The sequence below is a fragment of the Rhineura floridana genome, chromosome 2 (genome assembly GCF_030035675.1).
Source record: "Rhineura floridana isolate rRhiFlo1 chromosome 2, rRhiFlo1.hap2, whole genome shotgun sequence".
Lineage (NCBI taxonomy): Eukaryota > Metazoa > Chordata > Lepidosauria > Squamata > Rhineuridae > Rhineura > Rhineura floridana.
Genome location: NC_084481.1, coordinates 159037966 through 159182144, shown reverse-complemented (window position 1 = coordinate 159182144; position 144179 = coordinate 159037966). Strand labels below are relative to the sequence as shown.

At 41.9% G+C, this 144179-nt stretch overlaps 1 long non-coding RNA gene across 1 annotated transcript; it reads right to left on the bottom strand.

Annotated features, from left to right (window-relative positions):
• Positions 1–27889: 27889 nt before the first annotated feature.
• Positions 27890–112356, bottom strand: LOC133378348 (uncharacterized). The gene is made up of 3 exons (XR_009760971.1): positions 112266–112356; positions 33611–33677; positions 27890–28770 (listed from the first exon to the last, which is right to left on the bottom strand). It is a non-coding gene; the product is annotated as an uncharacterized LOC133378348 (long non-coding RNA).
• Between the last annotated feature and the right edge of the window lie 31823 nt (positions 112357–144179).

The window sequence follows — 144179 nt, the reverse complement described above, 5'->3', positions numbered from 1 at the left end:
GTATCGTCTGCATATCTTAAATTATCGATATTTCTCCCACCAATTTTCACACCTCCTTCATCTTGGTCCAATCCTGCTTTCCGTATGATCTGCGTACAGATTAAACAAATAGGGTGATAAAATACACCCCTGTGTCTCACACCCTTTCCGATGGGGAACCAATCGGTTTCTCCATATTCTGTCCTTACAGTAGCCTCTTGTGCAGAGTATAGGTTGCGCATCAGGACAATCAGATGCTGTGGCACCCCCATTTCTTTTAAAGTATTCCATAGTTGTTCATGATCTACACAGTCAAAGGCTTTGCTGTAATCTATAAAGCACAGGGTGATTTTCTTCTGAAATTCCTTGCTCCGTTCCATTATCCAACGTATGTTTGCCATATGATCTCTGGTACCTCTTCCCTTTCTAAATCCAGCTTGGACGTCTGGCATTTCTCACTCCATATATGGTAAGAGCCTTTGTTGTAGAATCTTGAGCATTACTTTATTTGCACGGGATATTAAGGCAATAGTTTGGTCATTACTGCATTCCCTGGGATCCCCTTTCTTTGGAATTGGGATGCATATGTGGGCCATTGTTTTCTTTTCCATATTTCTTGACAGATTTATGTCAAAATTTGGACAGATTCAGTCTCAGTAGCTTGTAGCAACTCTATTGGTATGCCATCTATTCCTGGTGATTTGTTTCTTCCAAGTATTTTAAGAGCAGCTTTCACCTGGCATTCTAAAATTTCTGGTTCTTCATCATGTGGTTCCTCCATGAATGAATCTGTCATCCTGGCATCTCTTTTATAGAGTTCTTCGGTGTATTGCTTCCATCTTCCTTTTATTTCATCTCGGTCAGTCAGTGTGTTGCCCTGTTGATTATTCAACATCCCTACTCTTGGTTTAAATTTCCCTTTCATTTCTCTAATCTTTTGGAACAGGGCTCTTGTTCTACCCTTTTTGTTGTCCTCTTCTATTTCTATACAGTAACTATTGTAATAGTTCTCTTTGTCCCTACGTACTAGTTGCTGTATTGTTGCATTTAGGGTTCTGTGTTTCTATCTCCTTTTGCTTTTGCTTTCCTTCTCTCTTTAACCATTTGAAGAGCTTCTTCAGTCATCCATTGAGGTCTTTCTTTTTAACTAGACGTATTGTCTTTTTGCATTCTTCCCTGATAATGTCTATGACTTCAATCCATAGTTATGGTTCTCTGTCAACTAAGTTTAAAGCCTCAAATCTGTTCTTTATTTGATCTTTATATTCTTCTGGGAGAAATAATGAAATAATAAGCAAGAAATAATAGCAGCAGTGTTTCCTCCATTCTGCATTCAAGATATTCTGAACTTAAGCTAGGGAAGGGTCTTGTTGAAACCAGATCCACAAACCTTTTCTGCAAATACTCAGGAAAGTACTTTGGGGTTGCAGGTGGCCCAAATCATCCTCCCCATCTCACTCAGGAGCTGCTGCAGCTTTCAGTGAGTGAATGCAGGGAAATGGTTATTATAGCGTTTGTTACAACACATTCACAAGCCATTCACTATTTCTCCTCCCAGTTTCCCAAGTCACAAAAATAAAAGCAAAACAATTAAGTAAAAATAGATATAAATTATAGAAAGAGATTCATACTGTGTCCACTGTTGCTTGCTTGGTTGCTCTTTCTCTCTAACAAGGTCCAAAACAAATACTAAAGAAAACAATCAAACAAAAAATCTCAAAGTAGGAAACACTGTCTGTTGCTTCTCTGGTTACCAGAACATGCTAAAATTTGTAAAGAGATGTGGCCTTCAAGGAAATATCTCTGAGCATGCTCAGAACAGATGTGTGGTTCTGCTTTACCAGCAGTCAACCCTAGGATGATCATGTGGCTGGATTGCCTTCATAACAACAGGAGGTAGTGGGAAACTGTACAGCAGGGGCTGAATAGCCAGCAGTCCTCCTGATATTCAAATTTCACATGGATTTTATGCCCAGAGACATACTTCTGGATTAGGATTGGCTGAGTAGTGCAGAGAACTAATTTACCAGACAACAGGAGAATGATAGATGTGTCTCTAGGAGCTTCTCTCACTTCAAGTGGAAGTATAAAATGTGGTGGAGGAGGGGAGGAAAGAATGTGTGGCTTTGAATTTTGGGAGATTTTTAAAAAATAATTGTTGAAATTCTCCTTGAGAGGGCTGTCTTGACCGCACCCTGTTTCTTGCTTTCACTTCTTCTGCAAACCCCTTCAGAACAGAATAGTACACAACCTTTATGCACACAATATCAATTGTTATTATAGGGTCACAATTGTGCCTCTATGTTAAAGATGAGTTGGCTGGATTGCAATCCACTATTATTATACAGCCATGAGAGTGGCTGTATACTATAGCCAGCAGGGATTTTTCACATTCCTCAATGTTACATTGAAAATACCCCCCATGCCATTCTGACGCTTCCCATAAGCTCATTTCAAAACAAAACCTTACAAAACTTATAGTCCTGAACTCAGAAATGCTTGCTTAACAACCCTCTCAATTTTCATGGTGATACACAAAACAGTCAGAGAGAATAGACAGTTCAAAGTGTAAAAAGAGGGGGGGAAACCCAGAGCCCTTTTGGACTTTTTTCTCTGAGAGTTCAAATAATCTGTTGAAATTCATTAAAAATCAGCCATGTTCACAGAGTACCTGTAATCCTAATACTGACCTTGCCCCATACTTTGACCTTCATCATCTGCAGTTTAAAATTTTTAAAAAATGCCTGGCTGATTTTTAATTAATTTAATAAATTTTGGCTGGAACCCTATGATAACATCGGGCATGCTCAGTAAGAACCAACTGTCAGAGTTCTAAAAGCCAGACTCACAGCTGCTGGGCTTGCCTGATCAGGGGGGCACACCCACACCTGACCTTGATTTCACTTGAGACAGTCATGGCTTCCCTCAGAGAATCCTGGGAAGTGTAGTTTGTGAAGGGTGTTGAGAGGAGACTCCTGTTCCACTGAGAGAGCTTCAGTGGCCAGACTGGTTTAACAGTCAGCCACTCTGATTGAAGTCTGTAAGGGGAACAGGGTGTCTCCTAGCAACTCTCAGGACACTTCACTAACTACACTTCTGAGGATTCTTTGAGAGAAGGCATGACTGTCCAAAGAGAAATAAAGGCCTGGTGTGGATGTGGCCAGGGACAGCTTTGGTTTAAATTTGGGTGGGAGGCTACATGTGCCATGGGAATAAAAAGGTGGGGGAAAGGCTGAAAAGCAATTATACTGTTCACAATGTTTTCCTTTTGGAAAGGAAAGGGGCTTTGCTTCAGCCCAGTGCCCACCCACCCAAATCTCCTTCCCTCCCTGCCCCTCCCCTGGGTAAGTGTTGGACTATGACCTGGGAGACCAGGATTTGAATCCCCACATAGCCATGAAGCACACTGGGTGACCTTGGGCCAGTCACTGCCTCTCAGCCTCAGAGGAAGGCAATGGTAAAACTACCTCTGAATACCGTTTACCATGAAAACCCTATTCATAGGGTCAATACAAGTCTTGTAGGCAGTCCATTTCCATTTTCAAACATGATTGCACAGAAATAAATCCCATTGAACTCAAAAAGGATGCAAATAATCAAACCCACCCTCCCTTCTCCTTCCTCCTATCCCTCCTTGCCCTTTCCCTCCCCCTTCCTTTGCCCCTCCCTACCCATCCCCATCCCCTTCCAACCCCCTCCTTCCTCTTCCCTTTCCCTCTCCTCCTGCTCCCCTTCCTCATCCCCATGGTCAATTTTACCTTTCTTAAGCATGATTGCACGGAAGTAAGTGCCATTGAACTCAATAATCATACAAATGATCAGACCTGCTTTTCCCCTCCTTCCCCTCTCCTCTCCCTTCCTCCTCCCCTCCCCTCTTTCTCCTCCCTCCTCCCTCCTCCCTCCTCCCTCCTCCCTCCTCCCTCCACCCCGGTCACTTTTACCTATCCTAAGCATGATTGCACAGGAGTAAATCACACTGAGTTCTTGCACTCGGGTCCTGCTTGCGGGCTTCCCCCAGGCACCTGGTTGGCCACTGTGAGAACAGGATGCTGGACTAGATGAGCCACTGGCCTGATCCTGCAGGCTCTTCTTATGTTCTTATGTTCTTACTGAATTCAATAAACATGTAAATGATCAAACCTGTCCTCCTCCTCCCTTCCCCCTCCTGCCTGCTCCCATCCCAGTCCTCCCCTCTGCATTTCCTCTCCTCCCTCCTCCTCCTCCCCCTCCCCTCCCCATCCCCTGTGGTCAGTTTCACCTATCCTAAGCATGATTGCAGGGGAGTAAATCCCACTGAATTCAATAAGCATGCAAATGATCAATCCACTCTCAGCAAACTTGCACAGGATCCCATTTCTTACCTCCCAGATTAAAGAGCAGGGAAATTCACTAATAGGCAAAAAACCTTGCAGTTTAAGAACACACCTATAGCCAAGAGGTATTTCTATCAAACTTTAAAAAGCAGGGAAATTGGGCAGCTATAGTGAATACACCAGGGGAGCAGGAAACCTGACCGCCTCTCTGAGATATTGGACTGCCCTACAAATTTGTCAAAATGCAAACACAATTTGGGTTGGTCTTTCACAGTCCAGTCCACTTGCTGTGTAGCTTGGAAAAATCTGCCTCCAAGAGGCCTCCAAGAGGTCTTCTGTATCTTTAAAAGTTGTGCAGGGGGAAGGGAGAATTCCATTTTGTGGTTTTTCCAGTTATAGTGTTGTAAGAACACCTGCACTTGGCTGACTTTCTCTTCTTCTAAAGAATCAGGATCAGTCTCAGGCCCTGAAACTGGCAACCCTATTCTGAAAGGTTTAGATGCACAAAGGCTTTTCAAGAGGCAACAGCTCACCTGGGTCCAACTGACTTGAAGAGTTTACACTGTGATGCCAAACCAACCACCACCACCACAGTGGGGTACTTATGGGAGCATGCAACAACAATAAAAACAACACACACACACAAACAAACACATAAACTTTTGTTTTAAAAGCTGACAAATTTGAAAGGGGCACAGAAACCTTTTGGTATCACAGTGGAGGGCCTATGGGAGCAGTCAGCAATAAATTAAAATAAAATGTTTATGCAACTGAAGCTATAATGGAAATTGAAGCTATCATTCCATGTTACAAGTAACCAAGATTCCTGATTCAGCAACAGGAGCTGTATTATTATAATTATTACTATTAATATTTATTACCTGCCCTTCACCTAAAGGTCCCAGGGTGGGTTACAACCATTTTAAAACACACCATTAAGAACAATTGAAAATAATCTAAAATCACAAAATATGGCGGGTCCTAAATATATATTCAGGTGTCAAAGGTCAGGGTAAAGAAGTGTATCTTCAGCATTTGCCTAAAACTGTACAGTGAAGTTGCCAGATGCACCTCAGTGGGGAGGAAGTTCCACAGCTTAGGAGCCAACACAGAGAATGCCCTCTCCCAGGCCACTACTTCCTTGCTCTTCTGAGGGTGGTGGAACTGCCAAAAGGGCCCCCTCTGCTGATCTCCACACCTGAGAGGGTCTGTAGGGAAGGAGGCAGTCTTTCCAATATTTGGGATCTAAGTTGTTTAGGACTTTAAACACTAACCTTGAACTGGGCCTGGAAACAAACTGGCAACCAATGTAGCTGTTTCAAAACAGGGTTTATATGCTATCTGAAGGAAACTCCAATCAGTAATCTGGCTGCTGCATTTTGGACCAGTTGAAGTTTCCAAGTCATCTTCAAGGGCAGCCCCACATACAGCAATTGTGATAATCCAATCTAGAAGTTACCAGAGCACGGAGTACTCTGGCCAAGCCATCTCTGTCCCAAAGGGACTGAAGCTGGTGAACCAGCTGGAGCTGGAAAAAGGCACTGAGGCCACCTGAACCTCCAACGACTTTGTTGGATCCAAGAGTACCCCCAAGCTGTGGACCTGCTCCTTCAGAGGGAGTGCAACGCCATCCAGAACAGGCCATCTCCCCTCCTGGACATAACTCTGGACACATAACACCTCTCTCTTTTCAGGATTTAGCCTCAATTTATTGGTCCACATCCAGCCCATCACTGCCTCCAAGTACCTCAATTGCCTCTCCTGATTTAGATAGGACAGAGAGATAGATTTGGGTGTCATCTGCATATTGATGACACCTCATTCCCAATCTTCTGATGACAGCTCCAGCAGCTTCATATAGGTGTTAAATAGCATGGGGGTGTTTTGCCAAAGGGCATAAGATTACAAGGTTTGTAATTTCGAGGCAATAAGAGACCCAGGAAAAAAAGCGCTACAATGCTTTTAATAAGAACATAAGAAGAGCCTGCTGGATCAGGCCAGTGGCCCATCTAGTCCAGCATCCTGTTCTCACAGTGGCCAACCAGGTGCCTGGGGGAAGCCCGCAAGCAGGACCCGAGTGCAAGAACACTCTCCCCTCCTGAGGCTTCTGGCAACTGGTTTTCAGAAGCATGTTGCCTCTGACTAGGGTGGCAGAGCGCAGCCATCATGGCTAGTAGCCATTGATAGCCCTGTCCTCCATGAATTTGTCTAATCTTCTTTTAAAGCCATCCAAGCTGGTGGCCATTGTGGGAGCAAATTCCATAATGACAGCAATTTATGTTTACAGAAGTAGGCAAGCAGTTAAAAGCAATTCTTATCTCACACCCTCTCCTTCTGAGTTTACCGGGAGTGCTGATGTCAGTGGTGAGGAGAAAGCCCAGCTGTTCAATACCCTTGTGTAGACTGATGTCAAAGAAACTCCCCAAAGCAGGACTTGGGGACCTCTATTTATACCAGAAGAAAGCCCCCAGACCTGGGTGCAGTTTTGCACCTTGTGACTTTAGTTCTACCTGTGAGATGCTTATCTTTCCTTGGATCTCACACCTCTGTATTTTGTTTATTCCTTATGTTGGAACAGTGTTTTGGAATTTTTCTGCAGCTTAGCTGGGAATATAGTTTTTGAGGCTGAGTTCCCATCATATGTGAAAACATCCTCCCTGTCTGTTTTGGCTAATTAGGAACCTTTCTTACCTCATCTGTGTTATATTCTCACACTTCTGTACTGTATGAGAAAGTCTGCCTTGAGCAAGCCTGCACAACAAGCCCACCTAGCCTATATGCAGGGTGGTGGTGGTATGGGACAGGAGCATGGGACAAGGGAATGGAGCATGCTACACTAAACCTCCTCGGCCCTCACATTGAGATGTCTTGCAGTCAGTTGGCAATTCATGGGGAAAAGATGGACCCCTGCAGAACACCACAGGACAGCTCCCATGGTGCCAAACAGTAGCTCCCATAAATACCTTTTGGAAGTTGCCCTGGATGTATGAGCAAAACCATTGAAGCATAGTGCCCCCCCACACTTCCCCAAGACATTCCAAAAGGATACTGTGGTCAATAGTATCAAAAACCACCAAGAGATCAAGGAGAATGAGCAGGGTCACACTCCCCCTATCTCTCTTCTGACAGACGTCATCAACCAGGGCAACCAAGGCAGTTTCAGTGCCATGGCCAGGCCTGAAGTCAGATTGGAATGGATCAAAATAATTAGTTTCCTCCAAGCTAGAACCCCCACCACCTTCTTGAGAATCTTTCCCAAGAAGGGGATATAAACTGTACCCATACATGCATTTATCCTCAATGCAATATTGTTGGCAGTTGGACAGTTATTTATGGGTTTTGCTCCTTGAGCTGTGCAACTGGTATTATACCACTGCCTTCTTCCTGTATATCAAGGGCTGGAAAATGTCTGAATCTTGTAATATATAAACAGCCTTAGATCCCCTGATTGTTGATATTTATTTATTTATTTATTATTTTATTTATACCCAGCCCTTCCTTCCAGCAGGAGCCCAGGGCGGCAAACAGAAACATGAAAAACACTTTAAAACATCATAAAAATACCTTAAAATACAATTAAAACAAAACAACGTCAAAAACATTTTTAAAAACTTTAAAAACATCTTTAAAAAAAGGTTAAAGATATTAAAAGACATATTAAAAGCAATTCTAACACAGACGCAGACTGGGATAGGTCTCAACTTAAAAGGCTTGTTGGAAGAAGAAAGTCTTCAAAAGGCGCTGAAAAGATAGCAGAGATGTGCAAAGGCATGCAAGAAAGGAAATAAAGACGAGGTTTTCTGCCCTGCCCTTTAAAAAAATATTATTCAATTCAAATCTTGTGTAATCACATTCAAGGTAAACTACATGGGCACAGCTGTTCAGAATATGTTTATTTTCTGGTTCATGTTGAATTGCTCCAGTTGGTCCTGTTGGATGCCAAATTGTAGCTGCTGTCTTAACACCATAATTTGAGTCTAAAGTCATTCAGTGTGACCCGCATCAGATAAAGAATATGGGCTTGACATATTAAAAGACACAATGAAAAGTGAAGGGAACTAGAGTCACCAGGTAGTGAACTTTTTAAAAAGTCACAGTTCAATCTTATACATGATTACTCAAAGATAAACACGCTAAGTAAAATGGGGCTTACTCTCAAGTAAGTGTGCATAGGATTATAGCTAAAAGTCATTTCTTAATTCTTTAAATATATATATATATATATAAAATTAAAACCCCTTACATTTGTACATACAGTATTAAGCATTTAGAAATGGACGAGGTACTTTTAGAGCAAAGGCAGAAGTGAAAGGGTAAAGATTTATTTATTTATTTATTTTATTTAAAATATTTCTATCCCGCCCTTCTACCCTACAATAGGGCACTCAGGGCGGCTACAATAAAATTGCACACATATATAATAAAATACACAATAAAACATTAAAAATTACAGAAAATTAAAATGTATAAAATACTATTAAAATACATAAAATGCATTATACACATACATAAAATGCATTATGCATATACATACAAACATAAAACATGTATATATGTGCATACACATATAAGGTGAGAATAAAATAACTTAAAAGATAAAAATAAAAGATAAAAAACTTAAAACAGTGTCAGGCTGACCCGTCAGTCCCAACCAAAGGCTCTCCAGAACAAAATAGTTTTTACAAGTTTCCGGAAGACCATCAGGGAGGGAGCAAAGCGGGCTTCTTGGGGCAGGGAATTCCAAAGTCTGGGAGCCACAATTGAAAAGGCTCTCTTCTGTGTGCCTGACAATCTAACTTTTTCATTCCAGGTATGCAGAGGAGACGAGGTAGATGATCTTAAATCCAGGCTAGGAACATATGGGCGTAAGCGGTCCCTTAAGTACACTGGTCCAAGGCCATTTAGGGCTTTAAAGGTCAAAACCAGCACTTTGAATTGGGCTCGGAAACAAATTGGGAGCCAGTGGAGTCGATAAAGCACTGGGGTGATATGCTCCCTGCGCCGTGCTTCAGTTAACATTTTGGCTGCTGCATGTTGGACCAACTGTAGTTTCCAAATCGTTTTCAAAGGCAGCCCCACGTAGAGTGCGTTACAATAATCGAGCCTCGATGTCACCAATGCATGTGTCACCGTGGCCAAGTCAGCTGCTTCTAGGAACAGACGCAGCTGGTAGACCATTTTGAGATGGCCAAAAGCACTCCTGGCTACCGCAGCCACCTGATATTCCAGCAGCAGGGCAGGATCCAGAAGAACTCCCAGACTGCGGACCTGCTCTTTCAAGGGGAGTGCAACCCTATCCAGAACAGGTTGCAACCCCATCCCTGGGGCAGCTTTTCCCTTGGCCAGCAACACTTCTGTCTTGTCTGGATTAAGTTTCAGTTTGTTCGCTCACATCTAGCCCTTCACAGCCTCCAGGCACCGGTTTAGGATGAGCAGTCCCACCTTGCCATCAGATGGAAGGGAGAGACAGTGTTGAGTGTCATCAGCATATTGATGAAATTGCACTCCAAATCTCCGGATGACTTCTCCCAGTGGTTTCATATGAATGTTAAAGAGCATGGGAGATAGAATGGAACCCTGAGGTACCCCGTAGGCCAATGGCCAGGTCAACAGCTACAGATGACAGCTAAAATGATACAGCTGGGAAAGTCCTTAATGCACTCTTGCAAATAAGTCCATAAAACTTACTAGCTCACACAATTAAAAACCATCCTGTCATGCCTAACCCAGGCATGAGCCAGGACTCCTTCTCCAATGAAGACTCTGATGATGTGAAGTCTGAAGATCTTATGGGGCCTCCTGACTCTAGCATTACCAAACTCCAGCATTTCTGGAGAAGGAATTGCAGGCCCGCCTGTAGCAGAGGATTCAAAGGGACCCATGGATGAGATTCGTGTGGTAGCTCCTTCACCTGCAGAATTGGAGGGGAAGGTCAAACGACCTCCCAGCTGCAGGGAACTCAGACATTTGAAGCTGTAAACACAGGCAACCACCCATCAATGGTGTGTGTACCTCAACACTCAGAAGAACCAGGCTCCTTAAGAGAAGGGAGGCTCCTCAGGAGTAAGGAAACCATGAAGCTGGGCTTCAGTTGCAGTTGGGTTTGGGTGACAAGGCTACATAAACTCTCAGTTGCAGACTGTTAGTTGCTGGAATACTCTGTGCAGCCCAGCATCTTGTTTCTGCTTCCTACCTTGACTGTGTGCCACTAACCCCTGCTAATACAGTAGGGTCCGCTTTTCAGTGTTCTGCTTCTTGGCGTTCCGCTAATACGGCAGTTTTCAATTATAGTAGGGCCCCACTCATACGGTGCTTGTTCCACTTTTTTGGAGTTTTTCGGCATGACGCGCTCCGAGAAGGGCATCAGGCACCATTTTATTGTCGGTGTTCCACTTTTTGGTAATTTTCACTTTGCGGTGGGGGTCTGGAACCTAACCCGCCATATTAAGTGGGGCCCTACTGTACCTTGCTCTTGAATACAGCAACTGAAGGATATAACTTGTTCAAATAGAACAAAAGGAATAAAAAGAGAGGTGGAGTCATGCTATATGTTAAAAATATATATCCCTGCACAGAAATTCAGGAAGATGAGCTTGGTAGCTCCACCGAGAGTATCTGGATTAAAATTAATGGGGCAAATAATAAAAGGAATGTGGTGCTTGGAGTCTACTACTGACCACCCAATCAAGGAGAAGACGAGATTGTAACTTTTGAAAAGCAAATTGCCAGTGTTTTGAGGAGGTATGATGTAGTAGTAATGGGGAACTTCAATTATCCCGATATCTGTTGGGAGACAAATTCTACCCCTCCAAGAAATTTCTGACTTGTGTTGGAGATAATGTTCTCCTACAGAAAGTGGAGGAAGCAACCAGAGGATCAGTTATCCTGGAGTTGATTCTAACCAATAGAGATGATTTGGTGGATGAAATGGCAGTTATGGGAACTCTGGGGGAAAGTGACCACACCATACTTGAATTCTTGATTTTAACAGAAGCAAAAGCTGAGAGTAGCCACATGCGCACCCTGGACTTTAGGAAAGCTGATTTTAATAAACTCAGAACAATTGTAAGTAAGGTTCCATGGCAAGCGACCCTAATGAGAAAAGGAGTCCAAGATGGGTGGGAGTTTCTAAAAAAGGAAATTCTAGAAGCGCAATGGCAAGCAATTCCAACAAGGAAAAAGGGGGGAAACAGCAGAAGAAGCCAGTGTGGATTCACAAAAAGCTCTGACTTTTATACTGTGTTTATGTATATGTTTATGTATATGGATATTATTTATGTATTTTGCTTTGTAAATTAATTTGATATGTTTTTATTGTACCTTGTGTATTCTATTGTAAACCGCTTTGAGATCTTTTAGATAGTAAGTTGTCTATAAATTGAAATAATAATAATAATAATAATAATAATAATAATAATAATAATAATAATAATAATAATAATAATAATAATAATAATAAATCTCGACTTCACCAAAGCTTTTGACAAAGTGCCCCATGATATTCTGATTAGCAAGCTAGCTAAATGTGGGCTGGATGGAACAACTCTCAGGTGGATCCACAGTTGGCTCCAGAATTGTACTCAAAGAGTGCTTATCAATGGCTCCTTCTCAAACTGGGTGGAAGTAATGAGTGGAGTACCACAGGGCTCGGTCCTGGGCCCAGTGCTCTTCAACATTTTGATTAACGACTTGGATGAAGAGGTATAGAGCATGCTCATCAAATTTGCAGATGATACAAAATTGGGGGGCACAGCTAATACTGTGGAAGACAGAAACAAAATTCAAAGGGACCTTGATAGCCTGGAGCATTGGGGTGAAAACAACAGAGTGAAATTCAACAGGGATAAATGCAAAGTTCTACACTTAGGAAAAAGAAACCAAATGCACAGTTATATGATGCGGGATACTTGGCTCAGCAATACGACATGTGAGAAGGATCTTGGAATTGTCAGACACACACTGAATATAAGCCAACTGTGTTATGTGGCTGCAAAAAAGGCACATACTATTTTAGGCTGCATTAACAGAAGTATAGTTTCCAAATCATGTGAAGTATTAGTTCCCCTCAGTTCAGCACTGGTTAAGCCTCATCTAGAGTACTGCATCCAGTTCTGGTCTCTGCACTTCAAGAAGGATGCAGACAAACTGGAACAGGTTCAGAGGAGGGCAACAAGGATGATCAGGGTACTGGAAACAAAGCCCTATGAGGAGAGACTGAAAGAACTGGGCATGTTTAGTCTGGAGAAGAGAAGACGGAGGGGAGATATTATAGCACTCTTCAAGTACATGAAAGGTTGTCACATAGAGGAGGGCCAGGATCTCTTCTCGATCGTCCCAGAGTGCAGGACATGGAATAATGGGCTCAAGTTGCAGGAAGCCAAATTTTGACTGGACATCAGAAAAACTTCCTGTTAGAGGCATATTACAATGGAACCAATTACCCAGAGAGGTAGTGGGATCTCCGACACTGGAGGCATTCAAGAGGCAGCTGGACAGCCATCTGTCGGGAATGCTTTGATTTGGATTCCTACATTGAGGAGGGTGTTGGACTTGATGGCCTTATAGGCCCCTTCCAGGTCTACTATTCTATGATTCCTGCCTACCTTTGGATTGCTCTGCTGTGGTTGATTTTGGACATGCCTCACAACCCTGTTATTGTACCATGCCCACTACTGGACTCCCTCCCTGTGCTTTGCCTCAGCTTCTCCTGAATACCCAGTGTATCTGGATTGTCCTGATAGTCAGCTGCTGCCAGATCAAAGCACGACACACCTATACAAACCTTCACCAGACTAGCATGCCACATGGACAACCTGAAATAAACTGAGGACTAACTCTTCCAATTTATCAAAAGGTTCTCTGAGTGGTTTCCTGGAGGCAATACTTACTAGCCATTTGAGTAGTGATGTACAATCTGCCTTAATGATCGACTAACATATCCTTTCTGTTCTCAGGATTATTTTCACATATATCTTTGAAACAGAGGAGTCTTGGCAGTGTTCTAAGGAACGTTCCCAGCAAACACATGGTGCCGGCAAGATATGTAGGTTCCAACCCATGACCTGTGTAAATTGAGAGTGCCCCCTAGAATGCTCAGCCTTCCTCTGTAGCTGCGCATAAGAGAAGAACGGCAAAGCCACCCAAGGTATCTTGAGCAGCTTGTCTGCCATTATGAATTTTCTTGTCATGGAAACATTAATAAACTTCCTTGGAAACACAGATTTATACAAAACAGTTTGAAAACCAAAGATCTAATACAATACTGTAGTGGTACAATTAGCTAGTTTTTAAATCCTCTATAACATATGATCAAATCAGCTGCCTCTTCAAAAATCTTTGATGAAAATATCACAATCTCCTAGTGTTTTCCAAACAGTTCTTGGAAATAGCATCTGCCACTATTATTGGCCATTATTAGTTACACTGTTAAAACCTCCTACTTACGCTACCTCTTGAAGTTGCTAGTTTACATGGTAACAGAAACTCAAAAGATTTAGCCAGTTAAAATGAAAACCTTCAGTTATTTTGAAACAAGTTTCTGGATGTATGTATTTTATTTTGGCATGAAATCAATCTGCTTCAACATAACAGTTTTAAGATTTATATCCTACCTTTTTGCAGAAACATTAAGGGAGTAACACCAAGAAGGGTTTAATCCCATCCCTGAGATGTTTCAGCTAAGTGGCCCTTAGAAATGGCAAGATTGGTACTCTGCAGGAAGAGAGATAACTATGGCAGCAGGACAAGATGACCACAACTGGAACCTTTCTGCCTTCCCCCCAGAAGGTGCCACTATCTGGAAGCTCCACTGACCACAGCGGACCAGAGGAGCACTTCTATCCTGACTCCTAACCCCACTCATTGGATAGGCATGCCCATGAACATGGAGGGAATCCCCTTCCATAGACTCAGGCAGGAGGGAATGGAATAAAATGAAGATGGGTCTTCCTACCACACTCTTTCTGTTTTTCTCCTTCCCTCCCAAGCCGGGGGTGTTCAGATGCTGCATTGCTACCATTAACGGACCTAGGATGGAATTCAAAGCTGGAGGATTCCTGACCTTAGTATTGCTTGGATCATATACAGATAAAGACAAATGAAAACAGCAGATACAAACAAAATAAGAACAGCCAAGAAGATAATTCAGGTGATATTAAGAAAATATAAAAGAAACTGGATGCCATTAAAAGCTTGAGAGAATAGAGCAGACTTTGCCAGGTTCAAGGTAAAAAGGTACCGGGCAAACATAACTCAGGAGGGAGTTCCACAGCCTGGGTTCCACCACCACAGAAAAGCTCTTCCTCTGGTAACTCCTCACTGAATCTCAGATGTTGGTGGCACCTGGAGAAGATCCACCAAACGAGTTCTTAAAAACCAGAACTAGGTGGTTCATTTCAGTTTCTTGAAACAGATCTGATCTTCTGGCTTAACCCTTGGACTGTTCTGACATGTTGTGTCTCATCTTTCTCACCTGCTTCTGCCTCAGACACTGGCTACTCTGTTATGCCACCCACAGCCCTATGTGAAAACAGTATTGTCTTTATTTTTTAATAAGGCAAAGTCATTTAGAAATCTGAAATTATGAGTGCACTCTAGACATTAGGGAGGCTGATAAATTTCCTTACCAAAATAACTGCTGATGCAACAAGAGCTTTTATCTTCTTACAGCACCCTTTAATGGTATGCTTACGAGTGACTCATTAAACAGCAAGCAGCCATGCAGGGTTATGCCAAGGATTAAAGGAGTCTTATGTAAGGACACTGGTGGCTTTTCATGCTACCATTAGACTGACAGTTTTCTCAAGCACTGTGGGAAGCCACTGACAAGTCAGCAATAGCAGCAGCAAATTATACAAGGGTTTGGCAGAATAGGGCCTTATTTGAAAACAAGACTGCTTCAGTAACACCAACAAGTGTAATTTTGGAAGCTTCTCAGCTGAATACAGACTACAGTGGTGATGAGAGCTAATGCTGAGTTATAGATATGCTTATTGCTATAATCTCTTTTAGCCTAATACCAATGACAAGGCAAAATAAGACAATGTAATAGTCTCATGACTAAAGTAGTAAATAAATAAATAAACTGGTATTTTGTAGAATTGCTTTGCTCACTAAGCAGTGGTTCTTAACCTTTTCCACTGCCAGCACCTCTTGGATTTCCAAAATATGCTCTTGCACTCCATGAAAAAATACAGTTCATTTTTTATTTTATTTTATTTTATTTTATTTTATTTTAATGTGTGTTTTAGCCTAACTTAGCTAAGATAAATGACAGTTTTCCAAAATCGTTTGATTGGGCCTCACACCCCTAGAAAAGTGTCTCACACCCCGGTGTGTGCACCCCAGGTTAAGAACCACTGCTAATGAATAGGGTTGCCAGGTCTCCGGTTTTTGCCCGGAGACCCTGGATTTTTGGGGTGGTCTCTGGGTCTCTGGGTGAGTCCTCTTAATCTCCGGACACTCAGCTTTCATTAAAAAAATAAGTTTCTAGGTGGCCTGGTTCTCGAGATATACACCAAAATGTCAGCTGCCCCCCCTGCAACTTCAGTTAAATGAGCTTGTAGCAGGTTGCTATAATCCTGCCTTTTCAGGTTTGTAGCCAATAAGTGAAGTCAGGGTCATGATTCACAAGACAGTAACTAGACCTCTTTGCAAGTCAGAAAGCTTGTTTTTTCCTGCTTTTCTGAAAATCTCAGAAATTGAGTAAGTATATAGCTTTCAGTCTTTTTCTATGCAGGAGTCAAACAAGATTAAATTTTCCTGGGCTGTTGAAGAGGGTAGTATTTTGAAAAACTTCCCAATATGAAGATTTAATCCAGTACTTGCTTTTCTGGGAGTAAATGCTGATCCCACATACCCAGAGTAAAACCCATTGAATTCAATAGGATTTAATTTTGAGTAGACATGGTTAAGATTGTGCTGTAAATTAATGGGACTTTTGAGAGAACATAGCAAAGAATTGTGTTTGTGTTGTAAATCTTTCTCTCCCCCTCCAACCCTATTTTTAAAGCAATTAGGCAGGGCTTACTTAGGTATCACTGCTTTTATTATGTTGGAAACAAATACTGATTTTTTTTAAAGTTCTGCAATAACCAGCTGGTTTTGACAATAAACTATTATATGGGGTGTATGTATTTTTACATCGCCAGTGCGTGTGTATGTATGGAGTCTTTCCAACAACCCTGTGAGGTAGGGTTGCCGACTGGAAACCAAGGCAGCTCACAATAAGAAACAAATCCCTTTAAAATCCAATAACCATAAAAACAAGTATAAACAGTTGCAAAACAGCTTAAAGGTATTATTCTGAATTTTGGTTTGGGTGAGTGAAGTTCCTTATCACTTGAGGTTGCAGTTCTGTGCATGCTTCCCTGTTTGAGTAAGCCCCATTGAATACATTGGGACTTGCTTCTGAGTAATCATACATAGGATTGCACTTTAAATATCTTTACAGGTTGTGTAAATAATAAACATATTTGATAGTCATGCTTATATAAATATTTCTTCATACAATGTTCCGATAAATATCTGATTTCACGCTATGGTTGTACATGATTATTTCCTCTACATTTTAAGTGTGCCCTTCTTCCTTGGGGTGGTCATAGTTCCCCTCTGTTGTTTTCATCCTGAGGGGCAGATTAGGCTGAGAGATGGTGAGTAGCCAGTGGTCACCCAGTAAACTTTATAGCTCATTTCCATTTAAAAAAAATAATTAAAATGATTTACATGCGGGCAAAGCTGTAGTCCTGCTTTTGTGCTTTCCTCTTTAACTTTCATCAGCACTTGTGTCAAATCATTATTGGTTTCTGCTAGTAGTATGGTATCGTCTGCACTACTATTGTTAACCCATATAGCATTCAGAATGAGGTTGGGCTTCTGCTTATCAAACTTTGTACAAAGCCCTATATTCAACATATGGATGTTTTGCAGACTTGGAATGAAGAGTGCACTTTGTAAGTGTGGTGTGATTTCACACTTGAATTGTCTGCAGCCTCTATCTAAATACATGGAGCCTTGCCTGAACCAACCCTAAGGCTTCCTGTGATGAGCCAGTGACATTTTTTAGGCAACTCAGTCATTGTACATCATAAAATTTAATTTAGAAAACAGATGTGTTTAGGATACTCAGGTGTTACAGCAGGAATGGGGCTATTCTTCAAGCTCTACTCCCAACATCGTGTACCAGCCACAGAGGGATGGGTAGAAATTCAAATCAATTCACATTTAAAAATGAACTTAATTCTACCTAATTCACACTTTCTGAAATGACACACAAACCAAAACATAGCCATTGTTTGAAATTCACACTTCTACAAATTTGGCAATGCACTTCTCTCCACAAAAACGCATATATTAGTGAAACAACATACATAACTGCATGATATTAGGGAAATTGCTTTGCAAGTGTGTATATTAAAGAAAGCTGCATACATAATTGTGTATATTAGAAATTCACACTAAAAAGCTGATTAATTTTCATGAGACCCTTGTTTAATTTTTTTTTTTTTTTGGCAAACTTACATGGAAATCTAGAGAACTGAGCTTGAGACTGGGAAAATGAGATACCAAGAGAAACCAAAACTAACAGCTTCTCCCATGCCTACTATCACCATGCCACCCTGACCTTCCCATGTTGAGTGTGGAGGTCTGAACATGAATGTTTCATGCAAGCAGCTGCTCATATGTAAGAGTTCCACACATGCCAAGCCTTTATGTGTGAGCTGCTGCTCATGCAAAAGATTCCTTTGTCAGACCTCTGCACTCAACATGGGAAGGTCTGAGGGATGCAATGTTGGGGACGAAGCTACATGTATGGGTCTGCTCCTGCTGCTACATGTGAGTGCTCTACACATAAGTAAGACTGTAAGCAGGGCTTTATTAATATCCCAAAGAGGAAATATGTGTAGTCATAGCTGTTTGTAAAAAAGTTTAGTTTCAGATTCTGCTCATAAGAGATGTGATCTGTTCTAATCACAGATGGCTTCTTCTTCTTCCTAGTATTATATTTTTTTAAAAGGGATACTTTAAATCAGCAACAGCCTAATAAAACTGGGTAATGAAGAGATGGGAGTGATGACTGCTCACAATTTTGGCTTCCTTTCATGCCAAGAGAAGACTTTTTCCACCATGCTTAATGTTTAATTCTCTTTGATGCAAGAATGTTCTTGCAATGTGTGTGTAATAAGAGAGAAACCTGTCAAATGACCCCAAACTGAACTCCATGTGAGAGGAAAGAAGAAATCTGTTACATGCCAAAAAAAGGTACTCTGCACCTTGAGAGATTCAGCTGTGTATTCTATATTGATTCCATTTGGTTGGTCAGGAAAGGTAAGGAAGGGGTGTTATGAAAGAGAAATCTTTCTGTTCAGTCTGCTCACTCAGATGTAGAGTCAATAGAGTCATCTCCAGACACTTCACACCACCCTTGGCATACAGACTCACCCAATGCTTGCTTTGGATCCATCTCTCTTTGGCTCTGTGTTGCTTGGAATAATTTGTGCAATGGAGAACTCAAAGGTTATCTCAAGAATGTTTTTTACCCTTAATTCAAAAATAGTCACATACAGTATAAGAAATTCCAGGGTGTTACACACCCTCACTGATAATATTTGGTCAACACTGTGTCACTAGGCCTTGATTCAGTGGAGATTCCCACTTCTTGAAAGGTGGTGATGGGGAAAATATTTGTGGAATCTCCCCCCCCCAACTCCCATCTCACCTCCTACACTGTTCTGCAGAATCTCCTGGCCTTCTGGAGCTGATTTTCAGTGGGATATGGGACTCTAGGGGTTAAGGGAGATCAGTGAAAATATCCTCCCCGTCCCACTCCTTTCTACCAATGGAAGCTTTCTGTGGGCAGAGTTCTATTCACACACTTTCAGGAGCCAAGCAATTTTTAAGATGGTGCGAGGAGTTATAATAATCTCATTCACACATTGCACTGCTTCTCAGTGGTGGCTCTGGATCTGGAACATCCTCCCTGTAGAGGTCAATCTGTCTCCTCCCTGCCTTCTTTTTCTTTTTTTAAACAGGCTTCTAACGCTCTAAGAAGTTTCACTGCTGCTGACTGTGACTTATTTTTTATATTTCTCTTTTTAGTACACTTATGGAAGCATTTTCAATGTGCTTGCATTTTCTGTCTCTATTTTTTTTCCTTTGGCATTTCTTACATTGTGAAGTTGCTCTGAGTGTCCTACAGGCAAAAGATAAAGGTCTAAATAATAAATAGACTGCCTGATCAATATCAAGAAATCAAAGCAGTAGAGCCATCAGCAATAAAATTGCTAGTACAGTAATAGAAAAACCTTGCTTATACTGTACTTCGAAAGTCCTGGGCAAATTAATAAAGTTTTGACCTGTTGCCCAAAATTAATCAGAGGAGGTTCCAAGCAAGCCACCCTGGGGACAGTATTCCAGAGCTGGGATACTCCTATTGCTACTAGACAGAAGGTCCCATCTCAGTAACTATTTTCCTAGTCTCTCAAAGGAGAGGAACCTGAAGAAGGGTCTCTGAAGGTTTTCTTTGTGACCTAGTAGCTGGAGCCAGTGGTTCTTTAAATATCCCACCTATACATTGCCATACTTGGACAAAGATCACCTAATTAATTTCTGTTTTGTTATGGAGCTGTTAAATGCGCTGAAGCCCTCAAAAAAATAAAACAAGAAGTTGGTAAGGTTATGCTAATTGTAGGTCAACCCAAAAAGCATTAGAAGGAGCATGGAATTTTTAGTGGAGCTACTGTGAAGAATTTTGGGTCCCTGTGAGTTACAGACCCTTTACCAAAATAGTGTGGTGTAATGTTTACAGTTCACAAAATGAGCTATATTCTCCTCTGGGCCTAGGGCTTGAGGCTGCCGTTCTCGTGATGACTCTAGATGTATGTTCATTCCTGCTTCTGATGTAATGGGCAAAATTGGGACTCATAGATCCTCCCCACAATGAAATCTGAAAGGTTCTACTTTGTGTATTACATTGTAAGTGGAGCTCATACTGGTATACAACACATTTCTAGAAACTCCTCTAGAGCTATATTCTCCTCTGGGCCTAGGGCTTGAGGCTGCCGTTCTCGTGATGACTCTAGATGTATGTTCATTCCTGCTTCTGATGTAATGGGCAAAATTGGGACTCATAGATCCTCCCCACAATGAAATCTGAAAGGTTCTACTTTGTGTATTACATTGTAAGTGGAGCTCATACTGGTATACAACACATTTCTAGAAACTCCTCTTCATGTAATGTGCATTGGTGTAATGTGTTAACAGTGCACCAGTGCTCCATGATGTTCAGATTCTTTCTTAATCTATGCTTCAATGTTGTGAAGCACTGGATTTATTATTAGTGAGCAGTAGTCACAACTCTGTGTGTCAAATATGTCATGTTTTCCTTTGTTTTAGCTTTCACTAATGGATTTTTAAAAAATTATTTTGCTTTAGATCACTACAAATTTACATCTGGACCAGTCTAGGAAAAAATGCAGTTTGAATTGTGCAGTATCAAACACAGTGTATAGGCTACAAAAATACAATTGTTTCCTATTTATGCTTACATATTCCACAAATTCTGTAAGAGTTACAGTATGCCTTAGTATGCATTCATTTGTCCATGCTATGTTGCATCTTGAAATAATGTTATACAACCCGATATCCAGCCCAGAACAATTTCAAAAGAATCAACATAACATATCCATGTCATGTTTTCCCACAAGCTTGCTAATAAGGGATGAAAATGACATAAAGGTAAGCTCCTGCAGAGGGCAGCAGTTCTTTAAATTTCAACAATAGTCCACAAAGCTAGTTTAAAAATAGAGTGCTCACTGTGGCTGTTACAGTGTACAGTATATACTGTGAATACTGAAGATGTTTAAAAGGGTGACATGCTTCGCTAGTAGTCACAGAATCAGATAGCCTCACCTTTCATGCTACCACACCTTTGCATCAAAATGAAAAATACCACTTCTAAGTTTAAACCTATGTGCTTCCTAGACCCTGCCATTTCATACTTCTAAAACATATAAAATCCCACACTGTCTTCAAAATGCCTCTCTATCTTCCTGTTCAGCTCATTTTTACATGTAGCACACAATCAAATGCATATATATACAGTACAGAGGTCAGTCTGCAGCAGGCAGCCAGGCTCGAGGGGCCCTGTGGCTCAGAAGGGCCCTTGGGAGGGTGGACTCCCACTCCGTGATAGCTTTGGCTCATGGGCTGTAATAGCAGCACACATCAACCCCTTACCCCAGGCCGCAAATCACGCTCTGTGTCCTGATATTGGCATGGATTGCAGAGCTCCAGTCTCCCAGACAACCACCTCAATGCTGTCAGTGCAGGTTTAAATGGGCCCAGCCAACCTGCCTCTCATGTTGCTGTGGCAGCATGTGCGAAGGTGTGCACACACAGTATGCTAGCACACTGACATGACAACTTGGGAGGTGGGGTGGCCAAGCCTATTTAAGCCCACTACTGCTGCATCGGGAGGGGGTTGGTGCCCAAGGGCCCCCTCATGCCTGGTGCTGGCCCTGTCAGTGGGGCTTACACTTGAAATAGCTTTGCCATTTTATTACCCACATATATATGTCCCATACAGGGGATTAGGGTATCTTTTCTGCATGATTTGTTGATGCAACCCTACAATTCTTTCCCTTTTCCTGACATGCAGAGTTGCAGCGAGCACCCTCCCTAGTGGGTAGCTAATTTGACTCATAGGGTCCTTTTTATTGTGCTCTTTCTTATGGTGCAATAACAGCGTTGCAGCAGCACAAACAGATGCAAAACAAATGCATTTCAGCCTACACACCAGTTCAGTGTAAAAATAAGTGCTTACACACAGACACACATCTGTTGCATATCTTTTGGGACAAAAGATCTCCAAATGTGTTGTGATTTGGGAATAGAAAGTGAGAGAGCACACTGAATTTGACCTAGTTGGGAGCACCCTGTTTACTGAATACATCAGTGGAAAATCCTTGGTGACATCTGCTGTTTTGATAACAGGCTGAAGAGAATACTGTGCCTCTGACAAGCTGGTTACCCCCTAATGGCTGAATAGAAAAGGAGAAGAAATATGAGAAGCAAATCTGCTGAAAATAACTCCATACATCATCACAAAAAGTGCATCTGATTATTTCCTGTTATATGTCTGTTTTCCCTATAGCACCTTCCCTTGCTTTGCCTTTGATAGTGGTGGGAACTGGCCTTGGCTGTCATGTGGATTCCCAAGTGGCTAATTCTTCCAAGGAGGCTAAAATAAAGCACAGCCCAGTAAACTGGAAGAAAAGCTCCAAGGAGGGTAAGCAGGGGGAAGCACAGGATGCCAAAGGTAGTCATTTGTTCCTAGGGATGGGTGAGAATCAGTTCACATTTCAAGCAGAATTTATCAAATTTGCACTTTCTGAATCACTTTCTGAAACAATATGAGAACCAAAACACAAACATCCTTCAAAATGTGCATTTATTAGAATTTTGGGATGCAGTTCGCCAACTAAATGATATTTATAAAAATGCACATATAAAGTGTGCATAAAAATGAATATATGAGTGAAAATAACATGCAAAAAGGCATGATGTGATGAGAAATGGCTTGCAAAAATGTGTACTTTTGTCAAAACTGCCTACAAAAATGTGTTTATTTGGAGAAATTCACACTGAAATGGTGGAGAATTTTCATGAGGATTTTTTTTTTAAAAATTGCAGATTTCTGCAGAAATGTAGAGAACCAAATGTAACATTAGAAAAGTGAGAAAACGAGAGAACCAAAATTGACAGATCTTTCCATCCCTATTTGTTCCTGAACTTCTGTTGTATACACTGGGATGCTAATGAAAACAATATGACATAAGGTGGCTAGGATGTTTTCAGTCTTATATAAGAGACCTGATGAAGACTTTTGGATATAGCAACATTCCTGTCCTCTGAAAGATGAGAATGGAAAAACACAATAATGGAAAAGATACATGTGATTTTCTTGATCTGCAGTAGTTTCTACTACAGCTTTTGATCTATGACATTCCAAAGCAAGCCTGTAGAACTAGATAAATTAAACTCTGCAACAGGTCGTATATGAAATCCATCCCCAGAACTATTGGTGAAATGTTGCTCTACATTTTATTCTTTTTGGTGGTAAAATATTAACTGTTACAAATGATCTGAAATGCTAAGATGTCTAAGTGTCATCTTGGGAAAGGAAGGTATGATGCTTTAAGACCTACGTGAGAGTACTGCATGCCAATCATTGCTGGTGTTGGCTTCACTTTCTTCTAAACCATGCTAATTACATTTCCCAAAAATCTTCCAAGAGCAGCAACTACTTGAAGCTCTGTCAGTGTCCCGTCCAGAGTCGAACCCAAGAGGCTGAGACGTTGGTGCAAGTAAATCTTGTTTTATTAGAGTAATGGAAACATCAAAAGCAGTGTGCTTCATAGGATTCCTACAATAACTCACTGTAATTCCCTAACAACACTTTAGACCTGCTCTGCAACGTAAAGGAGAGTTGACGCAACACCCCCCTCCCAACTCAGCAAGCTTATATACGGGAAGTTTTGGAGCGCAATCTCTCACTCCTTCATACCCCTGTCCAGTGGGCTTTTCCCGCTGTCGAGAGCGGGGTGAAGGGGGGCGAACTTCCAAGGGCTCGTCTGACAAAACAGGGTCCTTATCAACAGACAGGGAAGTAGAAGGCAGGGAAGCCTCAGACATCTCTAAGTTACGGGTGGACAAAGGGGGAGTTACGACTCTTTCACCGCTTGGCAAAGGAGGAGTTACTGCTCTTTCGGAATCCTCCCCTAACGGCTCCGAGAGGGCTTTGGCGGCTGAGCACTATCCTGAACGGGGGAGGGTTCACCCGTGGGAATTGACGGAACATCTAACTCGCTCCCTTCCCCCAAGGCTGGAAAAGACACAACAACAGCTGGACCTTCCGCGCCTTCTGGCCGTGGAGGCGCCTGCAATTCATGCCTTCCCCTTCCCTGCTCGTCAAGAGAGAGCGGAGGCTCGACAGTCAGGTATACTATCTTAGCCTTACCCAGATAATAAAGAGTCTCTCTAGTCACATGCTGTGAACTGGAGACCCTTCTAAGTCCCATGTCTGGCTCTAGACCTTAAATAACAACAGTGCGATATGGACATTGCTAATGGCTTTGATAAGCTATTATTAAATGCAGAGTGTGGAGCCATCCAGTGGGCTTTAGTATAGATTACAAGTATATTCATAAAGCATGCTGTCTTCAGAATTGTAATTCAAATACACTGTTAAACACAGAAGCCCATATTCCACATACAGCCATATGTTTTGACAGAGATTAATCCTGTATGTGGTTACTCAGAAGTAAACCCCACTGAGTTCAATGGGACTTATTCCCAGATAGGTTTGTATAGGATTGCCTCCTAAATCACCAAACTTGGCAGGTTAAAACTAATAAACTTTAATATTGAGGAAACTAAGCAAAGGCAGTGTCATTGCAAAGCGAAGGGCAGACTGTGCAAAGGACTGTCAGATGTGAAGCACACAACACCTTCCAGTTGAGAGCAGAAAATGAAGAGAAAGCCCCATTCATGTATTAAAGTAGCTCTTGATTCTCCCCTATATTATTTCAGGTAATATATAATAATACTAATATAGCATTTCTGAGCTGTCAAAGATATCAGATACAAGAATGCACAAGCTACAAGGAGTCACAATCTGAGGTAAATGAAAATTGCTTTTCACTGAAACATACCTTTGTCCCACTGAGAAATTGATTAGTGGGCGGACAAAGACCAATATATACTCAAAAAAGGCATACTGAAGAGAAATTACAGAGTGTTCCATACCTTATTTAAATGTGTCTCATGAATGATGACATATTGTGTGATTAGGTTTTAAGAAGTGTGCTATGTTTTGTGAGTCAATGGCCTGAAGCATTGGTTCATATAACCCCTTCTGTCCACAAGGCCTTGCATAATATTATTTCCTTTACTTCCAGCCCCTCCTCAACTTATGATGCATCTCATATTCAACATGATATAGTTTTTCTACCACTTCTAGAGTTCTGAAATGTTTCAAGTTGGTGAATGCTTTCTATGTTGGGCTATCCCCCAAAAACGTTGTCAAAAGGCAAACGCCTTGGAAACTATAAAGGAAAGAGAAGGAGAAAAGCTTCTAGAAGGGATGTGCAGAATGTTTTCTCAGGAATTTTCTTGATTTTATCAAAACTCTTTTCTTCCTTCCTTCTTTCTTCTGTTGCTGCCTGTGCAATTCCTCAGCTGTTTTGCCCAGGTATCAACCTCCAAATTTACTCGAAATTTCACTTAAACCAAAACTGATTAAAAATTTCAGGATGGGTAGAATTCCCCCAAGAAATGTTATTAGATTTAATGGAAACTTTATTTTTTCTTCACTTGAAATTATTCAGATGTTTTGCACAAACACAAAAATTCACATTCACCTTGAAGTTTCACTTTTGGTGAAATTTAATTGTAGTCCTAGCAGCTAGTGTACAGTTCCCCAACCTGATGCCCTACAGATGTTTTGCACTAGAACTCCCATCAGCCCCAGACAGATTTTATATATTTTTGAATATTCAAAAATAATCTTTTAAATGAGGGCTATTAGTTAGATAATCAAAAGAAGGAAAGGTTTTTTAAGGAAAGGTCAGGTACAGGTATAGCCAATGTGGTGGCATTTAGATGTTCAACAACTACAGCTCCCATCAGCCCCAGCCTACATGGCCTTTAATCAGGGATGTTGGAAGTTGCAGTCCAACAACTTCTGAAAGACACCACATTGACTACTCCTGATGTAGGTCATTAGGTTCCTAGGAGTGTCATGCTGTTATGGCTTGTTTTCTGTTCATTCCTAACTCTGTTAGATAAGCAAGAACAGAGAGATTAAGTGGATTTAAAGGATTATGAAAACATTTTAAAAATATTAGCAGATGGTATACTTACGGCACTACTTTCCTGAGCTTCCAGCATCATAAATGACCCTGGTAAGACCTTATCTCTGGCTGATTTGAGAGCAAGTTTATGTATCTGTACACAAAAGGATGGGATGTGTCTAAAACTGCAATGACCCCAGAGTAATGTCATACATTACTCTTCAGGAACCTATATCCAAATCCAAAATAAATGTGATCAGTGCCATTTATGAATGGCTTTCACACACATAAATCACAGCTGTTACTCGCAAAGTATATGTGAAAGGAGGCCCAGTTAAGGATAGTAACTTCCAAGGCAGGGAAAACATTTTGACAGCTGTGCTGAATATGAATCAGCCCAAAAAGTCCTTGTAGTGGCAGCAGATTGTTAGAACTGTTATCATGCTAAAACTTTCTGAGTCGTACCAGCTTCATTTTGCAGTCTTATGCCATGAGTATAGCCACATTTAACAGACGTTGCATTGCTTTCAGTGGCACTTACTTTCATAGGCATACCTACAACCCCTGCCTTCAGTCTTCAAATACCAGCATTCTTGACATCTGAAGGGCACCATGTAGCTACCACTGGTATAACCAGTGACTTGTGCAGCTGCAGCTAAAGGCGATCCAAACAATACCCGCTGCTGTGGAAATGCTTTCCAGGCAACCTGCTCTCCCTTCCAGTTCAGTTGCTATATGTCTCAGTGATGAGCAAGAAGATGGGAGAACTCTGATTACTCCTATCTAGCCTGAACATCTTTTCTGCCAGTGCTCTCTCAGAGAGAAAGAGACAGACAGTCAGTCACAAGGGATGGGTGAGAAATTCCATAAAGGTGAACTGTACGTTGGAGTATGCTGCAGTTTGCATATTCACTGTCTTTGCAGACTGATGTTATTTCCTATGAATTTTTGCAGTTTTCCCAATACTGGACTAAAAAATACCCACTGCCAAATATAGCGACATTGTTATCAATGATGCTTTGATTTGGATTCCTGCATTGAGCAGGGGGTTGGACTTGATGGCCTTATAGGCCCCTTCCAACTCTACTATTCTATGATTCTATGTCTTAGATATGAACTGCTGAAATGTGTATTCCTGCTGACCTCTGTATTATTGAGGTGATGATGGTAGCCATTAACATTCTTTTTTTATTTTTAACCTGTATCCCCCTTGTATTTTTCCTTTTTTAAAATCTCCGTGACTTTAGCCAAATGTACAGTTTTTTATTCCTCTGTTGCTTCAGGCAGGAAAAAGTATCTTCCCACCAGCACATTGAAAAACTGAGCAAAATGTGGGTGTGGGGGAAGAGGAAGGAAAACCAGTTGCTTAACTTCAAACAGGCTAACTGTAAGGTCAAGAACTCAGCAGACAGCAACACTTAATGCTTGAAAATAAACTGGATTCAGTTTTCAACTTTCACAATTACATCACATAGCTGAATTTGCCGGAAAACACCCAGCTGCACAAGCCTGTTTTAATTGCTGTAGGGGGGCTTTTGTCTCTTCTCCTTGGACAGACAATAACCCTGAGGCAAGATGCCAATTGATGGGCAGTTTCCTGGCTCATTTACTTTTGAAAAAAATGACAGGCCATTGTTAGAAAAAAGGAAAAACAATAGCTTTATTTTTCAGCAATGGAAAAAGTCAAAACAGGAAAAGCAGACGATAATGAAGTGCTATCTGCTACAGACCATAAACAGCTGCCAGTTTGTCAAAATGACAACCAAACCAGCACCAAACTGCGAATTACATCCCTATGTGATGCTGGTAGGCAATACCCAGGAGATTGGAGTAATTGCCAGCACTAGTAACTATGGGTGCTGCTGTGCCCATGTTGGGAATGAATCCTGTGCCTTCTCACCAAACCTCTTAAGCCTGTTTGCTTAGTGGCTATACAGGGTAGCTAGTTTTTCTTGTACAAAACACATTGGGAAATTTTGTTTCTTCTGGTTTTTGCATCAGCTTTTGATTTCTGACTTTACGCCAGGAAATACTAGTGTTTTGTCACTGGCATGAAAGACCTCAGTTGTTCCTGATGGCTGATAGCCTTTCCGTTAATTAAAATGTTTCACTGTATAATAATAGATGCTGAGGTGAAGTCTTGGCCAAAGATGCTTCCTTTCTCTGCCGACATACTTATTTTCACTGACAGGTTCTTGGAAAATTTGAGAAAAGCTAATTACGTGTCTCATCTCTCATTTTCAGGGATGAAGCAGACAGAAACATTTGCTTTCCCTTTCCTCTTTTGTTGAGAGGTACCATAGAGCTATCACGGCTTGGGCGGCTGTCTGAAGAATTTATTTCAGGTTGTACGAGCAAGCCAGCAGAGTCTTGGACAAGAATCTGTTTCTGGAGACCACCACCAATCCTGGATTTATAAACAGCTTCATCCTTTATTGCAGAATCTTCTATTAAATAAGACTCCTGGTGATCCAAGATAAAATATTTCCTTCTCTCTTGTTCAATCTTCTCCTCTAAATGGAATCAAACTGAATTACCTCATGGATAAGAGACCTCTGTCAGCTGGCAGAAGGGATGATGGTGATTCAGTAGACTATCCTTTCTTATGAGTCAGTGGTGTTGCAACACTGCAGTGATAAGACAAATGCACTGATAATGGTGGAACTCAGTTACTCAGATGAAGAATAAAACAAAGGTTCTGATACACCATGTTATACACTGAGCAATAATGGGGGCATTATTCTTTTAATTTCATGGCTTAATGCTTCTTCTCAAGGTAAGATGTGGAGTAACCAGTACAGTGAATATGTCTTCCATCCTGTACTTACTTCTGTACTTAACTTCCCTACTGACATGCATAGCCCTCCTTGCTTGTGCCTTTTGGAAACTGCATCAATAGAACTGTATAAAGGCTGGCAGAAACTCTGGTGATATTTTTCTGTTAAGGGGCTGGAGGTGGGGGTGCCTGGGGAGAAGGAAGAGGGAATATTACCCAGGGCTGAAGGTACTGATGTGCTTTGGTGTATCTCTCTACCTATAATTGGAAGCACATTCAGGCAGCTAGTTTCTTTCATCCGCGTCTCCATGAAAGACATAGCCTAGGACATGCAGTTAACATGCCTAGGCCTGAGCGTGATGACAGATAAAATTTTATCCTAGGAAAAGTATCCGACATCTGTGGCATTGGCATCTTTCCTGAGTAAGAACCCAAGATGAACTGGTCAGGGCTGGAAGTAGGAGACACATGGCTAGTTTGGATGACCAAATAGTGTAGTCCAGTGATAAGTCATACTCTGCTCAAAATGTGGTGAAACACCAGTGCTAGATTCATCAACTCATATGCCACCTTCCTCATGCACATAACCTAATAAACAGACTTATGCAAATTCTCTCTCACATGCTCAAACTCTTCAATAGATAGGCATAAATTCCATACATGAGATCCACAGTGAGAGATCCCTCATGTTCTAACTAAATATGGATAGAATGGGACTTCAAACATAAGAACATGAGAAGAGCCTGCTGGATAAGGCCAATGGCCAATCTAATCCAGCATCCTGTTCTCACAGTGGCCAACCAGATGCCTGTGGAAAGCCCACCAGAGGACCTGAGCACAAGGGCACTCTCTTCTTTCCAGCATTTGCTATTCAGAAGCATGTACCATCTGGCCGTGGAGTCAGAGCATAACCTTTATGGCTAGTAGCCACTGAATGGCTTATCCTCCACGTATTTGTCTAATCCTCTTTTAAAGCCATTCAAGTTGATGGCCATCACTGCCTCCTGTGGGAGAGAATTCCATTGTATAACTATACGCTCAGTGAAGACGTATTTTCTTTTGTCTGTCCTGAATCTTCCAACATTCAGTTTCATTGGATGTCCACATGTTATGAGAGAGAGAAACTTTTCCATTTCTGGACTGGGATAGCCTGACCACTGTTGTCCACGCACTGGCAACCTCTAGACTCGATTACTGTAATGCGCTCTATGTGGGGCTGCCCTTGAGGTTGGTCTGGAAGCTGCAGCTGGTGCAAAATGCGGTGGCAAGACTGCTCACTGGGGCAGGGTATCGCCAACATGTCACCCCGCTACTGAAAGAATTGCACTGGCAGCCCATTTGCTACTGGGCCAAGGTCAAGGTTCTTGTTTTGGTGTACAAAGCCCTATACAGCTTGGGACCAGGATACCTGAAAGACCGTCTTATCCCTTATATACTCAATCAATCACTGCACTGTACAGGTGAGGGCCTCCTGCAGATACCATCTTATCAGGAGGTCCATTCTGCACAACATAGGGAATGGACCTTTAGTGTGGTGGCACCTACCCTGTGGAATTCCCTCCCCTTAAATATTAGACAGGCAACATCTCTGTTATCTTTTCAGCACCTATTGAAGACCTTCCTCTTTCAACAAGCCTTTTAAGTAGAGACCTTATCCCAGTCTGCGTCTGTGTTGGAATTGCTTTTTAATATGTTTTAAAACCTTTTAAAAATGTTTTAACCTTTTTTAAAGATGTCTTGAAATCTTTTTAAAAATGTTTTTAAAGATGTTTTGTTTTAATGTATTTTAAAGTCTGTTTTTATGATGTTTTAAAGTGCTGTTAGTGCTTTTGTTTGCCACCCTGGGCTCTTGCTGGGAAGAAGGGTGGGATATAAATCAAATAATAAGTAAATAAATAGACCAGCAATGCGGAGCACTGTTCTATGATGATGCTCCAAGGCCATCTTTTTCTGTGTCTTTCCTCTCTCTATTGTGTGTGTGTGAGAGAGTGGGGGCTCATCTACACAGGGGTTTACTGTGTGTCTGGTGCTACTTGCATCCCCTTTTAATTCGCAGGGTTCACATGACATTACTGGCAAACAGAAGCTATCACAGTTTCCCCATGTAAATCCATACATACTCCAAAAAGGGCAGGAAAAAACATCTTCACTCTGTATCTCTTGGGCTTGCAGACACTTTGCTCTGATGTTTTTAGGTGGGTGTGTCAGTCGTTCCCCTCTCCATACCCATTCCTTCCTTCACCCTTCTTTCATTTCATTTCCTGTGGGCTGAAGAGAAACTTCCGCTTCTCTCTCCTGTTCTGCAAGCCTTTTTTCTGTTGCTGCAAACGGTGCCTTTATTTTCTCCCCCCCCGAACTTGTGCACAAAAGCATAACTGCTCAAACAAAGATTTATATTTCAGCTGTATTGTACCAGTGAAAATACAAATAATCACACTTCCGGGTTGTTGTTTTTTAAATGAAACTTACTGGTAGAACAAACTGAGCATGCTCTGTTGCCAGGTAACCAGAGGGAGTGGAAATGTTAAATTAGAGGACATGGTCTTTAGGAAACTGCATGATTGATGCTTCCCCTCAAGTGTGAATAGAAAACACTGTGTTTGCAGCTGGCATTGAGCCCTTACTGTGGACGGTGCAAACAGAAAATGGAGGTAAAAACAGTGTCTTTAGCACAAAATTATGCTCCCATGTGGATAATCCCAGAGAGAGAAGCAAGACTGATATTGCTGTCAGGTTATTATCGGCAGACACACAGGATACAAAATTTGGCTCTACAGATCCATATAGTGGCATATTTTGCTTGATGGCACTGCCTGGTTTGCTTTGGCTTGTTTAGAACCCATTAGAATCCATTCAGCTGCAAAATATTTCCCCTCTATTTCTATTTCCTCAGGCTCAATTACCCCCAATGAAATAGAAGTAATGTCTAACTAGAATGTGAAAGTAGCTCACTTGAGGCACACAATGCAAATTTCAGCTCAATGAAGTCATTGTACAAGGAAACAATTGGCCCAGAAGTTTAAGGTAGTTAATCAATATTCTCTCATGCGAAAGAGCTTGCCATCAACGTATGCTGCTATTGCAAGCCCCATTGATTGCCTAGGAAACCAAGTGGAAGGGCGCCAAGCTACTAGCCTAACCCTAACTGGAAGTTGGAAAGAGCACTCAGATCATGTTAAAGTTAAAAATAACCACAAACACATGAATGCATTCAACCATAGGCAAGGAGATACTTAGTGACCCTCAAACAATGCGATAAGAAACTGTGATTGGGATGGCTGGGGTGGCCTCTATCCATGCTTCTCAAGGGAAGTATTCCATGTCAGAATTGGATGCGCAGCACTGCTCATTGACAGCTACAAAAGTTGAGTACTATGCAATTTCCTACAGCACTGGTGAATTCAATAATGTACATTGTACATAGAAAACTTGTGTCCTTTAAATCTCCTTCCATGTCGTGGCCCTGACCTGCTGGCTGCCTCTCACCTCACAGCAGTGAGCTTGAGCAGCTTGTCGCTTCCTGCCCCCACAGCTACAGAAGGAAGAGGATAACTGCTTCTGTTTCCCACTTGGGCTGGACCTGCTCTCCTTTCACCTCCCAACCCATCAGGTGTCTCCTTCTTTAAACCTTCGACTGCACAGTGTCATGCACCTTTCTGTGCTGATTCTCCAGCCTGGATGCATCCTCAAGTGACATCAGCTTAGGGCACCTTGGGAAGCAGATGTGCCCACTGGCCCTAGTACTGATAAGCCAGGCAGGATGCAAGGAAAGCTGCTACACCCACTGCCCATATGTATGTATATATAAAACCTTTTAAACCACTGTCCTTCCTCAAAAGGAATGGATTAATATTGCACTCCAGGCTTCAAGATAGAAAACACAGTACTATCAGCCAGGCACCATTTGTCAAAGCCTCCTTTGAATCTAGAACAAATGACCTTAAAAACACTTTTCACTTTAAGCAAAAACAACTATATTGATGTTAAGGGAGTGTTTCCCACAGGCCCCAGCAAGCATATAAAGTGTGAATGACATATTCACACTGTGTTTGTATATAATAGGTACGTATCCTTAAACGTACCCATGTGTATATCTTGGGCCAGGTAGCTGCAGCCAAAACAGGTGCATGTGCATTGGTGCTTAATTAATGCCTCTGTCTTTCACACTTTACATGCTTGCTGTGAGAAACACCAGCTGTAGTGTCAGTGTACTTGCAGAAAATACAGTTGCCATGGAAAGTGTGAAGCTTCTCTTGTGGCATTTCAATTCTTTTCATGTATGAGTTGTTGAAGGCCTTGAAGGAGTAGAGACTGCCCGAGCAGGGACCTTGGTGTTGAAAAAACTCTGATGATAGTTGGACTAGATCCTAAGTCTATAAGATGCAGTAGATTTGTGGGGAAAGCTGAGGATCTCTTTAGCTTCTCACCACTGTCTCCAAACCCATCTCCATGAGCTGAGTGAATTCTCCAGCACTGAGAAGAAAATGTGGGTCCTGGATTACTCCTTGGACTCCTAATCTGTGTCTTTTGATGTTCCTTATTTAGACTCAGTGTTTGAAGACTGCAGATGGAGCTCTTGATTCAGGTTCAGGACTTCTGATCCAGGTGTGGATAAAAGCAAGAACAGAGCAATCTATGACAAATTCTGCACACTTTCTTGGGAATAAGCCTCAGTGAACAGTGGCACTTACTTGGAAATTGGCATATATAGGCTCATGTTGCACAAATCCTTGCCTTCTGCCCCAGGAAGCAGTTGAACTGAAAACACAGGGTAAAGAGAAAGGGGAAAGGCTTTAACATACAGTAGTTATTGCAAGGATGATGGATTCATTCATGGAGGAACCATATGATGAAAAACCAGAAATTTTAGAATGTGAGGTGAAAGCTGCTCTTAAAATATTTGGAAGAAAGAAATCACAAGGAACAGATGGCATACCAATAGAGTTGCTACAAGCTACTGAGATGGAATCTGTCCAAATTTTGACAAAAATCTGTCAACAAATATGGAAAAGAAAACAATGGCCCACAGACTGAAAAGGTTCAATATATATCCCAATTCCAAAGAAAGGGAATCCCAGGGAATGCAGTAATTATTGAACTATTGCCTTAATATCCCATGCAAGTAAAGTAATGCTCAAGATTCTACAACAAAGGCTCTTACCATATATGGAGTGAGAAATGCCAGACGTCCAAACTGGATTTAGAAAGGAAAAAGACACCAGAGATCATATTGCAAACATTTGCTGGATAATGGAAAGGACCAAGAAATTTCAGAAGAAAATCACTCTGTGCTTCATAGATTACAGTAAAGCCTTTGACTGTGTAGATCATTAAAAACTATGGAATGCATTAAAAGAAATGGGGGTGCCACAGCATCTGATTGTCCTGATGCACAACCTATACTGTGGACAAGAGGCTACTGAAAGGACAGAATATGGAAAAACTGATTGGTTCCCCATTGGAAAGGGTGTGAGACAGGGGTGTATTTTATCACCCTGTTTGTTTAATCTATATGCAGAACATATACGGAAAGCGGGATTGGACCAAGATGAAGGAGGTGTGAATACTGGTGGGAGAAATATCAATAATTTAAGATAAGCGGACGATACCACACTACTAGCAGAAACCAGTAATGATTTGAAATGAATGTTGATGAAAGTTAAAGAGGAAAGCACAAAAGCAGGACTACAGCTGAACGTCAAGAAGACTAAAGTAATGACAACAGAAGATTTATGTAACTTTAAAGTTGACAACAAGGACATTGAACTTGTCAAGGATTATAAATATCTTGGCACAATCTTTAACCAAAATGGAGACAATAGTCAAGAAATCAGAAGAAGGCTAGGACTGGGGAGGGCAGCTATGAGAGAACTAGAAAAAGTTCTCAAATGCAAAGATGTATCATTGAACACTAAAGTCGGGATCATACAGACCATGGTATTCCCAATGTCTATGTATGGATGTGAAAGTTGAACAGTGAAAAAAGCAGATAAGAGAAAAATCAACTCATTTGAAATGTGGTGTTGGAGGAGAGTTTTGCAGATACCATGAACTGCGAAAAAGACAAATAATTGAGTCATAGAACAAATTAAACCAGAACTATCATTAGAAGCTAAAATGATGAAACTGAGGTTGTCATACTTTGGACACATAATGAGAAGACATGATTCACTAGAAAAGACAATAATGGTGGGGAAAACAGATGGGAGTAGAAAAAGAGGAAGACCAAAGAAGAGATGGATTGATTTTATAAAGGAAGCCACAGACCTGAACTTAACAAGATCTGAACAGGGTGGTTCATGACAGATGCTCTTGCAGGTCACTGATTCATAGGGTCACCATAAGTCGTAATCGACTTGAAGGCACTTAACAACAACAAAGTTATTGCTAGGCTTTCTGGATTGGTTTTGTGTGTGCATTGAGTTGTCATTGAGATGTACACTGAGTAGTGTCAAGACACTGCAGTTCAGGGCTCTGCTACAGATTCTCAATAAAATTGCATCAATATGCAGAAGGGGTTCAGTTTTAACTCTGAAGCTTTCTATCTGGCAGTTGTATTGTAAGAAAATATGGAAGTCTTCAAAGAGCAAACAAACCAGAAGGACACTTTATAATGCAACAAATCTTAAACCTTGATGCTATAAATCTATTTTACATATGCCTTATGGTTGTCCATCTGCTTAGCCAGAAAAGTATACATGCTACTGTTAGAGGCATGTTTTAAGTCTATACAGTGTTTTAGCAGCTTAGTTTAAGTTGGATGTGACTTTCTCTTCAAGAAGAAACATCAGGGGAGGGCACAGATCTAAAAATCATTACTTCTTTGTACAAAGGCCTAGCTTCTATCAGTCCCCAACTGAAAAGAAGACAGTAAGTGGTATACAGAAGACCGTTGATCATGCTGAAAACATTGTTGGTGAAGAATCACATCCCCCCACCCTTCTTGGTGGGAATGACCAGTAGCACAAAAATTCTGGGATTATACACTGTACCTGCCATTTGTAGTAGACTGCACAGTACCCTGTTGAGAGTGATCCTAAATAGCTTTTGTTGCAAAGGTATTATGCTTTGTCTTAAGTATGGAGGAGAAATTTATTTGTTTACATTTAAAGGCAAATTTACCTAATATGCACTTTCTGAAAATACAGCCATCCTTTGAAATCCACACATCTCTGAAATTCTCAAAGCAGTTTTCCAGCTGTTACAGAAATAGGTATATTAGGGTAAATTGTGCATAAAAATGCATATATTGTGATTGCAAACAAAAATATATATGAGAGAAATTTGCACTAAAATGGGGATGAATTTTCATGAGGACTTTTAAAACATATTGCAACTTGATGTAGAAATGTGGAGAACTGAACTTCAGACTGGAAACATGAGAAACAGAAATGGATAGATATGCCCATCCCTTGTCATCGTACAAAGGCATCCTTTTTTGCTTTTGGCAGTAGAGGTTATCTGGGCAAGTAAGTGGAGACGCCATGCTCCTTAATCTTGCAGAGCCTTGAGAGACAACATATGGGAAATAATTTTTATACACTAATTGATCTGTCTAGTCTGGAAGGCCAGTTTTCAGAGGACACAGTGATTTTTTTTTTTTAATAATTGGTTCTCCTTTCTCTCTCAGGTCAAGTCTCTAGATGAGAGAGAAAATGACAATTGACAATATAAATAAATACATACTATATATTGAAGACAGCTTTTGAGGGGTTCAATATGTTAGTTGAATGCTTTATTATTAAGGTTATTCTGTGTCTAAAAGTTTATGACATCAAAACTTACACAGTGTGTCATCTTTTTCATTTATTTTGTGTCAATATGGGGTGCTTGTTCTTACTAACGGTTTTCTAAAATGCCTGACTGTTTGTCAACTGTCATTCCCTGGTCCCAAATACACTGCAGCATGAGTAACCTTTTAAGGAGAGAGGAAGCAGGAAGTTTATTTATTTATTTATTTATTTATTAGATTTATTAGTTGCCCATCTGGCTGGTTGTCCAGTCACTCTGGGCGACGTACAGAGTAAAAACATACAAATACATTAAAACATTAAAATCTCAACAATATAAAAAACCTAACCCACCCCAAAAGCCTGTCTGAAGAGCCAGGTCTTCAAGGCCCGGCGGAAGCTCATCATAGCGGGGGCGTGACGGAGATCGTTTGGGAGCGAATTCCACAGAGTGGGAGCCACAATAGAAAAAGCCCTTATAAGTTGCCTTATACTGAGTCAGCCCATTGGTCCATTCACTCAGTATTTACTTTTTAAAGCACAGTCAGTTGTGGATGAATACAGGGAGAAAAACCCAAAGAATTCCCATTCCAATATGTTTGCTCTCCCTGGTTCCATCTGAAACACTGCAACCAGTGCCAGGTAGATGGGGCAAATCCTATACAGATAGGGAGAGACGCTTGATTTCCAGATCTGTCATAGTCCTGTCACCCAAGTGGCTGCTTTCAAATGGGAACAGGAAGTGAAGGTGGTATGTCTTTCTAACCTCTTCTGAACACTGTGGAGCAAAGTGCACGGGCCCGCAATACGTCTCTCCCAATATGAACCTACCCATACACTGCGCTCAACATCGAAGGCCCTCCTCTGGGTGCCTACTCACAGAGATGCCCGGAAGGTGACTACAAGAAAGAGGGCCTTCTCGGTGGTGGCCCCCGAACTATGGAACACCCTTCCTGACGAGGTTCGCCTGGCGCCTACATTACTATCCTTTCGGCGCCAGGTGAAAACCTTCCTCTTTGCCCAGGCATTTTAATGTTTTAATGTTTAATATTTTTAACACTCAATATATTAATATTTTAGTATTTGTATTTGACGTTTTAACAGACAGTGATATGATACATCCTTTTGTAACTTGATGACCAGTTGGTTTTTAAATTATATGTGAAGTGTTTTTATTTGATGTACACCACCCAGAGAGCTTTGGTATGGGCGGTATAAAAGTCGAATTAAATAAATAAATAAATAAAGAGGAAATGAAGGCTCTAGCCCTGTGCCCACTTACCTGGGTGAACTTAATGGGGGTGAACTTAATGGGGCTTACTTCTGAGGAGACACAGGATTGTACTGTTTCTAGTCAAAAGAAATTAGTTCACAGGTTTTGGTGATTGTTATACCCAAAGTAATGCTGATAAAGCACAAAGAATGAACCCTGGTAAAAACAGGAAGGGATGCCTCTTCCGATTTGGGCAGGAGAGGAAGAAAATCTTGCATTGCTATTAAATGGTTGTGCATTTGGAGGACAGACTCCTGTGGGAATGGGTGGGACTAATAGGAAGGGGTGGGAAAACACTAGCAATGTGAAGAAAATAAGAAATATCACCCCCTGCAGCTCTTTCATGCTCCAAATATCACACTCCAGAGATCATAGAATCATATAATAGTAGAGTTGGAAGGAGCCTACAAGGCCATCGAGTCCAACCCCCTGCTCCATGCAGGAATCCAAACCAAACATTCCCGACAGATGGCTGTTCAGCTGCCTCTTGAATGCCTCCAGTGTCGGAGAGCCCACTACCTCTCTAGGTAATTGGTTCCATTGTTGTATGGCTCTAACAGTTAGGAAGATTTTCCTGATGTCCAGTCGAAATCTGGCTTCCTGCAACTTGAGCCCATTATTCCATGTCCTGCACTCTGGGACGATCAAGAAGAGATCCCGGCTCTCCTCTGTGTGACAACCTTTCATGTACTTGAAGAATGCTATCATATCTCCCCTCAGTCTTCTCTTCTCCAGGCTAAACATGCCCAGTCCTTTCAGTCTCTCCTCATAGGGCTTGGTTTCCAGTCCCCTGATCATCTTTGTTGCCCTCTTCTGAACCCGTTCCAGTTTGTCTGCATCCTTCTTGAAGTGCGGTGACCAGAACTGGACGCAGTATTCAAGATGAGGCCTAACCAGTGCTGAATAGAGGGGATCTAGTACTTCACGCAATTTGGAAACTACACTTCTGTTAATGCAGCCTAATATAGCATTTGCCTTTTTTGCAGCCACATCACATTGTTGGCTCATATTCAGCTTGTGATCAACGACAATTCCAGGATCCTTCTCACATGTCGTGCTGCTGAGCCAAGTATCCTCCATCTTATAACTGTGCATTTGGTTTCTTTTTCCTAAGTGTAGAACTTTGCATTTATCCCCGTTGAATTTCATTCTGTTGTTTTCAGTCCAATGCTCCAGCCTATCAAGGTCCCTTCGAATTTTATCTCTGTCTTCCACAGTATTAGCTGTGCCCCCCAATTTTGTATCATTTGCAAATTTGATAAGCATACTTTGTACTTCCTCATCCAAGTCGTTAATAAAAATGTTAAAGAGCACTGGGCCCAGGACTGAGCCCTGTGGTACCCCACTCGTTACTTCCGCCCAGTTTGAGAAGGAACCATTGATAAGCACTTGTTGAGTATGATTCTGGAGCCAACTGTGGATCCATGTAGTAGTTACTCCATCCAGCCTACATTTAGCTAGCTTGCTCATTAGAATATCATGGGGCACTTTGTCAAAAGCTTTGCTGAACTCGAGATATATTATGTCCACAGCATTCCCACAGTCTACAAGGGAGGTTACCCAATCAAAAAATGAGATAAGATTAGTTTGGCAGGATAAGTTCTTCATAGATCCATGTTGGCTCCTAGTAATCACTGCATTGCTTTCAAGGTGCTTACAAGTTGACTGCTTTATAATCTGCTCCAGAGTTTTTCCAGGGATTGATGCTAGGTTGACTGGTCTGTAGTTCCTCAGTTCCTCCTTCTTGCCCTTTTTGAAGATAGGGACAACATTAGCTCTCCTCCAGTCATCCGGCACTTCACCGGTCCTCCATGATTTCGCAAAGATAATAGAGAGTGGTTCTGAGAGTTCTTCAGCCAGTTCCTTCAATACTCTAGGATGCAGTTTATTGGGCCCTGCCAATTTGAACTCATTCAAAGTGACTAGGCACTCCTTGACCATTTGTCTATCAATCTCAAGGTCCAATCCTGACCCAATCCTGAGTGTTCCATTGATTTGAATAGATGGGAGGGCACCAACAGAATTTATTTGCTAGTTGGCTGGTCTGGTGTCCTGTTCAGAGTGGGATCCACGAGGCTGAGACGCAGATGTAATTAATTCTTGTTTTATTAGAGTAATAGATACATCAAAAGCAGTACATTTCATAGAGAGCACTAAACTAACTCACTAGAATTCCCTAGCTGCACTCTAGACATGCTCTGTAACGTATAAAGAAAGTTGACTCTGCAGCTCCTCCCCTGGAGCCGCAGGTTTAAGTAGAGAAAGTCCTTGATCTTAATCTCTGACTCCTTCTCAAGTCCTGCCTCTGACCCGTCTGTTTCTCGTGATGACGAGCGCGGGGTGCCGAGGGGTGGGCATCCAATGGCTTGTCCGAAAGGGCCTTGACAACAGGCTCGATGTCAGGGGGAGGTTGCTCTCCTGGTACCTCCCGAGAACTGCTAGGCAGAGGGGGAGGGAGCGCGCCCTCCTGAGCAACTTCCAATGGCTCCTCGCCTTGGTCTGGGGGTGGAGCACACTCTTCTTCAAAGAGCGCGCCATCCATGGGAACTGACCCTGGCTCCAACTCACTCCCACATCCCCTATCCTGCGGAGACTTAACAACTCCTGGATCTACCGCTCCTTCTGACAGCTGGGGACCCTGAAACTCTTTCCTTCTCCCTTCCTGGCCCCCGCGGAGGAGCTGAGGCCCAACATCATCCCCCCCTCCATGCATTAACCCTTCCCACCCCCGAGGTTGGGGCTTCTCTGGATACGCTTCATGGAAGTCTCTCACCAAATCCGGGGCGTGCACTTTTTCTGCTGTTTCCCACGAACGTTCCGATGGATCATAGCCTTTCCAATGGATCAGATACTGGAGGCGCCCACGGCGCTTTCTGGAATCCAAAACCTGTTCTGCTTCATATTCCTCCTCTCTGTCCACTAGAAGAGGAGGCGCGGGCTTGACCCGTGGCCGATGTGGGTCAGGAGGAGAGTCCTTCGTCAGCAGCGACAGGTGGAACACTGGGTGCATCTTGAAAGTGGGGGGCAGAGAGAGTCTGTATGCCACTGGGTTAATCTGCACTTCCACCTGAAAAGGCCCTACTCGTCGGTCCTGTAGCTTTGGACACCAGCCCAGCATAGGTAAATAGCGCGTGGACACCCACACCTTGTCTCCCACTTGTATGGAGGGGCCCCTCTTGTCTATGCTGATCTGCCTTTCACTTGTAATGTGCCTTAGCTTGTTCCAGCTGTTCCTGGAGCAGCTGCTGCATAGCGTGAAGTTCTTGCATGAAGTTCTTGCCGCTGGGATGGAGAGGTTGTTCTGAGGAGCAGGGAAAGCACGGGGATGGTAGCCGAAGTTGGCGAAGAAAGGGGTCTGTTGCGTATGTGAGTGCAAAGAGCGCACCATCCATGGGAACTGACCCTGGCTCCAACTCACTCCCACATCCCCTATCCTGCGGAGACTCAACAACTCCTGGATCTACCGCTCCTTCTGACAGCTGGGGATCCTGAAACTCTTGCCTTCCCCCTTCCTGGCCCCTGCGGAGGAGCTGAGGCCCAACATCTGGATGCTTAAGAATCTTAAGGACACAGTAGAAGGATGTGTGAACTATAAGTCACTGGGACCAAAGCCTCTTATTTCTTCCTTCTCCATTTGCAAGCTCCAGGCGTTTTTTTAGACCAAGGCCTCTTGTTGAGGTGAACTGGGAGAAACAACAAGGAGTGGGTGGAGGCAAGAGGGCTCCTTGCAGACATAGGCCCTGGTGCAAATGCTCTAGGGTTGCCAGGTTTAATCCCTGACACTGATCCTGTATCTTCCTATACTTGTAAATTTCATCCACCTTGGCCAAAAGGAGGGAAAGATAACAGCTGTTTTTAGATTCCCCATTATAATAAAGGGATCACAGAGCTTTGTTTTAGAGTAGCTTGCAAACATAGATTGAAGTAAAGTGAGCACAGAGTGACTCAGAAACGTGCCGGTTTTTTAAAAAATGCATGGATAGAGTTATGAGGCAAATCTTGGGGCCTGTAGAGACCACTACCATTTATTTATTTCACCATTGGTACCCCACCTTTGTATGATTTCTACTCTATGGCCTTATAGGCCTGTTCCAACTATGATTCTATAATAAAATGAAACAGTTTGGGGTAGAAATAATCAATAGGAACTGGTATAGGGTTGACAGGTTCAATCCCTGAGACTGATCCTGTATCTTTAGGAGAAGAGAAAGTCAGCCAAGTGCAGGTGTTCTTGCAACCCAGTAATGGGAAAAACCACAAGGTGGAATTCTCCCTCCCCCCTCCACAACTTTTAAAGATACAAAAGACCTCTTGGAGGCTGGGCCTGGCAACCAAGAGGACTTCTGTATCTTTAAAAGTTGTGCAGGGGGAAGGGAGAATTCCAGCTTGTGGTTTTTCCCATTACAGGGTTGCAAGAACACCTGCACTTGGCTGACTTTCTCTTCTCCTAAAGATACAGGATCAGTCTCAGGGATTGAACCTGGCAACCCTAAATTGCTCTGGTTTGCACCATTGGTAATCTGGCCTTGTCTGTGGTGCTACTACAGCTGATGTAGTGTAACAGTTAGGAAAATAAATTATGAGCCTGGAACAACCTGTTGAATTCTTAGGTCTGCATAACCTTTGGCAACCCAGCCTTTCTCAGCCTCAACCTCTTCCTCCCTTACATAATAATGATTGTGATATCAGGAAGGCTGAGATAATATATGTGAAGTCTGTAGGGCAGTGATGGGGAACCTGTGGCCTCCAGCTGTTGCTGGACTACAATCCAGTTATCCCTGACCATTGGCTATGCTGGCTGGGCACTGGAGTCCAGCAATATCTGGAGAGCCACAGGTTCCTCATCCCTGCTTTAGGGGAAGGTTCCATATAAATGGCAAGTATTATTACTGCTGTGTCTGTAGAGGCTCTGAAAGCCTAAGCCTATGTACCAATTTTAATGCATAACAGTGCACTCAGTTTTAAAGTAATGGGTTTTTTCCTGAGAGGAAAGAACCTTAACTATAACTGTGATCCATCTTCTAAAACAAGGTTAACTTAACGTTTCATAGTTCCTGCTTTCTGTGCTGAGTGTTCTGATTTTCCTGCTAATGAAAATTCATATATTTTGTGCTCAACTTTTGACTATAGCAGTTTGTATATATGCATCTTTTGTATTTTCTAGGCTATTTTCCTGTCATGAAAATGACCATGGACCACCTAGTGAACCTGCAGTTTTAAAAAGTGTTTGGCTCCGCCAACTTTTCTCTAAAGTTAGACAGTTCCAGTAGTAGCCTTTTAGAAGGGAAGAGAGGACTGCAGACCTACAGTGCCTTTTGTAACAAACTATCCCTTTATAAAGGTGTGGATTAAGCAGAGAGGAAGCAGACACCAGTAACAACAGTCTGGTTCTTGCCAGCCAACTGAAAGTAGTAGTAAACTTGAGCTGCGTGTCCCTACCCCCACCCTACTTTGGCACATTTTCTTCTAGGTAGCATACTCCCTCCCCCCAGCAAATTCATAAGAGCAAGCTACACTGAGCTAAAAATAACACAAGACACTGGAGAAAAGTATGCCCACAACTCTGACAACAATAGAAGAAAGATGACACATTTCAAGGAAACCCCCAGTCTCTGAAATCAAGATATCTAGTACAGTTGATACAATATCTGCTTATAGGACCTTAGATTTAAGAACCCAATTTTCCTTTCATTCCATAGCCCGCAGTTTCAAGCCCTCCAGAGCTGGACTTACGTGTAGAGTATCTTAGCTGATTAGCCCTTTCTTGCCTTAATTCTTTCTCCTCTGCTCCTTTCTACACACCTCAGTCCCCAACCTACTTTTCTTTCACATTCTGTTCTCATGGCATCGCCATGGGACACTCAAATATTTTCAAAATATGTGAATCCTCTCTAGGATCAGTCATTGTACCATGATCCAAATCTCTCAGAAGACATCTGCTGTGAGTCTGAAGTACTCTAAGGTAGTTACTAGTAGTTGAATTGCACAGATAAACAGACCAATCAAATACAAAAGGGATTACAGTGAAAATTATTGCAGCCATAGTAGGCAGAAAATCCTTTTTGCATGTTCCTATCTCTTTATTGCTGTTGCTAAAATGTCACATGCACAATCTGAATTTACAAGCTTACTAAATAATTAACATCCACCATATACACAAAGAGCAACTGTGAGTAGGATTGCCCTCTACAGCACATGAAAAAAGGATATCTAAAAAATTAGGTCATTTCAACCTGACTGGTTTGAGAGTCTTCAGTGTGACATTTCAGCAATGACTAGTTAGTTCCCCAAGCATGAAGGAAAGACCTTTCACTAAGGGTTTTACAAAAAAGCAATGAAATATCCCTTGGTGTGCCTTCTGACAGAGAATACAATGTACAAAAAACCTGATTGTGGAAAGCTATGTAATGTACATGCATTGTGGTTGATATCATCTGTGATTGATTGGTCCAAGTGCGCAGATGTCCAGGTTACAAGTCCTCTTACCCAACAATATGGCAATCTCTGATACTTCTGCTTAAGAGGGAAAAAACCTAATATTTTAGGTGGGGTTTGTTGGAATAACAGCTGGTATAGCACAGTGGGGAGGATCATCCTCCCCACGCTGGATTGTCACCTTGTAGTGGTGAGTGGGCTTGTGTGTTCCAATGAACCCTATGAGCGATGCCATCGGGAGTCATGTACTCCCAGCAGGGTCACCCATGCGGTAAGGTCAAGGGAGAGGAACCAGACAAAGAACAATCCAAGAATGTCCTCAATGGCAGAACAGGCAGAGGATAACAATGTGTATGTTACAACGGCTGTGAAGGCGGATGAAGGCTGCAGCAGATAAAAGACTTCCAGTCGTCGTGGTATCTATGCCATTGGATCAAAGCCTTTTTCTGTCAAGATTGTGTGTTGATCGTCGTGTACTGATCTCCCCACATAAAACAAATTCACGCACAGGCGTCTTCCAACCAAACCAAACCAAAATAAAAGCCTCATGGCGATCGGTGAATCTGGAAGCCCCTAGTCATGGACCGGCACATGGGCGGTGGATACAGACTCAGTCATCCTGGCTCAAGGACAGAGGCAATTGAGTAGTTCAGCAGCTATATCCACGACTGAGCAGTCCTATTCAGGATCCACTCTGCTCACCCCATATGTGGAGGGGGCTAGAAAAGGTGCCCTAAACGTAGTCTGCCTCATATCTCTCCCTGACTGGATTACCGCGTCCAGTGGGGTCACCACTTAGCAGTCACAAAAGACAATTCAATTTTGGAACAAGGAATATATGGACATTGTTGGACAATACAGATAGTGAACATCCTGAACGCAGGACTGCCATCATCATGAGGGAGTTGAGATGTTTTAATATTGACATAGCAGCACTCCAAGAAACTCGAAGAGCAGAAGATGGACAACTGAAGGAAGAAAAAGTAGGTTACACCTTCTTCTGGAAAGGACTGCCTGAACAAGAACGACGAATACATGGAGTAGGCTTTGCTATTAAAAATGATCTCGTGAAGCTCTTGTCAGAAGTTCCTACTGGCATTAATGAACGACTCTCAACTCTTCGATTAAAACTTGCCAAAAACCAGCAGGCAACTATTGTAAGTGTTTATGCACCAACACTAGATGCTGACGAAGACATCAAGGAAAATTTTTATACCCAGCTGGACACCATCTTATCAGAGATACCTAAGGAGGATAAAATTATCCTCCTGGGCAATTTCAATTCAAGAGCTGGGCATGATTTTGATTCATGGCCAGAAACCATTAGGAAAGAAGGAGTAGGCAATAGCAACCTGAATGGCATTCTACTTCTGACTAAATGTGCAGAGCATAATCTTGTTATTACAAACACACTCTTTCACCAGAAAGATAAATTTAAAACATCATGGAGGCACCCTTGGTCGAAGCACTGACATCTCCTGGATTACATAATTATCCATGCCAGAGATCGTCATGATGTACTCCTCACTAGGGCCATGACGAGTGCTGATGACTGTTGGACAGATCACCGATTAATTCGATCCACTATGGTCATTAATATTGTTCCTCTACGTAGGCTCCAAGAAAGAAAACCAAGGCATAAAATAAACATCCACGCCCTTCAAGATCCTATTAAGCGAGCTTGCTTTCAAACAACTCTCAAGAAACTTCTACCTACGGAACTCCCTGAAAACGTTGAGGAACACTGGAGTAAACTGAAGACTTCCGTTATTGCAGCAGGTGAACAAACTATTGGATACCAAACTAAGAAACATCAGGATTGGTTTGATGAGAATGATAGTGAGATTGAACATATCATTGACAAGAAAAGGCAAGCCTTCCAGATATGGCAAAAAGACATTAACTGTGCTGCTAAGAAAAAAATCTATGCCAGTGCAAAGGCTGAGGTCCAAAGAAGAACTAGAGAATTTAAGAACGCCTGGTGGATAAAGAAAGCTCAAGAAATCCAGCATTTTGCAGATGCTCATGATATATGGGGCTTTTTTAATGCCACAAAGGCCGTCTACGGACCAACAAATTATGGTACAAATCCCTTACGCTCAATAGGTGGTTCCAAACTTCTAAAGGACAAAGAGTCTATTGCACTGCGTTGGAAAGAGTCTTACCACGACCTCCTTAATCGTAACTCTTATGTGGCTGGTGAGGTCTTCTCACAAATCCCACAAAAACAAATTAGAGATGAGCTTGCAGTATCCCCTAATTTGGATGAAGTCAGTAAAGCCATTAATCAAATGAAGAATAACAAAGCTAGTGGTCCTGATGGGATTCCTGCTGAAGTGTTTAAAGAAGGTGGGCCTGAACTTACACAACAACTTCATAAGCTCATTGAAAAAACCTGGATGAGGGAGGAGATCCCGGAAGACTTTAGGGATGCCATTAATTATCACTCTTTTCAAGAAGGGTGATAGAACAGATTGTGGGAACTACAGAGGCATCTCTCTTCTAGGTACTGTAGGTAAAATCCTTGCAAGGATCCTCGCAAATCGCCTCCTACCTATCTCAGAAGACATCCTCCCTGAATCCCAAAATGGTTTCCTCCCTTCCAGGGGGACAGTGGACATGATCTTCACTGCATGACAGCTTCAAGAAAAATGCAGGGAGCAAAACCGACCTCTGTATATGGCATTTATTGATCTGACTAAGGCCTTTGATACTGTAAATCAAACTGCTCTCTGAAAATTGGATGCTCTGATAAATTTGTGAATATTTTGCAACTTCTCCATGACAACATGATGGCAAAAATTTTGGATAACAATGGTTCTCAAAGTGATCCATTCAAAGTGGGATCAGGCATCAAACAGGGATGCGTCATTGCTCCAACCTTATTTGCTATTTTCATTGCCATGATTCTACACCTTGTTGAGGGGAAACTTCCCACTAGTGTGGAAATCACATATCGAAATTAAAGCTTTTTAGTCTCAGTAGGCTGAAAGAAAAAACTAAGGTAACTACAACCTCCGTCGTAGAACTTCAATATGCTGATGATAATGTAGTCTCCACACATTCAGAGGAAGATCTTCAAACTATCCTAAGTGTCTTCGCAGAAGGATATGAAAAGCTTGGACTCTCGCTTAATATAAAAACCCAAAGTGCTTCATCAGCAAGTGCGAACCAACTCCTCTGTAGCATCATCAATCCAGCTTAATGGTGCGAAGCTGGAGAATGTCGATCACTTTTCTTATCTTGGCAGCCAGCTCTCTGTAAAAGCTGACATCGATGCTGAAATTCAGCATTGTCTGAGCTCTGCGAGTGCCACATTCTCCTGAATGAAGTGTAGAGTGTTTAAGGATCGGGATATTCGCAGGGAGACCAAAATGCTTATTTACAAAGCCATTGTACTACTGATCTTACTGTACGCCTGTGAAACATGGACCATCTATAAATGCCACTCCCAACTTCTTGAAAGATTCCACCAACGCTGCCTCCGGAAAATTCTGCAAATTACTTGGGAAGATAGGCGGACTAATGTTAGCGTATTGGAAGAAGCAAAGACCACCAGTGTTGAAACAATGATCCTCCAACATCAGCTTCACTGGACCAGCCATGTTGTTTGAATGCCTGATCACCGTCTCCCAAAGCAGCTACTTTACTCCAAACTTAAGGATGGAAAACGGAATATCGGTGGACAGCAAAAGAGGTTTAAAGATGTTCTCAAAGCGAATCTAAAAAAATGTAACATGAGCATCGAGAACTGGGAAGCCTTGGCCCATGAGCGTCCCAACTGGAGGTTGGCCATTATCAAAGGTGCTATGGGCTTTGAAGAAGCATGAGTACAGGGTGAAAGGGACAAATGAGCTAAGTGGAAGGCACGTCAAGCAACTCCTCATTCAATCAATCGTGACCATCTTCCATCTGGAAACCTATGCCCTCACTGTGGAAGGCTGTGTGGATCCAGAATTGGCCTCCACAGTCACTTAATGACCCACTGTTAAAGACCTTACCCTGGAAGACAATCTTACTCGGCCACGAGTGATCGCCAATGAATGATAGCACAGTGGGGAGGAGACCCTGGCTGGGAGTCCAGAGTCTGTGAGTTCAAATCCCCGCTCATGTCTCCTAGGTGTCAAGGGCCAGCTAAAGATCACCCCCACAGTGAGTGGCTCAGGGGTTACATGCCCTGCCACCTGTACAGCCGTGGGCAAGCTGCATAGTCCCAAGGAGCCCAGTTGACCCCCAGCTGGCAGTTGCAGATAAAGAGAAAGGGCCTGGCTTGTGCAGCTGTGGGAAGCTGAGCAGGCCTTAGCCAGCTGGGGAGGACTAGCCTCAGAGGGAGGCAATGGTAAACCCCCTCTGAATACCGCTTACCATGAAATCTCTATTCATAGGTTCGCCATAAGTTGGGATCGACTTGAAGGCAGTCCATATTTTGGAATGGGAGGCAACAATGCTTGTAGTTAATTACCTGTACCATTAGGAGGTGCTAAACAGAAAGTAATGTTTGTGTTCCTCTCATTGACTCTCTTGTAACTATGTTTTTTTAGCCTTTCTTCCTCCTCCTTCTCAGACCACATCCATCCTTTGCTCTCCATCCATGTTGTGAAGACGTGCCATCCTGAGCTCTCACTCAGAGAGGTGGCTAGGTATACTAGAAGTAAATAAATCTTAACTTTTCTTTCTCATCTTTACCAGTTGGGGTTATGTCCCACTTTGTGGTGAGGCAACACCCAGGATGGATACAGAACAGTGCTCAAATTGTACTCTAGGAACACAAAGCTGCAATGTTCCTTTACTGGATGGAACCTCTGGTCTTTCTAGGTCATCTCTAGTGGAGTCCTCTGAGTCTGACAATGGCAGTGCCAAATCCTTGGGCTAGAGGGGCACTGGCTCTGCCGGCTTGTCCAGAAGCAGTACTTCTGGGGCTGGCCCTGCATGCCCTTCTGGTATGGGTCTTTGACTCCATCGCCTGAAGAACAGAAATATGACTTGGTCCCTGACAGGCTAGTAGTTCTAGTGGGCTATAAATAAGTGTGGTATTCTGAACTAGTGTCCTTTCTGATTTTAGGAGGTTTTAGTTCTTCCTATTGCCTCATGCTGCAAGGTAGTGTTAATGCTAGAGTGCCTGACAGTGAAGGCAGAAATGGCTCTTTTTGCATGTCCTTGCTTATTGGCTTTTAAATTGTTCTGATCTTATGGCTTTGTGCTTAATGGTGGGTGTTTTTTTTCTGCTGAATATTTATGCAATCATAACTGTATTTCATACCATTTGTGCTAAGCATGATTTGTCAGAGCACTTTTTGAGAATGCAGAATGCTAATCTTTCATAGGCGACATCATACTACCTCCCACCTGTTCCATTAGTTTGAGATGTCTCCATAAATCCCTCACTATTAGATAGTAACTACCTTGCAAATCCCAAGCCAATAATCAATTGGCTAACACCCACTTTATGGTAATTGCTCTGTAATTAAACCATTAGCACTTAGAATAGGGCTAACGTTAAAGTTCTTCATCAAATATTTCCTGCAGGCTTTCTGTCAATAAAAAAGGCCTGATGATACACATTGCTTGAACCATGTAATTAAACAATCTAAGCTATATCATCATACTTTCTTATGTCTCTTTAATTGCTCAAACATTTTAATGTCACCTTACTATTATTTAAAAAATTCGGCCACACCAAGGAAGAGAAGAAAACTGCCCCAGTTACATCTAACATAAATGAAATGATACAAACCAATTCCTCCACAATGAAAGCCTAATTACTCACTCTGTCACACAGATAAAGTGTTTCCGTTTCCTAGTAACTGACAAAGTGCAGTTCCTATTTACACCTGAATCTTAAGATAACCCTCATTAAAAGAAAATGCCTTTCTACTTTGTTTTTGTCCTTGAGTGAGTTCAGGTTTATTCAGGAAGACACAATCAATGTGTACTCTCTAAACTGCTGCCTTATCAAGCAGATGTACCCTTCTGTGCTGTGGTCTTTTGAGAGCAAAAGCCATATTGGACTTTTAAGTGAAATCTTCAAACATAATATACACATTGGCTGTGTTCACAAACGATGTTAAACTAGAGGTGGGGAACCTTTTTCTGCCTGAAGGCCACATTCTCTCATGGACAACCATCTGAGGGCCACATGCTAGTGGCAAGTGGGGCCAGAGGCAAAAGTGGACAGAACAATGGGTATGATTCTTGCTTTTGTACAGAAAGCTACATCCCAGCCATGCAAATGTCAGATATGTGTCAGCTGGTCCAGAGGATATATAAGTGAGCCTAGAGCAAGTGAATATGGACAGAGAACAGGAGTTTGGCAGAGGAAGTATAGGGAGGAAGAGACAAAGACAAAGAAGGCTCTGAAGCCATGTCATCTGAAGGGCTCCACAGCAGCTTGATTGGAAGGGGTGTGGCTTGATAGCTGCTTAGTGCAACTAGGAGTAGTTGTATGTGCTGGGAGTTTTGGGAGTTTTCATTCTGTTTCCTGACTCCTAACTGAGCAGCACAGAGGGAGCTGTATTAGCTGGTCCACAGGCCTAACCACAAGTGCCAAAGACACTTGAAGAGAGACACTGCTTACAAGTGCCTGTACGCTAATGCTAGGAGCCTCCGAACCAAGATGGGAGAACTGGAGTGCTTGGTCTTAGAGAAGAGCATTGATATAGTGAGCATAACAGAGACCTGATGGAATGGAGAAAACCAGTGGGATACGGTTATCCCTGGATATAAACTATATCGGAAGGACAGGGAAGGACGTATTGGTGGCGGAGTCGCTCTATACGTGAAAGAAGGCATTGAATCCAGCAAGCTCGAAACCCCAAAAGAGGCAGACTCCTCCACAGAATCGTTGTGGGTGGTGATACCGTGCCCCAGGAGGGACTTAATACTGGGAACGATCTATCGTCCCCCTGATCAAAATGCTCAGGGAGACCTTGAGATGAGATATGAAATTGAGGAAGCATCCAAACTAGGAAATGTGGTAGTAATGGGTGACTTCAACTACCCGGACGTAGACTGGCTGCATATGTGTTCCAGTCATGACAAAGAAGCAAAGTTTCTAGATATTCTAAATGACTATTCCCTAGATCAGTTGGTCATGGAACCGACCAGAGGGACGGCAACCCTGGACTTAATCCTCAGTGGGGACCGGGACCTGGTGCCAGATGTAAGTGTTGTTGAACCGATTGTTGTTGAACCGAAGGCTCGGCGAAAACCCATCAGGGAGGAGGCATGTCGAAGGTCAAAAGGAAGCAAGTTCCAGAGGGTGGGGGCCACGATCGAAAATGCCCTCTCTCTGGTCCGCACCAGCCTAGCTGTTTTAACCGGTGGGACCGAGAGAAGGTCTTGTGAGGCTGATCTTGTTTGGCTGCATAATTGGTGATAATGAAGGCGTTCCTTCAGATAAACTGGGCCGAAACCGTATAGGGTTTTAAAGGTCAATACCAACACCTTGAATTGGGCCCGGTAAACAACTGGTAACCAGTGTAGATCTACCAACACTGGGGTGATATGATCCCGGTGATGGCTCTGCTTTATCAAGCGTGCCGCCGCATTCTGTACCAGCTGCAATCTCCGGACCGTTTTCAAGGGTAACCCCACGTAGAGCGCATTACAGTAGTCTAAGCGAGAGGAGACCAGGGCATGTATCACTCGTGGGAGCTGATGTACAGGAAGGTAGGGTCGCAGCCTCTGTATCAGATGTAATTGATACCAAGCTGCCTGGCTCACTGCCGAAACCTGAGCCTCCATGGACAGCTGGGAGTCAAGAATGACCCCTAGGCTGCGGACTTGCTCCTTCAGGGGTAATCTCACCCCATTAAGCACCAAGTCTAAATCTCCCAACCTTCTCCTATCACCCACAAGCAATACCTCGGTCTTGTCAGGGTTTAGCCTCAGCCTATTCTCTCCCATCCATCCACTTACGGACTCCAGGCATTTGGACAAGGTATTCACAGCCAACTCTGGTGAGGACTTAAAGGAGAGATAGAGCTGAGTGTCATCCGCATATTGGTGACACTGCAGCCCAAAACTCCTGATGATGGCTCCCAGCGGTTTTACATAGATGTTGAATAGCATGGGGGAGAGGATAGAACCCTGTGGCACTCCACAATTGAGAGGCCAAGTGCAACAAGTGCAAGCCGGTGGCACTGTTGGTAGAAAAAGTGAGCGGCTTGGAATGGCGGGTGGCCACACTGAAGAGTATAAGAGAAGACCAAGAGTTCTTAGATAGAATGCTGGAACAACGACAACAAAGAGAAACACAGGAGGTGGAAGAACAACAGCATGTTAAAGCAGAAGAAAAGATTATTGTGGAGAGCAACAAAGTGGAGGAAACTCCATGGAAAAGGGTGACAGGAGCAGAAGAGCAAGAAGACATCCTTCATCAGTGGAACTATGGAACCACTTGCAGGCACTAAAGGATGAGACTAGATGACAGCTTGCAGGGAAAGAATTACAGGAGACACTGCAGGACAGCAAGCAAGAGACTGAAGCTCAGTCAAGCAGAGGCAATGAAACCACGCCCCAGGACAAGAAGAAGAGTTGGAGACTTCCTCCTGCATTGGATTGGAACTGAAGTATGGCAAGAAGATCCATGGACTTGCCACGTATGCTGTCTTCCTGGAGGACAGAATAGAGATGTTACAGAAGGGTTTCCATCACTCATAAAGCCCACTGACAGATATCCCTTTCTTTTCATCCATGTGGGAACGAATGATACTGCCAAGCAGAGCTACGAAGAAATCATATCAGACTTTGAAGCTTTGGGAATGAGACTCTTGGATGTTGGGGCCCAGATAGTTTTCTCATCCAAACTTCCAATGCTTAGAATGCAAAGGGAAAGAAAAATACTGCAGGTGAACGACTGGCTATGAAGGTGGTGCTGATGCAAGAAATTTGGATTCTGGGACCAAGGGCTATGCTTACTGGAAGATGGACTGCTGACAAGTGATGGGTTGCACCTCACAAGGACTGGGAAGAATGTGTTTGGCCACAGCATGGAGAACTTCATCAGGAGAGCTTTAAAATGATTCATGGGGGGAGGAAGATGTAAACTTGGCGGTAACGAGTAACAAAGGCTTGTGCACAGTAAGAGGAACTGAGAGAATGGTTCTAATGTGGCCCAGTAATAGTCTTCATAAAAACATAGGAAGGAAGCCAGGCCGCAAATCTCATGGTCTTCGGCGTCTGTATACTAATACCCAGAGTATGGGAAACAAGCAGGATGAACCTTGAACTCTTAATACAGGAGAGTAAATACGACCTCATAGGTATAACTGAAACTTGGTGGGATGACTCCCATGACTGGAATATGGCAATTGAAGGATATAACTTGTTCAAAAAGAACAGAAGGAATAGAAAGGTAGAGTTGCACTATATGTTAAATATATATATATCCCTGCACAGAATACAGGAGGATGAGATTGGTAGCTCCACCGAGAGTATCTGGATTAAAATTAATGGGGCAAGGAATAAAAGGAACATGGTGGTTGGCGTCTATTACCAACCACCCAATCAAGGAGAAGATAAAGATGAAACTTTTGCAAAGCAAATTGCCAATGTTTCAAGGAGGCATGATGTCATAGTAATGGGAGACTTCAATTATCCCGATATCTGTTGGGAGAAAATTCCTGACTTGTTTTGGAGATAACTTTCTCCTACAGAAAGTGGATGAGATCCAGTGTGGTGTAGTGGTTAAGGTGTTGGACTACGACCTGAGAGACCAGGGTTCGAATCTCCACATAGCCATGAAGCTCACTGGGTGACCTTGGGCCAGTCACTGCCTCTCAGCCTCATGAAAACCCTGTTCATCGGGTTGCCATAAGTCGGAATTGACTTGAAGGCAGTACATTTACATTTACAGAAAGTGGAGGAAGCAACAAGAGGATAAGCTATCCTTGACTTGATTCTAACCAATAGAGATGACTTGGTGGATGAAGTGGCAGTTCCTGGTTTTAAAGGAAGCAAAAGCTGAGAGTAGCCATACATGCATCCTGGACTTCAGGAAAGCCAATTTTAATAAACTCAGAACAATGGTAAGTAATGTTCCATGGCAAGCACCCCAGTTTTCACAATCAGGGCTAAACTGCATTTAGATGATCATATCTCAGCTTATTAAATGTAATATGTACTAGCCTTTTGCCCACTATGTAGCCCTTTTGCCCCTTCAACCAATATTGATGGGCATTTCCAAAAAAGGAAATTCTAAATGAACAATGGCAAACAATTCCATCAAGGAAAAATGGGGAAGACAGCAGTAGAAGCTAATGTGGCTTCACAAAAAGCCACATTGATGACCAGAAAACAAAAAAGGACACATACAGGAAGTGGAAGGAAGGCCAGGCCAAAAAAGAAGAGTACAGATGGGAAGCATGGAATTGTAGGGATGGCATCAGGAAGGCTAAAACTGAGGTTAGCGAGATATGCCAAAAGCAACAAAAAAGGTACATCCATAGTAAAAGACAAAGAAAAGTAATGGCAGTACAGCTACTCAATGAGGATGGCAAAATGACTTTGGCTCAGTCTTCTCAGTCTATGACCCTCCTGGGAAATGTGAAGTTGAAGGGGCAGGATTGCAGCTTGAAATAGATACACAAATGGTGTATACCTAATCACTTGGACAAGTTCAAATCTCCAGGGCCCAATAAACTGCATCCTAGAGTATTGAAGGAACTGGCTGAAGAACTCTTACAACCACTGCCTATTATCTTTGCAAAATTGTAGAGGATGGGTGAAGTGCCGGATGACTGGAGGAGGACTAATATTGTCCCTATCTTCAAAAAGGACAAAAAGGAGGAATTTGGGAACTACAGATCAGTCAACCTGACATCGATCCCTGGGAAAATTCTGGAACAGCTTATAAAGTGGTTAGTCTGTAAGCACCTTGAAAACAATGCAGTGATGACTAGATGCCAACACAGATTTATCAAGATTAGTCTAGCTGGATTTGTTCTTTTCTCCTCCCTTGTAGACTATGGGAATGCTGTGGACATAATATATCTTGACTTCAGCAAAGCTTTTGACAAAGTGCCCCATAATATTATGATGAGCAAGCTAGCTAAATGTGGGCTGGATGGAACAGCTATCAGGTGGATCCACTGTTGGCTACAGAACTGTACTCAAAGAGTGCTTATCAATGAGTGCTTCTCAAAGTGGGGGGAGGTACTGCAGGGCTCCGTCTTGGGCTCAGTACTCTTCAACATTTTTATTAACGATTTGGATGAGGAGATACAGGTAATGCTTATCAAATTTGCAGATGGTGCAAAATTGGGAGAGATAGCTACAACCCTGGAAGATGGAAACAAAATTCAAAGTGAACTTGACAGGTTGGAGCATTGGGCTGAAAGCAACAGAATGAAATTTAACAGGGATAAGTGCAAAGTTCTACACCTAGGAAAAAGAAACCAATGCACAGTTATAAGAGGGGGGTGCTTGGCTCAGCAGTGTGACATGTGAGAAGGCTCTTGGGATTGTTGTTGATCACAAGCTGAATATGAGCCAACAGGGTGATGTGGTTGCAAAAAAGACAAATGCTACTTTAGGTTGCATTAACAGAAGTATAGTTTCCAAATCATGTGAAGTATTAGTTCCCCTCTATTCAGCACTGATAGGCCCTATCTTGAGTACTGTGTCCAGTACTGGACAGCGCACTTTAAGGATGCAGACAAATTGGAACAGGTACAGAGGAGGGCAACAGGATGATCAGGGGACTGGAAACAAAGCCCTATGAGGAGAGACTGAAAGAACTGGGCATGTGTAGCCTTGAGAAGAGAAGACTGAGGGAAGTTGTGATAGCACTCTTCAAGTACTTGAAAGGGTGCCCCACAGAGGAGGGCCAGGATCTCTTCTCAGTCATCCCAGAGTGCAGGACACGGAATAATGGGCTTAAGTTGCAGGAAGCCAGATTTCGACTGAACATCAGGAAAAAAATAACTATTAGAGTGGTATGATAATGGAACCAAAGACCTAGGGAGGTGGTCTGCTCTCCAACACTGGAGGCCTTCAAGCGGCAGCTGGTCAGTCACCTGTCAGGTATGTTTTAATCTGGATTCCTCCATTGAGGAGGGAGTTGGACTCAATGGCCTTATAGGCCCCTTCCAACTCTATGATATCTCTACACAAACACACACAGAGAGACACTTCTGTCCTTCCACGCAAGCAAGAGTAGGGTTGCCATATTGCCCGGTTAGCCGGGTTTTACCCGGATGCTATGCATGCCACCCGGTGCCCGGCTAGCCCATTAGGTGGCCCGGATTCTCAGCTTTAATTTTAAAAAAATTAAGTTTCTAGGTGGTCCGGTTCTCAAGATATGCATAAAAACGTCAGCCGCCCCCGACTGTTAAATCTTTCTTTAAACAGTACTGTATACAGTACTACAGCACTTCCTAGCTTTAACCCCGCCCGTTCAGGATTGCAGCCAATCAGGGATTGTGTTTCAGTTTCATTGACCTGAGGCAGTGTCTAGAAAACAAAATGGTGGTTTCACCCCCTGTTTATCTGAAAATCTCATAAATTGGGTAAGTATATACATTTCAGTTTTTTTTCCTCTTGTGTGCAGGAGTCAGATCTTGGGCAGTGTTTTGAAAACCTTCCCAATGCTTGCTTTTTGTAAAAGCAATGCTAATCCCATATGCCCAGAGTAAATCCCATTGAATTCAATAGGATTTACTTTTGAGTAGACATGGTTATGAATGTGCTGAAAATCAATGGGACTTTGGAGTGAACGTAAAAAAGAATTGTGTTTGTGTTCTAACTCTTTCTGCCCCCTTCTGCAGTCCTATTTTAAAGCAAGTAGGCAGGGCTTACTTAGGTATTACAGTTTTTATTCTGTAGGAAAGTAATACTGATTTTTTTAAAACTAATACTGATTTTTCTGCAATGACCAACTGGTTTGACAATAAACTATTATATGGGCTGTATGTATTTATACATCTGCAGTGTGTGTGTGTATGGAGTCTTTCCAACACCCCTGTGAGGTAGGGTTGGAAACCAAGGCAGCTCACAACAAGAAATAAAGCCATTTAAAATCCAATAACCATAAAAACAAGTATAGACAGTTGCAAAACAGTGTAAAGTGGCATGATTCGGAATTTTGGGTTGTGTGAATGAAGTTGCTTATCACTTGAGGTTGCATTTCTGTCCCTGTTTGAGTAAGCCCCACTGAATACACTGGGACTTGCTTATGAATAAATAAACCTAGGATTGCACTATAAATATCTTTACAGTTTGTGTAAATAATAAATATATTTCATAGTCATGCTTATATAAATATTTCTTCATTTATCATATTTTTGGTTTTTGTTTAGGAATCCTGACTGGTTGTGAGATGCTTAGTTTTTTGCCTTACTCGTAGGAATCTTGTTGTGGTTGGTATGGTATTCATTTAGGAAAGTGTTACTGCCTTCTGTGTTTTTTTTTCCTATTTGCATTTCACTTATCTTTAACCTCACTCCGTTACAGCCATAGAAGCAACAGCAGCATATGCAAGATAATTAACTCCCATTAGTGATAAGAACAAGAATTTATAATTATTATTTCAATTAAAACAAGAGGCTTATCAATACTTTGAAGAGGACCAGATATTTATTTTCTTTCTGAGCCCAGGACTGGGTCTTTCATGATGCCCAGGGGAGGAGGGGAGCAGGAGAGTAGTCGATAAGACAGACATCCTGGCATTGATAATCTAATTAGCAAGGTATGTGTGGGGCTGTTGCACACTTCCAGGCCCAGTTTCATTTTGAGTATGGAGGTAGAACCTGTGTAGATGTAGTTGATCAAAGGGAGAAGAAATTTTGAGTTAAGCAAAGCTCTGCTTTTATAAAACCTAAGAAACATACAGATACTTTGAATGTCTGAGTGCCTGCACTAGTGGAATACTGGAGGAACTTGTAAAACTTGCTGCTACAGTATTTAGAACTGAGCATGTGGTGTGAAAGACTCCTTTTCCTAACATTTTGGCTTCTTGTTTTTCTCCACCCACCACATCTTTGAAATATATCGTATATGGTTAACCGTACTGCTGCCCTGACTTACTTTATGTTTGTTGCTATTTTGTGTTTTTATTATGTTTTTATATTGATTGTGCATTTTTATTGTTTTTATTATATTTGTAAGCTGTGCTGAGCTCTGTTTTTAACAGCAAAAGGGCAGGATATAAATTCTCTTAATCAATCAATAAATACTCCATAGTGTTGGAAACTAGAGTCTAGGCATTTAAGCCTGAAAATGTTGCTTTTAAAAAAAAGATTTCTCACATCTTTCCCCAGCTTTTGGTGGTAATTCCTAGGCACAAAAACAAAACAACTGAACAATCCAAATATTAATATGCAAACATTTGCATAGTATGCAAATAATATGCAAATAATTTGCATAATATGCAAATTAACCTGCCCAGATTTTTGGAACTGGAATATGGCAACCCTAAGCAACAGGCATTATCACAGCTGAAGGACGCAAAGCACTCAGTGAGGATAGGGAGCAAGCCTAGTGTGGGGTGCAGCCTGGGAAGAGTTCTGGAGGCTAGAGAAAGAGGCCTAGAGGCCTATACTCGACCTTCAGGCCTGAGATTCTCCACCCTGCATTAAAACACAGTATCATTTAACTGTGGTTTAATGTGACTGAGCTGGTTCACTCCTCCCAAAGTTCACCAATTCCAGGTACAGATTTACCTGAAGGAGCTTCAAGGGAAGATGCTTCTTTTGTTATTTTTCTCAGCCCCAAGTTCTTCTAGACTGTAAACTCCTTAAGGCACAGACCTTGTTTATTTATTTATTTGATTTTTATTTACCTTTCAAAGTATCTTATTTATTATTATTTATTCAATTTATATCCTGCTCTTCCTCCTAGAAGGAGCCCAGGGCAGGAGAAGGAAAAGAACATCTACTTCCTCCCCAAGTTTTATTTATTTATTTATTTATTGCATTTATATACTGCCCCGTAGCCAAAGCTCTCTGGGTGGTTTATAACAATTAAAAACATTAAAAACAAATATACAAATTTAAAAAAATTTTTTTTAAAAAGCAATTTAAAAACACATGCTAAAATGACTGGGAGAAGAGGAAAGTCTTCACCTGGCGCCGAAAAGATAACAGTGTTAGCGCCAGGCCATATTATAATTAATATAAATACAATATAATAGAGTTGCAAAAACAAAACAACATTAAAATAATAGCAGGAAATAAAACAGTAATTAAAAACAGTACCATGAAATCACCCAAATGTCTTTTTAGGAGTTGCCTAACCGAGGCTGCCAGTACAACTATTGGATTAAATGTGCACCAATAAATCTTGGGGCTTGAAGAAATTGGGGACTTTTTTTTAGCTACATGCACAACTGATACGTGCTTTTGTTTCTGGTAACGAGCTTTGATTTTCCCTGGCAGAAGGAGAGAAGAACTCAAATTCAATTTATCCAGATCTTCTAAAATGAGAAGCTACATTTTTTGATGAAATAAATTGGAAAGAAGTTGGATCCTTAATCATTATTATGTCCAAAGTTCAAAACAGAGCTCATTATATCTGTACATAGAGCAATGAAATGGAGTAAATGTTAAAGCTGGCATATATCTGAGTTATATGTTGCATTGTATCCGAAATGAACTTTAAAAGGTACTTTTAAAAAAAGCAGTCGTAATCTATAATATTAGCAGAATGATTCCCTCATCACTTATTTTGGCCACAAGTGAATAAGCTATCTTTTTTTTTTTTTTAAAGTTAATTTTTCATTTTGGGAAAACCTGAAAGATTTTGCTAGCAAATGTGGATGTCTTGTTTCAATTATATTATTCTTTCTCTCTTAGTATAATAAAAATGATATCTAGGAAAAATGAAGAAAGAGGGATATTCAGTATAGACTTTCAACTGAATCCTATTGCATGGCACTGCTGTTTTCCTTTTGTAACCTGAAAGGGATCAATATTTTGCTTTGGGTTCCACTTGTTCATTTAAGCACTAAGAGGTGGTAGGGGGTGTTGATGTGAAATACCAATAGCTGCGATTCACAAGTGAGGAGAGTGCTGTTGCATTCAAGTTCTGCTTCCGGGTTTCCTCTAGGCATCTGTGCTGGAATTGTTTTAGATGTTTTAATTTTTGTTCGTTTGTGTGTTTGCCATCCTGGGCTCCCTTGGGAAGAAGGGCAGGATATAGATACAACCAACCAATCAATCAACCATTTGGTCATCGTGTGAACAGAATGCTGAACTAGATGGGACTTTGGTCAGGTCAAGTAGGGCTCTTTTTATCATCTTATGTTTTTGATGACTGGACAGGTACCTTGACGTAAATGTAGGCTGCTGGCACGTGCAGAGATGATTATCCAATGAGGAGTAGTGCCTCCATTACTTCTCCTGCTGCTTAAGGGTGTTTGTAGAAATAAATTGCCCCCATTTCTTAACCATTATACAGTTCCTGACAGTTTTGCCCAATTAACCATCCCACTGGCTCCTGCAGTTTGGTGACCCCTTTCTTGAAGGTACTCTCCCATGGACAAGGCAGAAAAGGCCATGGTTCTTGTACCTGCCTTCTAAGCCACAGGAATGCAATAACATCTGTGCCTATGTAGCATGCAATTGTCTCTAGTCAAGACCCCACTGTGAACTGGGGACACCTGTGTAAGATACAGATTTGTGTGTATTAGACACATGAACAGATCTGGAGAAAGATGGAAATATTTCTGGGGAAATGTAAATTTAGACAATCTAATTATCAGTGGAAGATACTTGCTGGAGAATGTCCTAAGGCTACTTCCCTAGAGTTAATTAATACATGAATAAGGTAACAGTATTGGATACTTGTATTAGTTGCACAGCTGATGTACTGGGACTGCTTGAGCTTGTTGCTGCTCCTAGATATACTTTATCTTAACCTAGTTTTCCCCAAGCATTGGGACCCCAGATGTTGCTGGACTAAAATTTCCATCATTCCTGACCATTGGCTATGCTGGCTGGGACTGATCAGACTTGTAGTCCAATGACATCTGGGGACCCAAAGGTTGAGAAAGGCTGTATTAAACCATAGACACTTTCCCTGACTCACTACAATGGCACCACACTCATTGTTCAGAGCAAAGCTAAAATACAGATGTAGTCCTGGCTCACATACAGAATTCCAGTTGAACAACTGGGAGATGTGAATCAAGCAATCCTTGGTTCAAATCTCATCTCTGTTACGAATTCATTAGGTGGCTTTAGACACGCCTCAATCTCTTGGTCTCTTCTGTTCACCTGGAATAGTGTTTAATGATATTAACAGTCCTCAGAGGCTTGTTGTAAACAACAAGATTGTGTCTGTGAAACACTCTGAACACTTGAAAGAGTTTTACTGCTATTATTTATTCGTCTTCCTATCCGGATTGAATTGTAATTTATGATATTATAATTTATTTGCTGTTCCACAGTTTTAGACTTACGGCTTTTTCACATATTATGTGATTGGCTAAATGGCTCCCATATAATTTTACTGTATGTTTTCAGAAATATGGTTGTCCAACAAATATTATAGAAACTATGTGGCCCACCATGGAGGTATGTGAACCTGTATTTTGCTCTCTCTGTGTGTGGTATAGCCCTTGCAAAAAGCATCCTGGTTCAAATTGAGGTACTGTAAAGATCAGAGACTTCCAGTTCTGCCAAACTTGAATTTCTAGAAGGCTATTTAATATTTCTGCTTTCTGCTATACTTACATGCTCAGTTTTTCTCTACTCACACTAACAGTAAAAAGCCATCCTGATTGCTTTTTGGAAAGTATGGAGACAACCATCTGTGATCCCTCCTCCCTATCTATATTTCCAATGTCTCATCATGGCAAAATCTTTTGCTTTGTACAGCTGAGCCGTGCAGGGGGTGAAAAAGAAAGCAGTGCAGTGGCACCGGTGACATCACATTTTCTTGCATCTTTTATATGTCCCTGTTCACCAGCACTGGGGCTCTGAAGTTAGCTCATGTCAGCCATCCCCTAGCTGCATCTGTCATGCAGCAAGAAATATCTTCTGTTCACAACCTTCTTTTTTTGATGTAGTTACTTTTACAGAGTTCACTTTGCACTAAAGTTAACTTGAGAGAAATCGTGAAAAGGACTTGGGACTTAGCTTTTAAGCCTTAAAGTGCCATTAATGCTCAGCATATGCTTTTGGGACAGCCAGAGCCCCCTTCCATCACTAGCTGCATTGTCCCTCTCACCTCTTTGTGCTGAGGTTGTAATCTGGATTGAATCCTACTTGGTTTTAATTTTAAAAACCAAACCCTACATTGCTGCAAATGACACATTTAAAATAATGTGTAGTTACTGTAGGTCCTTGGCTTCCCAAAGTCTGGGCTTCACCTGAGATCAGCAGTATGTACACTAAGGGTAGTTTTAGGCTTGCCCATGGACTTATCATCTAGTTTTATTATTGCAGCGCACAGCTTTCTAAAGGTCTCAATTTTATTCTTGACAGCATGGATGTTCCAGCTGCATAAGAAGGGATAACTGGCTTAATTATACAAGTAAAAATAAAGATGTACTCTATGAAAAGAAGCTGCATGCAAGAACTAGCACATAACCTGAACCAATTGCAGTTGGTCTTTTCCTCCACTAAGGGAAACAATTTCTCATTCTTTTAAGTGACATTTTGTTTTCTTTTTCTTTGAATCCCCACTTCCCTGTGCAGTAAATCCTCAAGTTCCCAAACAGTACAATTGTTTGCATGTTTTCTTATTCCTGTTGTATTTAGTGAGGCTCATGCCCTGTTAACCATACACAGGATAGCAGCCTTTGGAGTGTAGCGGTTTTGAAAAATTCATCAATAAATTTATGCTACAATCTGAAACACACTTACTAGTAGAGATGGGCAAATCTGGCAGTTTGGTTTCTCTCAGCTTCCCATTTTTCCATTCTTAAATGCAGTTCTCCATATTTGTGATTTTTTTATTAGAAGATATCCTCATGAAAATTCATGGTGTTTACTAAAAGTAAGGTGAGACATAACTGGCAATTGAATGGATTGAAAATCAAACAGGTTTCATCCTTCCGATACCTGGGGGTGACTTTCCACGCTTCAGGTTCATGGCATTTCCATATCAAGAATACCATCTTGATCGCGCGGAGGACCTCCAAAGCACTTCTCTCTTTCTTTCATACTAAGGGTAGACAACACATCTCTTCTACCATCCAAGTGTTTGTGGCGAAGGTTATTTCCCAATTGATGTATGGCACACAAATATTAACTTTTCCAAAATCAGTCCCTTTCGAACCTATACAGACAAAATTCCTGAGGGCTGTTTTTGGGATCCCATCATGCATCTCAAATGCGATAGTAAGAATGCAAGCTCGAATTTGGAAACTTAAAATAAAGTGGTGGCTAAAACTCCAATTCTCACCTGTAGGCTTGGCTCCCTTAGTACTCTCTGACACCTTTCAATCATCCTGCCACAAGTCGGTGATTAAGAAAGTGTCATCGCTCGGCTTTTTGCCTGCCAACATTTACAACTTAGGATATGTTAAAGCATGGTCAGCTATGTCCCAACGCGTAATGGACATAGAACTACAAACCCAACTATCTGTGTCATCTCGCAAGCTCGATACCATCACCTTTTCCAGGGGCTTTGCCCCTGCTCAATACCTTAGTAACCTCCTTATTGCCAGATATAGAAGAGCTTTTACCATGGCGAGATTCAACGTGATGCCGTCAGCTTTACTTGAGGGTAGGTTTCATGGGGTCCCGCGCTCGGATAGGCTGTGCCCATGTGGAACTAGGAGAAACTGAGACAATATCCCATGTCCTTTTATACTGTACTTTCTACCAAGATATCCGCCCTTGCAGCATTACTCCTATCATTCAATCGATACCTGGCCGCAACTCATTATACTATACAAGACATTTACTGCAAGATCGCCACCCTCAGATTACATACATCGTTGCTAAATTCTGCGCCACAGCAATTATAATTCGTAGAACACTGCTAAATCAAAAGTCCATATAAAGAGTATCGACACTGGTTTTAAATTGTTTTAAAAATGGTTTTAACTGTATAATGATTTTGTATTGGCCATCGGCCGCAATAAATAAATATATATGATTGTCATGCAAATTTCTCCTCATATAAATATTTTTGCATGCAATTTTGCCTAATATAATGTACTTTTGTATATTATTTTCATCAATGTATGCATTTTTTTCAACACTTTACCCTAGTATATGCATTTTTGTACACATTATTCAGCTGGACAATTGCATTGCAAAATTCAGAGAAGTGCACACTTTGAAGAGGGCTGTTTTTTTGGTTTATGTATTTTTTTGGAAAGTGCAAATTAGGTAGGTTTCATGTTAAGTGTGAAATAAAAGGAGTCCTTGGAATCGCAGCATTGCACTGGAAGAGATTCAGCTTCTGGAGAGCTAATGGGCTGTCATACATAGCCATCAATGATCTCACATCACCTGCTCTTGTCATCACCATCACTGCCGAAACTTGAACAAAGGCATAAAATTCAGAAGGAATTGTTCAAAAATGTGAAGAAAGGAGTGGGCTTATATACCGCCATTTTATATATAGAAAATGTGTGTGTGTGAGTGTGTGTGTGTGTGTGTGTGTGAGAGAGAGAGTGTGAGTGTGTGTGAGTGTGTGTGAGTGAGTGAGAGAGAGTGAGAGAGAGTGAGAGAGAGTGAGAGAGAGTGAGAGAGAGTGAGAGTGAGAGAGAGTGAGAGTGAGAGAGTGTGAGAGAGAGTGAGAGAGAGAGAGAGAGAGAGAGAGAGAGAGAGAGAGAGAGAGAGAGAGAGAGAGAGAGAGAGAGAGAGAGAGAGAGAGAGAGAGAGAGAGAGAGAGAGAGAGAGAGAGAGAGAGAGAGAGAGAGAGAGAGAGTGAGAGTGAGAGTGAGAGTGAGAGTGAGAGTGAGAGTGAGAGTGAGTGAGTGAGTGAGTGAGTGAGTGAGTGAGTGAGTGAGTGAGTGAGTGAGTGAGTGAGTGAGTGAGTGAGTGAGTGAGTGAGTGAGTGAGTGAGTGAGATTTCCAGTCCTGAGATCACCATGTTAGTAATTTGGATGATCAATTAGAAAGTAGCTGTGTTGATTGTGTATAGGCCATCATTTGCTGAAATGAAGGAAACTATCCAAAGCAAATCCACTTTGAGTAGTCAATATCTAAAATTATGTCAATGAGTTAGATGCATTAGTCATTCCCTGCTGCTTCCAATAAGTTGCTATTCACATTTGTCAATCTCCTCCTATATTTTCACTAATGGTTAGATGGAAATGATTTGTAAGCAACAAACTGATGGCATTCTTGGAGTTTATGAAAATATAGTCAAAAGCATGCAGTTCATAAAAACTCATAAAAACTTTGCTCACAAGAGTGAAGGTGATGGCAAAAGAACTGTGGTTGATGATATTGTGGCCTTTTCATAGAATACCACAGTCTTTACAGCATTGTTTTCATACAATATCCTGCCAGGGTGAGTATTTGATATCCCAGAAGAAAACTTTCAAATCTTAAAGAGAAGGACCATAACTATAAATGTTAAATTGTGGTCAAGAGACTTGGCTGTGTATCTTGGATTGATGGAGCTTTCTCTCCAGGTACTAAGGACCTATAAGCCATTTCAGGGTTACAGAAAATTCATATCATATAAATGTATTTCATCCCCAATTCTCTTTCCTCATGATCTATTCTAGAGAATGAGTTCAGAAGCTTTTGCTTCTGTTTTTAGTTAATTGCAGCTTGCTGTGTCATCCACACCAATGGTTTAGCAAGTCAGGTTCAGAAACCATTGTTTGAAGTTGGCTTGTTTGAAACTAACCATTGTTAATGTTAATCACCGTTTGATGATCTGGATGAACAGAATCACAGAATCATAGAATAGTAGAGTTAGAATGGGCCTATAAGTCCATCGAGTCCAACCTCCTGCTCAATGCAGAAATCCAAATTAAAGCATACTTGACAGATGGCTATTCAGCTGCCTCTTAAAATCCTCCAGTGTTGGAGAGCCCACCACCGCCCTAGGTAATTGGTTCCATTGTCATATTGCTCTAACAAGAAGTTTTTCCTGATGTTCATCTGAAATCTGGCTCCCTGTAACTTGAGCCCATTATTCTGTATCCTACACTCCAGGATGATCAAGAAGAGATCATTGCCCTCCTCTATGTGACAACCTTTAAGTTCTTGAAGAATAAGAACATAAACATAGGAAGAGCCTGTTGGATCAGGCCACTGGCCCATCTAGTCCAGCATGCTGTTCTCACAGTGGCCAGCCAGATGCCCATGGGCAGCACATAAGCAGGACCTGAGTGCAACAGCACTCTTCCTTCCTGTGATTTCCAGCAACTGGTATTTGGAAGCAGAGCTTGGAAAAGTTACTTTTAAAAAATACAACTCCCATCAGCCCCAGCCAGCATGGCCACTGGACTGAGCTGATGGGAGTTGTAGTTCAAAAAGGTAACTTTTCCAAGCTCTGTTTGGAAGTACTGTATACAAACTCTGCCTATGGAGGCAGAGTATAGCCATCATGGCTAGTAGCCATTGATAGCATTATTCTCCATGAATTTGCCTAATCCTCTTCTAAAGCCATCCAGTTGTGGTTAGCTAAAAGTGGAAGCAAACCTTTCTGAACTTCTCCTGGCCTTGCAGTGCAGGAGGAGGAGAGGGGAAGGGAGTGGCACAGACACGGCTAATGTTTCTGGGGCTCAATCTTACTCATGCAAGAGTTAATAAATTCCCTTTGTCTGGAAGCATTGAATTTAGGAGACAGCATGTTGTAGATTTGCTTCCAAGGTGGCATATGATGGCTCAAAATGCAGCAACTTTTTTGAGGGTTGAGGCCTCAGGAAAGGGCCAAACTTGATGGGATGTAAAGAGAACAAAGTAAGTTGGATGTATTATATGGTTGGTATTATATAATACGTGAAGAACAGGCAGGCTTTAGACCAAATAAAAGCACAATCTATCAGGTTTTCACACTATACCACCTCGTGAAGAAAACACGATCTAAAGCAAACCCTTCTTTATATCTAGCCTTCATTGACTTCAGCTCGGCCTTTGACTCAGTGGATAGGGGGCTCCTATGGAAAAAACTGGCCAATTCAAATATAGATAAAAGATTGTACTGGCTGATTAGGGCTCTCCACCAAGCCAACGTAGCCCAGGTACGCCAAAATATCACGGGCTCCTTGTCAACAAAAATCCCAGTCCTAAGGGGGGTTAAACAAGGCTGTCTACTGGCTCCTTTTCTTTTCACTTTTTTCATAAACGACCTTGTAGATACACTTACTTCACCTGCCTTTTTCTCCCCCTCTATTGGTGACAAAAAGATCAATGTCCTCTTGTATGCGGACGACGTGGTACTCTGCTCCCAAACAAAAATTGGGCTCAGACGCATGATTTGCAAATTGAAAGAGTATTGTGATGCCCAAAATCTTACTATCAACCAGTCTAAATCAAAAGTTATGATCTGTGGGAAATTTATGAAAGTTAAAAATAGATGGCCTTTAAATGGAGCCACTCTTGAACAAGTTCCCACCTTTAAATATCTGGGTGTACACTTATCCAACAGATTATCATGGACTTTACAAATCAAGGCAACGGAGCTAGTCGGGTCCTGAGCTCTAGGCTCAGCTAAAAAGTTTTTTTTCACACGGGGAGGCCAACTTATTCCCCCATTGATTAAAATTTTTAAAGCAAAAATACTCCCCAAAATCCTATATGTAGTTGAACTGTGGGGAAACATGGCCAGAACTAAACTTGAATCAATTCAGAACATTTTTTTGAGACAATTGCTGGGCCTCCCCCAGGGGACCCCGGCAGCCCACCTTAGAGCGGAATTGGGTCTGCCTTCAATACAAGCACGCATAGATCTTGCTTTGCTAAGATTCTGGCTCCGTCTTAATGACGGCCAAGCAGTGTTGGCAAGAGCAAATGCAGTCCATTGGAGCTGCCACAGAGTGGATGTCCATTTTTTCCAAATACGACCTCTCCCCTGTTAAGCTAGTGGAGCTAAGTAACACAGCTCTACGTAACTGGATCTTTAACCATGATGCAGCTCAGGATCGAGCATCCATTGAGTTGGCCGCCTTTTCTAGATGGTATCCTATTATTAAACTCAACCATTATATGTCAAATTATTTAGTAGCCATAGATAGACCCCTCATTAGAAGAGCCTTTACGGCTCTCCGTTTTCAAACCATGCCTACAGCCTATCTTGAGGGAAGGTTTTGGGGTATTCCAGTAATCCAGCGCCAATGTATATATGGCTGCAAGGACATTGAAGTGATCATTCACTACTTACTTTACTGCCCACTTTTCAATGACCCTAGACAGAAATTTCTTTCTCCCATTTTAAATCTCTTAAGTCCTAGTTCTGACAGAGAAATGATATATGCGCGTCTATCCGATGATTCCAACTTTGTAACCATTGCGGCAGCAAATTTTGCAGTTGCAGCTTTCAAACTGAGAGAGTCCTTTGCCAGAATGACAAATGCCCAGCCAAGCTCCATATGATTCTTTAAGTCACGCTCTGTAAATTTTATATATGTTTTTACCTTGTATTTTATTCTTGTTTGTATCTTGCACATGGCCTATGGCTAACTCTGCAATAAAGTATCTACCTACCTACCTACCTACCTACCTACCTAACAAAGTAAGTTTGAATAATTTCTGCTCCAATGCTGGTTTCCTTTGTGCTGTATTACTATATATTGCTTGTTTGATTAGTCTGTTTTGCTTTTCCTATCAACATTCCCACCCACCCCCAACTCCTTGAGGGATGTGCTGAATGTTTACGGTGGAGCTGGAGAACTGCCAGCTTCTAGGCCAGATTTGGCCTATAGCCTCTCCTTGGCCCAGCTATGAGCCCCAGCCAGCCATATAAGTGTTTTAAAGATGTTTTAAAGCTTTTAAAAAATGTTTTAAAAGATTTTTTAAAATATGTTTTTAAGGATGTTTGTTGTAATATAGGGCAGGATATAAATCTAATAAATATATAAAATATAAATTCTCTGAGAATGCAATTGTACATGACTAGAATTTGTGGCTCGCTATTCTGAACCCGCAGGAAAATGGCCCAACCACCAGTGAAGATTTCTGAGCTGCCACCCATTAGGCAACAAGCAGCTGGGATCACTGCCAGTTGTAATTTGAGAACTTCATTGCAAAACACTGTCTTTATAAAGTAAAAGTGAAGAGAATTGTGCTTACAATTAACCAGATGGATTTGAGACTTCAGTCAGTAGACTCAGCTCTACTGTTTCAGCCTTAGGCTATCTCAATATGTATAAAATGGGTTATAAAAAATCAATATTGTATTGATACTGAGACTGCCTTAATGCCTTGTATTATATGAAATCATCCTTCAGAAATTGATCTTTTCTGATTGTGAAAGAATACAAGAACTTTGTGATTTTCCATCTTTATGATAACATAATTAAATATCATAGTTCCAGAGCCGCTTGCTTGTATTATATTTTTCCTTTCCTGATCCCTTTCCAAACCTATCTGTTCATTTTTATAATTGCTGCTGCAGTTTTAACAGAAGACTTCCCTTACTGATATTTCTAACCTATTTCCCTTGATTTTCACTGACTGTCTTAAATAAAATATAACAGACTTTCTTTACTCTTGCAGTTTATTGTGTGTGTATATGTGTGTGTGTACGTACAGACGACCACATTTGTGTTATTGATGCCCTTAAATTTTGCTGCTCAAATAAGTGGACTCTGGATGTCATGAGAAATTGAACAGAAGCACTTGCAAAAGCACATATGACTTGATGTGAGTAGGCTTGAGCTGGGTACAGAGATGGGGGAGAAATCCAATTTAAATCCAATCTAAAGGTGAATCTACCTAATTTCTAACACAATATGAGAACTGACACACAGCCATCCTTCAAAATTTGCACTTCTCCAAGTTTTGCAATGCAATTATCCAGCCACGTAATATAAACAAATATGCATATACTGGGATAAAAAGTCCATAAAAATGCATGTATTCATGAAAAGAGCACATGAAAATGCTTTATTTTAGAGAAATTGCTTTGCAAAAATGTATATATTAGGCAAAGTTGCATACAAACATGTCTATATCAGGAGAAATTCACACTAAAATAGTAATGCAATTTAGTTACTGGAAAATGACAAACTGAAATTGACATTCATCCATCCCTGGTTGATTAGGGCCTGCTTGACTTTAATCTTAAGCACCTACTACCTGTACCTTCCCTCTCCCCTCCGAAGGATCCACAAACCTCATCTGGTGGAAGAAGACAGAGGCATCAGTGATGTGGTGGCCTAGTTCCATGAGAACATAAGAAGAGTCTGCTGGATCAGGCCAATGGCTCATCTAGTCCAGCATCCTGTTCTCACAGTGGCCAACCAGATGCCTATGGGAAGCCCATGGGAAGCCTGACCTGAGTGCAACAGAATTGTTTAAAAATTGCAAATTGGTGCAGAAATTTGGGGAAAGTGAGAGAACTGAATCTTTTCTTCCCAGTAATGGCTGCCTAAGGTTTCAGATAGGGGTGTGTACAGACCCTCCTATCTGCCCCATGGCTCTAATGGAGACCAAGACCATCAGGATGACCTGTTCTGGGTTGAACCAGGAATCACCCACCCTGGCTTGGAGCCACTCCTGAATAAGTTAGGTGGCGGGGCTCATGTTCAATTAGGGTAAAAACCCCACCTAATTACCCATATGGCGGGGAGGGTGTAGGAGATGTTGCATCTCCTCCTCCCACAATGAGAGCAGGGCCAGCTCATCTTTTGTGATGCTGTTTTGCCCCCAGCTCTTTGCAAAAGAGGGCCATGCAGGAGGGAGCGATCCTGGGAGATACAGTTTTGCAAAGGGCTTTCCTGCATTCCTAGGGGATTGCTGGCTCTGCTCATTAGGCAGTAAGGAGAGCCATGGTTGCCTCTTTTCCCTGCCTGATGTCCCACCCCCTGACAGCTCCGGGTCACTCTGGGTCAGCAAATCCAATCCATAGTGATCTGTGGCTATCAGAACCCGGCTCAGCCAAGGCCCAAAAATGTCCGAAGAGACGCAGTTTGCCTCAGGCCTCAGCCAAAACCTCTGCATAGCCCTAGTTTAAGACAGGAGACATTCTCCACCCTACCTGGAGATGTCAGGGTTTGAACCTAGAACCTTTTGCAGGCAAAGCAGATGCTCTACCACTGAGCTACAGCCCTTCCCAACCTGCTTTTGAAACTGTGTCAGGAAGGACATGAGGCACCACAATGTAATCTTCTTTTGAAACTTCCCTGTGTTCCCAAAGTGGCTTTCCTTGCACAGCCTGGGGGTGGGTGGGAGACAATGGGAGGTTACATTTAAAAAATGGACTTGGTAAAGCTCCAGTGTTAAAGCTCAGAGAACACTGTGGTTTCTAGACTGTAGCTGAAATATACTGTGGCACTTAGGAATGTGCTAGAATTCTGCCCAATTTGGATTTGTTACCAAATTTTAAAATTAATTTGCTTATTCTCAGTCGTTGAGGATCAGATTTTAATGTAGCAAATTTCCGTGGCTATGTCTGAAAACGGACTTTAAAAAATGCCTCTAAAACATTGATAGTAAGAATGATAATTTATCAATATTTCCTTCAAAATATTGATATTTTCTTTTAAAATACTGATATTAATATCGATATTTTTTCTGAGCAAAAAAACCACAGATCAGTAAAAGCAGCGATTAGTGATACAGAGCAAACTTGAATCGATGCCAGCCTGTTGATGGAATATTTTCAATCCAGCACCAGCCAACAGATCCCATCCCTAGTGGTACTACTAGATATTTTTGCCTTATCAGTATATGGTGCCCACATGCCAATGAACAAAACGATGACCCACAAGGGCCAATATTCCCTGTTATTCCCTAATATTCCCACAAGGGCTAATTAGTTTTTGTCTGCAGTTATTATACAGAATGCAGAAAGTACTTTAGAGGTGCCAAGAAGGCTGTTTGGAGATCTTACTACACTCTTGACCCTTGGTCTTCATACCTGCACTGCCAGAACCACAGGGTCATTTCAAGCTGCCGAAGAAGTTTCCTGATGTCTGGAATAACATGAGTTGTCTGAATCACACAGGCAATGCCAGACAAATGATTTATTAGCAAAGACAGGAGTTTAGATTATAAATCAACTAAACATGACAAACTATTAGAAAATTATTCTTCCCAAATGGAGCACATGACGAACAAAATCAGTGTGGTGAGTACTTTTGTCTGCTCCCTGATAATATCTCAAGGTGATTGTTATTAAACTTGGCAGGTAGTCTCAGAAAGACCATCTATCCCTTTAGCTACACTGGCATTCTCAGGAGGATAATCCTGGAGTGGAGAGTGATGCTTTCTGTAGCAAGTTAAAGCCTGCCATCTAGTGCCCACTGCTGACTATAGATATGTCCGTGTTTATTGCACTAACCTAGTCCCCAAACATTTCCATGAAAAAGCTGGTTCTTCATAGGATGATTATTGTGTATTAGCAAGTGACAATTTCTTCTGAGGATGACTTAATTAATATCTGAGATTAGTTTTAACCTTGATAATGCAGGAGAAAAGACAAACACAGGTAACATCAGTCCTAATGGCCTGATTTATGTGAGCCTACCTTATACTGAATCAGACTGTTGATTCTTGTGATCCAGTGCTGACTACTATGATTCTTCCAGATTTCAGGCAGAGGTTTTTCTCTGATTTGCTATTTCAGGTCCTTTTAACTGGAGATGCTAGAGGACCTCTGCATGCAAAGCATGCACTCAAGCACCAAAGCCCCCAAAAGCAGAAGAAGAATTTGCACATTGGCCCAGCAGCTAGGGGGGAAAAATTCTTATTGCACATGGGTATGCATAGGCTACTGTATGGAGACCTCTATGGAGATCAACATCAGATCAGCATCTGATGAATTCGGACTTGCTGGGTTGCTGACTTTGGCCTTATTCACCTGCATGCAGTAGATCCATGCAGCGATACATTTCACAGACTATTCTGTGCTCTTGAAATAGGCTACAATCACATGTTGGCTGAGGCAGATGAGAGTTGTGCTGGAGAGCACCAGGCTTGTGAAAGCTGGTATACATTGTAGAGCTTGTGCACACTGTATAGTGCAAGAGGTGGTGTTATTATAATTTTTATTAAAATTATATACCACTTAATAGGCTTCTAAGTGGCTTATAAAGTATAAAAAACAGTGACACAAACATTAAAATATAAACCCTCTTAATTAAAATAGGATTGCATCTGATGCTGTGCAAGTGGCATTCCACTTGCACAATGGGACTTCATCTTTGTCTCCAGTCCCCGCACATGTCTAAAATCTGCTCCTGATGGTCCCTCAACCCTCTGGAATAGATTTTGAGGATGCTTGGGGGCTGTAGGGAAGAGGAGGGAAGTTCTATTGCACAAATCGACATCTGTTGCACAAGCGGAAAAGCAGCATTGAATACAATCTACAGAAAATAATAGACTTTAAATTTTGGAGTGTTTTAAAAAGGGATTCCCTTCTTCCTTTTTGTGAGCAATTTACTGTATTCTTTGCTGTACAATTAGATTACAAGTGCAAGCCCTTGTAGGCCCTCAGAGCACCCCTCCCTCTATTTGTGTTCAGGCACTGAGAGAGTGTCCTCATTCTTTGTTTCAGAGTGAGAAGCCCATTGAATCGCCAAGCTTAACATTAAGCAGTGGGCCAGGTGACAGCATAGTTGGCAAGACCAGGACCGGTTTTCTCTCCTCCACCTGCTCCCTGCTGTGCTCCCTGGCTTTTTGTCTGGAGCTGGTGGCCATCCATTGTAAGTTCCTGGCAGGCAACATCTTTAGCAGGAAGGGGTCCCTCTGGTGCCTGTGCTAGCCAACCAGAGATAAAGTGCTGGGGAGCTTGACTCAGATTGTGGAACTCCACATACCTGCTTGGGGAGTTGGCGTCAGCAGCAGCAGACCATTGAAGAGGCAGCAATGGCTACAGGCTAGGGCTGTGCACCAGACCTAGCCAAAGCCAGGATCCTGAGCTGAATTGGCCTGATTCAGACTTGGGCCCGATCGGGTTGAGACAAGCCTGTCAAAAGGTTAGGTGGTTGGGTGAGGGAGAAGGAGAGGCAGGCAACCTCTGCAGGGTCTGCTTTGACAGCACTTTTTCCTGCAGGACTGAACTCTCCGCTCACCAGCTGGTCTGCTCTGTCAGCCTGTTCCTAAAAGGGAATGCGCTGGTGAAGCAACACCCAGCCGGACTGAATGCAGTGTCTTCTTCCCCTGATGCCCTCCTGGTCCCAACTATATGCTTAATAAGGGTTTATTAGTTAAACATGTGGTTGGAGGTAGGAGAGATGCAGTATCTCCTTCTGTCACCCCCTGCCAGTCCTGTGTTTAATTAGGGTTTCAGACCCTACAGCTCTCTAGTAGTTTTGGAAGACCCTGAGTATGGCTGCCACCTCTGTTTTGTCAGACACAAATTGCAAAACTCCCTCTGCAGTCTGGGGCTGCAGTTAATGCAGAATGCTGCTCTGAAATCTGCACTGGTTGCTGATTTGCTACCAGGCCAAGTTCAAGATGTGCTTTCCATGTTATGGGTTTCACACAGTACTTGTTCTGCTCTTGTAAGAAATCAGTCCTTTAGTATGGCGGCACCTACGCTTTGGCACTCCCTGCCTATTTACATTAGCAGGTGTATTCATTGTACTCTTTTTGGCATCTGCTAAAAATATTTTTTTTTAGGCAAGCCTACCCAGGCACGTAGAAGTTATTATGTTTGTATCTATTTTTAACTCATTGGTTTTATTATTTTGAATATTTTTAAACACCTGTCTTTAACTGTTTTGCCAATAATGTTTTTGTTTTAATTCTTTTTGTAAACTGCTTTGAGATTTTTTTTACAATAAAGTGGTATATAAATGTTGTGATTAAAATACATAAATACATTTTAGAGTCACTGTGGCTCTTTGGTCTCTTTCCAGTTTTAGGAACAAAGGAATCTGCCTTATACCAACTCAGGCCATTTGGTGCCATCTAGCTCAGTACTGATGACATGGACTAGCATTGGCTGTCCAGGATTCCAGACAAATTGAATTTTGGACCTTTGCATGCAAAGCATATGCCCTACCACTGAGCTACAGACCTTCCCCTGTTTTAAAAAATATCTTTTAGAATTGTTCCTTTCAATTCACTAATGAATGCACATCATAACTAGTGCAGATCCACACCATTCATTTAAAGCACATTCAACACATATTTTGAAACACATGAATCACCCCACAGAATAATGGGAACTGTAGTTTATTAATGGTGGTGGGAACTATAACTGTGAGGGGGAAACTACACTTCCCAGGATTCTTTACGGGAAGTCATGTGCTTTAAATGCAAGTTGGATGTCCTTTAAACCTATTTATTTATTTATTTAATTTATTGCACTTGTATACCGCCCCATAGCCGAAGCTCTCTGGGCGGTTTACAGCAATCAAAAACATTAAAACAAATATACAATTTAAAACACATATTTTAAAAACAATTTAAAACACAATTTTAAAATTTAAAACAATATAAAAACAATTTAAAACCTATTATGTGGATCTACTTAATAAAGTTTGCCTGCTTGTAAACCGTTTTAATTAATTTTTTAAAAATGGAAATGAGCTATAAAGTTGACTGTGTGACAATGGGCTACTCACCATCTCTCAGCCTAATCTGCCCCTCAGGATGAAAACAACAGAGAAGAACCATGAACACCCCAAGGAAGAAGGGCACACTGAAAATGTAGAGGAAGTAATACTGGACAAATATTATATATTTATAGGACTGGGGAGGGCAGCTGTGAGAGAACTAGAAAAGGTCCTCAAATGCAAAGATGTATCACTGAACACCAAAGTAAGGATCATTCAGACCATGGTATTTCTGATCTCTATGTATGGATGTGAAAGTTGGACAGTGAAAAAAACGGATAAGAGAAAAATCAACTCATTTGGAATGTGGTGTTGGAGGACAGCTTTGCAGATACTATGGACTGCGAAAAAGACAAATAATTGGGTGATAGAACAAATTAAACCAGAACTGTCACTAGAAGCTAAAATGATGAAACTGAGGTTATCATACTTTGGACACATCATGAGAAGACCTGATTCACTAGAAAAGACAATAATGCTGAGAAAAACAGAAGGGAGTAGAAAAAGAGGAAGGCCAAACAAGAGATGGATTGATTCCATAATGGAAGCCACAGACCTGAACTTACAAGATCTGAACAGGGCGGTTCACGACAGATGCTCTTGCAGGTCACTGATTCATAGGGTCGACATAAGTTGTAATCGACTTGAAGGCACATAACAACAACAATAAACATTGTGGTTTACTGTGTGTTTGGTGCTACTCACATCTTTTAATTTGTATGGTTCACATGACGTTACTGGCAAATAGAAGCTATCACACAGTTTTCCTTCTATAAATCCTTACTAACTTCAAGTCATAATCGACTTGCAGGCACAAAACAACAACAATCAAATATGTTTATTATTTACACAACCTACATTTGTTTACTCAGAAGCAAGTCCCAATGTATTCAGTGGGGCTTACTCAAACAGAAAAGTGTTCACAGAACTGCAACCTGAAGTGATAAGCAACTTCATTCACACAACCCATAATTCAGAATCATGCTGCTTTAAAGTGTTTTGCAACTGTTTATACTTGTTTTTATGGTTATTGGATTTTAAAGGGATTTATTTCTTATTGTGAGCTGCCTTGGTTTCCATTCAGCAATGCTACCTCACAGGGTTGTTGGAAACACTCCATACACACACATACACACTGGAGATGTAGAAATACATACATCCCATATAACAGTTTATTGTCAAAACCAGTTGGTCACTGCAGTACATTAAAAATAAAATAAAATCAGTATTAGTTTCCTACATAATAGTAGCAGTGATACGTAAGTAAGCCCTGCCTAATTGCTTTAAAATAGGATTGGAGGGGGAGAGAAAAATATACAACACAAACACAATTCTTTGCTATGTTCACTCAAAGGTCCCATCCATTTACAGCACAATCCTAACCATGTCTACTCAAAGGTAAATCCTATTGAAGTCAAGGGGGTTTACTCTGGGTATGTGGGATTAGCATTGCAGCTTTACTCCCAGAAAAGCAAGTACTGGATTAAATCTTCATATTGGGAAGTTTTTCAAAACCCTGCCTCTTCCACAGCCCAGGAAAATGTAAACTTGTTTGACTTCTGCACACAAGAGAGAAAAAGACTGGAAGCTATATTCTTACTCAATTGATGAGATTTTCAGAAAAACAGGAAAAAGCAAGTTGTCTGACTTGCAAAGGGTTCTAGTTACTACCTTGTCAATCACAACCCTGACTTCACTTGTTTGCTACAAACCTGAAAGGGTGGGATTATAGCAGCCAGCTACGAGCTCATTTAACTGAAGTTGCAGGGGGGCAGCTGACATTTTGGTGTATATATTGGGAACCAGACCACTATCAGCTCTACACTGCATCAGCAGTGCCGGTGGGGGGGCTGGAAATTCCTGGGTGGTTGGCAGGGAAGCAAAGTCCTTAGCCGGCAGTCTGGTCATAAATCTGCCAGGTCTAGGAGGAGGGGAGCTGATAAGGGCCAGGCTTGTCCGAAGCGTACTTGCCGAGTCAGGAGTCCAGAAGCGAGGTCAGTAGAGGTCCGGGATCAAGTGCCAAGGGGTCAGTCCAAAAGAGGGTGCCAGGAAACTAGGAACACACAAGCCACGCCTGACGTTGCAGTCAGCAACAAGCTGCAGCCAAGGTGTGCCTTATAAAGAGCAAGGTTGACAGCAGGTGTGAGTCCTCAGCATTTGGGCCTTAAGGAGACAGGCCTGCCTCTCTTCTGCCTGACCTTCTGCTGTCTACGTTCTGCAGGTGAGGGGGGAGTATCCTGTTCACTGTCTGTGTCTGGCTGCAGGGCCTCTGCTGTATCTGGGGTGCTCTGCAGCTGAGGGGGAGGAGCTGGATTCTCAGGAGGCTCCTCCATGTCTCTTTCTGAGTCTGCTGCTCCTGGGTCTGCTGCTGTTACTCCCAAGTCGTCCTCATCTGAGGAGTCCTCTGACGGGGCCATGACAACCACCTAGAAACTTACTTTTTTTAAAATGAAAGCTGAGAGCCCGAAGATTAAGGTGACTCACCTGGGGACCTTGGAGAGCACCCCAAAAATCCAGGGTCTCCAGGCAAAAACCGGACATCTGGCAACCCTAGTTCCCACAGACAAAAAACTTTAAAGCCCTAATTCAAGGTGACAAGGGCCTAATACTTGCTGCATGGCATTAGCAGCTTCTTCCTCTCTAGCTCTTTATTATTATTATTATTATTATTATTATTATTATTATTATTATTATTATTATTATTGATTAGATTTATTAGTCGCTTGATACCTGAAGGTCCCCAAGCAACTTACACAATGTTAAAACAAAAACAATAAAACACACTATAGAAACATAACAACAACAATAAACAACAACAAAACAAGAGCAATAACAGCCTCACACAGCCACAGGAAGGTTGGGCAGCATATTAAAACAAAACATCATCTCTATCTAGCAAATGCCTGGGAGAAAAGGTATGACTTTACCTGGCACCGGAAAGATGTCAGTGAAGGCACCAGGCGGACTGCACTGGGGAGCATTTTCCACAGATGGGGAACCACAATTGAAAAGGCCCTCTCCCTTGTCACAACCCTCCAAGCCTCCCTCTTTCTGAACTCAGACTCACAGGCACAATCCCTTCCTTAAGGTTTCCCCACCCACTGGGCCAAACCAATAATCCATAGGGGTTACACTCCCACCATTCCATGTATAGAAACGGATTGGACTGGCAGTTAAAACTTACTTCAGCACTGTCAACGAGATAGCGTCTTACAGTGCACCTGAGGGCAGCAGGCTACTTTAAGGGGTATCTGAAAGCCCTGTGGCACACATAGCTTTGATGATCAACAGAGGGCAATGGTTGGGGGAAAGACTGGGGGGCTCAGGAGGAATAACTGGGGGCTGTCACTGCTGTACTGTACTCCAACATATGATGCCTCACTCTGCCTAATGTTAGGACTGACCTTGTGTCTGCCTCTCCTTTTGCCAACCAGTCTCTCACTCATTCAAAGGGCTTCTGGAGGATCCAGATTTCATTTGGAGGGATTTCGAGGGAGCCCAATTTGTCCCAGATATTTCCCAAATGTCTCCGAATCAGCTTGATTTGGCTCAGAATTCAGGATTCATCAGAATCTGATGCACAACCCTAGTATTTATTGGGCATTCTTGCAAATGTGCGCACACACCTGTGCATGAATACACACTTTTACCTCTCTGTGTAACATATTCTGTCTAGAACTGTGTGAAAAAGTCAGTGAACAGTGCCCTGTACACAAATCTGGTTTTATCCCATTTTCATCCATAGTGGCATGAGTGACAAAATAATTACTTTGGTATTTTTATAGGTAATCTGCTGGTCTGGGGTTGCCTCAAATCTGAATATCTCTGAGAATCTTTAGATTAAAGAATAACATTTTACTTTGCTCGAACAAGGAACTAGCATGCTAATTTGCCATGCAAAGATTTGAGTGTGTTTGTAAAGACATACCTCAAGTTTGTTGTACAATTAATTCATGAATTATAAAGCCAATAAATGCATGCTTGCTTCTTTTATTAAGACACAAAAAGGCAGATGTGTTTTTGGTACCCTAGCAAACTGAGGGCAGAAAATTAGATATTAAAATTATGTAATAGCAATGAATTGGTATTATGTGACTGTGTTTCTGTTAAGTGGAACTCTGTGGGGAAAGAAAGGTTGACTATGAAAGTGGAATTAAATGTTAATTTTTTAATGGATATTTTTGCTAAAATATATATACCAATTGAGTAAGCAGTGCCGAACCAACTGAATTTGGGGATCCAAATAAGTAACAATTAGTGCCTTAATTCCATTTAGCATTCAGAAGCTTTGTATATGCTTTTATAATGAAATGCTTCACCAAAATGGGGTAAACAGAGGAGCAAAATTAGGTATTTTTTTTTGAACAGTGCTTTGTACCAATAAACAAGTTTAAGACAGACAAAATGGCAAATAGCCAAAACTGGAATAAGGGGCTCGATCTAGACTAAATTAGTTTCACTGGGCTAATCCACACAGGAGCGTTAGTTTATATAAAAGACACTTTTTTAACCTCTGTTTTCAATATGCACCATCCAAGGTAAGGGCCCAATTCCAGCTGCAAACATGCTATTTTCTATTTGCACTGGGATCAGTCATGTTAGGTAGGGGCTGATTGTTGCAGAACAGCCGGAAGTTGCTTCTCTGCCCTCAGGAAACAATATGAACGAAGGGAGGAGGAGGGAGTGGGCGTAGAGAGGGGAATGATTGACACACCCATCTAAAAGCATTGGACCAAAGCGCCTACAAGGAGGAGTGCAGTGCAGTTGACACTTTTTAAAAATCCCTTTTTATATTAGAAGAGGATTGGGTTAGTATGGATTTACAGGGGGAAAACTGTGTGATAGCTTCTATTTGCTGGTAACGTCATGTGAACCATGCAACTTAAAAGGAGATGTGAGTATCACCAAACACACGCTAAACCAGGAGGCAACACAGGACTGTCAGGAGGCAAGCAGCAATTCTGTGCATCGTTACCCTCTCTTTCCTTTTTTTTTTTGTATGACCAAACTTTAGCATGTATGCTCTTTGGGATAAGTTGGAGGGGGGAGAACTTCCCATCTTCAACTTTCCTGCAAGCTGGGTTATTGTTTTGAATCTCCAAGTCCCTCCAAGCCTTAGTGAATTGGACACAATGGAACATGTGTGTACGTTATGTGCCTTCAAGTTGATTACGACTTATGGCGACCCTATGAATCAGCAACCTCCAATAGCATCTGTTATAAACTATCCTGTTCAGAACTTGTAAGCTCCAGTCTGTGGCTTTCTTTATGGAATCAATCCATCTCTTGTTTGGTCTTCCTCTTTTTCTACTCCCTTCTGTTTTCCCCAGCATTATTGTCTTTTCTAGTGAATCATGTCTTCTCATGATGTGTCCAAAGTATGATAACTTCAGTTTTATCATTTTAGCTTCTAGTGATAGTCTTGAGTAAATATGCATAAGATTGCAAATTATGGTTGATCATTTTTGTATGTTACTAATATTTTTATGCATACTTTCCCTTAAGGATGGGAGAATGTGTCAGTTTAGATTCTCTCAGTTTCTCATATTTCCAATCTTAAATTCAGTTCTCCAGGTTTCTGCAGCAATTTGTGTTTTTTTTTTAATGCTGAGGAAAACTCTTCACCATTTTCATGTGAATTTCTCCTCATAAACACATTTTTGTCTGTAATTTTGATTAATGTAAGCAATTTCTCCTAATATAATGCATTTTTGTATGTTATTTTCATGAAAAAAATTCATTTTTATACACATTTCCCCCTAATATATGCATTTTTATACACATCATTTGGTTGGAGAACTGAACTGCAAGATTCAGATAAGTGTGACTTTTGAAGGGTGCCTGTGTTTCAGTTCTCATATTGTTCTGGACAGTGAGAATTTGATTAATTCATCTTTAAATGAGAACTGAATTGCATTTATTTCCCATCCTTGCTTTCCCCTGATATATGCATTTTTGTACACATATTTTAGTTGGAGAACTACATCACAAAATACAGAGCAGTGTGGATTTCAAGTGTGTTCTGGTTTGCATATTGTTTGGGGAGGTGCAAATTAGGTAGGTTCACATGAAAATCTGAACTGAACTGAACTCCTCCCCCATTTTGATGTATAAGAAATACTGACATCCTTAGGCTGGTTGACTTATTTCTGGTTCTCCTTTAGTATCAGGCTACTAAGCTTCAGCTCATCTGTACCATTTCCAGCCTGGCTCTGGCTTGCTGCCAGCCTTCAAGATATCTATCTGCCCTTGGGCCTGAGCACCTGACAGCCTCATTGAAATGAATAGGTCTTTCCTTTCATTTCAATGAAGCTTTCCTATTACAGGTTCCTGGTAGATTTTTTTTTCTATTTACAGAATATGTATACTGCTTAATTGTAAATAAAGGCTATAAGCAGTTTATAGATAAAATACAATAAAATATACATTAAAATGGTTAATGAAGGTCAAGGTTAAAACAATATAAATAAAATAAACAGTGAAAATATACATTATAAGGTAAAATTACAGATTAAAATACATGTCAACTTTACATATCTGGGTAGGATTGCCTAGTTTTTTCACCAGGAACCAAAAAGAGTACAGCAAAAGTGTCTGCCTAATGCCAGTGATCAGGGAGCTTCAGAGTGTAGATGATGCCACACTAAAAGATCAGTTCTGTACAAGTGAGGACTGGATGCCAAGTGGCACTTGTGAAGCTGCCAGTTCAGCAGATTGAAGTGGTCAGGTGGGAACATATCGGGGTAAGGTGATTCTTCAGTAAGCTGGCCCAAGCTGTTAAGGACTTTATATACTAATAGTAACATCTTGAATTTGGCCTGGTAACAAATCAGAAATCTCTGAGCTGTTGTTTGCTGGTAGGTTATTGCTCCTGTGGCCAGCTGCAGCTAGAGGATGCAGTGCAAGCTATAAAATGCTCCTTCTTCACCACCCACTCTGCTGCATAGTAGGCACAATTATGTGCACTAACAAGTGTTTGGTCAATTTCAGAGCGAGACTTATACCACTTGTGCACTAGTCTTCTTCCATCTTGCTTCATAGCCCATAGGTCCCTAGCTTATCAGGAAGCCAAACTGGCTGTGCAATGCTAGAGAGGATGCTTGAGTGTGATCATATCAACTTTCCATCTCATCTTAGTTTTCCATAGTGAGGCCAGGCTTCAACAGAATAATTTTTCTCCAGTGGGAAATCCCTCAGAGCATTGAAGAACCATCAAGTTCCATTAGTCTCCAAGGGGAGGCCATCCAAACAGGGCCATCACCCTTGCAGAGGGGAATTGCCGGCACCAAATCAAACTTTACCAGATATATAATGGTCCGATCATGACAAATGAGTGCATTGCACTCCTCATACCTTCAGTTCATCTCTAATATCACTCTTGGTAACAACTACATCAAGGGTGCATCCTGCCCAGTGTGTTGGACCGATGACCATTTGAGACAGGTTGTCATGGAGGCCATGAAGTCCTGAGCTGGGCCAGTGGTGGCCTCTGTTGGATACTGAAGTTGTCCAGAACAAGCTAGAGATCAGCTTGGCCAGTTTGATTAGGGAGGCTGATAGGCAGCAGGGCGATTGATACACCAGCAGCATTGCTAATCTGTCTCTCTGGCCCAGCACCAGATGCAAATGGTATAAGTCCATCCTAAGAGCAAGAGGTCCTCTGGTGAAGGAGATGGTACTTCTATGGAAAATGACAGCACCCCCTTTGACCCTCATCCACCCCATCTGGTTGCACTCAGATGGGCACAGATGGGTTAGGTCAGCTCCACCCAGCTCACCTATACAACTCTCAGTAATTGTGTCTGAAATGTATAAAAATGGTAGGCTACTCTTTCACTTGTAGATTCTGTGAGCTGTTTCACACAACAATTCTTGTCTGTGTGGTTTCTACCCCCGCCCCGCAAGATGGATTAACAGTTAAGCACATACAGTGGCAATGCATCACAGTGAATACAGCAGCAAAGTCCCCTTGTTACTCAGTCTGCTAAGCAAACCTGACCTGGAAGTTTTTGTGGAAATCACATAGCCCACTGGATCCCATTATTGTTTCCCTCCTGATCTCCCTGTAGTTTTCTCCATCAGCCAGCTGAATCCATACATTGGATCTCAGATTCTGTATCCACTGTGGGCTTGGGTCCTGACTCCTTTGTGCATAAATAGTGAACTTCCATTAGGAATGGGAAGTGGAGGTCTCAGATGAAGTTTGTAAGAAGCTGGCAGGCTGATATGGGAAAAGTGTTCCCTTATGAATGTGGGTCCCAAGCCATTTAGGGTTTTAAAGGTAAGTATCAGCCCCTGCTTGTGCTAAAATGTAAATAGGCAGCCAATGTAGTTCTTTTAAGGTTGGGGTAATGTGAACCCACCTGGCTAAATCAGTTAAAAATTTGGCAGCTGCATTCTTCACTAACTGAAGATATCAGTTTGTCTTCAAGGGCAGAACTATATATAATGCATTATAGTAGGCATAGTCAACATGGTGCCCCAGGTCCCATCAGTCACAGCCAGCATGGCCAATGATGATGAGCACTGCTATCCAGCAACTTCTGAAGGGCACCATGTTGACTACACACACATTATAATAATCCAGCCAGGAGTTACCAGAGTATGAAACGCTATGGTAAGACTATCAGATTTTCAGATCTGGATTGACCTGCATTCTGGATGTAAAATCTTTCACATGACTGGAGTAAGATTCTTATCTCCAAACTGAATTAATAAGTAAAGTCAATTCAAAGTTGAAAAATGGCTCCCAATGGTCTTTTAATGTCTTATTTATTACATCGCTTTCATCATTTCCAGAGCTGTACAACATAAGCAACGAACAAATAAAAATAGTCCCTGTCTCAAGGAGCTTTCATGTGAATCATTCCTATCTGTTGCTATTTAAGTGCATTATTTGCTGGATTTCAATCTTCTTCCTGGCATATCCATGCACACACAAATGTACACAAGTTTCCACTAATTATGGCATTTCTTATGAAATTGCTAAGCAATATCTCCATCTTCTCACAAAAATCTTAGCTGTTCGTGATTCTGAACAGGCACCCAATTTCCCATACACAAGTCCCGAAGATCCTATAAAAATCACCTTTACATTGAAAACCTGAAGACACAGTTTCAGTCATGACATTTCCAGTATGTTCTTTCGGTTCAGTTTCCGTGGGTGGGTGGGTAGGAGGGAGGGGAATAACCTAAAGATATACAGCATTCAACAGCAGTTGAAAGACCTTTATGTTTCCTAGAACAAATGGTGACAGTCAGGATGTAACACTACTCTCAGGGTTTAAAGTCTCTGCACTTCAGTTAATTACTTGTGCTATTTGCTTTGCATGAAGCTCTTTCTCCAGTAATTGAATATATCACTGGGTAGCTTCAATGTAATTCACTGCTACTGACTATATTTGCTACATGTCATCTGGTTTGTGCCACCTGTAGCTCATTTGGATCCTGCTTGGTGTCTGCTGTGCAGATAATTCCTTGCTAGTTTCACACATAGAAGATGTTTCTAAACTAGAGTCCTCCTGTGCAGTTGAACCATAACTCTTGCACAACAAAGACAAAGCAAAACTGTAACTGTGTTTCTACACAACACCTCATGTAGTACAGGTTTGCACCAACCACAAGCTTTGGTTAAGATCCCATTGTGGAACTCTAGGAAACAGCCCAACTTGATCCAACATGCTTCATAGGCTGCCCAATTGAGTTCAGGGTCCATTTGAGTCTGCTTAATTTGTCTCCACTCTTCACTATTGGGATTTTTTTTTTAAAAAAAAAGGCTATAATATTTTTCTCTTTTCACAGAAGTGGATAAAATTTGCAGGCATGCTAGCCCCCCCCCCGAGTGGATAAAACTTGCCATATTATGGGGAAATATGTTCAAAGGCTTTTATGATGGACATCTTTAAATTTGTTTGTTTATTTAAAAGTAAAAGGCTATAGTTTTGTATTTTTAGGTGGAATTGCATGAAATTTGCAGGAATGGTCATCCCTTCAGAGGGCATGAATGACTGCTGCAATGGTTTTCCCACAAGGGCAGCTATTACAGTTTTAGAATGGGTGAAAAATAAGTGCCTTCATTTGTCCTAGTGTTTTCAGATATGAGAGAAGTGCCCTGGTAAAGAAACCTGCCAAGCTGCAGGCAAATAGGTCTAGGGACTTTTGTGATAGGCAGCTTTAAAGTTGATTTGGGGATGGGAAGAGATTTGCTTTCTGGGTAAAACTATTCCCGTAAATTACAGGCTTGATCTGTCAGTTACAACAGAGTTCTTCCTCTTCCCTCCCTATTCTGGTATCTTCCTTAAATTTAGAGATATACATTTCATTCTTGCAAAGCTGCTCCCTTCCTGGGACTGGAAAGCAATGGTAAAATCATTTCCTCTGATTAAGAGCTAGTCCTATCAGTCATGAAGGAGCTCTTCATCTTCCTCCCTGATCCTAGTGTATTCCTTAAGCTAGAGACATCAGTTTCTATGTTGCAAAGCTGCTCTCTCTCTAACCACATCCTGGCATTTTCCTTATATAGTAACCTTAGAGACATAGTTTTACTTTTAGTAGATGCATGTCTGTAGCATTTTTTGATGTCTGGATCACTTAAGCACACTGTGTGGATTCATGCAGCCTTGTACAGATACCCTTTCCCCTTGGATGATCTCAAAATTCCTCTGAGGCATTCTGCCTCAGCTTTTCCTCTGAGAGACCTTAATTCAGTTTTCCACATTTCTGTAGCAATTTGCAATTTTTAAAAGAATAATTCTCATGCAAATTCTTCAGCCTTTTAGTGCAAATTTATCCTAGTAAAATTTTTATATGCAGTTTTAACTAATATACACATTTTTGCAACCAATATAAAGCATTTTGTATGCTATCTTTGCTAATATATTCATTTTTATGCACACTTTCCCCTAATACATGCATTTACATAAACATTATTTGGTTGGTGAACTGCATTGCAAAATTTGTATAAGTGTGAATTTTGAACGCTGACTGTGTTTCTGTTCCCATATCATTTTGGAGAGTGCAAATTTGATAGATTTGGCTACAAATGCAAACTGAATGAAATTTCTCCTCCATTCCTACCTGCAAGCAGGTTGCGGATACTGAGTCTCCACTTCCAGGCTCCCCTCCTTCCCACCCCGCTCTTGACCCAGTTTCTTGCTTACTCATTCACCAGTTGCTATCCCCTGCCTAGCAAAGGGGCAAAATGCCCCTCTTTCCTCCCAACCTCAACAGCTCAGTAGCCACCTTCAACTCCATACTTAGCTTTTCCCCAGTGCCAACCGGAAGGGCTTCTGCAGTGGAACGTGTGTGTGTGTGTGTGTGTGTGTGTAAGAGAGAGAGAGAGAGAGAGAGAGAGGGAGGGAGGGAGGGAGGGAGGGAGAGAGAGAGAGAGAGAGAGAGTGTCATGGACATTTTTAAAAGAGAGAGACTGGGCCCTGAGTATTAATAACATGTGCAGGGTGTGTGTGCATGAGTGCATGTGTGCACATGCCGAGATCTGGGTGTTCAGTGAAATCTCTCTTTTATCAATTTTCCAGCCTGCTCTTTGCATCTTTTAATGGAAACTGTTGGTGAGAAAATGGAAAGATATGCTAGGTTATGGAAGTGAAGAGGTAGTGAAAGGACTAAGCACCCCTCCCCTCACACCACTGTACATGCCTCTTTTTTTTAAAAAAAAGTCAGGAGAGTAGTACTAAGAATGGTCCACACCTGTGGAAATTGTGCTGCTGTTCTTATCATTGCAAAAAAAAGAAAAAGAAAAAAGCAGCTTTTCTACAGTCTGAAAAATGACTGAAGCAGCATGGTAGGGGGAAGAAAATGGCAATGATTTAATGATGATGTCTTCTGGCTGCCCTGTAAATAGTGTGAGAATGAAGCATAGCTGTTTGAGAGTCAGGACCTCGGCTGATAGCACCTTGAAAGCTCTTTGAGTGGTTAGTAGGAAATAAATAATTTCATGATGAACAAGGGATTCATCTTCTCAGATTCCTTTATGAAGCTACATGTGTATGGGAACATTTGCGCACAAGCACATACACACATGAGACAGAGACATTTAAATCTCATTTTTAAAAAACAGTGTTTTGTACACTAGATTCCCATTCTTTCTATGTAAAAATCCACTCTCACACACACTCACTCTCACCTTAAGCAGAATGTAGTGTGTGAATTGTGGCCGGCAGTAGTTTTATAAATGGGTGCTAAGTCTTTTTTCATGCAGTGTATAAAACATACATCCAGGTTTTGAATGATTCCCATAAGACTTGAGAAGTGGAGGAAAATGGTACTGGCTGGTGGTGTGTGCTATACTGAAGACATTAAAGCTACCCCTGTTTGAGCTAGCTGAGGAAAAACCATTATGCTATAGTTTTCTTCTTCTTCTTCTTCTTCTTCTTCTTCTTCATTTCTAAAGAGTTTACAGTTTAATGCAGGGAATCAAGGAATCTGTTTCTCTGTCATAGTTTCAGTACCTGTCTCAGTAAACTTCCCATAGACTTTCTTCTTTGAATTTAACGTCACATGTGTGCTATTTCTTCAGGTTATCTTTGCTGGATAACAAATGTTTTAGAATTTCTCTAGGCAGATAGATAATATAATAGCAAAAAAAAAATAAGAGACATTTTGTGGAATAAAATAGTGAGATATCATCAGTCTTCCAGCTAAGTACATTGTATATGGAAAGTCTCCTGCCAGATACACATAATTATTCCTAAATGGAACTGTTGTTGCTGAGCATGTTGTGTTTGCAAGGGATTTGTAGTTAATATTTAGAAAAAGTCAAAGAATGGAAGTACAGAGATCTTTTTTACTTATTGATGAGTTGTTTGGCAGAAGCACCATCATTTTCCTACTCCAAGTTCAGCAAGATCAACTTTCATTTTGGAACCCAGCAAAAGCAAGAATCCAGCGAACACAACATAAGAGCAGCCCTGCTGGATCAGGCCAATGACCTATCTAGTTCAATTTCCTGTTCTCACGGTGGCCTACCAGCTGCCTATGGGAAGTCCACAAGCAGGACCTGAGCTCAGTAGCGCTTTCTCCACTTGTGATCCAGCAGGCCATTGGATAAGTTTCCTAAGCAGGAACGGGTAATGAGGCCAGTTGGAGACAGAGGAAATAAAAGGTGGGGGTGGGAGTGGGAGGTATCCTTAAAGAAGGTATGACTGACTGGAACACTGAACAGAAGCACTTCACACTGCAACATTTTGTTGCAATTCCTACTTTTTTAAACGAAACCACAAACTGAAATAAAAGCTATAGACTTACTTTCTTTATATGGAAACATCAGTAAGAAGCATCAATCATACACAGCACTAGAATTATGCTAAAACCCATGGAACATAATTAACAAGGAAGTTTGGTCGCCTCTATTGAAGGAGCTGTGACAACTCTGGCCTCCAGTAAAAAACATTATCCATTCCATCAGAGGATCTAATGTCAGTTACTGCTTTCCAAATTAACTCCCACTGATGGCAAATGCTGGAGAACACTGGCTTTTCATAATAGTCTAGCCTTTAATTATAGTTGGCATCAAGCCATTAAGATAAATCAGATTTTACAAGGTCATGAAATGCTTCAAAGAAACATGCCTGTGTGGCTGCTATGCTAGGTATGCAGAGAGCCACAGTTGCTGGAACTGATCCCACTTGTCATTGTCTATGGATGAGAATCCTGAGCATTTTTAAAAACCATAATCCATGTCAGAGCTTTTTCCTGTGATACAGTAGTTTAAAAAAGGCTGAGAACTATGGCAATGGAACACAGGAAGCAGCCTGAGTCCAAGTCCATCTAGCTTGTTACTGTTTACACTGATTAACAATAGCTCTCCAGAGTTTCAGGCTATGTTCCCAGTTCTGCCTCTCTCAGCTGTACCTGGCTTTCACTGGGTGTGGTTCTGCTAAAAAGAGGTGGTGGTGAGACCTCCATTTTAAACAAATCCCACTGTATTGGATCATTTCCTGTCAATCTCCAATATTCAGTTTTTTGGCAAGGTGCTCAAGCATGTGTTGACATCTTAGTTCAGGGTGTTCCTGGGCGAGATGGATTATCTAGATCCATTTCAAGCAGCTTCAGGCCTGGTTATGGGACAGAAAAACAGTTTTTGTCCTCTTTGTGGAATTTCTATGCTGGGAACTGGACAGGTGGAGTGTGTCCCTGTTGGTTCTGCCTCTCTGTGACTTTTGATACCACTAACCATGATATCCTTCTGGGTGCCTGGCAGGAATCAGAGCAAGAGAAACTGTTTTTCAGTCTTCCTTGGTGGGGTGATTCCAGAGAGTGGTGCTAGGGAACTCTGGTTAGATGTCTTGACTTCAAGGTTCCATCTTATCCCCCATACTGTTTAATAGTTACATGAAACTGCTATGTGAGCTATGGGAGTTTGAGGTTTGATGTCACTAATATGCTGATGACATCCAGCTCTATCACTCTTTTCCATCTAAATCCAATTTCAAATTCTGAACCAGTGTCTGATGTTGGTAATGGACTGGATGAGGTCAAACAAATTGAAGTTTAATCCAGACAACTCAGAGATGCTCCTGGTCGGTGGAAATACAGCTTCAACTTTTATGGAATGGGGTTGAACTCTCTTGAAGATCTAGGCTGACAGTTTGGATGTACCCCTGGATTCAACCCTGAGTCTAGATTCTCAGGTTTTGATAATGACCAGGAGTACTTCTGTACAGCTAATGCTAGTGTGCCAAATGAACCCATTCCTTGAAATATCACATCTGGTAGATGTGAAGGCCCAGAAAAAAATCAGACCCCGCTGGGGTTTTCCTCCCCCCCCCCAAATTTTTCAAAAGAAACCGCAATGGTATTTTTGGGGGGGGGAAATGGTCCCACCCCAGTTTTTCCAAAAACCTCCAGAAAAAAATCAGAAAAATTCCCCCCACAATGTTTACATTTCCCCCCTGGGCCTTCACATCTCTGATCTGGCCATGGTAACATATGCTTTCATCATATCTCATTTGGACTATGATAACACACTTCACATACAGAGCTGCTTTTGAAAAGTGTTTGGAAGCTCCAGACACCTCAGAATGCTAGAGAGGAACTACTAATCAGGGCAATTATTGGAACATGTGATTTCTATGTTACAACACCTGCACTGGCTGCTGATTTGTTTCTGGGCACAATTCAAATTGCTGGCAATGACCTACAAAGTCCTCAATGACTTGAGGTCAGGTTATCTGAAAGATCATACTCTCCCATATGAGCTGGCCAAATCTGATGACCTGCTGGAGAGGCCCTTCTTCTCCTACTGAAGAATAATAATCAAATTTATTACCCATCCTTTACCAGCAGGTCCCAGTTGGTGATCTCTAAGCAGTCTTGCAGTAAATGTTGCTTGGAATTCAATTGAGGGTGTTTGCTGAGGTTATATGGCAAGCTTGACACCAGCTCATGTGCTGGAAAGGAATGGTGAGCCACTGTTTGCAAAAAAGAGTGTGGAGTTAAAAATGTATGGATTGAGTTGACTTGCATTTTCAAAATGTTCTCTAGATGATTATGTATATAGCCACATGGAAAAATGTTAGGGTGAACTGAAGTGTGCATTCCCTTGGACACAGCTACAAGCATTTCTATAGTTGCTGTAGTAGGAGAAACTCCTGCTGTGATCTACAGAAGTGGCTATGGCTATCTCCATGACCACCTTCACTAATCCATATAAATATTTCTCCAAAAAGCTGTACACTCGCACATATTTGGGAAAAGGCTGCTCACAACTGTGAATCAGAGATAGCGATAGCTTGGGCTGGCCCCAGGTATGTAGCAGGCAGTTGAATCTGGTGATGGGATAACATAATATTCTGCATCAGAAGCAGCAGTTTAGGTGCTGCAGGGCCGACCATGTGCCATACACCGCACTGTCCTCCAAAGTCAGGAGGCCTGCCCCTGCTGCACCCTCTGCATCTGCCACCTGAGGAAGTCAACTCATTCTGCCTAATGGGAGGGCTGGCCTTGATGGTAAGGGCAGGGTTGGACAACTGGCCAGGGCCCATAGATGTTGGGCACAGTTCCTGATCCAAGTTCTGCATTGCTTTTCCAGCTTCCAAGAGACCAGCAGGGAAGGTGGATTAAAGATCACAGATGTGACTGAGCAACACACACTTGATCTTGGAGGACAGGTATATTGCCCAGGAGAGACCAGGTTCTTACTTCAGAGCCTCTAAAAAGCAAGTAGCCAGCTCTGGGAAGTGGCCCTATGCATTCAGTCACATTACTTTGTGGGTACACAGCTTCAAGCCTTATTAAAACTGGAGCAGGCTCACTACAAGAGCCTGTACATGATGTTCAACATGTAGGCTAGAAAGAAAAACAACAACAGCAACAGGATGACAGGCCTCTCAAAAATATACCCAGAATTGGAAAGAGATGGGGATATCTTTTTTTCTAGGAGTGGAATAAACAGAATGAAGTGCAAACTCATTTGACAGAGATCACAAACATCCATACTACAGTCTTACAGAAGGACAGACAGACGGTATCTCTTTCATTTGTATTGCTTCATTGGCTTTCTACCATTATCTAAACCCCAGGGAAGTCAGAAACCCCTCTGCTTTCAGACAGCATTATAATTATTCCATTTAAATGACTCCCCTCCATGAATACCGAACATTGCAGTACAGGCACACAGGGATGACAAATCCCCCTCCTTTAATTTTTTATTTCAATCTGCAGACATAATACTGTGAACAAACATGGCCTGTTGAGCCTGTACATGCCAGCTATACTTCTAACTGGATCCCATTTCAGCCCAGTAATAGACAGGCCAGATGGCAAAGCACAGTGATGCTCATCTAACTCCATAGAGCTCCAGCAAAGCTGTTGTGAGTGTCCGTGTTTCAGAACAGGATGAAAGATACCAGAGATGGCAGCATTCATGATGGAAGGCTTTCTGCTTGTTTGTTTTTCGTGGAATAAAGAAGCACCATTGATGCTGTATCAAAGAGGTCAATGGCTCTGATCAATCCACCATCTGCACTACAGCCAAGGAAGCCCCAATTAACAAAGTAAGACAAGGTGCCATTGACACAATTAGCAATTTTGTCAATGGCTTTAAAAAGCCAATTGGAGATACAGGTGGCTTGATAAGATTGGGGTCCTGGTATGTGTTTCCGGGCGGGGATAGAGGTTTTTATAATCCAATGTTCCTGCTGTGGTCCCAGTCTGAACTGGGCCCTTTGCCTTTCATGTTTTCATTGGTTTCCATTCCCACCAATGGGAGCTTTCCCCTCAAGACAAAGAGTAGCACAGAAGAGAGCACAAAGGCACAGATGATCTCCGTGCTGAGAGACCAAACTGCTCTGAACTGGAGCAAGGAAAGCTGGAGGGAAGGGCTCACTTTGGTGTGCCTCTCCCTATGATGTGCAGAGCTTTTCCGTTTTCAGTGTGGTATTCTTTGGTCAGAGAAAAAGGAAACACAACTCTGAGAGATTGCATTGCAGGCAATGAGATCCTGACAACACTTGTATATGAAGTAAAACACTCCAAATGCCTACTTATTTTAATAGTTTTTTATATTTTCTCCAACTCTTTTTGCAATGGGGATAACCACTATTTGTCACAGTATTGCCATTATGATAAACTTCAAACTGTGCAGGGTAACTCAAAAGTGACTTGAATTTTGTGCCAGGCTTTTTGCATACTTAAAATTAAAGATGCTTCATCAGTGAGCATCAATGCCTTTTGATGGTGGGTGGGTACTAAATACTGGGCACACTCCACTCACTTGGATGGCCACTGGACAGAACCAGTTTGGCAATTTGAATGTGGTCAGCCAAGGAGAACCAAGATGAAGGGTTTTTTTAGTACAGGAAGAGGGAGCCTTGGGGAGCCCCGAGGGCATGCTTTTGGAGGAACTAATGCTGCTTTAAATGGGAGAATATTTTTATCTTTGTTCTTGCCTTGGGAAGGGCTGTAGCTCAGTGATAGAACATCCGCTTTGCAGGCAGAAGGTCCCAGGTTCAATCCCTGGCTTCTCCAGGGAGAGGTGGGCAACCGCTGTCTGAAGGCCTCGAAAGTCACTGCAAGTCATACTAAGCTGGGTGAACCTATGGTCTGATTCTGCACAAGGCAGCTTCCTTTGTCCCTAAGTCTGGCATCCTATGCTCAACAAGCAGAAAGAAACAGATATTAAAAATATACCACAAGCCTCTATTGCTATCCTTTCACAAAGAAACTTTCATAGTCTGCCATACAATGCTGTTATTGTGTTTTCCCAGTGAAATTTAGTAGCAATCCTGTCCCTGCTCACAGTGCATGTAATGAAGATAGGATAGCTCTATGGAGTAGTTATTTTTAGTGAATGAAAAAGAACAGACATTACTTGCTGGTTTAAAAAAAACCCTGGAAATGACAGGATAGAATTAATAAAGTCTGCCACAATTCTTGGCTACTCTGCATAGCACATAAGGTGTGCCTGGGCACCAGACTGAACCCTCCTGAAGCATCTCTGGCCTTTAGATCAGAATGACACCCTACACATATCAGGAAGAGATGCTCGGAGAATCTCTTTGTCGCTCTCCACTTTGCGTTCTAATCATCCCTCTGCTACTCCTGAACTCAGCAAGTTGTAATCTCTTCCTGTCAGTCTTTGTCCTCATCGACACAGTAATGAAACTGTGCTAGATAATCCTATTAGAGCCTGACAGTATTGCTGTGGGCCTCTGCCAAGAAGGGTGTGAAGCGGTGCTTTCTGGAACAGGTTGTACCTGAGCCAAAACCATATGGACTGTTGACAAGCTCACTCTCTTCAGCCCAGTTACAAATCAAGTGCAAACCTGAAATGCAAATGCTATCTTAAATGGTAGTAGATTTTTGGCCACCTTTACATTTTTTTAAATTATTATTATTCTGAACTGCCAATTTCTCTTATTTCTCCTTCCACCTTCATTTTTTTAAACAAGGCTCATGCCATACAACTGATTTCAGATTTCTTCTCAGTGTGATTTTGAGCTGTCTTGCCCTTTCTCTCTTAAAGCCTTCATCATTATTGTTTATTTATAGACCCCATTTTATTGGCGGGGGGAATCAAAAAGGCAGTTTAGAAAATTAAACCTATGCCATAAAATAACAATAAAACATGCAACAAAATACCCAGAGTTTGGGAAAGCCAGTGTTTCAGTTCATGATCCTTCAGTGCCTGGAAATGGCTGCATTAATAGTTAAGTTTTTACCAACTGGTGAAATACCTACACTGTATCTGCCTATTGTGACTCAGGGGTCTCAGACAGGGGTGGGGAACAGGAGCCGGCTGGTGGATCAGATCCTGAGCAAACTCACCGCCTAAGGAGCCACCCACCTGTCAGTCACCCAATGTCACAATGACACCTGATAACACCAAGGAACATTCTTCCTTTGTGGGTGCGCCTTGAACTGTGCTGGCAGAGGAAAATCCTTTGGATCAAAAAGTTGGCGCCTTTTGAATTTGGCATCTTTTTCTGTTGCCATGCAAGGTGATAGAAAAAAGCATCAAATTCAAAAAGCGCTGACTTTTTGATTCAAAGGACGAATGAGAAACACGCTTAGGAGTGTGCTCCTGATTCACCTTCATTTTAGTTGAGACTTCACATTTCAAGCCGCAGCTTGACATTTCCTATGCCTCATATCATATATGACATCAGCTGTGGGAAAAGGTGGATATGGCTTGCCAAAACATTCTGGTGGGCCAACCTCCAAGACCTGGCAGACCTAATCAGGCTGATGGGCAGAATGTTCCCCACCACTGGCAATAGCAAGACGTTCTAGAAACAGCACAGGTTTATGGTTTCATGAAGTCTTGTACTGGAGGCTTGGTTCCTGTCTTGATGTGTTGTATCTTGCAGAAATGATATTGATCTTGGACAATTTCCTGACCTTGTTTCTGGATTGTATTTGGGCCTCAACTGATTCCCTGTGCTTGACCTTGACTTGTTCTGATTGTGTGGCACCAGCAACCCAGCCTACATTACATGGAATAACTCTTCAACAATAAGCCCTCCTTTAAAAAAATAGAAGAAAAGAGAGAGGTAAATTTGCTTTCCGTTCCTGGCTGCAAAGGACAGAGGAAAATCCCATCCTCCTATCCCAAAACAGAGAGCTACCTTGGATTCATCTTTCCATCATAACCATGAGTACTCCTAAGAGGAAATCCTTTACATGCACGATAATACACCTAAACATCCCAAATGACTGCTGCTTATGGGCAGCATTGCACTCTATTAATCTGTTGAAAGGCAAGCCAATTTCATCTTGTTGTTCCTGGTGGCTTCTTATGATGTGATCAATGCTTCCTCTGCAAAATCTTATGTCAGGCCTAGGATGTGACTCAGGAACCAGACCAACGGCTGTAGTTAATTCGTGTTTTATTAGGGTAATGTCCAAACAAAGACTGCGTTTTCTCATGAAGCAATACAGGGATACAGGTCCTGCGGCATTGGGAGAAAGTTGACAGAGCAAGGGACTTCTTCCCGCCTGTTCTTTAAGAAGGGGCCAAACGGGCGTGCAATCTTTTGCTCCTCCTTAACTGCCCCTCAGGTACTGCCCGCCTTCCCCCCCTTCTCTCCTGTCTTTTCAGCTGTCTGCGTGTGCGCAGTGAGGGGGGAAGCATCACCCCCTCCTCTTCTGAAGTTTCCGATTCCAGGATGGGGGTTAGGGGAGGGGCTGATGGTAAACTGCCTCCCCGCTTTTCGGCTGTGAGCAGCCCTCCCTCTTTCCCCTCTTGCTCTGAGCCTGAAAGAGGGGGAGGCGTGAGAATGTCCAGGGAGGGCTCAGGCTCCCCGTTGCTAAGCGACCTTATCACTGGCAGTTCCTCTGTTTCGTCTTCGCTCCAAAGGGGGGAAGTTCCTCCCCCTTCCCTCTGCCATCCATCCGAATACTCTTCTCCCAACTCTCCGGGATCCAGCTCCCCGGGATTGGGACCCCAGCTCTGCCTTCCGACACCATCCCCCCTCCCAGGCTGTGCCCCCCTCCCCTTCTCTGGCTTGGGACGGTGGGGAAAACGTTGATGGAAAAGTTTTACCAATTCTGGAGCATGAACATCAGCTGCATCTTCCCATGATCTGTCAGCCACCCCATAGCCTTTCCAGTGAATCAAGTACTGCAGCTTGTGGCGTCTGATCCTGGAATCTAAGATCTCCTCAACTTCAAACTCAAGCTGCTCATTTACCAGGAGTGGAGCTCCGGGAGGTTCCTCCGGCTGTAACTCACTGGGAGGGGCGGCTTTCGTTAAGAGGGATCGATGGAACACAGGATGTATTTTAAACGTGTCCGGCAGCTTCAGTCGGTACGCCACGGGATTGATTTGAGTTTCTATTTCTAAAGGACCCACCCTCTTGTCTTGTAATTTTCTACATTTGCCCGGCATCTGGAGGAAGCGGGTGGACAGCCATACCTGGTCTCCCGGTTGAAGGGGGGGGGCTCCTTCCTGTGCAGGTCAGCAACTCGCTTGTACTCCGTTTTGGCTTCGTTTAACTGCTGTTTCAGTGTCTGTTGCGCCGCTTGCTATTCCTTAAGGAAGTTCTCAGCTGCCGGTACCAGCATTCCTTCTGAGCTGCTTGGAAAGACTTTAGGATGGAATCCATAATTAGCGAAGAACGGGGTTTGTTGAGTGCTGGAGTGCAGAGAATTGTTGTAGGCGAACTCTGCAAAGTGCAAATATGATACCCAGTCAGTCTGTTGATAGGACACATAACTTCGTAAATATCTTTCCAAAATGGCGTTCAAGCGTTCCGTCTGCCCATCTGTCTGGGGGTGATGGGCGGAAGAGAGTTTTAATTCCGTCTGCAACTGTTTCCACATTGCTCTCCAAAATTTGGCTGTGAACTGAGTTCCTCGGTCTGAGACTACGCTGTTTGGCAATCCATGCAGCCGGTAGACTTCTTTTATGAATAACTTGGCCGTTTCTTTAGCCTCTAAGGCCCCTGCACAAGGAAGAAAGTGTGCCATTTTGGTAAGTAGATCCACCACTACTAAGATGGCTGTCATTCCTTGGGACTTGGGTAGATCAGTTATAAAATCCATGGAGAGGTCCTTCCAGGGTTCGTGTGGGACAGGCAACGGTTGTAACAGTCCTGCTGGTGTCCCTGTTTGTGTTTTTGTCCGCAGACAGACAGAGCAGGACTTTACATAACTCTCAATATCACGACGCATTTTAGGCCACCAGAAGTCCTTGGCCACGTTCTGAATGGTCTTCTAAATCCCAAAGTGTCCCGCTGTGATGGAATCATGACACTGGCGTAGGATTCTGAGCCTTAATTCCCCTTCTGGCACATATCTGGTGGTTTTGAACCATAACAGTCCATTTCTCCAGTGAAAGGTTACTTCTGAGTCTTGACCTTGTCCCATCTCCTGCTGATATTTTAGCATGTCTGCATCTTCTTGTTGTGCCTTTTTGAGTTCCTCTTCCCATGAAGGCTGGCATACTCCCAACGTTAATTTCTCTGGCGGGATTACGTACTGAGGCTGGTCCTCGGATTCACTTTCTTTGTATTGTGGCTGTCTGGATAAGGCATCCACTCTCTGGTTTTTGGCTTGGGCATGGTAAGTAATCTGGAAGTTAAACCTAGTGAAGAACTGGGACCATCTTATCTGTCTCTGGTTCAGCTTTCTGGCGGTTTGGAGGCTTTCAAGATTCTTGTGGTCGGAGCGCACTTCAATTCGATGAGAGGTCCCCTCTAGGTATTGTCTCCAGTTTTCAAAAGAGTCCTTGATGGCCAGCAGCTCCTTCTCCCAAACTGTGTAGTTCTTCTCTGCAGGCTTTAACTTCCGAGAGAAGTACGCACAGGGGTGCAGCTCCTTCCCTTCTTGGTCTAATTGTAGCAGGACCCCCCCAATGGCAAAATCTGAAGCATCTGCTTCCACTACGAAAGGGCGGTTCGGATCAGCAAAGCGCAGAATGGGCTCAGTAGCAAACCTTCTCTTCAGCTCCTCAAAGGCCTCGGTGGCGTTCTCTGTCCATTGAAACTTCTTCTTCCCCCTTAAACAGTCAGTCAGAGGAGCTGTTAATTTGGAAAACCCTGGAATGAACTTTCTGTAATAATTGGCAAACACCAAAAACCGTTGTACATCCTTTTTGGTGACAGGTTGGCCCCAGTAAAATATGCAGCTTACTTTCCCTGGGTCCATCTCCACGCCTTCCACTGAGATTCGATATCCAAGGAAGTCTAGAGACTTGAGGTCAAATCCACATTTCTCTAATTTAGCATACAGGTGATTTTCTCTCAGTCTCTTCAACACCGTCTTCACATGCTGGTCGTGGTCTTCCTGGTTCTTTGAGAACACCAGGATATCATCTAAGTAACAGATTACATACGTGTCCAACAAGTCTCTAAACACGTCGTTCATGAATTTTTGAAAAATTCCTGGACTTCCACAAAGCCCAAACGGCATGACCAGGTATTCATACTGTCCGTAAGCGGTCAAGAATCCTGTTTTCCATTCATCTCCCTCCTTCATTCTGATCAGATTGTATGCTCCTCTCAAATCCAACTTCGTGAAGATTTTTGCAGAGCGCAGTCGGTCCAGCAACTCTGAGATCAGGGGCAGCGGGTAGCTGTTGGGGATGGTGATCTGGTTCAATGCGCGATAGTCGTTACAGGGTCTGAGTTCCCCCCCTTCTTTTTCACAAACAATAGTGGCGCTCCAGCAGGGGATTGTGATTGGCGTATGAATCCTCGCCTCAGGTTTTTATCCAGGAATTCCTTCAGGGCCTCCCTCTCATTCTCTGTGAGAGAGTAGATTCTCCCTGATGGGATGCTGGCTCCTGGCACTAGGTCAAACACACAGTCGTAAGGGCGGTGGGGGGGTAAAGTCTCTGCCTCTTTTTCATCAAGCACATCTTTGAATTCTTCATACTTTGGCGGCAGGGTCACTTGCTCGATCTCTTGCACTGCCCCCGCTAGGGTGTTCTTGATTCCTTCAGGTTGACAGTTCTCCTGGCAATACTGTGAGGTGAACCACACCACCGCCTCCTTCCAACTTATTTTGGGTTCATGCTTTGCTAGCCAGGGCATTCCAGAATCACCTCAAAGTTCGAGAGATCTGACACATATAGTGAAATGAACTCTTCGTGCCCAGGGATTTGAAGTTTCACTTCCTCCGTGGCTTGTGTCACCCCTCCTGACTTCAGGGGTCTCCCATCGATAGTCTCCACAGCTAGGGGAGCGTCCAGTTTCCACCGGGAAATTCCATGACGCTTGACCAACTTTGCATCAATAAAATTTGTGGAGGCTCCACTGTCAATTAAGGCAGTGGAATTAGACACCACTCCTCTGGAAGTTGTAATCCGAATAGGCAAGACCAACACCCCCTTTGAGGGAGGTTGGATCGTTGGGGGGCCTTTATACAACGCTGCCCCCAGTCCACCGGCCTGCACGTGGACTGGGTGTTCTAGTTTCCCGACGGCTCGGCTTTCCCCCCTTTCAGTCCACAGTCTCTGGCCACATGGCCCGGCTTTGAACAATAAAAGCATAAACGTTCCCGGCGTCGTCTTTCCTTTTCTTCTTCCGACAGTCTTGGCCTAGCCCCTCCCTGTCCCTCAGTTGCATTACCTGCCATCCCTGCAGTGGGAAGGGTCTTGTTGCGGGATGCCGAGGCTGAGTATCTCGGGACCTCCTGCTTCCTTTCCAGGCGCCTTCCTTCCATCCGGTGATCTATCTGTAGGCATAGCCAGATGAGCCCTGGTAGGTCAGCGGGGGGGGGAGGTCCTGGCCAACTCATCCAGGATTTCAGCATTTAATCCACTCCGGTACATAAACATCAGGGCGGCGTCATTGTAACCAGTTTCCTGGGACAGAATTTTAAAAGTGTTAGTGTACTCGGAAACAGTCCCTTTAGCTAGCTTCAGAGCACCTAGTTGCCGCGCTACTGTTTCAGCCCTTTCGGGTCTTGAAACATCTCGGTCATCTCCTGTATAAATCCTCTGTACCTTCCTAAGACAGTATCCTTTCTCACGAGATACGGAGTCACCCATTTTGCAGCTTCTCCCTCCAGGAGGCTAATCACGAAAGCTACTTTAGCCCCATCGTCTGGAAATTCCGTGTGCCTGACATCCAGATATAACTCACATTGAGCCATGAAGGTTGCCAACTGATCACTTTGTCCCGCGTATTTTGGGGGCAATCCAATGGGAACCTTTACTACGGCAGCTGGAGGGGCTGTTCGCATCTGGTCTATCGTGGCCTTCAAGGTTTGATTATCCATCTTCAGCGCCTTGACTGCTGCTAGCAGGGCTTGAACATCCGTCTGCAAATCAGCTACCTTAGTCCTCAAGAGTTTCACTTCTTCCGTCTCAGAAGTGGGGTTCGTCCCCCCCCGCTGCTCCCTTTGACATCTTGTCCCAGTCAAGTGAAGAGAGCGTTGAGGGTGATTTAGGTGGCTCTGTCAAGCTGTCAGGCCCAGGATGTGACTCAGGAACCAGACCAATGGCTGTAGTTAATTCGTGTTTTATTAGGGTAATGTCCAAACAAAGACTGCGTTTTCTCATGAAGCAATACAGGGATACAGGTCCTGCGGCATTGGGAGAAAGTTGACAGAGCAAGGGACTTCTTCCCGCCTGTTCTTTAAGAAGGGGCCAAATGGGCGTGCAATCTTTCGCTCCTCCTTAACTGCCCCTCAGGTACTGCCCGCCTTCCCCCCTTCTCTCCTGTCTTTTCAGCTGTCTGCGTGTGCGCAGTGAGGGGGGAAGCATCACCCCCTCCTCTTCTGAAGTTTCCGATTCCAGGATGGGGGTTAGGGGAGGGGCTGATGGTAAACTGCCTCCCCGCTTTTCGGCTGTGAGCAGCCCTCCCTCTTTCCCCTCTTGCTCTGAGCCTGAAAGAGGGGGAGGCGTGAGAATGTCCAGGGAGGGCTCAGGCTCCCCGTTGCTAAGCGACCTTATCACTGGCAGTTCCTCTGTTTCGTCTTCGCTCCAAAGGGGGGAAGTTCCTCCCCCTTCCCTCTGCCATCCATCCGAATACTCTTCTCCCAACTCTCCGGGATCCAGCTCCCCGGGATTGGGACCCCAGCTCTGCCTTCCGACATCTTAATACCTGTTGTAGTTGTTTTACTGTTCAGTACACCGCTTAGAGATCTTTTTATATATTAAGTGGTGTAGAAATAGTCCTAGATCATGAAAAACTGTAGAATGCTTTAAAAGAAATGCGGGTGCCACAGCATCTGATTGTCCTGATGTGCAACCTATACTCTAGACAAGAGTCTACTGTAAGGACAGAATATGGAGAAACTGATTGGTTCCCAATATAAAAGGGTGTGAGACAGGGGTGTTTTTTATCACCCTATTTGTTTAATCAGTACGCAGAACATATCATACAGAAAGAGGGATTGGACCAAGAGGAAGGAGGTGTGAAAATTGGAGGGAGAAATATCAATAATTTAAGATATGCAGACGACACCATACTACTAGCAGAAACCAGTAATGATTTGAAACAAATGTCGATGAAAGTTAAAGAGGAAATCACAAAAGCAGGACTACAGCTGAACGTCAAAAAGACTAAAGTAATGACAACAGAAGATTTATGTAACTTTAAAGTTGACAATGAGGACATTGAACTTGTCAAGGATTAGCAATACCTCGGCACAGTCATTAACCAAAATGGAGACAATAGTCAAGAAATCAGAAGGCTAGGACTGCGGAGGGCACTTATGAGAGAACTAGAAAAGGTCCTCAAATGCAAAGATGTATCACTGAACACCAAAGTCAGGATCATTCAGATCATGGTATTCCCGATCTCTATGTATGGATGTGAAAGTTGGACAGTGAAAAAGGTGGATAAGAGAAAAATCAACTCATTTGAAATGTGGTGCTGGAGGAGAGCTTTGCGTATACCATGGACTGTGAAAAAGAGAAATAATTGGGTGTTAGAACAAATTAAACCAGAACTGTCACTAGAAGCTAAAATGATGAAACTGAGGTTATCATGCTTTGGGCACATAATGAGAAGACATGATTCACTAGAAAAGACAATAATGCTGGGAAAAACAGAAGGAAGTAGAAAAAGCAGAAGGCCAAACAAGAGATGGATTGATTCCATAAAGGAAGCCACAGACATGAACGTACAAGATCTGAGCAGGGTGGTTCATGACAGATGCTCTTGGAGGTCACTGATTCATAGTGTCGCCATAGGTCGTGGTCAACTTGAAGGCACATAACAACAACAACATAGAAATAGTCTAAATAAATAGATAAGCGTCATTTCCTAGAAAAGCCAAGGAGGCTTTGGGCTATCATCTGCTTTTGCTTCAGATACAGTTACCACCTTGAAGAAAGGAAAACTAAATTAATGGTTGGATTTACCCCTCCCCACAGTTTCTTTTTTGTTATCTGCCCCTTTTATTAAGGCTCACCTATGTGGAAATAAATGGCATGCTCTTCTGCTGTTGACCTGTGATTGCATGTAAAGTCATTAATATTTCCCTAACCATGGCAGGAGTTATTTATTGATCACTTTTATATCCTGACTTTACTCCAAGAAGGCATATGTGGCACTGTTTGTCTGGGTGCTCAAAACAAACTAGACTAAGGGTCCAGCTACATCTGGTGGTAGCAGTCACATATAAAGCAAGGAGTGGGGACCCGGTTTTTAAAGAAAAAAGAAAGTGAGTGGGAGAAATTCCAGACTCTCCCCTGGTTTACCCCCTTGTAGTCTTGCCTTCTCCTCCTTTTTTGTCTTGTCTTTTAACTCCTTGTCTTCAAAGTCAGATCCAGCTGGGAGAGAAAAATGTCTGGTGTTAAGAACTGTAGGGACAGGGAGAGACGTGGTGGGAGATCAGATAGATATGACTCTCCATTGTTGAAATAGGATGCTGGATGAGATAAACCCTTGGTCTGGTCCACTGGGGTTCTTCTTATGATCTTGGGCTTTATATGTGATTGCAGCAGGCCCAGTTTTATACAAATGGGTCTGCTGGTGTAGTGTGTAATTTGAACTCGAGAAAATAATAGTGGCCTACCTAAGGCCACCCAGTGAGCCCCATGAGTGAGCAGGGATGTGAACCAGGGCTTTCCATATTCAAATAGAGCATTCTATCATGACTCCACAACATGCCACAGTCATGTTAATGGTTTATGTTACCTGTGTGGAAAGATGGCAGCTGGGGCGTAAAATACAGGAACCAAAGGTTCATTGGGAGCTCCTAGTGGCTGTGGAATCTTTTGGAAATGAGTGGACTGACTATGTTGCTGGTTGAAACACATATGTGTATGTACACACACACAAATTATTTTTTCTTACAATATTTAGAATCAGACTTGGGGAAGTTATGAAAATTTTATCAGAAATGATTTGTTTGATTAGTGCATTTAATCAGCACATCTCAAATAAGTTTGAGTGGTGGCTTATCTGCAAACGAGATGTGACCTGAAAGAAAGAGATCTGCAACAGAGCAGTTTCAAGTGGGGAGCCATCTTCTCCCAAAATGAACATCTATACAAACCTTAAGCCTTCAAAGATGTTGGATATGTACTCCTTCCAAATGACAGTTGGTCCCTTTGACACAAAGCTTTAGAGATAGGTGATAATGGCACAGTTCCTAGGGGCAGTTGATTTTGATGTGAAGGCCTGGAGGCAGTTAGGTCAAGGTAGGTAGAATCATGAGAGTTAAAAGAGTTAAGGAAATGGTCAGGGAGTATTTATGAGTGGGTGATAGAGGTAAGTGAGGGAACAATGAACAAGAAGTGAGTCCATGAATAAACAGAGAGAAAGAACAGCCAGGAGGGATTCATGATGTCATTATTTCATGTTGCCTGCTGAAAACTGTTCTGCAGACATCTTCTATACCAGTGTTCTTTAACCTTGGATCCCTAGGTGCTGTTGGATAACAACTGCCATCATCCCTAACCAGCTTAGCCTATGGTCAAGCATAATGAGAACTGCAGTCCAATTATACCTGGGGACCCAAGGCTGAAGAACATTGTTCTACTCTGGATGGCCTAAATCCTCTCTGCCACTGCTGCCCAAGTGACACATGCCTGTATGTACACAAGCCAATCAGTGGCAGCGGAGGAGTGGTACAGCCTACACCCACCCATAGCAATTACTCCGATGCTGATTCTGTGAAGCCAGTGTCCTCTTTTACTTACGCACCTAAAATTGCTTAAATGTAGTTTCTCATTCTCTGGGGCTAAAGTAATTTTAAAGCCAGGTTTACAGGCTGCAGGCTATCAAATCTGTTTTGCAATGTTTTATACACGGCTCTGGACAACAGAGACCGAGACCTTTTCTCTTCAGTCAGCAGGATGAGGTTGACGTTGAATGTAAATCCTAGCTCCCAAACATCAGCCTCTTTTCTTGGCAGAGACTTTCACAAATCTCTGAGCTGACCTTCTCTCCCAGATAGGTCGTGGCATCCCATCAACTCTAATTCTTCCTGATCTTTCTGGAACACTTTTCATTCTGCCGACTTCAGGGATCTGTCTTTGCAGAGCTCAGAGCATACTGTGGCCTTTTAGACACCATAACCCTCCACGCTGTCATCAAGAATAAGGGCTTTTGTAACATCTCGCCATGGAAGTAAGTGTATTTTTCTTTTAGCTGTTTAGTTTCAGTTTTCAAAAAACAAAAAGTTTGCGAGAGGTTAAATGGGTCAACAACTTGAGTTGGAGGACTGTTAAACAAGTAGTTACACAACTCCCCCCACCCCGAATGCTGGAAAGATGTCACCTGGCTCCATAGTGGTCTCTTAATTGATCTCATTTCACACAGTTACCCACTGAGCTGCTGGAGATGATACATCATTCTCCACTCTGTTTTTCCTTTGCCCTTAGAACATGAACACACACACACACGCTTATTAGGAATATGGACTGAGATTCCTGGGTTCTTCCAAACTCATTATACTGAAACACAGTCGTATACTATTTCATTTTCATGTAAGACAGATTTTGAGACTCCAAGTTTATTACTCTTGGGCGTTTAACCACAATGTATTTTACTTCATGTTATGAAAGAAGCAAGTATTCAATTATTTTCTTCAAACTTTAGGTACATTGACTTGCCAATTAAATAGACAGACATCTCTTCAAAAGGTAGGCCTTGCCCATTCATAGAACTCATGTTTTGTTTAGCACCTATTTTCTTGTTTAGTTGGCTCTGTAAGAGCTCTTAACATTCAAGCCCAGGGCAGATTCTGTACATGGGCTCAGGCAGGGCCAATCGGGGGAGGGGGGATCAGGATGGGTTTTGGCCTAGGCTTCAAACTCAAAAGGGGACCCAAATTATTAATTTGTTGGCATTTGATAAGTTGTTGATCATTTATTTTTATGCACATCGAACCAGAATATGACACACTGTCCCAGCGAGAAAATATTCCAATTATGTCTCACACATTTTTGAGCCTTATTTTGTTTTCATGTGCTGATATTTTTTATTTTTATTATGAGTTGGGGCCTCAAAAGCTGAAAGTGCCCTGGGCCTCTCTGGACCTCTGATTGGGCTCCAGGACAAGGGGAGAGTCTGTTTGTAAAAAATAATAAGGATGAAGCAAGGCAAGGTATTGGATTGTGGTGATTGGCTTTCACTGTTTTAAAATCTGGAAACACCTGAGTCACTCCTTAAATTTAGTATTGCCCAATGTTTAATTATTTATTTAATCCTTTGAAATATTTTCCCCAATGTTTAATCATGCTTTCAGACTGGTTGTAGGACTCCTTTTGTGCCCAACCTCACCAGAGGGCCCTTTCAGGGCTGATTTCATGATCAGCAAGAACATGAGCATGACAACTGGTCATCTGTGCAAGAGTAAAGCTGAAGCTGAATTTTAAAAGATAATTAAGTAGTAAAACAGAAATAACAGCACAAACAAGTTCATGAGCCTGTTTTAAAAGTAATCCATTTGACCAGCTTGGCTGATCTCAACTGGATCAAGTCAGTATAGATGTAAGAAGGCATCAATTTCTGTTCCATCCCATATTTATCACATGCAGCACTTTTTCCATTCTGCTGCGGTTCAGCTTCCAACAAACAATGTTATTTGTCTCACTGTCTACTCTGGTGGCAGAGAACCCAGGATGGTTTACAACATAGCACATACCAAACAAAAAATGTCAGTCCTTAGCCTAATATCTATACCATATCAAAACTTAATGCAATTATAATACTAAGAAATTCATAATAAAATGCAACATCTCACAACATAAGTTATTATCTACTTATCTCTACTGTAAAATGTAATACATATATAACAGTAACAACCTACGAAATAAGGGAAGGAAAAATCAGGAGCAGGGAATATAAAATACAAAAAACAATGTACAAGTAATAAATCTATTCTCTGTACAACAGTAGTGTTTAATTACCTCCTCCTGCCCTCACAGAAAATGACAGACCCTCCGGCTTTCACCTGGGAGCTGCCTTCTCCTCTCCTAATCTCTCACCCTGGGAGGTCTCAACTTCACTGCCTCTCACACAGATTTCTCCCTCCCTCTATTTGTCACTTTCATGTGGGTGAAGTCCTTGTCCCCCCCAATGGCATCCCAGAAGGGAAGGCACCATATAATCGCTTGTGGGGTCTCCCCTTGCGGTGACCCTGCTTTTGTTGGCACATCACTGGGTAGCCCGTTGCCTGCAGCATGACTAACTTCTCTCTCCCCATCCTGAAACATTCCCTCAAGGTAGACAGAATCCACTTTGCCTGCCTTTATGCAGCAGCAGCTAATCAACACTGTCCCATGCACCAAATCAACAGCAAATTAGTGTTAAAGAAAAAAAAAAGTTAACAGTCTTAGAGGATAGCTTTAGCCATAAAGGGCAGGGGGTAAGACAATTGAAGTTCACCTCCCTTTTTTCTTTGCTTGATAACCCAGCTGCCAGCACCTTTGTTGTTGCTGCTGCCAAGATTATCATCCCTGATGCCTTATTTACTAGGGTGAGGTGGTTGTTATGATATTATTTATGCTGTTGTATATTATTGTTTTATTTTTTTGTATATTTTAATCTGCTATAATACACCTGGAGTCTTTTTAGAAAAAGGAAATTTAATCAATGAAAGTTTAATAAACTAAACTTTCAGGAAGAGGGTCAGTTCAACCATGGCAGGAGTGGTGGCTTCCTTGGCTTTGGTGGCAGCAGGAGGAGCAGAGTGTTGGTCACCACTGCCATGTTACCCCCAGAATGCTGCTAGAATGATGGTTGTGGGGGAAACTAATAACAATAACAATAACAACAACAATAATAATACAATTTTTTCATTTATATGCCACTCTTCACTATAAATCACAGAGCAGTTTACAGCATAAAACAGTAAGACACAGCAACATCTAAACAATATAAAGAATGTACACATGTATTAAAACCCAAGTAATAACAAAACATCAGCTAATGTGATGCATTCTATAGAACATCAATATAATATAGACCACCAGCCTCCTGCCTCCGGACACAACCGTGCAATATTTCCTTCTTCTACTGCTGCCCAGTGGCAATAGCAACACCACTCTCTGCCCTCCCTGCCATCCCCCTGGATTGCATTTTAGTAGTGCAATGCCCCAGCGTATAGATCTATGAAATATATAGATTTTATAGATCTGTAGTCTGAGACATTGCAATTTGGGTAAATTAAGATGATGGATGCCCACCACATATGAGAGCCAAGTTTCACTCCCATTCAGAAGTGGCACCACCACCTACCCACTGCTAAAAGTCTGAAGGCTGGGTGGGAAGAACAATGAGTGGCAGCATGGCTGGATCAGGCTGGTTGGGGCCCTTCTGAGCCCCTGCAGCCTTTAGTCAGTGCCTGACCTGGCTGACCACTGGTGCTGGACCTAGGACACAACTACATGTTACACGATTGCCACAGAAGACAGTATTCCACTTGCCCCCCTTCTCTATAACATCTAATTTAAATTACTCCATGTCCTATCAGCAGGAACAAGGAAATGTACATCATCATGATGTCAGGATATGCAAAAATCAAACTAGACATTACAGAGGGGAAGTGGGTGAACCACCTTAGGGCTGCCATTGTCACTAGTGGGCCCATGCTCTTTGTAATATATAGTTCTGCCTGTAGGGTAAATTGATTTTATAGCATAAGCAATAAATCCAACTCTGTCTCCTAAAGTATACATTTATATTGTATTCACCATCTAGTATGCATTTCCTCTGGTTACATGTATTGATTAAAGATCTTGGCTCTCTTCACAGAGAGACTGTCTTTTTCAAGTATGTGCACAGTGCATTTTCTTCTCATAATATTCAAGAAAAATCGACTTGGCTAGGAATGCATCATTGGATGGAAGAAAAGAAATAAAGAAAGAAAATACCAGTTGTAGTGTGCTTGCAGAAACCCATGAGACTCCTCACTTCTACATTTATTTACAAAATTTGTTTCTAGACACAATGGAAAGCACATCCATATCCATCTTTGCTCATGTGCAAAAACTGCCATAGCACCTCACATTACCAAATAAATTCATTGTAGAAATTTGAAGGTAATTGGCACTTCAGGCAGGCTACAAATCTATGCGGATCACTCACACAGTACAATGATTGCAGAAATTAGTTAATTCAGGAGGAATATGATAATCCTTGAATCCTGGCATAAATCTTTCCAAAACGTGCATGCATTACTGCCATTGAGCTGGAAGACCGATATCTATCAGGCTGCTCAATTCTAGGCATTCTGATTTAGATGCTAGTCATCCCACTGTTTTCGCTAAAATGGATATATATCCCTATTAAATCTGCCAAAAGAGAATCTAAATGGCAGCACTCAATAATATGGAGGTAATCTGTTGCATTTATTTACCAAGCCTCATCTAAGGATCATAAATCCCTAATTACATGGTCTTGCCTCCCTCATTATTTATTTTAATGAGAACTAATAATGATGCAAGGTTATCTGTTAGTGAGGTTCTATCCATCTGCTATCCATCTAGGTCTTTCATGCTACTCTCACCACAAGGGTTCCCAGTGGATATGCGAGTGAGAGATTAGAAATGTTTGGAAATTGGATTTCTTACCCCATTAAAGACTAGAAGCTGCCATCTGAGAGACAGTGAAGGGTGCTCTTTGGAATGACCCTGACAGAGTAGAGTGCACTTTACGTACTATAAAATGCTGGAGCTGCAGGCACCAGGGCCAGTTGTCCTTATAACTCAGTTCATTTAAAAAATAATATTATATTTCTAGGATAGTGTGGAAGCAGTATACAGGTCACTGCAAAATCCAAACATGTCCAGAGTTCATTGACTCTTCAGCCTGAGGTCCATCTAGCTCAATATTGTCAACGCTGGCAGACAGCATCTCTCCAGGGTTTCAGGCAAGAGTCCTTCCTACCCCTACCTGGAGATGACTGGGATTAAACCTGGGATCTATTGCATATAAAGCATACTCTGTACCACTGAGTGGAGATTTCTGTACTGAGTTAGCAGAACGTGTGGCTCCTCCTTTTACCCTATGGCCAGGATCCAAAGAAGTATTTTAGGCATGCCCTTGACCTTGGACATGCCCAGTCCCCCTACCCTGATGCTATATAACAAACCATTTGAAAGGCCCCTTAATTTCAAAAGTGGCTTGCCATGTCACATGGAGGGATATTTTGATGAAACACAAGCCCAAACCTTTTTTAGACCCATGGGACAGTAGTTTTGTGGTGCTTTGGACCCTGATCTATTTGTGGAGTACTTTGCTCTTGGACAGGGATGGGGTTCATTGCCTCGTTCCGATCCTCTTGAATATTGAGAGCCTGGCTTTAGTTGCCGATTCACCCTTCCCCCCCCCGTTTGCTTTTGCAATTGCTGATCAGCTGATTTTTAAAGCGAAAAAATGTAATTTTTTAACAAAAATGCTTATGAAAATGCTTATGCTGTTCAACTTTTTTTGATCTATTTACATATCAATCCGGCAGATAATTGCCTCAAATAGGAGGGAGGTTAATAGATGTAAATGGTGATTGTTGTCACCTAGACAGCAGTTAAGAATGCATTAGCTTAGGGGAAAGGCAATTACGAAGACAATAAATATAAAATTCGGAGTGGATTTAAAAAAAAAAAAAAAACCATGCCAATGACAGCTGTGACCCGCTGCAAGAAATCAATGCCGGTCCAAAAACACAGCGGATTGTGGGATTATGTTGAAATCTGGTACTAAATCCAATTTAGCAGGTATTCCACCACCACCACCCATCCGTACTCTCTAAGCAGCATTCTCCCATACACTAGAACATTCAGTTTAACACTTTAGGCCAGCTGGATCATATGCATGCATAGAGATTATGAGAGGACCATGCACCTTCCTTTTCTGGTTTCAGAGCTAGAGGAACATAAGTGCCCAGAGCAGCCATAACCCTGTATACTAATGTTTTCTTACCAGTGTAGTGTGTGTGTGTGTGTGCCCTGGGCAATCTAAGCTGGCTCCCCCATTTGTAAAGAGCTTGGGAAAGGCATCTAAGTGCTATCTGAAGGGCACAGGTTTGGCAGAGGACATTCTACATAGCCCAGCATCTCTCTCATATCTCCAGAAACTCCCACATACCTTTCTTTCTCCTTTACTGAAACATCCTCTGTCTGTTCCGTATCTCTTTATTAATTTACTGTCCCAAACAGTGACACACTGCAGCACTTGGCGCAGGCTGTATGAATGCACTAAACAAAACTACAGTTCAGCTGTCATACAACTGGCAGCCATAAAATTGCCAGAAGGAGAAGCCACAAAAATCTAGAATACACATTATTCTTCCAAACAATATTGGTTCCATTCTTCTTCAGGCAATAAAGGGTTTAGGAATATCAGTACAGGAACATAGGAAGCTGCCTTAAATTGAGTCAGACCATTGGTTCAGCTAGCTTAGTACTGTCTGCACTTACTGACAGCCACCCTCCAGGGTTCCAGGAAGGGATATTTCCCAGTTCTACCTGGAGAAGCCAAGGACTGAACTTGGGACCTTCTTGCAAAGCTGATGCTCTACTAGTGAGCTACAGCTTTTCTCCTTAATGAATACAGCATCCCATGGCTGACTTGAGCTCCTGCCACTTTGCTGATAAACCAGTTAGGAAGCCTGGCTGACCACAGTTGGCTGGGATTAAAAACAAAAATGGCCCTGTAGCACCAGGCTAGTTTGCTTCTCTCTCACACACACTCCTCTGTACAAGGCATGTCATTTTAGGTCAACTTGTGTATCCTTTTGGCGCTTGGCCAAAGGTTGGAAGAGAGATTTTCTCTCTAACACGCATGGCTGCACTGGGGTTAATCTGTAAGTGAAATGTCTCATTGACAACATCTAGATGAACTTTCACATCATTAACCCCAATTCTAGGCTTGTAAAGCCTTATCTACTGTACAGATGCCTTTGCAACTCCTACTGTCCATAATGCATTGTGGCAATACAAACAACATACACAGACTCACCATGTACCTTTGAAGAGGTCTGTCAAGAATTCCTGATTTCTAAAATGACTCAGAGGCAAAGAATTGTGGGGAAAACATCTTCCTTGAAATGGGGCCTCTCTGGCCATGGCTTTGCACAGCTGAAGCTAGTTAATTACACTCAAGCAAGAACACCTGCTTATCAGTGGAGACTGGTACATCAAGGCCATAGGCCTGGGAAGGTTTGGGGAATATGTGACTGTTAGGCGTGAAAACTCCAGAAGCATTTCATCATCTGAAAGCCCTCTGACTGGCTAATTAATTCCCAGTTGTTGCTGGGCATTTCCCCATAAGAATAGGATTCAGACATTAGCCTTTGTTCCCCAATGTTGCTGGTGCTACCTGAGTTGCGGTTCCATTTTACCATGTGCTATCCATGTCTGGGGAGATGTGGAACAATGAAGCTATTTTCCAGTTTACCTCTTTGTAAGTATAGAATAGGCTAGACAGTTTTGTTACTTTTGTCTGTGACTGTAACTCTCTGTATTTTACCTGGCCATCAAGGGTGTGGGTTTTAAGGAACAGATTTGCTGCTATATAGGTGCACTTATATTTTACTTAATAAAGCTACTTCTTATTTACCAGTGTGTGTTCATTGTAGGGGTAGTGTGGCCCTAAATCCAGTACCTTGGCCAATTGACCACAGACTACTGTATAACTGGATATTTTGCCTAGGGCTCTGTGACAAGGAGTGCGCCTTTGGCTCTTTTCTGTTGTCATCCTTGGCAGGTCTATTTCTGGCACTTTGGGTTTCCCTTTGACCCAGAGTGTGTGACCAGATTAAGGGGTGGTGGCAGTCTACCTACCCTCCAGAGTTGTTGTTGGTTTACTCAGCCCTAGTAAGGAGGGCACAGGTTTGTGCCTTGCCAGGATCAATTGCCCTGGGTTGGGGAATTGAGTCCTGGGACTGAACTGGGGTGATTCATGACAAGATCCTGTGCAAATGTTAGAATCTTCTAGGCAACTGGTGCCTGTCTGACAGGACTATGTGCAATTCGATTGGCACAAGCACCTCTCCACTCTCAAGGTAGCCTTGTTTTGCAGACTGTGATTCAGTGGAAAGAGAAGAATGCCTTTATGGCTTTCTTTCTACAACATGCAAAGTTTTCCTGTGGCTCAGTGATGAACTGAGTGAGCAAATGCATACTTCAGGGTAAGGAACATCTCAACAAAGATATACTAGGTTTTGCTCCCCTTTATTTGCAGAAACAAAATCAAAGTGACAGATTGGAAAAGCACTGGAAATACCCTGAATTTACACAGCAACTTGAAACAACAGGTCCAGGTAGGAGGACAGAAGGATCCGTTAAATAAGGATAACAGTTATATGTCTGTGTTGATGATCACAGAATGCTTGAAATCTGGAGTAACCTTGGATTACAAAATGACACACCTTCCCATTGGGAGCTGAGCCCTAATCTCCTGCAATCCTCAATTAGAAAATATCCCATTTTGCAACCAAAGAGAGATTAACTCAGATAAAAAATATGCTATAGATCTTAAATAATAATTTGGATAGCTTTTAGCAGAATTTGTTTTGAAATGTGTAGTTCCGTCAAAGAAAAGGAGTGTAAATACTGTGTGTGTATATATATATATCAAAATGAATGATCATTAAGAAAGAATGGCAATAGACTCAAATCTGCTGGTTCTCTCAGTGCTTAATTGGACAACTTTAGCCCTTTGGGGATGACACAGTGTGTAACATGCATGGGGACAGTATTATGCTCTCTAGCCCAATCCCAAACTATATGTGTTCAGTCTGATATCTGAGTAGAACAGATAATTTACTACTATCTATATAGTATTGTCTCTTCAGACAATAGATTGAATTTATAGAGAGAGACAGGACCAGCAGATACAATCCTGACCACCCCCTGGCACTCCATTACATGTTTTAAGTCTGTATGGCATGTTGTCAGAAATATCCTCTATATACTTCAGTTTTCAGTACTGTGTCTTAGGGCCCATCCATTCTGTCATGTAAAATGGCTAAATTTCCATGTTTTCCTTATTCCATATTGTGCCCTGATAGTCCAAACATGATCCTTCATACTTGGATTAAACGTTCCCTGCATCCATACTTATAGGCGTGCAAACATATGGCAGGTGTGGGGAACTTTTGGCCTTCCAGATGTTGCTGAACAACAACTCCCATCAGCCCTAACAAGCATGGCTAATGTCCATGGACAATGAGAGCTCTAGTTCAGCAACATCTGGAGGGCAAAAGGTTCCCCACACCTGTAATATGGATTTTGGTTAGGCTGCCTGGAGTTCCAGAATCATTTTGAATAGAGATTTGAATGTGGTTTTCCTGTTATTGAATCCTCATCCAGCACTTACCCTTCTGCCTAGAATGCCGCTTTCCATATTGCATGTTTTGTGTGACAAACCTAAAACTGCACAGAGTCAGTGTGATGCTTTTTGCATTATACCAAGGCTCCTTGCTCTGTGGCAAACCCGGGTTTGCTGCTATAGAATATATGAGAAACTTGTTTGAAATGGTCCTCAAATTATTGGCCACTTACCATAACAGATCATATTAGTGTGTTGAAATGCTGTGCATAATTAATTAAATACACAAATCTCTGCATTTTTATTTCATGTGTTTATAATAAATCAAAGTAAGGAAGTTTTAGAAGATCATGAAAACTCAAAATAATCCACCCTGACCATTCCAAAGGAATGTTGTGTGTGTCTTTTAAAGGCTTTGAGGATTGTTAGTTTTGGTAGATTCAAAAGTCTGGTAAAGTCATACCTCATTATCCTCAAGAAAACTAATGAAGGAGCAGAGAAGGGGGAGGGGAGCCTATAGGCTAACTAACCTGCAGCCACTTCAGCATTCCTGCTAAGAGGGAAATAAGTAGTGAAAAAAGGCAATTAATTAAAAGCTTCACCCACATTGGAATGTTAAAACTGTTTCCCCAAACTTTTCAGTTAATAGAAGGATGCAATTTATACTAAGTATCAGAAAACAAGCTAATTCTTAAGTAAAATTGTATTAATTCTTAAGTAAACTTGTGCTTAATGATTTGGAAAAGTCATTGAGGCTTCTATGACATAAGAAGAAAAGGACTACATCACTCCTAGGTGAAAGCTGGGAGATATCTAGCACAAAAATGTCGACCCAGTGTGCGGCAGCTGTAAAAAAGGCAAATTCCATGCTAGCGATAATTAGGAAAGGTATTGAAAATAAAACAGCCGATATCATAATGCCGTTGTATAAATCTATGGTGCGGTCGCATTTGGAATACTGTGTACAGTTCTGGTCGCCTCATCTCAAAAAGGATATTATAGAGTTGGAAAAGGTTCAGAAGAGGGCAACCAGAATGATCAAGGGGATGGAGCGACTCCCTTACGAGGAAAGGTTGCAGCATTTGGGGCTTTTTAGTTTAGAGAAAAGGTGGGTCAGAGGAGACATGATAGAAGTGTATAAAATTATGCATGGCATTGAGAAAGTGGATAGAGAAAAGTTCTTCTCCCTCTCTCATAATACTAGAACTCGTGGACATTCAAAGAAGCTGAATGTTGAAAGATTCAGGACAGACAAAAGGAAGTACTTCTTTACTCAGCGCATAGTTAACTATGGAATTTGCTCCCACAAGATGCAGTAATGGCCACCAGCTTGGATGGCTTTAAAAGAAGATTAGACAAATTCATGGAGGACAGGGCTATCAATGGCTACTAGCCATGATGGCTGTGCTGTGCCACCCTAGTCAGAGGCAGCATGCTTCTGAAAACCAGTTGCCGGAAGCCTCAGGAGGGGAGAGTGTTCTTGCACTCGGGTCCTGCTTACGGGCTTCCCCCAGGCACCTGGTTGGCCACTGTGAGAACAGGATGCTGGACTAGATGGGCCACTGGCCTGATCCAGCAGGCTCTTCTTATGTTCTTATGTTCTTAAAATCTTACTTGAGGACACTACCTCTCATTTGTCTATGGGTTGAACTCCCAGATCCCGACAGAAAGCTTTCATTTAAACCACTTCAGTGTCACCAGACATCAGGATTTATATTTCAATAATCTACCAGTCATCTTTAAAATGTTATATAAGAAATACTCTTTTTGAAGTACAACTTGAGGGTGTAAGAGAAGATGAAGAGTTCTTAGGCAGAATGCTGAAACAACAAGAGCAAAGAGAAGTACAGGAGGTGGAAGGACAACAGCATGTTGAAGCAGAAGAGGAGAGTCTTGAGGGGAGGAAGAATGAAGTGGAGGAAACTCCATGGAAAAATGTGACAATTAGAAGCAGGAGAGCTAGAAGACATTCTGCACTGGTGGAACTGTGGAACCATGTTCAGGTACTTGATGAGACTGGAGGACAGCCTGAGCAGAGGAAGAATTACAGGAAATCCCAGGGGACAGACGGCAAGAGGCAGAAGCTCAGTCAAGCACAGCCAATGAAACCATGCCCCACAACAACAAGAAGAGAAAATTAGTAGTAGTGGGAGACTCTGGAAGGTGGATTAGAGATGCGAGTGAAGAGTTGCCAACACTCATAAAGCCTACTGACTCCCTTTCTTCTTGTCCATGTGGGAACGAATGATACTGTCAAGCAGAGCTACGAAGAAAGCAAGGCCTTTGGGGCCCAGGTAGTTTTATCATCCATCCTTCCAGTACTTTGAAGAAGAATAGAAAGGGAAAATACTCCAGGTGAATGACTGGGTACAAAGGTGGTGCTGATGTGAGAGATTTGGATTCAGGGACCACAGCTACACTTTCTGGAAAATGGACTGCTGAGAAGTGATGGGTTGCACCTCATGAGGACTGGGAAGAATGTGTTTTGCCACAGCATGGAGAACTTCATCAGGAGGGCCTTAAACTGAATCTAAGGAGGAGGAAGTCATAAATTTGGAGGTAACAATTGATGAAGGCTTATGCACAGTTATAGGACTATTATGGGGCTCAATAAGAGTCTTCATAGAAATGTAGAAAGGAAGCCAGACCATAAATCACATGGTCTTTGATGTCTGTATACTAATACCCAGAGTATAGGAAACAAACAGGATGAAGTTGAACTCTTAATACAGGAGAACAAATATGACTTGATAAGTATAACTGAAACTTGGTGGGATGACTCTGTGACTGGACTACAGCAACTGAAAAGGAGGTGGAGTCACACTATACACTAAAAATACAGACTTTGAAGCTTTGGGAATAAAACTTAGAGACTTTGGGGCCCAGATAGTTTTTTCGTCCATCCTTCTGGTACTTAGTAGAGGAGTAGAAAGGGAAAGAAAAATACTCTGGGTGAATGACTGGCTACAAAGGTGGTGCCAATGTGAGTGATTTGGATTCTGGGACCACTGTTTACACTTCCTGGAAGATGGACTGCTCATGAGGATTGGAAAGAATGTGTTTGGCCACAGCATGGAGATCTTAATCAGGAGAACTTTAAACTGAATCCTAAGGAGGAGGGAGATGTAAACTTGATGGTAACGACTGACAAAGACTTGTGCACAGTAAGAGGAACTGAGAGAATGGGTCTAATGGGGCTCAGTAATAGTCTTCATAAAAATATAGGAAGGAAACCAGGCCCTAAATCACATGGTCTTTGATGTCTGTATATAATGCCCAGAGTAATGGAAACAAACAGGACAAAGTGGCTGCAAAAAAAGGCAAATGCTATATTAGGTTGCATTAACAGAAGTATAGCTTCCAAATCGCGTGAAGTATTAGTTCCCCTCTATTCAGCACTGATTAGGCCTCATCTTGAATACTGTGTCCAGTTCTGGTCTCTGCACTTCAAGAAGGATGCAGACAAACTGGAACAGATTCAGAGGAGGGCAACAAGGCTAATCAGGGGACTGGAAACAAAGCCCTATGAGGAGAGACTGAAAGGACTGGGCATGTTTAGCCTGGAGAAGAGAAGACTGAGGGGAGATATGATAGCACTCTTCAAGTACATGAAAGGAGGGCTGGGATCTCTTCTCGATCGTCCCAGAGTCCAGGACATGGAATAATGGGTTCAAGTTGTAGGAAGCCAGATTACGACTGGGCATCAGAAAAAACTTTCTAACTGTTAGAGCCATACAACAATGGAACCAATTACCTTGAGAGGTAGTGGGCTCTCCGACACTAGAGGCATTCAAGAGGCAGCTGGACAGCCATCTGTCGGGAATGCTTTGATATGGATTGTTGCATTGAGTAGGGGGTTGGACTTGATGGCCTTACAGGCCCCTTCCAACTCTACTATTCTATGATTCAAAGTTGAACTCTTAATGCAGGAGAGTAAATACGACTCAATAGGTATAACTGAAACTTGGGATAACTCTGTGACTGGACTATAGCAATTGAAGGATATAACTTGTTCAAAAAAACAGAAGGAATAGAAAAGGAGGCAGAGTCACACTATATGCTAAAAATATGTATTCCTGCACAGAAATGCAGGAGGATGAACTTGGTAGCCCCATCGAGAGCATCTGGATTACAATAAATTGCCACGTTTAGCCTTGAGAAGAGAAGACTGAGGGGAGATATAACAGCAGTTTTCAAGTACTTTAAAGGTTGTCAAACAAAGGAGGGCCAGGATCTCTTCTCAATCATCCCAGAATGCAGGACACAGAATAATGGGCTAAAGTTACAGGAAGCCAAAGTTTGGCTGAACATCAGGAAAAACTTTCTGATTGTTAGAGCAGCATGACAGTGGAACCAATTACCTAAGGATGAAGTGGCATCTATGAACATCTGGGGACTGGATACGCAGGAAATCAATGTGGCCAACAAAATCTACAACATCGCAAATATACCTTCATGCAATATTAAATATTTAATAATAAAACAAAATAATTTGTATACTGCCCTTCATCCAATGATTCCTCGGCAGTTACAGTCAGTTAAAACAATACAATAAAATAAGTACACAGATATTAAATAGCCAATAAAACAGAAAATAACCATAGTTAAAACTGCACAGTGAAAGATTAAAGACACTGAATTTTTAGATATGGATCTCTGCAGATGCTTCCTGTGCTGGCATTTCCTGACAAAAGACATTTCTTTGCATGCAAATGTGTAGATATCAGAGTGAATAATTCTACGAACACACTCCCTAGTAAAAAGACAGAGCTTGTCCCATTCCAGAAATATGTGAGGATTCATTACTGCAAGCTGCCACTGTTCTGCAAAGGCAACCTTGTAACACATTATTTTCCTGACAGACTTGTTTCATGTTGGAAAAAATGCTCTCCCCTGTAGTGTGACCCATTTGTCCTTGAGGTCAGACTTAGCAATTTCCCCCCTAAATAACACACGCGCCCTTCATATGTTTGTATTGCACATGCATGTATTAACACCATTCCTCTTCAAAGTGCATGTAAGTGGAGACTGTGTGTGTATTTTGAAGTGGAGTAAGGCTAAAAAAGATATGCATAATGCAATCTTCTTGTATGCATTTTTGACTTGAGGAGTTAAAGTACAAAAAGTCACATAAGAACTTGCCGAAATTGGGAGCTTCTTGTGTTTATTGAAGAGCTGATTGCCCAAGATTTCAAATTTCCTCGATATGTATATCCAAGCGAAAGGGGAGGGTATTGGTGGATGAGAAGCCAGGAGCGAGAAGGAACCTGTTGGGGATGGAGCAGGGATGGAGAAATCTCTCAATTTTGGTTTCTCTCAGTTCCTCATTTCTCCAGCCTTCAGTTCAGTTTTTCACATTTCTGTATCAGTCTGTGATCTTTCTTAAAGAGGTCATAATGAAAATTAATCAGGATTGTAGTGCAATTTTCTCCTAATATACACATTTTTGCAAGCAATTTCCAGTAATATATTGCATTTTGTATGTTATTTTCACAAATATATGCATTTTTTGCACACTTTCCTGTTATATATACATTTTTGCACACCTTGGTTGGTTGGCAGCACACAATTAAAAGAACTGAATTATAAAGGATAGCTGTGTTTCGCTTCCCATATTGCTTTGAACGTTAAAATTAGGTAGGCTCACATTAAAATCCAAGCAACACCAGATCTCCCCCCCCCTTAGGATAGAGAGAGAATACTTGGAGGGAAGGGACGGGTCAGTGAAGGAAATGTATTTCCACCTCTTTCCACTCCGAGGTGTGGCCCAGTAAACAGAGAGAAACTGCATGAGCAGCATAAGCTCCAGTGTGACAGATAAGGCAGGGGAGATGGGACTTCTTGGGTTGGACACCTTTTCCTTTCCAGTTCTTCCTCTCCACTCTGGTCACTCCTTCACCTTCAGCTCCCTCTTCTCCAACTTTAATATCCAAATTTTCTTAATATATGGAAATGGACTGCCTTCAAGTTGATCCCGACTTATGGCAACCCTATGAATAGGGTTTTCATGGTAAGCGGTATTCAGAGGGGGTTTACCATTGCCTCCCTCTGAGGCTGAGAGGCAGTGACTGGCCCAAGGTCACCCAGTGAGCCTCATGGCTGTGTGGGAATTTGAACCCTGGTAAAAATAAATAGGTGCCACATTACACAATTGTATATGCTGTGTTCCATAATTTGTTTTGAGATGTTTACATATTTATTTGAGGAAGCTGTCTGAAGAAACGTTGGTTCTGGCATAAATAGTCATAGAAGTCTGCACAAAACATGGTAAAATTTATTGACAGGATGCTTTGCCTTGACTTAATCCAGATATATGGGCTCAACAGTTGGCCTTATGGTCATTTATAGAAAACAGCTCCAAGTTTTTTTTCTAACAGCAGTTATTCTTTGCAAGCATGTAAATCAGGGGCCACCTAAATTCTTTTTACATGTGTTAAATACTTTTGCATTGCTGCCAAGCCAAGTCTCCCACATTCTATGTTTTAATTATTTTTATACCTAACATTTATCTGTGTTTCTTGTTAGTTTCAGCCCAGTGTTCCAGCCTGCTGAGAAAATTTGGAATCTTGATTCTGTCTTCTATGGCAGGGGTGGGCAGAATCCAGAGCTTGGAAAAGTTACTTTAATCCTAGTCATTTACATATTGGGATCTGCTGGTGACTAGCAATAGATCAACAAGTATTTCTGACTATACATTGTCTAACAATAGCATAGGGATAAAGGAAGCCTTATACCAAGTCAGACCATGATTGTCTACAGTGACTGGCAAGCTTTCAGACAGGGGATGTTCCCAGTCCAACCTGGAGATTCCAAGGATTGCACCAGGGACGACTGAGCCATACATTCCCTCAGCAAAAACCAGGCTGCTGAAAAAGAATGCTTGGGGAAAAACAGGAGTGGAGTCTTATGTGAATGAATTTGTACGCTTGGTTCTAGTATGGAAATTCCTGGGCTGAGCACGTGTTAGCGAGGGGTGAGAAATTTGAATCATTGGTAGGCAAATCTATCAAATGCATACTTTCCAAAACGCTAGGAGAACTGAAACAGAGCCATCCTTCAGTATTTGCACTTACTTGAATTTTGCAATGCAGATCTCCAACCAATGTTTACAAAATGCATATATTAGTAGAAAGTGTGCATAAAATGAATATATGGGTGAGAATAATATATAAAAATGCATTAGGTGAGGAGAAATTGCTTGACAAAATGTGTGCATTAGTCAAAACCGCCTACAAAAATGTGTTTAGTAGGAGAAATTCACACTAAAGTGCTGGAGAATTTTCATGAGGATTTTTTTAAATTGCAAATTGGTACAGAAACGTGGAGAACTGAATTTAAGATTGAAAAAATGAGAACAGAGAGAACTGAAATCCAGATCTTTCTACCCCTAGCATGTGTTCAGAAGCATCCTGTTTAGTATATGTGTGCGTGGTTGAGCTGCTATTATGTACTTGGTTCTGAACCTCAGTGGTTTAATAAAAACAAAATAGATTCTGCAGGGCTAAAATCTGCCAGCTCCCCCCTCCCAGCTTTGTGTCATCTGCAATGTGACAAGCATTCCTCTACAGTCTAAGCTTTCATTGAAATCATTTATAAAAAATGTTGAAGATCACAGGGCCTAGGCCCGAGCCCATGGCATTCCATTTGCCACATCTCACCAGTTTGATGCAGAACCCTTAAGGAGCGCTCCTTGGGTATGGTTGTAATTTTGTTATCTGCCATTGCAGGATTCTCTCTCCCCTTCCGTATACAAATCTGTTCAACAAGTCCATATTTCATAAATAATGAAAGCTGTTTTGCTGTCATAATTTTTCATTAAACCTTATTTTTCATCCCAAACTCTTTACAGCCAAGAGTTTCCCATTTTTCAATGTCAGAGTTGTGTTTTTTTAAATAGTCAGAGCTTTGTTTGTGGAATAAATATTAACAAAGAAAACAAATTATGTTAACTCAACTGATTTAATAAAGACACCTTAAAATGTTTTCACTTATTTTGAGCAATTTAAAACATAGCATATATATATAGATATAGATATATTAAAAATCCAGAAAGAATATAACATAAGGTTCATTTAGAACAATTTAACAGTTTATCACATTTCCTCTTTTAGAGTGTACACTTCTGCAAGAAGCTGCAAATCATGCTTGCCTTGCCAAAATCCATTTACGTTACAAAAAAAAAGCAGGGATGAAACTGCTTAATTAGTCAAAGATGTCCAAGGTAAAGCATTTGCAAAACAGCTAGCTGCGCTATGTTGTAAAAGGTGTGTGTGTGTGTGTGTGTGTGTGTGTGTGTGTGTGTGTGTGTGTGTGTGTGTTTGAGAGAGAGAGAGAGAAGCAATTTTTTCTTGCCTTATTTTCTTCTGTCTCTGTTTTCATATCACACAACACCTGGGTTGAGTCATTGCTGAGATAAATGGACTAGCTTCTTTTTAGCATTTCATTTATGGAAAACACTTTGGATATCATGTTTCTTTATATAAATCCCCTTCTAAGAGAGACCTCAAATTCTAAAAGAATCAACTAAGGTTGCCTTCCTAACCATTTCTATCAGGCAGGCAGTCCCACTAAATGCAATTGGGCTTACTCCCAAGTAAGTGGGATTAGAATTGCAACCTAACAGCCATGCCATGTGAAACCTCTCTGAGTCAATTTTTAAAAATTGGTCTGAGCTATTTTAGGTTCATTTAAATTAGGCTTTTGGACCAAGTGAGCTTTTAAATTGTTTTTCCTCTTCGAACAGTTCCCCCCCCTGATCATATCACAAATTTATTTGAAGCTCCCCTTAGCTGGGCATGTGTCAGACGAGACCAATGACTAAAGCCATCCTGGGTGCATGGAACTAGCTGTGTGTTATTTTGACTCCTGGAATCGTGTATATTGGGAATGAATTAGCAAGATGAAATTTAGCTCAGATCTATAGAACTGGCATAAATTGTATCATCATTCCTGTGCTGCCATAAGGGAATTCTCAGGCTACAAGGGACTGACTCAGGGCTTATCTACATGGGGTATTACTTCATATTAAAGACGCTTGTTCCCCTCCATTTTCTATTTGCACCTTCCACAGTAAGGGCTCAATGCCAGCTGCGAACATGATGTATTCTATTCTATTTTATTCTATTCACACTGAGGGACAGGATCAATTACACAGTCTCCTAATGACCACACCCTCTAATTTAGCATTTCCACTCCCTCTGGTTGCTTGGTAACTGAGCATGCTCAGTTTATTCTACCAGCTGCAGTAGGTTCCATTTTTTAAAAAACAACCCAGAAGTGCGATTGTTTGTCTTTTCACTGGTATGATACAGCCCGAAATACAAATCTTTGTTTGAGCAGTGTTATGCTTTTGCGCACAAGTTAGGGGGAAAAGAAAAAAATAATGGCACCATTTGCAGCAACATAAAAAAGGTCAGCAGCTTGGAGGAGAGCAGCTGGAAGTTGCTTTCCCACAGGAAATGAAATGAAAGAAGAGAGGAGGACATAGTGACCATGGAAATGGGAACGATTGACACACCTAAAAGCATCAGAGCAAACTGTCTGCAAGGAGGAGCACAGCACAGTGGAGATGGTGTTTCCTCCACTTTTAGTATTATCAGCAGATTGGGTTAGTACAGATTTATAGAGGGAAAACTGTGTGAAAGCTTCTGTTTGCCGGTAATGTCATGTGAACCATACAAATTAAAAGGGGATGTGAGTAGCACCAAACACACAGTAAACCACAATGGTTGTTGTTGTTATGTGCCTTCAAGTCGATTATGACTTATGGCAACCCTATGAATCAGTGACCTCCAAGAGCATCTGTCATGAACCACCCTGTTCAGATCTTGTAAGTTCAGGTCTGTGCCTTCCTTTATGGAATCAATCCATCTCTTGTTTGGCCTTCCGCTTTTTCTACTCCCTTCTGTTTTTCTCAGCATTATTATCTTTTCTAGTGAATCAGGTCTTCTCATTATGTGTCCAAAGTATAATAACTTCAGTTTCATCATTTTAGCTTCTAGTGACAGTTCTGGTTTAATTTGTTCTATCACCCAATTATTTGTCTTTTTCGCATTCCATGGTATGCACAAAGCTCTCCTCCAACATTTCAAATGAGCTGATTATTCTCTCATCCGCTTTTTTCACTGTCCAACTTTCACATCCATACATAGAGATCGGGAATACCATGGTCTGAATGATCCTGACTTTGGTGTTCAGTGATACATCTTTGCATTTGAGGACCTTTTCTAGTTCTCTCATAGGTGCTCTCCCCTGTCCTAGCTGCCTTCTGATTTCTTCACTATTGTTTCTATTTTCATTCATGACTGTGCTAAGGTATTGATCATCCTTGACAAGTTCAATGTCCTCATTGTCAACTTTAAAGTTACATAAATCTTCTGTTGTCATTACTTTAGTCTTTTTGACATTAAGCTGTAGTCCTGCTTTTGTGCTTTCCTCTTTAACTTTCATCAACATTTGTTTCAAATCATTACTGGTTTCTGCTAGTAGTATGGTGTCGTCTGCATATCTTAAATTATTGATATTTCTCCCTCCAATTTTCACACCTCCTTCCTCTTGGTCCAATCCCTCTTTCTGTATGATATGTTCTGCGTACAGATTAAACAAATAGGGTGATAAAATACATCCCTGTCTCACACTCTTTCCTATGCAGCGGCGTAGCTAGAGCTTTTGCCGCCCGGGGCAGTCCCTGAGTTTGCCGCCCCTCTCAATACACTCCAAAAATAGTCTCCCGGAGAACAGAATTCCTTAATTGTGGATAGGCCACTAATAAGGTCTCTCTGATAGGTAGCCATAGGCAAGCCATTGTGCTGCTCCCTTTCCTACTTCACAGGGCTGTTGTAATGGTAAGCAGCCAAGTAAGGACAGCCAAGTGCTTTGTGTTCTTCTGATTCAGTGTTAATAGCATTTTTATCTCACTCTTTAGCCAACAAAAGCACCTTAAAAATGTCAGTGATAAAATAGGTCCTGTCCTTGGGCATACTATCTAAAAGGCACACACAAAAGGAAAATGGATTGGGAGGAAGGAGAAAAAGGAAAAGAAAAGAGCACTTGTTAGTTATAGAGTTCCTGTTACAGAGTTCTTATAATGACCAGCTGGAATGGAAAGTATGCAAAACAATTAAAATTTGCCTAAGGATGGCACAGTCAATTGAATATATTGTCAGTATTAAGACTCAGTCCTGATACTTGTTAACAGTAATTAAAAAACACGTCTTTTAAACTGTCAGTTCATATTTTCTTCACTACCAATGAGAAACCACTGCTGGTTCCTAAAACATCTCAGATTGGGAATAACGGGCAGAACACTGAGTGTTGTGGATACTTTCTATTTTAGAAATGAAGCAACCACAAATCAGCTCATTAAAGTTAAACAGGCGTGTTAAACTGAAGGGTGCTTTCAAAACACGAGGCTGGCCCGTGTTTTTTGTATGTATATATGAATGTTTTTAATGCAGCTTAAATGATGCAACAAAGCCAGTTAACGTTAAGGGTGCTTCCAATCATTTTGTAATGCAAAGATAAAACCTGCGCTGGCAAAAAGTGCTACTCACCCCATGAACAATCAGACATCATATATGCCCCTAAGGGCATACTCCTGTTCTGCATGAAGTAAAGTTTAGTGTGCACCCTTGGCCTTAGATATTCTTTTACTCCGTTTGGAAGGGCGATAATTGGCTGCTGCTCTTTTTTGAAGAATCCGCTTCCACCAGCGGCACAGATGCCCCCGGCAATGACTGAAGCCAAAGCACCGAGCTTGCCCATCTCATGTTGCAAAGCGAGAGTGACCTATAGCATGGGAAAGGACGCCAAAGAAGGGAAGAGGGCTGGGCGGGCCTATTCCAGAGCAGAGCCCGGAGCGAAAACTGGGTGTGGCTTGGCTGCGGGGGGCGTGTTCCCCGCGTCAGTCTCCCAACCCCGTGAGGCTTCCCTAAGGATTCAGGTTGCGGCTTCGGGGTCGACTCAAAATTGTGTTTCTTGCTGCTTTGCAAGTTCCGAACGTTACAGAATTTATGTGGAAGAATATAAACCCATAAAAAGCCTAATAGAAGAAGGGACTAGCAAGAAAAAAGGACTGTCTCCATTGTAAAATGTCCACATACTTCCACTGACAAGATTGAAAAAGACAAGGGACTCTTCATTGATAGGGCAAAATTATATTCAGATGTTTAACATTCTGACTGCAGCAAAACTATTAATTGTAACAGCAGACCTTACAAATGTGCTTCAGGATAGTTAGAGCTAGTGAAATAAAGCATATTGTTCCTGTTTGATGCAGGAGACTGGCTGAGTAGGAAAACCAGCCACAAAACAATCTTACACAAGTTTATTAGTAATCTAAAAGGTAAATGTATAACTGGGCTAAGACTTTTTCTTGACGTTGCATTTCAGTAGAAGTTTTCCCAAATCCTCGCCTCTGTGGGCTTAAGTAGACGAGACCAATCAGGACTAAACTCAGTTCCAGAATACAGGTGGCCAAATTTAAAGTACGGGGCTACCGACTAGTGTGTCGGACACGCACACACACACACACACACACACACTATTAGGGCATGAGTGACCCTCCTTGGGCATGGGTCTGTTACATTACATGGTACCTATCTAGCATCCTCCGCCATCAGAAAGAAGATACTGAGGCGTCTCTTAGCTGCACCAGATTACAGGACCTTGGTCACTCCGATGGCTGCCCAAGAGAAGTCAGCAGTCACGGGCCAAAACAGGTTCCCTTGCCTACTGTGTCTACAAGGGAAGCAGGCGCTCGCTCGCTCACCCGCCGGTGTTGTGCATCTATGCGAGACTGGCCACCACCGAGCAGCGCAGCTCAGCTCGACGCTTCTCTTCAATGTGCTCAGGCACCATGAGCACGCGCTGAGGGGAGCTGCTGTTGCTAGACTGGCGCAAAAGCGTCAGCGGAACCCTCCAAAGCCGAAGAGGCCAGAGCCGTAGAGCAGCCATTACTGACTAGACTGCAGGGACGCATGCGCATGCGGGGATAGGCAGCTTCTCTAGCTCTGAAACAACAGTAACTTTTTGCCCCACCTATCTTCCTTTATAAATGCACAACCAATGCGTCTGTTCTGTGTCTGCTTTAAGCTCGGAGGCGTTTCCTCCGGCCAGCCCAAGAATGTGCCGCCCAGGGCGGACTGCCCCCTCGCCCCCCTCCTAGCTACGCCACTGTTCCTATGGGGAGCCAATTGGTTTCTCCATATTCTGTCCTTACAGTAGCCTCTTGTCCACAGTATAGGTTGCACATCAGGACAATCAGATGCTGTGGCACCCCCATTTCTTTTACAGTATTCCATAGTTTTTCAAGATCTACACAGTCAAAGGCTTTGCTGTAATCTATAAAGCACAGGGTGATTAGCCTTATTATACAAGGAACAGGTTAAAATGCGAGTATAATGCAATGTACTGTTTCTGCTCCATCGCATGTGGCTTAGCATACAAATTATTTCCCAGTGGACTATTCTATAAGAACAGTTACTTGCAGGTAAGGAGTCAAGGTAGCTCTTCTTATACACAGGGTCATCTTCCTTCCTAGTCCTAGAAAGCCCTGCTGGATCAGATCAAATACCCATCTATTCCTGAATCCTGTTCTCACAGTGATCAACCAGATGCCTAGGGAAGCCCACAAACAAGACATGAGAGCAACAGTACCCTCCCCACTTGTGACTCCCAGCAACTAGTATTCAGAGACATATAGTCTCCAGCACTGGAAGTAGTGCATCGCCATCATAGCTAGCATTCACTGATAGCCTTATTCTCCATGAATACACATGATAGCCATGATAGCCATACTAACTCATGCACACACATTACAAAAAAGGCTGCTCTTGACTCAGAGGAGCTGGTAACGATTGGTAGGTGGGGTGAGGCATCCAAGTAGATGCTGCTTGCTTTGAACTTCTTTGAAGAGTTAGCAGCATGGTCAGTCTATGTACCTGCTTGTTTTTCGGGCTCAGTCTGTATATCGGTCAATAGGCATATCTCTGAAAATGTTGTAAAAGGACATTAGCAGCCAAGGGGTGGGGAAAAGACAGGGTCTACCCAGAACCGTTCAAGCTGGGATGGCTGTAGCCTGGCTGTACAGTTCATCATTACAGTGACAGGCCCATCACTAATTTTGTAATATATGCAGTGTATCACATTTGAAATGTTAACTTTATGTACATTTTCCTTTTCTTGAAATGTTATTACCCAGCTTGAGACTACAATGAATGAGATAAATGTGTATCAGTAATTACACTTTGTAGTTTTTAAACAAAGAAACGTGAGCAGGTCTTATTTTCCTCATCCACAGTGCACTTAATCAACTTCTTAAAATAATATCTCCAGGCAGCTCATTGCTCCTGCCAGGAATCAGGATGGCCTACGCTTAATCAATAACACATAGGCCAGAGAGTCGAGGAATAAGGAGGAGAGCTCCATGACAATCTCAGATGTCCAAAAGGCAAAGAGAAAATGTCACTTTGCAGTAAAGAAAAACTAGGTCACAGTGCAATCCTATACATGCCTACTCAGAAGTAAGTTCCATTGGGTTCAATAGGACTTACTGCCAGAGCTTGGAAAAGTTACTTTTTTGAACTACAACTCCCATCAGCCCAATCCAGTGGCCATGCTGGCTGGGGCTGATGGGAGTTGTAGTTCAAAAAAGTAACTTTTCCAAGTTCTGCTTACTGCCAAGTCAGTGTGCATAGAATTGCACTGTTAACATGCAATTTAATATACTAGGGATAGTGAACTGCTGACCTGTGGGTCAAATACAGCTCATCCAGGCATTTTTCTGGCCCTTGAGATACTCACTGACTTTGCCAGCAGTGTGGGGGCATTTGCAGTAGTAGCAGTTGAAAAAAATATCACTGGCCACTACCTTTTAATTGGCTGTTTCTTGATCTGACTCAGTGGGGTGAAAACTGCCCTGTCCCTGCTCATCAGGTTGATTATATGATGGAACACAGGAATATTTAAATTTGCCTTCTATCAGATCAGACCATTGGCCCATCTGGCTCAGTATTTTCCACATTGGCTGCCAGTGGCTCTCTTGGGGATTCAGACAAGGGTCTCTCCCAGCTTAATCTGAAGATGCCAGGGATTGAATATAGGACCTTCTGTATGTAAGACATATGCTCTACCACTAAGCTATGGCCCTTCCTTGTAATTTGTATGTTAAGCCACATGCGATGGAGCAGGAATGGGGAAGAAATATGATTCAGTTCTCATTTCAAGTTGAATCTATCAAATATGCTCTTTCTGAAAGAATATGAGAACCAAAACACAGTAATCCTTTGAAATTCACACTTCTCTGAATTTTGCAATGCAGTTCTCCAATCAAAACTGTTTACATAAATGCATATATTAGGGGAAGTGTGCATGAAAATGGATAACCTAGTAGAAATAACATACAAAAATGTATATTAGCAAAAATTGCTTGCAAAATGCTATATGAGTATAAACTTCACATATAATAAACATTTTAATTAGGAGAAATTTGTATTAAAATTCTGAAGAATTTTCATGAGGATTTTTTTTTAAAAAACCACAAATTGCTGCAGAAATGTGGAGAACTGAATTTGAATTTGAAATAATAAGAAACTGAGAAAACTGAACTTGACAGATCCTTCCATCCCTACTTGGGAGTATGTCCAGTTGAATACAGGTCACTTCTGGGGAAACCTGCACAAAATTACTCAACAGAGGTGATTTTCAGGAATTTAGCTAACTAAAATACAGGTTTGGTGTGCTCTTTACTTGAGAAAAAATGACAAAAAGAACAGTATCCAAAAATAAGCAAATCGGTTTTATGGTTGTATTTCCCTTCCTGAACGGAAGAAATATAAATGTTATAATCTGTAGCAATACAGTTTAGACCATGGCAATACTCAGAACATCTCTGCTTATCTGCTCCACTGCAAACATATTCAGAAGTCTGATGGGAATTTAATAAAACAAGTATGGTGGGTTTGCCGTGACAGTCTCTTCCATCTTGTTAGATGACTCTTACCTCCCTGTTCTGAAATGTACATAACTGGAGTATAACTGGGAAATGAGGCAACATCATTACCAGTAAAAATAAGTATGAACTTGCATTGTTTTCTTCAGGTTTAGCTTTTTCAAACTGCACAAATTCAGCATGAAGTGCTTCTTTTATTCTGGTCACAATTTCCAAAAGGGGCAGAACTAAAAGAATAAGTAGAATTGCTGGATTTTTCTAAAAGGCAAAACAAAACCAATAGTGTATTGGCAAATTCAGAAGTGCAGGGTCCCTTCACGATTGTCACTCCACGTCACCTCACAGCTATGCTCACCCCTTTGCTTGTTTGCTTGCCCCTTCAATCGCTTGCTCCCTGCTGTCATCTCCATACTCCTCAGTCCTTCCTGCACATACTTTCTTCCACAACAGCAAACATCCCCAGGAGCTAATCAGCACGAAAGGCGAGTGTGTTTATTTATTTATTTATTTTATTACATTTATATACCGCCCCATAGCTGAAGCTCTCTGGGCGGTTTACAACAATATGATGTCATTATCAGTTTATGTAAGATCAGACTGTATTTTTCAAGAATACACAGACACAAAAAGGATTTTAAAGACCATAATTCAACCACTCTACAAGTTCTCAGTGGCTGACTCACCCCCTTTCACTCCACTCAGCAGGAAAGGACAAGAAAGCATGCTAGAAGGCTCTTCTCAGTGGCTAACACACTGACCTTTCATATTATTTATTTATTTAGTTAGTTAGTTAGTTATTAGTTATATCCTGCCCTTCCTCCCAGTAGGAGCCCAGTTGGCTCATAGGACGCTGGAGACATAGGGACCTGGCTGGGCCCCTGCTCCCAAAAAAGTAAAGGGTCTAAGACCCCCCCAAGACCCAGATGAGCAAAACACCCTAAACAAAATTACTTTTGAAGGTGAACAGGAACTCGTCGTAGATATTCTAAAAGAACAATGTATGTGAATTGTCTGAGGCCCTAGCCTTCAGAGCACAGAATACAGAGATCCAGTGTGGTGTAGTGGTTAGAGTGTCAGACTAGTACCTGGAGACTAGGGTTCGAATCCCACTCAGCCACAAAGCTCACTGGGTGACCTTGGGCCAGTCATTGTCTGTCGGCCTAACCTACCTCACAGGATTGTTGTGAGGATAAAATGGAGAGGGGGGCACCCTGTACACCACCTTGAGCTCCTTGAAGGAAATGTGGGATATAAATGTAAGAAATAAAAAACATTTTCCCTTTTAAAGTAGAACGTTAAAATGGTAACAGCGAGGAGACTTCCCCTTGTCCATGAAAGAAACAAAGCAGACAGATTCAGAGCTAGAGACCAGCAAAATGGAAGAACACAGATGTGTTCAATTTCATTGTGTGAAGGGGGCAAGGAGGAATTTGTGGGAAGAGCCATGCCATCCCTCAGTGCTGCTGTGTGTGATGGGCTCACCTCCTGGCCAATATCTCCAAACTTCTGAGGTCTTAAAACTTGTGGTGTTTTGCTGTAGTTATTTATAGCATTTGTACCTCTCTTTCCAGCCCCAAAGACTCTCCATCCTACAACTGTCTACCACAGCCTACTCTAGGCCTTCCTAGGTGTAGTTCATGATGCCTTGGACTTTCTTCCAGTGCTTTTCCTGTAGCCAGGCAACAGCAGGGGAACCCTCTGAGTTCTGGCCACAGAGAGTCAAGAGAATCTTTCCATGATGGAAGTGAACAAATGGGACCTGCAATAAAATGTTGAAGTGTGGAGTGCTCCTGTTCAGTGTTTCAGCTGTGAACAAGCCATGTCTTTTTTCAGGAGATTCAGTTACACCCCTCTCATTCTCGTAGTTTCCCCTATCCAGTTGTCAGGCAGCATTCCGTGGCCACTGAACCAGCTGTCTTCATTGGGCTATTTCTGTGGATAAAATAGTCATGAAGTGATATGTGCAGGACAAGCCTATGTATGCATACTCGGTCTGAACTTCCACTGTGTTTAGTGGGGCTTACTTCCTGATAAATGGGCATAGGGTTGCCCTGTGAAATGCATACTTCCACCTCTCTTTTCCTTGCTCTAAGCCAAATAGTGTTTGGATTATGTGCAATAGGAGCTATTTACTGTTTTAGTATTAGGCTAAATTGTCTCGAAAGAGGATGTTACAATAAAACCAGCATATTTTCTAATTAGCTGGCATTACTGGTGAATGCATGCCCTTCCCTTATCGGAGTTACCAGCAGGTATTTGGGAAACCCTTTCTGTGCCTTCAATAATATCTCAACCAAATTCCATGAATATAAAGAATTAACCTGCATTACCTTATTATGGGCTGATGACAATTATGATGTTATGTGCTTATACTGGGGCACTACTGGCTCTTGAACTGGACCTAGCAAGGGTTGAAATCATTTGTGGTGGGTACAGGACTATTTGGGGGAAATAATTTGCCTCCAGGTTAGCAAACTGGACACCAAGCAGATTTTGGGGTGGGTGGATGGGGAGAGAATCCAGTAACATACAGTCCAATATAGGTCTATTCAGAAGTAAGTCATATTGGATTCAACAGGGCTTACTTTGAGGTAAGTGTATATGGGACTGTTTGGTTTATAAACTAAAGTAAATATGGCTTACAGTTCTCTACCAAAACGCTGTACTTAAAAAGGAATAGCAGGGTGGGCCATGTACTCTACAATTCTGTTCTTATGATTAAATAAAAGAGCAACAGAGGATAACTCTTCCTCTCTGAATATATTAGCATCTGTTAAATTATGCTTTGTTTCCAAGTTCCTTATTGTTTTGGTTGCCTTTATGATTTATGAATATAAACATGAAAAACACCTTTCTCAGTCTGAGATTAATAAGAATTCCTTCACACATTACAAAGCAGCATGAGCAACTCATGAAGGTATACTATTATACCCATTTTACAGATGGCAGACTAAGAGATTGTGATAGTATTATTAAAGCACTTGGGATATTAAAAATACTGCATATTTAGTACCCATACTAATAAAACAGGATGCACAACAAAAATTCAGGTAAGACAGACATACAGTATGGGAGACTGGACTGAGAATCAGTGCACATGGATTCTTTTTCCATCTCTGCCACTTTGCTGGCATTTGTCCACTTTTCCTGTCGGCTCTAATTTCCCTTTCTGCAGAGTGCAAATAATGAGAACAGATTGTAATGTAAAAACGTTAGCAGCAGTGAAATTGCTTTGTGGTGGTTGTGTTAAAAGAGGAAATTGACCTGTCCCAGCCAGGCAGAGAGCCTGCAGGGTGCTGGACACAGCCTGGTGAGAATGGACCTAGTGGTCAGAACAACCAGCAGGCTACTGCAGCAAGGCACAGGGGGCAAACAACGGAGAGTTGCTTGCAGGCTGCTGGTCATGTTCAGGTCATGTTCAGGTACTGCAGGTTTAGGAGAGCTCCCAGTGACAGCAGGAATTAATCTAGTGGTCCAGAGCTCAATTGGGTCATTGGATCCCCACCACCCTGTCCCTTAAGTATATTGCAAAGAGTTTAAAGAGGCAGTACTCTGGTTTGGTGCCAGACACTGTGACACTATTGAATAGCCTTAAATTGTGCCTTTTAGCCTTTGTGGATGTGAAATTTATATTTGAGCTTCTGCTCCTACGTCTAGAGTCAATCATATTTCCCTTCTTACAGCAAGTTCCCCTTGGACTTTAAACCCAGCTGTTTAACCTTCTGGGCTGATGATCCTGCCTCACGGTGATTATCAGAAGGGTCATCATCAGAGGAGACTGGCTCAAAACAAAACTATTGATATGTGCATTTTTTATGTATTAATACATACAGTAATGTGCAGAAGCCAGATCTGGTGCAGAATGCGTTTCAAGCGTTGCTCTTTCTGATCATATGAAGTCATGCTGGTTACAGTCATAAAAAAATAAACAGGGGGCAGCTACAGAGCTCCCATCATACAACCACTCTGCAGTTAATGTACCAGAATTAAACCTGTAACTGAGATGACACTTGTCATTCTTTGTAAAATGCATTGAGATTTAGTGGTGAAAAGTACTGTGGGAAGCCCAAGTATTTATGATAATGGAGCTAACCAATGTGTCAAGTGCAGTGTAAACTAATGCAACACAGACCCAAAGGGATCGTGTATATTACATTAGCATCTTAATAATGTAGGCAAAATGAGAGAGCCAACAAAGCACATAAAATTTAACTCAGCGCAGATGCTCTCAAGCCAGAGAGAGAGAAACAGTCACTAACACCATCTGTATATGCAAAATTGCCCCTGTTTAAATTAAGCCAGCAGAAACAAGGAAACACACATATTTGGCATACATAACAGTTTGAAAACATGCTGGGTGTGTTCAAGCCAAAGTTAAGAACATCCATCTCAATGGGATTTAACTTACATAGTGTGGTGCCCTCAAGTTGCTGCTAGACTACAACTTCCATCATCCCTGACCATTGGCCATATTGGCTGGGACACATAGGAGTTGAGGTCCAACAGCCTCTGGAGGGCTCTGTGCTGGCCACCCATGTTTTAATAATATAGTTCAGGGCATAGCTGAACTCTCCCACCCAGCCCAGTCCTAAGAATGACACTGATTTCAACAGGACTTGCTGTCAAGTTACAGAGAGTTGGAATGTTAAGAGTTAAATAGTCCTAGAAAGTGAATATAAATGGGTGAGTTTGACCTTTTTGTTGCACCTGGACCCCAATGTTCCTGCCTTCTAGGATATAACATTGCATTTGCATCACCTGCCCAATATCCAGAGTTAGGACTTACCATCGTGTCAAATTCACAGGCAAATTCCTATTAGTAGTGGGAGAGGAATCTGCCAAATGGAGTCACCTGATTCTGTCTGGTTGGATAATGCTGTGGACAGGCTCATGAGTCCACTTTGGAATCCTCAGTCCTGCAGATTTATTTACAAGGCGATCTGACAGCTACCAGTCTCTTCTCAGTTTTGTTTTGAAAAATGGCATACCTGCTAGAGGAATGGTTGTAAGTAGTAGCACATGGGGCTCCTGCTGCTGCCACACACTTAACAAAGACTGCCCTTTATTCTCCCTGGGAGCAACTGCATTTGATGACATGACATAACTCTCAGGAAAAAAATGTAAGGAAAAAGAAGCAGAGCTGACCATGCAATTCTTCCTGACAGTGATGGGACATCCAGTATAGTCTCTCCCAGGGATGGAGGATAAAGTACAGTCTATACAACATGCACAGGAGCTCCATGTGCTACCTAAAACTGTGCCTCTAGCTGGTATTTTATCTTTTAAACAAAACTAAGAGAAGATAAGAGACTCGGACTGCCATTTAAATACCTTATTTTTATAGCTCCCCCCGTGTGGATTTTTCAGGATTTCTCATTTAAAAAATCTACATAGAAACAGAGTGGGATGAAAATGGGGTTCATCCCCGTTAGTGCACACTTTAAGCAGCAAATAATGTAAAAACATTTCACTTCCAGCTTCAAGCTCCAAATTGCCGATTACAGTTGTGTATGTATTGTGCTTTGAAAATCAGCCAGGAGAGACTCCCGGAAATCTAGCTGTGATGACATCATCAAAATGGCCGCTATATGCTTTATCTGTAAATAGCTCAAGAACTACTTGATCAATTTTAGTGTGCAAACTATTGTTGTAAAGGTGTTTGAATTTTCTAAAACAAATGTTAGAAGTAATGATGCTGAGCCTATTATACTTTTTAGTTTATTTACATAACATAAAATAGGTAATTATTATTCTTTTCATGTGAGCATCTCATATCATATGCAAGAGTGAAACAAGTATCAGAAACAGTCACTAGTGCCTTGTGTGAACACTGCAACAAACTAGGGGGAACTGTTCGTCCACCAAATGCGATTCATAATGTATTCATATGTGCTGTAATTGATGATATAGACCATAATACATCTTCCAGTACATCTGTGGACACCTTCCATGGCTCCAACATATCCCTCATGCTACACCCACCAGAAAATATGGCTGTGACAACTACTTTCAATATAGGAAATCCAAAAGATAAAGGTGGAATATCCTTGCCAGGGTGGTACATAACACCTCCTCCAGTGCCGAAATATTCATGTGATGTTCTGTTACAAAATTGCTCAATTGAAGATAAACATATTGATCCTTCCCGAGAAATGAAGTTCAGTGGATGAATCCTGAAACATATGGGGAAGACAAACTATTCTTCATGCTAGGGCAGCTCCACATATATAACTTCAACGATTGGTACAATAGTGTAATACATATATAACTGTAAACTGCAATTTGGAGCAAGTAGCCGGAAATGAAATGTTTTTACAGTAACAGTGTGCACTACATGCAGAAACAGGACCGGATGGACCTGCACAGCTGAGTCCATCCCTAGTCTCTGTAAGTAAAGAACCTAGTCTTTTGCTAATGAGGGTTGTCTCAAGTCTGCAATTTCTAGCATTCAGTTGGAGCTAGCTAGGCATACTTCCTGAAGTCCAAGCTGTTCCTCCAAATACGGGAGGAAATATAGAGAAAAACAGAGTTCTTTTGACTCAACTATTGCTTCCTATAGCGGATTTTCTGCAGTAAGCAAGGAAGAAAGTACCTGCCTATCATAGGTTCTGAATTATTATATCCCTCCTGACATTGTTGTCTTGGGCTTCTCAGCCAAGTTACTGAACAGATAAAAGTTAACCCTTTAGGAGCTGAGTGAGCAGAGACTGGAAGCTGGTAGAGTGGTGACTTGGTGCCCCAGACAGATCACTTCCACCTAGATACTGATAAGTCATAGTGTTCTGTTAATACAGTGGGAGGTTGCAGGTACTCTTTTGTTGGGGTGTTTCAGTTTAGTCCCAGTGATAAAGCTGGGGTAACCAAAACCCATTTAAATTGGCATATTGAGTGATTCTCCAGGGTTAAGACCAAGGGTAAAGATTCCTTGAACGACACCAAGGTATGCCACAATGGAATTGGAGAACAATCGTATTAATGTTTTCTTGGAAGCAAGTTTCACTGGACCCAGTGGTAAATTAGTCACACTGCTTTCAGCTAGACTTGTTCCCTGGCAAGTGTGCAAAGATATGCAACTTTAGGCTGCAGCCCTATACCCCCTTACCTAGAAGTAAGCTTCATTGAACTCAGATTTAATTCTGAGTAGACATGCCTAGGATTGTGCATGTGCTTAACTTTCCCACTGAATTCAGTTAAGAGGAATACTTTGAATGGATTGCCTTGATAAGCCTTATGTAGTAAGCCTAAGCACACTTACCAGGGTATAAGCCCCACTGAGCTCAATGGGACTCTTCTCAGTAAACATGCTTGGGACTGCACAGTTAAAAGTGCTTAAGTTTGCCTGCATTGCATCCATAGAGACTTATGCCAGCTTACTTTATCCAGCATATGTGTGATTCTTTTAAGCATTTTGTAACAGCTAAACAGCCTTAGATAATTATCTGTAAAACTAATGAAACTTCCCAGAAACTCAGAGGGTTTGTGTGCCAAAAACAAGATGGCTAGCATGTTGAAAATGCTAATGATCCCCTCTTCCAATGATTGCAGCAAGTACTCACCCTGATGTTGCAAGCGAGCCGTTAGAGCATTGCAACAGAGCTTCAAGGTGGCCATACAGACCAGTGGGTGTGAACAGAAGAAAGTGACTAATGAACTCAGTCCATTGGCTTCACACAGAGTTCTCTGTGGAAGTTTTATTTTAGTGGTTATATGGCTTCTAGAGTATGTCTAAACAGCAGGTGGGTATAAATGAAATGGCTTAGATTAAAGACATGCATGCACACTTCCAAATGTCTCAAACATAAAACAAAATGTGAATGGAGGGCTCTGTCTACTTTCACTGCCTACTTTCAATTCACTTCTGCCTAAACAACCAATTCAAAACTAAGACAATAGAGGGCAAAATTATGCCCCCTTTTGCTTTTGAATAGTAATAACAATAAAATATAAAACATTTACAATATGTACCTCCCTTTTAATTTTTTTTTTACACTGGTCTCTTTTGTTCCTGGTTCCTGCTAGAACTGGAAGAGAAATAACTATAAGAAGGTTGTTCAATACTTTTAAAGCTCAAAGTATATATTGCAGCTGCAGGGAATAATCATGGGGAAACAGTTTGGACACGTCAGTTGCTTTTCTAGTTCAAATATCAGTGGAAATGTGGACTTCATTGGGCTTGCCCTTGGCTGGATTTGCAAGTTAGGTTATACCCACACCATGCACTTAAATTGTTCTTATACCGCTTTAACAGTCATGGCTTCACCCAAAGAATTCTGGGAACTGTAGTTTGTTAAGGTTACTGACCTCACAGAGCTACTATTTCCAGCACCTTTAACAAAGTACAGTTCCCAGAATACCCCATGACTGTTAAAGTGGTATAAAACTGTTTTAAATGTATGGTGTGGATATGACCTTAGGTTCAATGGCAGTAATTGTGATGGCCCTTTCTACTGGCAACTATCATGTATTTTTTGTATGCACATTCTTCTCACATTTATTTATTTATCATTCTCTGTATTTATAGGCTGCATTTCCGTGTTTCATTTCTCAAGGCAGTTCCCAACACGTTAAAACAAATCTATACCATTACAAATAATAACAGAATAAAAACTTCATCTAAAACCCAACTAAAAATCATCACAGCAGTAAGTGTAAAAGCAGACAGCACAAAGAGCACATTAGAAAACCAGCAACAGAAAAGTAGCAAAGTATATATAAATTAAAAGCAATTTTCACTTTAAAAATTTAAAATATTATAAAAGAATTAATGAAGAAAGGGTACCAAATCAATTTATTGAACATTGGAGTTCATTTATAAATCATTGGAACACAAAATCCTTAGACCACGTTCACCTTTACACTTTGTTTTCATTCATGTGAATTTCTTGATATAGAAAATTAATTGATTAATATAGTTTTATAATTAGGATAAGTAACAAATATTAGTCTTTTGTTTCTCTTTCAGTGTGTATGAGATGCGACATCATTTTTTACCATTCTGTTGTGGTAATTCTTTTTTCTATAAAAAAAATAAAAATTAGTCTTTGAGGCCCATTTAAAAGTCATCAAGGTAGGGGCCATGCATGTCAAAGTAGGAAGGAAGTTCCAGAGGCATGGGTGTAATATGTGCTCTTAAATAGGGACAATTTCAGAACTATTAGTATTGCTATTTGTTTTGTTGGCCCTGCTCTTGTGCCTTTAAAAGCAGAGTCTAACACATCAAAATTTAGCAGATGAATTTTTTCTTGACATGAAGATAACATGGTGGGAGCAGCTTCATCTGCTAAATTCCTCTGTGACGTGCTGCTGTTCAAGACAGTATTGGCAGCAGGGCCAGTAAAAGTTAGCACTGTGAACAGCCCCCCCCCAATCCGATTTGGGGCCTGATCTGGTGATCTGGAGAGGACCAATCTGACCTGGAATTATCTGGAGCTGACCTGACCTGGATCTGGGCTCTGAGATGAATTGAGGGCCTTGCACAATCTTTCAAACCCTGATTAAAGATGTGGTCAGGAGGGGGAGATGAAGTGGAGGCTGGTGGCTCCAATGTCAGTGGGCAGTGAATATACTCCAGGTTTTAGTCTGGACTTTCAAGGAGCTGTCCAAGGGGCTGAAAGCCCCCACTGGGGAGATGCCTGCATGCATCTCCTTCTCCCCCCTCTCCTCACTGCCTGACCTTCCTTTTGACAGCCCCAATTAAACTCTGAGTGGACCCAACCTGACCCAGGGTGATCTGGGGCTGCATCAACCCACTCAGGCAGAATCTTGGGTCAACCTGAATCAGCCCAATTCAGTTCATATATAGGATTTGGCTGAAGCCGCTGCACAGCCCTAGTAAAAGTAGTGGCAGTCCGATGCTTATGCAGGGCTTTCCATAATACTCCTGTTTTAAACTGAAATGTGGGATATGAATGGGAGGAGCGGAAGCTGTAATTAAAATGCATTTGTGCAAATCTTAAGAGTGTCAAAATTCACTCACAGTACAATAAATTTGGGGCAAAAGAGGCCACAAGCCTTTCAGCTTCAGGAAAGTGAAATTAAATAGCAACATTGCATTTCCTGTACCCTCTCCTTGGGGAATACATAACCCAAGGCTGTGTGAGAACTATACGTATGTGCAAATTAAATATGAATAGCCAGTTTAAATTATTTCTATCATGACCTAGATGCACAAGACATTTCTCACTTGGCTGCAGTACACAGGCTCCACGTTTTCACTGCTCACTTCCTTTGCCCTCTCAAACAACTGCGATAAAGATAAAAAGAGTTAGTTTTTCAGCAGTCAGCAAACTAATGTAGAAGTTATTTTAACCATAATTTAGGAAATGTAGTCCTCATTCATGATAATAATTTAGGAAAATGCCTTACTCATTAGAATGGAACATCTAACATGGCTCAGTGGCATTATCTCTCTATTATAAATGAACTCAAGCACAACTACCCTCTGAGGTAGGCCAGGCTGTTAGAAGTCCTTTGTTACATACTCCAGAATAGTGCTACCACCAGCCACATTAATAACACTTAGTCTGAACACATATACCATTAGGAACACAGGAAGCCCTCAAATCAAACTATTTTTTATTTAAAAACAAAGCAGAGAGAGATACAGAAAGGGGAGATTACTTTTTAAAATAAAATAGAGAACTAGCACTTTACTTCTCATGAAATCTATAAGACCATCCATCAAATGAAATCTAATACAAAACAACTAACATTTCAAAGCAGTTTACAGGTGGGGAGGGGAGGGGGCCCCACCTGGATTCCATGGGGCTGGGAGGAGTTAAGTCTTGACTAGAGATGTAAAATTTCTGGAAATTTTGAAGCCATGGAAAAAAAACATTTTCCTCATTTTTTTCATAAAAGAAGTTTTTGGAAAAATTGAAAAAATGCAATATTAGCACTTTTTACAGATTGAAAGTCACTTTCTTCAGGAACATCAAATGTAATTATGTACAAGTTGGTTTGGCATAATATTATCACATTTGATATATTAAAAGTACATTTTATTCAAACTATTACAAAATGAATTTACTTTTTTAATTTTAATTTTTTTTTGGTAACAAATGGATCTACAAGATCCTGAACTGTAAGGAACCTCTTTCGTTTTGCCAGTTTATGAGGAGCAGACAAAAAACAATTTAAAAAACAGAAGAAACCATCAACATTAATAACAAAGAAAATTATTTATGTCTCTGCTAGTCCTTCACAGTGTCAAGCAGACAAAAAGCATCCATTCCCATAAAAAAACTGAGAAAAAGGGGGGACCCAGATTCAATTAAACATTTTATTCATCATGCTAAAATAAAACATTCCATTATCCATTTTTTCATTTTTTCAATTTTTTCAATTTTTCAGGAAAAAAACAAAAAAGGCTTGGGAAAAACACAGAAAAAAACAGTTTTTTCCCAAATGTTTCCAGTTTTTTTCCAGGCCTTCACATCTCTAGTCTTGATCCACAGCATGAAGAACAAAAATGTTCAATCAAACTTATTTCTATGGCAAGCAGGGACCTTCCAGATAAGAGGTGAGAATCCAAAGGTCCCAATCAGATAGCAACCTCATGTGATCTGATTACATTCTGTCCAGGTGCTTTGTATGTGTACTTCAGTTAACATATTGATAGAGTCATGAAGAGGCTACTTCCCCCCAGAACTCCTGAAGAAATTGACATACATACATAACTACATACACTTAGAAAAGACAGAGTCTTTTAGCATATTTAAAACTAACACCGAATGGGTGAGGCATGGCCATCTAAAGGAGCAGGTACATAGCTTGGGGCCTCAGTGGCGTGGAGTGCCTTTCATCAGCCTGTGCCCCTACCTGGACAGGGACAGCCTAACTTCAGTTGTTTATGCTCTGGTAACCTCTAGGGTGGATTACTGCAATGTGTTATTCGTGGTGCTACCTTTGAAGATGGTTTGGAAACTGCAGCTGGCACAGAATTTGGCAGTCAGATTGTTAACCAGCGGAGGATCGTCGGGACATAGAACACCTATTCTGGCATAAGTGCAATTGCTACCAATTAGTTTCCAGGCTCAATTCAAAGTGTTGATTTTGACCTATAAAGCCTTATGAGGCTCAGGACCCAATACCTCAAAGACCGCCTCTCTCCACATGAACCAACCTAGACCCTGCGTTCATCATCTGAGGCCCTTTTCCATGAGCCCCCTCTGAGGGTGGTAACACAAGAATGGGTCTTTTCAGTGGTGGCTCCCTGCTTGTGGAATGCTCTCCCCAGGGAGGTACACCTTTGCCACAATTATCTATTTTTAGGCACCTGGCAAAACTCTTCCTTTTTACCCTGCCTTTTGGCCCTTAATGTTAAAGGGCTTTAGGGTAAATGGCCTCTTTCAGTGTGGCAGATGTTGCAAGACCTGTCTTTATTTGTACTGATCTGTTTTTAGGTTATGTTATGTAGGGATGGAATGATCTGTCCGTTTTGGTTCCCACCATTTCTCATTTTTCTAATCTTAAATTTGGTTTTCCACATTTCTGCAGCAATTTGTGAACTTAAAAAATATAAAAATTCTGCAGCATTTTAGTGCAAATTTCTCCAAATAAATACATTTTTGTATGCAGTACACATTTTTGCAAGCACGTTATCCTAATATAATGCATTGTATGTTATTTTCTCCAATATATGCATTTTATATACATTTCCTCTTAATATATTCATTTTTAAAAACATTGGTTGGTTGGAGAACCACATCATAAAATTCAGAGAAGTGCAAATTTTGAAGGATGGCTGTGTTTTGGTTCTCACATTGTTTCAAAAAGTGAGACTTTGATCAATTCAGCTTGAAATGTGAAGTGAATTGAATTGCTCATCCATCCTGAATGTTGCGTTTGCTGTTTTAATGGTTTTGTTATAATTGGTATAATTTAACCTTATTGTTGTAAGTTGCTTTGGGTGGCTTTGCAAGGAAAGTGACTAAATAAATAAATAAATAACAATAATTCATTTATTAAGGCATAAGCTTTCATGACCCAGAGCCAATAACCTAAAATTAAAATAACTACTGTGACCAATTAACTACAGTGATCAATTTTGTTTTTAGATAATTGTCACTGTTCTTTTTGTATTTATTTCTCTCCAACTTCACTTCTTACAATTGCATGTATAGATATTGCCAATTTAGGGTTACACTTCATGCATTTATTATTGTGGACTGTGGCCACAAAATTTATGCCACAATCAACTTGTTAATCTTTGAAGTGTTCCAAGACTCTTTGTAGTTTTGCAGCAACAGACTAACATGGCTGCCCCTTTGGAAAATGCATACAGTACACTAAGGCACATGAAACAAATATTTTTATACCTATCTGAAATTTGGCAGAGTTCATCCCCCTTTGGGGGGGTACTATATCTGCATATTTCATGTGGAAAAATCAGAACGTTTTGGCCATTTTACTTTTGGAAATATTTTTTTTTGGGGAAAGAGTGCAATATTTAAAGGTGGCTAACACAGAAACCCCTTGATCTACCTGTCTGAAATTTGGTAGAGTTAAGCCCTGTTTGAGGTGTCTACTACATGTGCAGTTTCATGCATCTATGTGAAAAAAGCAAAAAGTTATGCCCATTTTGGTTTCACAATGCAAGTCAATGGACGGACAAAAGCTTTCTTTTCCCCTGAATATTGTTTTGGATTCGG